At 45.8% G+C, this 113,622-nt stretch overlaps 2 protein-coding genes across 2 annotated transcripts; both read left to right on the top strand.

Moving 5' to 3' along the window:
* The first annotated feature begins 31,703 nt into the window (after window positions 1–31,703).
* PINX1 (PIN2 (TERF1) interacting telomerase inhibitor 1) lies at window positions 31,704–92,483 on the top strand. Its single transcript, XM_054291704.1, has 7 exons — window positions 31,704–31,730; window positions 37,833–37,942; window positions 39,706–39,798; window positions 40,118–40,196; window positions 43,899–43,991; window positions 46,490–46,566; window positions 90,388–92,483. The coding sequence occupies exons 1-7, from the start codon at window positions 31,712–31,714 to the stop codon at window positions 90,988–90,990; spliced, it is 1,074 nt and encodes a 357-aa protein (XP_054147679.1). The 5' UTR covers window positions 31,704–31,711; the 3' UTR covers window positions 90,991–92,483.
* Window positions 92,484–99,243: 6,760 nt separating this feature from the next.
* Window positions 99,244–103,620, top strand: SOX7 (SRY-box transcription factor 7). Its single transcript, XM_054291702.1, is given in 3 exon segments — window positions 99,244–99,469; window positions 101,420–101,676; window positions 101,678–103,620. Coding segments are annotated over 3 exon segments (1,149 nt in total). The 3' UTR covers window positions 102,344–103,620.
* The last annotated feature ends 10,002 nt before the right edge of the window (window positions 103,621–113,622 follow it).

Raw genomic sequence — 113,622 nt, 5'->3', positions numbered from 1 at the left:
TGAGAATCTTCCTGTGTCTCTTCCATGTATGTGGAGGAGCTTCATGCTCACTGCTGGGCTATCTGCTCCTTTCCATGTTTCAGTACTCTTAATTTCTATAAAGATCCCTTTGTTTTGGAAGCTGGCTCCTGAGCAAAATTTTCCTCTTATTCCACCTTGCTAAATGTGGGAAAGCTTCCATGGAGCCGACCCAGCTTTTATCCTGGCCTAGAGCAGAGCCCCCATCAGTGAGCAGGGTGTGCTGTTTGAGCAGGAATTGCCTCTGTGTTGTCTGCTGCATGACAGATGGGATATAGCAAGTGGATATAACAGCACTGGGAATGCCTTCTGCTGTCTCACCTACTAAAGAGAAGGTTTGGGTGAAATGTTGAGCAGGTTCTGACTGTGGAGCTCTTACAGAAACCAAGACTCATTTGATTTGGATCAAGGTTTTTCCTGAGATCCTTTAGGTGGCAGAACAGTGAGAGAGGCTGCAGGACTCAGTTTTATTTTCTCTGTGTTGCTCCTGACGTTTGGAAGCACAAGGCCCTGCACATAGTCAGATTTGGCTCACTCATTCCTCAGCTCAAGTCAAGAAACAGAATTTTGTCCAAGGCATGAGGGTGAAACCATGGTTTGAGGGTCCCTTCATGGCTGTAGGGTTGGGCATCAGGACATGCCCAGGCTCTCATGGGAAGGACAGATCAGTGCACCATCAGAAGATCCTACAAAAGATACCAGAGCTTAAAATATATGGGAAAAGTGCTGCAATTTTAGCCCACTGAAATTCTCCTCTGAAATACAGACTCAGCAATGGAGGCTGAGGACAAAATGCCTGATGGGGCAACTGTGTATTATGTTTGTTCTACTGTCAGGAAAAGCTAATTGTTCAAACAAGTGATGGATCATCTTGAACCTGAGGAGAACCAACCTGCACTCACCAAACCGTCTCACCATCAACACACAGTGCTGCCTGGCCTGGACTAGGCATGCCAGGAGGAGATGTAAGGCTGGTAGAAGCTCAAAGGATGATCTTCCTCCTCCTCCTCAGGGGGCCTGCCCCATCTCCGAGGCTGGCTCCAGTCTTGAAAATGCACCCTGAGTGACTTTTGTGAGGTGTTAATGGCATTGGCTGTGAGGACACTCAGCTCTTGGTGCCAGTCCCTCTTTTGGATCATTAGCTCAGCCCCGATGACATCACTTGGCAGGGAATTTGGTACAGCTCTTCCTGAGCACCAGATGAGAGTTTCACTGCCCAGCCAAGTTCAGTCTTCAGGATGAGCAACCAAACTCCTTCCCTGATGGAATTGCTTGGGGTCTCTTCATCACCATCCCTGAGATGCAGGATGAGGATCTGAGTAACATTTTGGATGTGCTTTGAAGTGGCAGAAACTCTAAACTTAATAAGACACCCACATTATTCTCCCATTCCTGTTGCATTCCTTGTCTCCACTCACACTAAGGAATTGCACAGAGCAGGATCTGGCACTCAGTTGTCAAAAATTTTTCAGTTCTTGGTACAGTTTTGGCTGCAGTCAGTGAATATTGACCCAGAGATTCCCCCCTGTGAGGATTTAGCAGCAGGTCTGGAGATAACTTTGGTTGTGGGCACCCTTTAGTGGAGGGTCAGGGACACTGTCACAGGGAGAAAGAACCGCTGTCACAGTGATTTTTTAATTTATTATGGATAAACTCACCACAAACCTTATCAGCTTTCAGTTCAATGTCATGACAGGCAACAGTGCAAAAGTCAAGAGGAGGTGATATCACACTGAACCTGAAAACTAGTTCCTGCTTAATAAGAGAGAGCCAAGGTTTGGGGAAGAGGTCATATCTTTTACAAGAAATATATATTTTATTATTAAAATACCTCCCCCTTCAAACCATGCCTCTTGTATCACCTCAGACTATGCCAGATCCCAAAACGTGACTGGAAAGTGCTCAGAAATGTCTAAAAATGCATTTTTATCCCAGTGTTGTCATTCTATTGTTAACAAACTTTTGTGGCCCATTTCATCCTTCTGACTTGCACCCTGTTCTTATCCCACACCAAAGCAAGAGGCTTCAACTTTACAAGGTGCCAAAGGTTTCTTATTAAGTCCCAAAATACCATCCCTGCTTTCTGTGGGAGCTGAAGGGATCAGAATGTTCCAAGAAGAGCCCAGAATTTTTTTGGTCCATGCCTTCCCTTTGTTATGCTGCCAGCAGAGCCTCAAGGACAGCATATGGCCTTGTTACATTTGCTTTTTAAAAAAAATAACGACTCCACAGTGCTGCCTGAGTTTTAATAGTGCTGTGATTATGTCCATTTCCCTTCAATAAGTGAGATATTTCTGCAGAATTCAGCACCTTCAGAGCTGGCTGCATTTTCCTGCAATAATTCCTTATTTTTCAGTCTAGGGCGAGTTTTTCTTGCTTTTTTTCCTGGCTTTTCTGCAGTCCAAAACTGACTTAAAATAAGATTCTTCATTTTCTTCCCCAAATCTGATGGGGGATCTGATTCCTCAGCTCTGATGCTCACTTTAAGAACTCAGCCTTGGGCTTTCTTAAAACTCACAGCCAAGAGCACTGAAAGAATTTGCATCAAGTGAGGCCTGGGGAGGTGTTTGCAACTTCAGGTTGGGTTAAAAGTCCACAGATTTGGTAAATCAGATTTGGCTGCACAACTCTCTGGATCACCTCTGTGCTGGCTCCATCAGCTCCTGTGTTCAGTGCATCAGATGCTCTTGCAATATTAGGGTTTTTCTATAAAAATGTCACATTTTAGCAGAAAAAACAAATGTATTTGCATCTTCTTATGACAAGAGCAACCTCCATCCACATCTGCCAAATTTTGATAATTCAAACAGCAGAAATCACCTGTAACCCTTTATTGGAGCAGCTCAGTTCTTTCCTCAGGAAAAGAAGAACCTGGTTTGCATGAAGCAAAAAGAGTTGGAATCAATCTGGTATTAAAAACTATACCAGGTATTTAAAGAAACTATTCTGTGCTCATTTGTCTTTTGGTATAATCTGCAAATATGTAAACAACGATTGAAATCTGGTTGTCTTCACATCCCGTGGCTACATTTATAATTTATTTAGCTACTTGAGGAGTTCCAGAAGATAAATCCCTTAAACAACCTGTGTGCTTTAGCAGCCAGATGTCCTTCCCCAAGTGTGTCCAGACCTGGTTATCACTATAGGATTTTGGGATCATTGTAGAAACCTGTGAGAATACCCACCTGTTTTTGTCCTTTGAAAATTTCTCTTAGCAGCAACAACAGAAGTTTTAGCACATTGTTTGTTTTCTACTCTTTATTAAGGTATCTTTCATCTACATTCCCATGACCATTTGTCACCCCTGTACACCTCAGATGGGTGTGTGAGGAAAGATAATAATTCCCTGTCATTCTTCCAGGGCAATTTCATTTCTTCCCCTTGTTCTTTACCCAGAAAAGGTCTCCCACAGAGCTGCAGTAGGAATGTCTCAAGTTTTAAGGTTTCTGACTGTCCCCCTAGAAATAGGATTGGTCCTTGAGATTTGTGTTTGCTCCATGACATCCTGGCTGCTTTGGGAGGCAAAAAAAAAAAAAAAAAAAAAAAAAAAAAGTTGTAAAAATGAATAACTTTGCAATGAAGGTGAAATTTGACTCACCCAATTTTAGACATTTACAGCGTGGTTGTCCCACTTGCGTAGATTAATGAATGGATGCCACATTTAGGAAGGAATGTGCCTTTCTTGGATGCAATTCCTGTCATTGTAAAGCAGCTGCCTGCACTTTGTCAGGTGAATCATGACCTAGAAATGTCTGCATCTGTCTTGACTTTAGAAGGAGTCCGAGATACCAACTCAAACACAGGCATCGATCTCTGTTTGTTCAGATAATGAGGCTTCCAGTGTCCCAAGATCAAATCAATTTTTAAAGTGCGTCCTGCAGACTGCTCACCTGTCAAGGTGATCTCCTGTTTCTTCCAATCTTTATGGGAGGAAAAGAACTTCTCACTTTTGACACCGCAGCTCAAGTAGATAATATTTAAAAGTTTGATTTCTGTAAAAGATCTCATTGGAACCTTAATGACCACTTAACACCATAATTATACAGCAGCATCTCCAAACAATCTCATTTTCATCCCAAACAACCTCATTTTCATCTTCTTCCCCAGCTCAGGGTATCAGTAGAGAAGTATCACCTGCTGAAAATCTTGAGCTGCTTTCAGTCTTGGTCTTCTGTCCAGATTTGGCCACAGCCAATTTTGCTCATTTTGGGAATTCAGATAAATTTGAACAAGATCAGCTTGCCAAGCCCCTCCAAAGGGACACTGCAAGGTCCTGCAGCTCCTCTTCTAGATTTTTATTGCAACATGTGAAAACAATTCAGAGGCTTGAACTGCCATGTCTGGTACCTTGTTTTTGAAGAAGGAATCCTTCTCTTCAGTGTACCCACATCTCTTGCCTAAAGCTGACATCTTTTCTCTGGCAGAACAAATGGCATCATTTGTTTCCACCTTCCAAAGAGATTTTAGAGGATTAATGTCAATGAGCCAGTGCTGAGGCATTTCCCATGTTCCAAAAAGCACAGATCCTGTTGACTTTTTTGTGAACATCTCTCTGGAATCTGGACTCCGTGGGATGCTCCAGCTTGACCATTGCTTGACTCAAAGAACAAGAGGTGTTCAGTTCCCAAAGCCACTGGCCAGGGCTGCAGATGGGAGACCCAGGTGGGGAAACAATTGTGCAGTGGGATGAGAGGAACTGTGCTGACAACACTGGGGAAAAGCAGCTCTGTTGTCCTGGCATGAAATGAAGGAACATAAATTTAAGATGGCTGTTGCTCCAATGTGGATGAATAAATTCAGGATGGAATAAGCCAGCATGGAAATGTGTCGGTACTTTAAAAAATCCAGACCTCCACAAACCTTTAAGACTGAATATTGCTGGTAAAATTCACTTTATCTGACTTAGATAACTAAAAGTTAACTCCCCAAACTCTAACTGGTGCTGCTCAACTTTTTCTTTGATCCTTGGAGAAGAACACTCACCTCTCCTAGCAGAGATAACTAAAGCAGGAGAGATCAATCAAGCTCTGGAAATGCCAATTTCCTTCCACTGACTACAGAAGGAGACAGGGGTGATCCTCTAACACAATGTAGAGATCACAGGCCATTTTCAGTACTCATGCAGCAAATTCCTTTGTGTAGGAATGAGGCAACATTCCTGCTGTCCTTCTTCCATCTGCAATTCATCAGAGAGGTTCAGACATTAACACCAAGGGGCAAAATCACTGTAAAAAGTAGAGATCTTCATTGTTTCCTGGAATAATCAAAGCCTACCCCTCTCAAAAGCCTCACAGTCTCAGATCCCAAACCTTGACATAGCTTGATAGAAGCAACTTGGCTTATCTGATTTCCACCACTTCTTTTCCAGCTTGAAAGATTGTGCTTTAATTGTCCAAGTATTTTCTGGGCAGGCCATGAAGTTTTCATGGAATTCCTGATTTTTTAGCCTTTTGTAGTTAGGCTTGTGCTTCACCACCTTGTTGCTCAGAGTTTGGGAGAAGTGGCACTTTTCCTTTGACAAGGTTGCAGATTTTTTTGTTGTATTAGTCTGTTAAAGGCATTTTTTGCTTTAGAAAAATGACCCTAAAGAAATCCTTCCTGCTGTGGGGCACCACACAACACCATAGGCCTCCATGCTTGGATTCTTGGCTTACCACAGGCCTCGATGCTTGGATTGCTCTTCCACTGGCCCATCAAGCTTCCAGAGGAATGTCTTGTTAATTAAAGACTAGGGTAGAGCAGCGCTGTGATGAAAACTTTCCTGTTTAAAGAGATGAATTCTTCCTGACCAGGGATTTTGTCAAGCTCTTTACTTTTCCATGAGCTGTACTGCTATGAGCTCCCTCAGTGCTGGGCAGATCCCACCAGCAGAGTCAAGCTCTCCTCAAAAAGCAAGTAGTGTTTAAAAATTGGGAAACCCGGGTGTAGGTTTGCCATGGGGAAAAGCTCCTCAGGACAAGGTGCAGGTGTGCTGTGGAAAAGGAGGGATTCCTACATGGAATTCCTACAGAATTGGCAAGGAGGAGCTGAGGGGCAGTGGTGGAGCTGACTGCAGAAATCTGCTGGGAGGATGTAGTGTCAGACAGAATTAAAACACAGTGACTGACACAACCAACAGCACCCACTCTTATGTTGGACTCCTGCTGCTTCTAAAAGTCCCTCAAATGTCCAGAATAAAATCTAGAGGGAGGCAGAGATGGAAGAACTTTGATAAAACATTTGTTCTTATCTCCTTTGAGCTCACAATGTTCATCAAATCTCCTCCAGCTTCTGGCTGGGATTGCATTTTGTTAAGGATTGCAGATGCAATTTTCAAAATATGTTTGGTGGTTTTTTTTGTATAAGACATTCCTTTTAAGAAGTTCTGCAGCCTTTCCCACCTGAGTATGGCATATTTACTTACCCACCCATTTGGAGTGGGGAGAGAAGTCAAAACAGGGATTAATCCCACTTAACTTTCTCTCCCTTAAAGAGTCTAGTCTGAGTTTTTTGCATCTGCTTCCTCCACCATCAGTGGAAGGAGATGTGCAGCTTTGGAGAAGAATTCCCCACCACTTTTCTGGGTCTTTCAATAACTGGAACTCAGATGAAAAATATATTATTTACCTGAGAAAAGACAACTTGAGAAGGTAGAAATTGTAAAATCATGCAATAAATAAATTCCTGAAACACTGGTGAGGGACAGGAACATTTCTGTTGGAAGCCTGTGTTTTTGGTGTTTATGATGTCAGCTGGATCCCTCTTATTGGAGCTGGGGTTTAAACTGAATCATCAGATTTTCCTGCTATTTTCTGATTACTGTTTTCTTGCTTTCAGACAAGTCAGGTTGGTTGTGAAGTAAAATCAATGTGTTTGACTAAATCAGTGAGTTACCATGACGCTTCAGGAACAGGGTGGGATTCTTGGAACTGTCCGGTGCAGGGCCAGGAGCTGGACTTTCATGATCCTTGTGGGTGCCTCCCAACTCAGGATATTCTGTGATTCTATGATTCTAAAGCTTCTTTAACTCAGAAAAGTCAAAGTTGGGTGCAGTGAGACCAGAGTGGATGTGGCACTTGAGGACATGGTTTAATGGTGAACATGGTGCTGAGTTGATGATTGTAGAGATCTTTTCCAACCAATTTCCAAGGATTATTGCAGGGCTGCAGTCATTTGCATCTCATCCTGATCATTCCAAAAAAGAGCCCTTTCCAAATAAACTTGGGGCCTGGAGTCGCAGACCCTCTGTGGATGATCCTTCTTTTTGAAAATTCATCCACCTAAAAAAAATAGATTGTTGATAATGTTAAATGCACAAACTCAAATCCCAGCTGTGGGAAGCTGAACACCATTTTGCCTGGCCAAAAAAAAAAGCTGGTGGGTGAGCAAGAAACAGCAGTTTGGACAGCACAGACTCATCCAGGAGCTGGGGTGGCAGAAAGCCATGACTCAAACACACACTCGCATCCCTCATTGAATGATTTTTACATTTCTTTAAATGTCGGGGTTTCAACCAAGTTTTCATGCTTTTTATTAAGGCAAAAGTCCGTGCTTGTGAAATTGTGAACTTGATGTGTTATTTTGTATCTGTTTAAAAAAAAAGAAAAATGTATTTAAAGCTAAAGAGCCGTTATTGTGCGGGGTTTTCTCTCAAACTGGTGCATACACTTTACATCAGGGACCTACTATACACAACAAAAATCAGTGCTACAGTTACTGTAAAACCAGATACACACCTTTTACTGTAATAATAACTTTTAAAACCTTGCACTGTAATGGTTGCTATTAAAAAAAAAAAACTACAAAAAAAAAAACCTCTTGTCAGAACTGATTTTGTATCTTTGATTATATCTGAAATTTTAGCATTTTTGTATACTTTCCATGTCAACCACAGCACCCTCCACGGTTGATTTCCAGGTTCCGTTTCCTTTCCGTCTAATCCAACCCATGCATTGCTCCGTGTGGATGGGCAGGGTATGGCCGTGGGGGAGCCACGTGGGTCCCCGCCCCACTCTTGTTCAGAGCTCAGTAGAAGGAAAAGCAAAGACCCCCCCAAACCATTGGGATGGTTTCAGATCCCGTTCCGAGTTCCAGCTGCCCCAACAGAACCCAGCGAGCGATTCCCGAGTCATTCCTTTTTATCCTGGCGTTGCTCCGGCCGCCGTGGCTGTCCAGCTCCATCCCACGGCAATGCATCGCGAGTAGGTAGGAAATCCAAACCAACCAGATAACTTTGCAATCACTGAGTTTATTGATTGATTTTTTTATTTATTTATTTTTTTTAACCTTCCCCTTTTGAACATTTTTTCGAACTAAGATGTATTTGGAATCACAGCATGGTGTTGCAATTCTTTCTATTTTTAAATACTGATACATTCTGTGTGTAAAGTCTTGTTTCTTAGCTAAGAGAATCTTAAATGTGGAGCTGAGTTCGAACCATTTTTTTCCTTGTTGTACTGTGATTTGGGAATTATTTTGATATAATCCTTTAATTTGGTAGAAGATTTCCCACGCCTTCTCCCTCCTTCCTATCACCATTTCATATTTTTTACAAAACTGAAAAAAACAAACAAACAGAGGAACAAATAATCTTTTTTTCTCTATTTAGGCTGTGTAATGTTGTGTTGTCCAGATTCTGTATAAAAATATGTATATGATGTATCTGATATTTGGCAGTGAACGGCTGCAACTTTAACCAATATAATTAACAAAGAAATGCATAATGTTGGTGTTTTAAAAAGTAAAAAAAAAAAAAAAACCTAGTTAAGATGTTTGTGTAAACTTGCATGGTTTAAAATGTACTTAGTGCATTGAGAAATGTTGTTAGGGTCCTAAGTGAAAGGCTGGTTTACTTTTTGATTCTAATGGTGATTGGTTCGTTGATCAGAATATCCCCTATACTGTATGTCTTAGTTTATTTAGCATATTGGTTTCTTTTCTTTCCTCCAGACCTAGCATAGTGTATCTATTTCTGTGTGATACTGTTCCTTAAAACCAGGTTGTGGAAACTGCGTTCCGTCCAGCCAAAACGATCTTTCGCATCACGTTCGTGGTTCAGTTGCGTTCCATTTGATTTGCTGTGAAGTCCAGGTTTGACTTTCCCTTGGGATCTGACGGCAGGGAGATGCTCCAGGCCGGGCTGCGGGTGCCACTGGGACCAGGAGGATCCGAGGGTATGGCTCCAGTGGGACACCAGCACCAGGCCCGGCGGTCTCTGACCACGGAGGGGTTTGAGGGCAGGATTTGATCCATCCTTAACCAACAAAGGCTGGGTTTTTCCTCTCGGCAGCACGTGTTTTATCAGGATCACAGCAGGCATGCCCTGGACTTTCTTCCAGCTCTCTAATGGATGAATTTGGCTTTTGTGGCAGCCATTCCACACTGCTGAAATCACAGGGTACCGGCAGCAGCGGAGTGTGGACAACCAGCCCTTGCCACCATGAGAAACACAACGAGCTTTCAGCACTTGCAATAAGCACCATGTTCCCTTCCAGAAGCACAAATTCCATGTTCCAGAGGAGCTGGCTCTGCATCCTGCAGAGCTGATGGACATCATGACAGTTAGGACCAAACGTCCAAAAGGCGACCACGTGGGCAAAGGCCATGGTTCGTTTTCACATCTCCTGCCCCCACCACACCTCTTCCCAGTTCTCTCCGAGCTTTGCTACTGCTGAATCACCAGAATGGGGACATTTCCAAGCCTCCAGCAGAAACCAACAAAATTTGCTATTGACCATTAATGGCTGGTGTGACTGCCCTCCCTGTGCTGGGCAACGCCGACACAGGTCTTCTTGTCTCTCAATGCCTGAAAAATCTCTGGTGGCCTTTCCCAAAACCAAGACAGAGCTAGACTTGAATATATAGAGCTATCCAACTTCTTCAAGTCCTTCACCCCAGAGGGTCTCCAAGGGCTTTTCCAGCATAACACGATCTTACTCGTGCAGCCTGTAAAGTGGCAGAGCACTGTTAGCGACCTGCAGCCACCTCTGGGGTGACTCCGCCAGCCCACGGCCACTCTATGCAACAGTCTGGTGCAAGAGGTGTGGATCACACCCTTGGGGGGACTTGACAAAGGTGTAACATGCACAAATCCCAGCTAAACCCATGCTGAGGCCCAAAGGACAGATTAATTCATTTGGTTTTCCTTTTCTGGGCAGTCCCCCTCTTCTTTTCTGTCCTCACACCACAAGCAGTCCAAGTAAACTAAACTTTTCCAGTTTGCTTTCATCCGCTTTTTCCTTCCTGAAAGCTTTTAAAATATTCTTTTCACACAGGAGGATAGGGAACAAATATTTCCTTCCCAGCTCCAGAAATAGAACAACTCCATACCTCTCTCTTTGCTCACCTTCCTTCTAGTCACTGACCAATTAACATCCAGTCTTCCCCGATCTCCACCACATCTTTTAAACGACAGCTGCACTCTGATTTTGCTGCTTGATGTTCTAATTGGTTTTAATCCGGACAGAAATAAACAGCCTGACACTAGGCACTGGCAGGAATCCTTGCTTGGCATGCAGATATAGGCGCTGTCCTGTGGCCAAATCCTACAGCTCGATGGATGCCGGCTTTTGGCCTTGCCGCTGACTGCAAATCCTGTGATTTGTTGCAGGATTGGCTGCATCTCTGAAAAGCTGCTCGTGGTGCTCATCTCCCCAGCTTGGTAAGCTTTGTTCTTCCTTTGTTCCAGGTCCAGAGTTACTGCAGTCAAACAATGGAAATGCCTCAGCACTGGCTCTCTGGAGAAAGCAGGAGATCTCCTGGTTGATGTTTCGAGGTGTGGTGCTCGGTGGATCTTTCCCCTCAAAAGGAATTCAGTTGATCCCAAGTCTGAGGTCTTTCTATAGAAAAGCTGGGGCTGTAATCAAGCTTTGCTTTCAAAGGCTGTGAGCTCAGCTGCTCCAGACCCCTCAGGGTTGTGGAGCATTCTCAGATGGAGAACATCAGTACTCAATCTCTTACAAGAGCTTTCCCTATCAGTTTTCTTTCTGCAGAGTTGGCCTTCTGTATTTCCAGCACATCTGGGAGAAGGAGCTGTGCCTTGCTAGGAAAAAGTTTATTCCTTGAGAGATGCCATCTAGATTTATGGACCTGTAGTGTCCCCTTGCCCTTGGCCCATCTGCCTATTTGTGGTCCCACAGATATCAAGAGGAGTTGGCTTTTAGAGCAGCCTCCTGCAGAGTCAGTCTCCAACAGCCCATCCTCCTTCCCTGTCCCAAGGCCAGCATGAGAATGCTTCCATTTGATTAATTAACCATAGATCTGACATAAATTACCAGAATCCCACAGAAATATCTCAAGGCACAGCTCTCCAAGCTGTTCATCTTCCAGTTGTCCACCAAGCTTTGGTTTGCTCAACAGGAACATGTTTCAGGATAAAATAAAAATCCTCTTAAAAATATTGACCTGGATTACAGGCTGGGCACATACTTTGTTCACCCTCACCAGAAATACATCAGAAGAATCTCTCTGTATAGACAGAATTTGCCCTTCCTGCCCTCAGAAAAACAAATGCCATGACCAGCTCTAATTTCCATCCTTGAAACAAAATTAAAAAAAAAAAATCAAAAATCTTCAAGCCCTAAACCCTGAAAATATTCAGCAAAGTCAAGATGAGGTGGGGATTTTGCAGGCCATGGCTGTGGATTTATGCAGGACTTTCCATGACTGTTTTATTTCCAACGCAATAAAGAATAACCAACTTATTGTAGCAAACCTTGTGCCAGGTGCTATCTCCCAAACCTTCTGCATGGGACAGTCTCCCTGTTTTGTCTCTGCCTCACAGCACTTTGCAGAATGTTGGAAGGGAAAACACCCCCTTTACAGATTGCAAATAAGGAAAACTATGTTTTTCCTTTCTTTTTTTTCTCTTTACTTTTTTCTCTTTTTTCTTAATTTTCTTTATCTTAATCCTTTCCTTACTCTTTCTTTCTTTCTTTCTTTCTTTCTTTCTTTCTTTCTTTCTTTCTTTCTTTCTTTCTCTCTCTCTCTTTCTCTCTCTTTCTCTTTCTCTTTTCTCTTTCCTCTTTCTCTTTCTCTTTCTCTTTCTCTTTCTCTTTCTCTTTCTCTTTCCCTTTCCCTTTCCCTTCCCCTTTCCCTTTCCCTTTCCCTTCCCCTTTCCCTTTCCCTTTCTCTCACATTTTCTCTCTTTCTCTCTTTTTCCTCTTTCTTTCTCCTTATTTCTTTTTCATCATTCTCTTCCTCTGTCTTTCTCTCTCTCTCCTTTATCTCTAATTTTTCTCTATTTCTCTTTTCTTCTTTCTTTTGTTTTTCTTCATCTTTCTCTTTTAAAAAATATCTTCCCCAGTCTTGCTCTCTCAACCTCTTTCTTTACATTTCTTTCCTTCCTCCTCTTTCTTTCTTGTGAGATAAGATTCCACTGCCAGCCACTGGAATCTGTGTGAAATCAAATCCCTTTGCTCTTTCCATCATAGCTCCAAAGCTCACTTGAGGGTGTGCTTGTGAAGACCCCACAGATGTCCCTAGGGACCAACCTTTTGGAAGTGCTTTTCTTCATGTCCCCACTCCATACCTGACTTACCAAATCTTGTGGATTCCCTCTTTCACTGTCTTATGCCCAGTGTGCTTTTCTGACCATTAACAAGCCAAAAACTGGACTTAAAACAGGAAAATTAACATTGTCCCAAGAGCTCCTTTGGTGTCCCTCCCACCTTCCAGCAGACAGACACATCTATTCTTCTCCCTGGAGCAGCAGGCTGGTATCCAGGATCTCTGGATCCTTGCTGTAGTTTTTCCTCACACTTTCTCCCTCCTTCTTCTCTGTGTGACTCCATTTGCCCACCAAGGTTCAATATCTACCTCACAGGGCTGCTGTGAGACCCCTGTCTGGGGTAGGAACACCCACCATTCATGGATCAGCTCATCAGCATTCCCAGATTCTGTCTTGACACATCCTTGTTGGCAAAAACCAGGAGTTCTATTCATTCCTTTCATCTGATGCCAAAATTTGGGGCATTTCTATCGACATCCCACAGGCAAGGCTGGGTGTGAGATGTGGAAGAGATCAGATACGGGAATTCCTGCTCTTATTCCTGAAATACATAAAATTTCCAACACAACCATGGACAAAGGGATTTAGTCCCACATTCCCAAGCCACCACCAACCACCTAATCATCTTTTCCACCACAAACCCAGCCTTTGGACTGCGCAACTCACTGAAGAATGGTGCAAATGAACATTTTGTCTGTATAAATGATGACAGTGCTTTCTGTGCCACAGTCCAGGCTGTCCTACAGCACTGCAGGAGCAGCTCAGGAAACATTTGCTGGTTTCTGTTTGAAAGGATGTGCAGCAAAAAGTAATTTTAGAATAATTTCAGGAGTTTAGCATCTTCAGCCAACCTCTCCTTGACTGTACACTCTTCAGTCAATGGATTTGGGCTCCAGCAGATAAGATTTAGGACATGAATCCCAGCAACTGGTACTGGAGAGGAAAACTTTGTCACCATCTTAGCCTACCCCCATAATCAGCAAAAAATGATATTTTATCCCATGTTTTTTCTTAATCTGAATGAATGGTTAGCAGGGTGAAAACCATTCTGTTCAAATGCAGGAATTTCTGCTCAGAATTTCTGCTAGTTCCTTCAAGAGCTCCACTGAGGTAGACTTTTGAAAGCGGTAAGAAAATTGGATTAGGGAACAAAATGGTAAAAAATAAAAGAAAAAAGAGCAAAATGCCCTCTCAGGGGTGGAAAAGGAGCCCACAATAGACCCTTCTTGTACACCATGTGAGTTTGATTCAGGGAAGACAGTAGGACAAATGACCTCCTTCCAGCCACACTGGTATGTGGAAATTCTTGGAGCAGCTTTGAGTGGGTCCCTCCCACTGGAAAGCAGCACTCAGAGAAATTCTGCTTTGTTTGCCTTTGAAAATGGAGTCACAAATTCAAAACTAGAGAAGGGGAGAGCTTTAGATAAGGTGAATCAAGTCCTCTGCACAGGGGAGTTGGACAGGAAAGAACTGTTCCATCCCTTAAGAATTTCTGTGAATTTATTTTTCCAACCCACATGGAAACCTCAAGGCTAACAGCAAACATGAAACAAAAACATGCAAAACAATGTATATGCCAACAAAAACAGTTTGGCTATCATGGAGGGAGATTGTTTTGATCTTTTCCTGTTTGCATCCTCTTTTTTTTTAAATTTAATATATAAATTATCCTGCATTTTGAAACAAAAGCTTTTCTGAAATGAAAAGTAAACAAACGGAAGGAAAATGTCAAAGAAGACCTCCAAGAGCTTCAAATCACGTCATTCCTTTCCCAATGGATGTGATATTTTCCAACAGGAAAAGGCCTGAAGTTGGCATTTCCCAAGAAGTTTTAACTGTGACTCACTGGCTTCTTGTGGAGGGAGAGAAAACAATTTTCCTTCCCAAATCTTGACCGTCTATCGCATCTTTACAGGGTTCTTTTTACAACGGGATTCCCTTTGATATGGGAGCTTGCAGCAACATTCAGGGCACTGCAAACAGCTGGTGCCACAAGATCCTTCCTCACAGGATGGGAACAGCCAGGTTTCCAGGAGGATCTAATCCCCATCAGACAGTGGAGCACCAAGAACAGCACAGGCAGCACCTTCTCAAGTCCTGCCTGCCCTTCAACCCAGCCAGGATGGGGCTGTCCCTCCTTTCTGAGGTGGCAAAATTTTCTACTGCCTTCAAACCAAGCAAACGAAGAAAATTCACCCTCTGCTTTTTGTGGTTTCACTGGCTGGCAGCAAAACAGCCCAAGCCTTGAGAAGGTGAATCCAGAGGTTGGCAGGAAGTTTCTCTTTAATTTCATTTTAACATAACCACGTTTTTTTCCCCTTTTGAGTGAAACTTGAAGAGTTCCTGGCATGCTGAAATTGGGAAAAAGTCGCCATTATCCATCAGGGGAGGCCATTCTCCCACACCCAGCCCCCAGCAGGACCCTGCCCATTGCCCAGAATGATAAGCACATGGTAGAGGTTAGAGGGACCACGACAGCCCCTGGCTGCAGTGACAAAGACAAAAAGCACACTTGAGATTAAAGCACACCTCCAAGCCTGCTCTGCAATCCTGATAAAACCTGCTGCCCAGGAGGGAATTCCCCACTGCCTCCCCTCCAAGGTCCCAAGCCCACACTCACACTTTCCCCTCTGCCCCTCTCACTCTGTGGTTTCTCATCTCAACATCAGCCCCCTCTCCCAGGCCAGGCTTGCTCCAGGATATTCCACTGAGCTCGGCCCTTGCTTCACCACCAGCGAGAAAGGAGTCTGCAGAAGGTTCCTGTGTGCCAAGGGGGGATTTTCCTGGCATCATGAGCACCCCTGGGAGCTGCAGTGGAGCCCAAAATTCATCAGGGCTGATCTCCAAGCCTGTGTTCCCCTTTGGAAAAGAAGCTGTTTTGTTAGACCTGGCCTGGAGCTTTTGCATCAGATCTGGGCTTGTGCACTTGCCTCTTCCTTGTCCCATGTGTAGGCTTTGGTTTCTGAGCTGTTTTTTTCCTTTTTTGCACTGTCAGGAGTTTCTTTACCAGTGTTTAATTGTTGTCAGCTGCAAAAATGTTTGTTAAGCCTCTCCACCAAGCTCTTTAAGTGAACGTCAGTGGCTGTCTTCCCTTGGACAATAATGAATGTATATATCGTAAGTGCAGACTATACAGAAAAGTGGCTAAGTCAAGGATCAGAGGGTTTTGTAAAGCCTGTTTATTTTTTTAAATAAGTTTGAGCATTTATATTTTACCACCATTTACGTGGTTTTGGGGAACCCAGATTGTGTCAAGATCTCATGCCAAAACAAGCCAAAAGTTGTTTGATTTCAACCTTTTCTTCCATGAACCATATTTTAAATGATATTTTGTCATTTTAAATGTTTTATTGAAACATGTACTGATGAAAAAAAAATGAAAAAAAAGAAACAAAATGTCATCTTGACAAAAGATTTATACATGAATCAGAAAGTATTTATTTCAATTTTGTACCTTTCCATTTTAATACATTATAATGTATTGACTCAACCGAGATAATATAAACAGTTCATTTTAATAACATGTTTGCAGTGTGCTGTGTCTTCTTATTCTTCCCTTTCCACTCCACATTGAACAGAGAGATTATGAAACCAAAATAAATATTTTAGATCTTGACAATCCTGAGGGTATTTTAGACCAGAGCACGAGTGTGTCCTGGGCAGGATGAGGCACTGGGTCAGACCATGGGATGAGGTCTCCTGAGAGAGCAGAGGACCTGGGCATAGGAACAGTCCAGGGTTCCCACATGCAGCTGGAAATCCAATTGCCTGCTGCTGGCTCTGGGTGATGTGACACCCTGTGGAGTCTCCAGACAGGGAATGGCACCACCATCACCCCACGTGTCCCATTTACATCCTCTGGCAGCGGCCTGGTCCCTGCACTCAGACCCCAGCAGAGCCACTCGCACAGGGACTGAGTGTCTGACACCTGCCCTGGCCCTCCTCATCCCCACTCACTCAATCCCTAAGGATTGACCTTTTCCTACACCAAATTCAGCTATTCCTCCTTTGTCCCCTGCTGTTCCTCCAGCCCCTGCCCAGGGAGGTGCACAAACCCCTCAGCCACACAGGGGGACACATCTCTGCTGCTCCCCACGAGCTGTGCTTTGGATTCTCTGTCCTTTGTCCTTTGTCCTGGGGCAATCCCAGACATCAGCACACACTGGGAGAGGAACTCACTGAGGGCAGCCCTGGCAGAAGGGTTTGGGGGTGCTGGTGGGTGAGAGCTGAACATGACCCATCCCTGAAACTCCCCAAGTCCTGGGGCAGCAGGGGAGGGGAGATTCTGCCCCCTGGCCACTCTGCTGAGACCCCACCTGCAGAGCTGCCCCAGCCCTGGGGCCAACAGCAGAAGGATGCAGAGCTGCTGGAGAGAGCCCAGAGGAGGCCACAGAGATGCTCCAAGGGCTGGAGCCCCTCTGTTCTGGGGCCAGGCTGGGAGACCTGGGAGGGTTCACCTGGAGAAGGGAAGGATCCAGGGCAACTCCACTGTGGTAATTAAAAGGAGCTTGTAAAAAAGAGGAAGAACAACTTATTACAATGACAGAGGTGATAGGACAAGCAGGAATGGTTGCAAACTAAAAGAGAAGAGATTTAGGTTAGATGGGATATTGGGAAGGAATTCTTCCCTGTGAAGGTGGAGAGGCCCTGGCACAGGGTGCCCAGAGAAGCTGTGGCTGAACCTAGATCCCTGAAAGTGTCCAAGGCCAGGTTGGATGGGGCTTGGATCAGCCTGGAACAGTGGAAGGTGTCCCTGCCCATGGTAGGAGGGTGGAACAAGATAATCTTTAGAGTTCCTTCCAAAGCAAACCCTTCCTTGATTTTCTGCTCCAGTTTTCCAGCCTCAGTTGGTGCCTCCTGTTGGGTCCCTCTCCCAGCCCACTCCTGAACCCAAAGACACATTTGATGATAACTGACCCCTCAATCCATCACTCCATAGGGAAAACCCACATATTAAACAGTCTGTGCAAGCTGTCCTCCCTCACATCTGGGTCTGCCATGTCCTGGTAACTCCTGTCCGTGGGCACCCAGGACACACTTTGTGAGGACAGAAACCTGCTGGTGAGGTGCTGGAGGTTGGTATCATGGCAAGAGCAAATCCTTCTGTGACCATGAGGGAAATGCTGATTCCATCCTGGGATCTGAAGCACCTCTGGCCAGGTCTATGCCCCCAAAACTCCAGAGGAGGGGAGGGGTCACATCCAAACCACCATTGGTAATGGTCTGTTCTAATTCCTGAGGCAAGTCCAAGGATTATTTGGGACATTTCCAGGTGACCTGGTCCAAAACTGCTCAGGAATGTGCCTGGAAACCAGCATTGGTTTAGTTTTTTGCTATAGATGCAAGTAGTGAGGACCAAAGCACACAACAACAAGGGAGGGGAGATATTCATTGCAGAGCCCCACTGGGTCCTGATTTCTAGTGGCAGGTTTTGAGTATTACCAGGAAAAGCAGATCATATTCTCCATGACTGAAGTACAAAGCTGTTCCCCTCAAAAAACTGCTGTTCTCTTCCCTCTGGTGGGAGTTTTTGTGGCAGTGGAAACATGGACCCAAAATTGCTCCACCCCTATATTTCAAAGAATGAATGCCTGGTGTAGACTCCAGGAAATTTTCTCCTCAAATTTGCCAGTTTGGTACCAGTTCCATTGCAAAATACCTGATCCTGGGAGATGATTGGGAAAAAGGACTTCTGATACAGTGATGTCCCAAAATCTTGGAGATTTTCTCCAAAAGTTATGTTTCATCTTCAAAAAGTCCCTAAAAGAACTTTTTGTACCCCAACTCTCCCAGTTTGCTGCAGGCAGGACCCCACAGCAGTATTTCATTGCATATCAAAGAATACAGAGTAGGAAAGGAGGTCTTTCATACACAACAAGAGCTCAAACCAAACATCTTTGCGCTTCCCAGAGACTCTGGGCAGGATCTGAATTTCAGGACACACCAAGGCTTGGTTGGAAGGCAGGGCTGGGAGATATTGAGTGGGAAAGGAAGGAGAAGGGGCTGGGAGGATGTGCAGCCTCAGTGTCACACCTGAGAGCCGTCAGAGAAGAGAGTTCATGAGTTATGGAGAGGCATCTGGAAGAAAACCAGGTGAGTGTGGGCACTCACTGCACACAGTGTCCTTTTTTCTGACTCAAATTTCTCTCTGGGGACGTCACAACACAGACTGGGGCAGAGTGGTTGGAAAGCTGGAAAAGGTCCTGGGGGTGCTGCTGACACGAGCCAGGTGTGCCCAGGTGGGCAAGAGGCCAAAGGCACCTGGGCTGTGCCAGCTCTGGGGTGGCAGCAGGACCAGGGCAGTGCTGTCCCCTGTGCTGGCACTGCTGGGGCACCTCCAGTGCTGGGGACAGCTCTGGGACTCTCCCAACAAGGAAAACATTGAGGAGCTGGAGAGTGTCCAGGGAAGGGAATGGAGCTGAGGAAGGATCTGGAGCACCAGGAGAGGCTGAGGGATGAGCCCTGAAATTAAAAATTCTTACCCCTCCATGCCCTTGACTCCCCAGATGTGTCAGGAATATTGAGATTCCTGCACTTTTCCATATAAAATGGCAGCTCTGGGGCACAAACATATCCAAATGCTTTTGCAAAGGGGTCTTTGAGGCTGGGGCACGGAGGAAAAGGGAGAGAAGAGGAGTAGAACATAGGGATGAGGCTGAAGAAGTCCTGGAACAGTGGGAGAAGCTGAGAAGGAACCTGAGGGAAGACAGAAACAGCCAGGAACTCCTTAAGGGTGGGAAGGGAGGCAGAAATAAATGCCAAGGGAGGAATTCCAAGGGATTTCAACCAGCACCAGGACCAGAGCAGAGCAGCAATCCTGGAAAAAACATCTTTCACCTATTTGAGGGAGGAAAAAACAAGTGAAGAAATTACTTCACACAGCAATTACTTCTCTCCTGCTGACACCCATCCCAGGACAACCTTCTGACAAAAGAGGCTCCCTGTTCCCTGTTCCATCAATCTTCCAGCTTCCATTTTATCACTTTCCCTAATAATTTTACCTGGTTTTCTGCTAACAAACAACTTCTGGAGAGGACAACTGCAGCTTAGCCCACAACCTGGCTGGTTTTTGTGCTGTCCCTCACCTGCTTGAGGAGAGAACTCCTGCCATGTTACAGCACAAGGTAGGTAGCAGTTGCCTCCACCTAGACCAGATATTCAGGGGGATTTCCTGGAATTTGGGAATTTCCCAGTCTGTGGTTCTGTAGGAAAACTCATGGAGTGGGTCAGCATGGCCACACTCAAACTACATGCTGGGATGAGAAAACAAAGGAGTCAGGACAAAGAAATGGGTTGAAAATGAGCAAGAAATGGTTGAAAAGAAGTGAGGGGTGAGACAGAAGGAGCAGCTTTCCCCTGGCTGGATAAAAGGATACTGGGAAGGTTCTGTGGGTGGGAGCTGAGCATTCCCAAGTGGAGGTGAAGAAGGGGTTGGATATGATTCAGCAGGACTGGTGTGGGTGGCAGTGTCCTGCCCTGTGGCAGCAGTAAAGGGGACACTGCTCCAGGGTTTGTTAGGGGTACCCCTCGATAGATTAAATTGATTTTTCCAATTCTCTGCCTACAACTTACAAAACCTCTGGCCTTACAAAACCTCTGACCTTACAAAACCTCTGACCACATGTGCATGTCTCTCTTACCTGTTTGTGAATCTCTCTCTCCCTAGAATGAGCCAGGACATGAGTGCTGCAGTAAAGAGGAGATTTTCTTCCCAAGCTGAGCACTTTTCCAAGAGCTCCAGAGAACCTTAAACAAACAATGGCATTTACAGGCACTGGTAGTGCTGCTGCTTCCTTTAGCTGTGGATTTGGAAGTGTCTGTGGGGTGGATAAGTGCGCCACAATAAATTCCCTGCCTCGTTGACTGCACGATGGGTGAGCAAAGGGAAGCTCCAGCTCAGCTCCTGCTTAACAGGGGAGAATTCCTAATTCCCAATATCCCATCCATCCCTGCCCTCTGGCTGTGGGAAGACATTCCCTGTGTCCTGTCCCTCCATCCCTTGTCCCAAGTCCCTCCCCAGCTTCTTGGGCCCCTTGAGCCCCTTTAGGCCCTGGAAGGAGCTTTGAGGTCTCTCTGAAGGTTTCTCTTCCCTATTATGAACAGTTCCAAGTCTCCCAGCATCATTCCTTGATGCTTGTGATGCTTCCATGGGCTTCATGAGGGAATCTTGTTCTTCCAGTGTGTGGAAAAGGTAAGGACAGGGACCTGGGCTGGCAGTGAATGACAGTGATGTCCCCAGACCTGGCATTCCCCAGTCACTGTCAATGGGGAGCTCACAGGACAAAGCGTAATGAGAGACAAGAAAACCAACATGTAATTAAAGAGCTAATGAATAGCCATCTTGGCTATTTTTAGTGCTCTTTTATTTTCCAGTGGTTGCTCAAACAGCCCCAAAATGACAGTACTGGGTCAGCCTTGAAGGTGTAGATCCACTTTGAAAAGTGAGCAATGTCCTTGTGGGTTTCCCTCTTTATTTCTGTTCAAAAGCCCTAAATCTAATTTGCTGTGTTCACAAAGCTGAGCCCTGCTGGGACTGTGAGCAGTGCTGGTTCTGAAACCTTCAGAAGGAACCTCCATCCTGCCACAAGAACATCCCAAACAACCAGGGCTAATGAATAAAAGGGGCTGGAAATTGGCTGCATTAAAACCCTTTAAAATCCATTGCAGGTCTATTTGCTTTCTTCACTGCTGACCTCTGTTTGCTGCTGCTGGATCCTGACAAGTCTTCAGCACATAATTCCTTATGAATAATATATCAAACACGCTCTGCTGGGCCTGGCATTTCCTCCTTCTTGTGGAAAGCAATGAACTTTCCTTGCAACTGTCTGCAAATAAAAAAAAAAAAAAGAAAGATATCTGGGGCAGGGATGGTTTGTTTTATTTTGCCAGTTTCTTGCTGATATTTTTTGTGGGTTCTGTTGAAGTGAGCCATTGGCATTGCTTTTGTGCTGCTCAATATTTCTTTTTGTGCTTCATGACCATGATTCCTGTCTCTACAAAAGTGCCATTTTCTTCTTATCTCACGTGTGTGGTAAATAACACTCAAACCCCTGGCAACAAATGTCTTGTGCAAATGAAATTTGCTGTCCGGTTGCTTCCCAGAAAAAGAACACAATGGTGGTGGAAAGGGATTAATTTTGAAATCTGAACCAGCATCTGCAGGAAATAATTTTTTTTTCCTTCCTCTCCCATTTCAGTTAGAGCAAAGCAAGTGAGTGCTTCATGGGATTAAATGGGACACTTTATTTTGCAGAGTGAGCCGCACTTTACAGAGGAGCAATTACCACAGGGTTGGTTTTGTGGTTAAGCCATTGCATCAGGTCTGAGGGAAGATGCCTTCTCAGAGGGCCTCCTGAATTAACTCATAAAGTGATAAAATCTGGAGGAGCTGGAGGAGCTGGAGGAGCCTTTGGGCAGCCACCTATCTCCCTTCCCCATTCTGTGCTCAGGTGAAACAGTGCATCCATGACAAATGTGACCATCAAAAAGACACTCCCAGCACCCTTTAGCCATTCCCAGGTGTTCTGCACCCTGCCTGTTCTCCAACATGCTCAATTATGTTGGATCCTGCTTTTCCAGGTGCCAGTGCACAAGGAAACCAATCCATCCCAAGCAGCCCGCACTGCTGGAGCGCCTGTGTGTCTCGGGGCCTCTAGCTGGTCAGAGTGACCCCGAGAAATGTTCAAAAGTCTCTTTTCCCAGCCTGGCACTCGAAGAAAGAGTCAGAGCTCTTCAGTTCTTGGTCTCAAGGTTGTTTATTGTATCTTATCTATAAAATATTTTCTCCTGTCCAGCTGAGGTCTGTTCAGCAAGACAGTCCAGGCACTCTGCCCACCCCTGGGGTGGTGCTATGTCTTTATATTAAAAATTACATATACCATGTTTACAATTACTTTCCAATACCTATCACCTATGTTAGACGGTGAGCTTCTACTCTAAACCAATCTAAAAGTGCCAACATCACAGCAGAAGATGGAGGACAAGAAGAAGAAGAAGGAGAAAGGCTGGACATGCCCAGATCCCTCCATCTTGCCCCCTGAACCCCCATTCTAAAAAAAAAAACAAAATCTACTTTTTCACCCCATGATAAATTCACTGTTATTCTACTTTGTCGTGGCCTGCAGATCTTCATATAAGGTTGGTAATTTGCTCCATGGGTTATAATCAAAACCTCAAACATCTTGGGCTCTGTGCCAGGGTCTCTGAGCCCCCGGCAGGGGTCTTGACTGCTCAGGACAGCCAGAGGGATGTCCTGGGTTCTGACACCTGTGTGCTTATTATTTCTTGATCAAAGAAGCCCAGTTCATCCAAGCTCTTCCTCAGATCATCTTTTTCAATTATCTGCTTGTGTCCCTTCCTCTCCTGTCTGCTCCCTCCCTGGCTCATCCCTGATTTCCTGAAGTGCAATGGCCAGATATGGGCACGTTGTTGCAGCTGTGGGGTGTCACGGTGATATTTTATGAAAAATCCCTTCTCCAGGATTTCTTCTCCTGGGAAGATGAGAAGCCTCAGCTTCTCCATGTTTTGGTCCTCTGGAATATGATTTGGAGAATTGTTTACCCAGCATGTGAATTGTTTTAACTTAATAAGCAATCCCAGTCCAGCTGTGTCAGGACAATGGTCTGTCACAGGTTTTTATTATTATTCTTGTTAAGCCTTCTGATGTCTCCTTTCTCTTTCTATAGTATAGTTTTAGAATGTAGTATAATATAATATAATATAATATAATATAATATAATATAATATAATAATAAATCAGCCTTCTGAGAACTTGGAGTAAAATCCTCATCTCTCACCTCACCCTGGGGACCCTCACAACACCACATCAGTGGTGTTTTCATCTCCAAGAACAGGGGCTTTTTCATCTCCAAGACTGGGAGCAATTATCCTCTTCCATCACAAGTAATGAGTCCAGAAAGGAATTTGTTCTTTTGCATCAGTTTTTTCTACTAAAGGTTCTCATTTCACTTGTTATTTTCAAGCTTTACTCCTTCCTCCTTTTTTATTTCCCTCCAGTGTTGGTGCCTTTTGGTCATTCCCATTTTCCCAAATCAGCTGGTGCCCACATGAAGTTTTGCTCCCTTTTGACCCTTAGTCATCAAAACCAGTTTCATGGTCAGAGACAAAAATTGGGTTAGTTTGTGAAGATTGTCCCCAGTGAATTATTCAGGGGTTTTTTCATCACTCTGCTGTCCTCCAGTGCACAAATATTGAACCATTTATGGAAGAACTTCTGCAGGGTTTTCCCAGAGACTGGAGGCAAAGTGGCTCCTCCACCATTCCCTGAACTCCACCACCCTTCCTCCCAGTATGATCATTACTGATTCAAAGGCTGTTACGTGACAGTTCTCAAAATTTCCAGGCTGACCTTTCCCTGAGTCATAAAACCTCCAAGTGGATACATCAATTTTCTTCTACTCCCAAACCCTCACCATTAAATTCACTCCAGATTTCACTGTAAAAACTGAAAACAAGAAACCTGCAAAGCCTTCAGATCCTGTCAATGCTTCTTATGGGCTTTTCACCTCCTCACTCACATCAAGGTGAGACCAAGGCCAGGTTGGATGGGGCTTGGAGCAACCTGGGATAGTGGAAGGTGTCTCTGCCCATGGCAGGAGGAGGAATAGGATGAGCTGTAAGATCCCTTCCAATCCAAACCACCCCATGTTTCCACAATCCCATAAAGCCCAGGCTGATGAAACAACAAGAGCAATAATAAGAATATAAACACACTGCACTGTCACAGACAACTTTTATGAAAAATCCTTTCCTTAGGATTTTTCCTCCTGAGAAGCTGGAAGCCTCAGGAACAAAATGTAAGCATTGATTATCTGCTGCTGTGGAATGCAACAGGTGGATCTGTGATTGGTCTCATAGAGATGTTTCTAATTAATAGCCAATTACAGTCAGCCAGCTTGGACTCTCTGTCCGAGACACAAACCTTTGTTATCATTCTTTCCTATTCTATTCTTAGCTGGCCTTCTGATGAAACCTTTTCTTCTATTCTTTTAGTTTAGTTTAATATAATATGTATCATAAAATAATACATCAAGCCTTCTGAAGCATGGAGTCAGATCTTCATCTCTTACCTCATCCAAGAACCCCTGTGAACACGGTCACACTGCACTCATGAAACAGAAGAAAAATCATCAGAATTCCTCTCTGCTGCCTCTTTCACCACACTCCCTCCAGCATTCCCAGCCAGCCACTGCCCAGCACTGTGCTGGCAGCACTTCCAGGAACAGCAGCCCCTCTCCCTGAGCCTGTTCGTGCTCCTCAGTGCCCCAGTAGCTGTTCCTTGAACCCCTCGTGTCTCCTGGCTGTGGGCACTCGTTGTGACATCCTTTGCTCCGTGGGTCACACGTTGTTAATCTCCTGCTCCCTGCCTGGCGCTTGATGGGCGGCTTCTCCCACCAGAGCTCACCTCTAATCCGTGTGCTCCCTCGAATCAGTGTCCGAAATCAAAGCTGTCTTGTCGTTTTAAGGTCTCCAGGCAGTCCTTGTCCCTTGTGCTTCCATCACACCTCTCCCAGGACTCCCTCAATAAGCATTTCCAGCCTGGCTTCAGGCCATTTATCGCACAACAGAGGCTGATTTGCCTCACAAAAGGACTTGTTGCACAGCCGGGACTCACATCCTATTTCTTGCCTGGCTTTCCTCCTCCTTTCCCCCCCCACTTTTCTTTTCCTGGCTGCCTCTCCCTCCTCACATCTCCCTGGTTTATGGGGTGTGGTGTTTGGAGGACCCCAGGATGAGGGAAGAGATGAGGAATCTGACTCCATGTTCTTCAGAAGGCTGATTTATTTTTAAAATATATTATATATATTATCATTATTATTAATATATATTATATTAAGAATGCTATACTAAAACTATCCTTAAGAAATAGAGAAAAGGATACATCAGAAGGCTAGAAAAGAATGAATAATAAAAAAAAAACTGTGACTCCTCACAGAGTCCAGCACAGCCAGCTTTGATTGGTCATTAAGTTAAAACAATTCACATGCTGAATAAACAATTCTCCAAATCACATTCCAAAACAGTAAAATATGGAGAGGCTGAAGCTTCCCAGCTTCCCAGGAGAAAAAATCCTGGCGAAGGGATTTTTCAGAAAATATCATAGTAAGAATGGGGCATTGGAATGGGGCCCTTATGCAGGGCACAGAGCTCTGGGAAACGTAATTCTCTCCTCCCAAGGGGCTCCTCCAGGTGGAAAGGGCAAGGTGAGTATCAGGCTCAGAAGTGCTCCCAACCCCTCTCCACTTTCCGGCTGTTTCAATTCCCGTGTTGCTGACATTGTTCATCCCAGCTGGATCTTTCCCTGTGACCCCAACTCATCCAAGGAGCAGCACTAAAGAAACCCCCCAAAGCCTGGAGGAACTCTTCCTCCTCCTTTTCCCCCCCACTTTTCTTTTCCTGGCCACCTCTCCTCATATCAGAGGCTGATTTGCCTCACAAAGGACTTGTTGCACAGCGGGACTCGCATCCTATTTCTTTCCTGACTTTCCTCCTCCTTTTTCCCCCCACTTTTCCTGGCCTCCTCTCCCTCCTCACACCTCCCTGGTTGATGGGGCATTGGAATGGGGCCCTTCTGCAGGGCACAGAGCTCTGGGAAATGTAATTCTCTCCTCCCAAGGATCTCCTCCAGGTGGAAAGGGGTCAGCAAAGTGAGTATCAGGCTCAGAAATGCTTCCAACCCTGAATAAACCCTCCACTTTCCTTTGCTGTTTCAATTCCCATGTTGATGACTCTTCATCCCAGCTGGATCTTTCTCTGTGACCCCAAGCCAGCCTAGGAGCAGCACCAAAGAAATCCCCCAAAGCCTGAAGGGACTCTGGAGCTGACAGCAATGGGTAAGGAGGTGCTGGGGGGAAAATTCCCTGCTCAGACTCCAAGCCCTGGGTGATCCCTGAGGGGCTGGCTCTCGGGAAACAGCTCTTTCCAAGGAAGAGCTCCAAATGGAATGCCCACCAGGCATCTTTATCCTTTTATTTTCCAGAGCCGAGCTACATCTCAACCTCCCCAAGCACACTGGAAACAGGATTTTCGGCTCAGAGGGCTGGAATAACCCATAGCGGAAAATATATATTCAAACATTCATATATTTTTCTTTCCTGAGACATCAGTTTTTAGTCAGGAATGTAATTGGGAAACACACATTGCCCCCGGATGGAACCTTTTCTCTGCCTAATTTCATTGCCCCATATTCGTGGACTTAATTGTTTTATAAACTCCTAATTTGCAAGAGCCGTGTCAGATAATTTGGACCTTGACCTCAAGCTTCCCGTTAAGCAAATATTAAATAATAATTTAATCAAGTCCAACCTCCTTTGTATTTGCAGTTGAGATTCTTTGCCAGCCAGGAGTGAGAGCTCTGGAGGCAGAAGTGCTCTGATGCAGCCGAATATTAGGTTTCAAAACCAAACAAGAGAAAAAAATCTCAACCTCAAGGCATCCTTTAACAGAAATTACTTCACATTTTCCACCTCCAGTGATGTCTTTATACCACAGCGAGGCTGTTCCAAACGTGGGGAATGCTGCTCCCTATTGGAGCGATCAAGTACAGCACTCAGCTCTCAGCCAGAGAGACTTAAACCTCTCCAAAACTAAAACCAGAGCAGAATTTGGCTGGTGTGAAACGGATCACACAAGTCACCATCCAAACACCCGACACACAGTACAATTTCATTGATGTAAAAGAGATTTTAGAGATATAATTCAAGGAAATGTATGCTGCTGCCAGGAAGGGCATTTGGATCAGGGAATACAGGTAAAAGGATAAGGGAGGGATAAATTCTTTTATTTCAGATCCAGATGACAGCAAAGAGTGGCCACTACAGAGAGTGCCTGGGTGGTGGTGGAAGGGGAGGAGGAGACTTCCTACAACTCCCTCAAAGGACAAGGAAATGGCCTCAAGTTGTGCCAGAGGAGGTTTAGATTGGATATGAGGGAAAATTTCTTCACTGAAAGGGTGGTCAAACATTGGAACAGGCTGCCCAGGCACTGCTGGAGTCCCCATCCCTGAAGAGATTTAAAATCCATGTGGATGTGGCCCTTGAGGACATGGGGCAGTGGTGGCAGTGCTGGGGGATGGTTGGATTTGAAAGTTTTTTCCAACCTGAGTGATCCTGTGATGATGCTGGTGAGTGACCTGCGAGCACTGGAAAGCAAATGAGAGTGACACAGAGCTGGGGAAGGGGCTGAAGCACCAGGAGGGGCTGAGGGAGCTGGGGAAGGGGCTCAGCCTGGAGAAAAGGAGGCTCAGGAGGGACCTTGTGGCTCTGCACAACTCCCTGACAGGAGGGGACAGCCAGGGGATCAGGCTCTGCTCCCAGGGAACAGGAACAGGAGCAGAGGAAATGGCCTCAAGTTGTGCCAGGGGAGGTGTAGACTGAACATGAGGGAAAAAATCCTTCATGAAAAAGGTGATCAGACATTGGAACAGTTGCCCAGGGCAGTGGTGGAGTCCCCATCCCTGGAGGGATTTCAGAGCCCCGAGGATGTGGCACTTGGGGACATGGCTCAGTGGTGGCCTTGGCAGTGCTGGGGGATGCCTGGACTTGGTGGTCTTGGGGATCTTTTCCAACCTCGGTGATTCTGGTTCAAGGCTTCCAGCAGATCTTACATTCCCCAGCCGAGCCAGCTGCTCTTCTTTTCAATCACAGCTTCAGAAGTGAATTTCTATGGTGTTTCCTGAGTATTTCTCCCTGTGGAGAAGCCCCTGAGATGTTTTGCTCCCAGGAGGCTGGTGGTAACAAAGCACAAAGGCACCAAACACAATTATTTCTTGAAATTAAGCGATATTTCTTAATTTCTACCTTTATTTTCCCAGCACTTTCAATCTAAGCAAGGGGTTCGGACTCTGCTCCCAGGGAACAGGGACAGGAGAAGAGGTAACAGCCTCAAGCTGTGCCAGGGGAGGTTTAGTACAGGAATGTGCCCCTTGTTGATGGAGTGACAAAACTATCCTCTGTCCCCTTAAAAAGGAAATAAGCCTAAAAATTTCTCTCCTCAATGAGGTGAAAAAGACACCTCATACGACTTGGGGGACTTCACCTCAAACTTAAGGACAGCTATTGGACAGAAGCCAAAAAGTCTCACCTAGGCAATTTACTAGAAAAAAAAGAAGAGAACAAAAAAATTAATCACTTTTGTGAGGTGTTTTACTTGGGGCAAGAGGGCTTCTTGCACCTATTGGTTTTTCTCTGTAAAGAGTTAGTTATTTTGCCTTTTATTAAAACCTTTTTGTTTCCAACACTACCACAAAAGCCATCCTATTAATTTTATGCCTTCTAAAGTAGCTAAGCTATCTTAAATGTGAAACAAATCTCCAAAAGCTTATAAAACCTAAATCAAAGAGACTGCTATTTCAGTTCAGGTTGCACATCAGGAGGAATTTCTTCATAGAAAGGATGGTCAGGCATTGGAAGGAGCTGCCCAGGGAAGTTTGGAGTCCCCATCCCTGGAGGTGTCCGAGGAAAGTCTGGACGGGGCACTCAGTGCTCTGGGCTGGTGACAAAGTGGGGATCAGTCACAGGTTGGACTCAGTGATCTTCGAGGCCTTTTCCAACCTATGAACACAGAAAAAGGGCTCTTCTATGGTTGATTCTGATCTCCAAGGATTTCCTCCTGGAGAAAAGTGTTAAGTGAAAGTTTTGAACAGGAAAATATCTCTCTGCCACAAAGTGAAGGTCCGGGCAGTATTTATTTGTTTTCACATCAGTCGAGCCCGATGAATGTGACCTGAAAGTGCAGAGAACTGGCAATAAAAAGTCTGGGGAGAACAAACCCTGTGAGGATTCCTGGCAGTGGGATATGGCCTCAGAAAAACATAAAAGGACCAGTTAAATACTCTTGTTTAAAGGAGGAAGTGGGGCAGCCAGAGCAGCCAGTTTAATAGGACCTGAATATGAACTGTTAAAAATAAATCACCAAACTAATTATAAAGTTAGAGATTTGCCAGGATCAAGCTCCACCATACCAATGTAACTTTGCTGACAGACAGAAGGGGTCTTAGAGTGGAATAGACTCAGATAAAATGTTTGTTTGCTTTGTCTAAGAAGAAAAGACAAAAAATCTTGCAAAAACTGTCTTGTACAATGTTCCAAAAGCAAACAGGGAACTGTAACAAAAATCCAAAGGCACAGCAGCAAAGCAGTGGGAAAAGCAGAGCTGGGGAGCTGCAACCCAGCTGCCATCCAGATGGGAGTGTGGATGGAGAAAGAGCAGTGGGAAATCTCTTCTGATCCTCTCTGTGAGGAAAGGCTGAGGGAATTTGGTGTGTTCAGCCTGGAGAAGAGAAGCTTTGGGGTGATCTAATTGTGGCCTCCCAGTACCTGGAAGAGAGCTGGAGAGGGACTTGGGACAAGGCATGGAGGGACAGGACACAGGGAATGGCTCCCACTGCCACAGGAAGGGGTTAGATGGGATATTGGGAAGGAATTCCTGGCTGTGGGAGTGATGAGGCCCTGGCACAGGGTTCCCAGAGAAGCTGTGGCTGCCCCTGGATCCCTGGAAGTGTCCAAGGCCAGGCTGAAGCGACCTGGCATAGCGGAAGGTGTTCTTGACCAGCAGTGCCCAGAGGGCAAAGAAGGCCAAAGTGATGCAGAGGTGCTCCAGGGAAAGCATTTCCAGCAGGTCAGGGAGTGATCCTGCCCCTCTGCTCAGCCCTCTGAGGCATGTCTGGGGTGCTGTGTCCAGCTTTGGGCTCCTCAGGGCAGGAGGGACACAGAGCTCCCGGAGCAGGCCCAGCAACAAGGATGGTGGAGGGCCTGGAGCATCTCCCTTGTGAAAAACACCAATCACCTGTTTTTAAAATTCTAAAAGTTTAGCAGTAATAAAATGGTTATAAAAATAGCAATGTAATCAGAGTAATAAAAATTTTGGACAATTTAGATTAGGACAATATGAGACAATAGAAACAAAGAGTTATGGATGTCCGGGTACCTTTTTCTGGGCAAAATAAACACAAAAATGGACACACATTAACAAAGGATTAACCCTTCAAAACAACAGCTTGTTGCATATTCATACACCTCATACATGATGCATAAACTCCATTCAAATACAGGATTCTGTCTGGTCAGTGCCAGTTTCTTCCTCTTAATCCTGACAGCGTCTTCGTGACTGAGTGAGGTAGATAGGAAGAAGTTAGTTTCTTCTGATAAGAGGGCAATAAATTCTCTTTCTCTGAAAGATTTAGGTGTCCTGTGGCTGCTATCTCTCTGCAAGGCCTTTCTTTAAAAAAATTATCCTACATAGCATAGTTTCTATTTTAACATTATGTTATAACCTAAAACTATGTTTAACACACTACTTAAAAAAATTCATACAGCATAACTTTCTAACATAATACATATAATATTCATTTGAATATTTGCAAAAAGACAATCATATAATACACATTTTTCACTGTGAAAAATGCATGTATTTTATGATTGGCTTTTTGCAAATATTCAAATGAATATTATATGTGTTGTGTTAGAAAGTAATGCTGGATTAATTCTCTTAAGTAGTGTGATAAATACAGTTTTAGGTTATAAAAAATGTTAAAATAGAAACCATGCTATGTAGGATACTTTTTTTAGAGAAAGGACTTGCAGTGAGATAGCAGCCACAGGACACCTAAATCTTTCAGAGAAGGAGAATTTATTGCCCTCTTATCAGAAGAAATTAACTTCTTCCCACCTCGAAGGTGCTGTTAGGATTCAGAGGAAGAAGCTGAGGATGACCAGACAGAATCCTGTGTTTGAATGGAATTTATGCATCATGGATGAGGTGTATGAATATGCAACAGGCTGTTGTTTTTAAGGGTTAATCCTTTGTTAACGTATGCCCTTTTTCAGGCTCGTGCTGCCCAGAAAAAGGTACCCAGACGTCTGTAACTCTGTCTCTATTTTCTCATATTGTCCTAATTCAAATTGTCCAAATTATTATTACTCTAATTGTATTACTATTTTTATAACCATTCTATTACAATTAAACTTTTAACATTTTAAAAACAAGTGATCGGCGTTTTTCACATTCACAATTAGAATTGTAGCAAATTTTCAATCTTTATTTCCTTTTTTTTTTTTTTAATTTTCACTTTGGTGGCCGCCGCGCTCGCCTGTTTTAAAACTTTTTTTTTAATCAGGCGCTACTCGCGCCGGCCTTTTTATGAGCCGGTAGTCACCAAAGTCCCCTGCACGGAGGAAGGCCCCCAAGATGGCGATGCTGGCGGAGCGTGAGTGCCCATCCCGGCGGGAATGCAGCGGGAATGGGGACGAGCCGGTGCCCCGGGAGCGGCCTCAGCCCCTCCCCACAGCCCTGCCTGAGGGCTTCGGGCCGCGCTGCCCCTCCCGATGGCTGCGGAGGGGTCCCAGGGGCCGATAAAGGGGTTCGGGAGTTAAGGCAAGGGGAGGGCAGGGACTGGGGGAGGTGGGATGAGGAGTCTGTCTGTCCGGGAAATAGGGTTCCCTCTGTCAGGGGAGTGGCGTCATGGCGAGGGGAGACCCCGGGATGGCGGGAAAATGGTTCAGGGGCTCCCGGTGTTGAAGAAAGGCGGGAATGGGGGTTCAGAGGGGCTCGGTGTGGGAAATTGGGGGGTCTGGGAGCGGCAGACCCAGGCTGGGGTGGCAAAAGGGGCTCAGGAGGTCCCCGATGGTGGAGAATGAGGGGATTTGGGTCAGGGAAAGGCAGGATGGGAGTGTGGGGGATTCTAGGGCCGAGGAAAAGGGGGGCTGAGGCAGAAGAGGGGCTCCAGGGGTCCGGATTGTGGTCTGGGAAAGGCGGGATGGGAGTGTGGGGGATCCCAGGGCCGAGGAAATGGGGAGCTGAGGCAGGGGAGGGACTCCAGGGGTCCCTGGCGGTGGGAAATGGAGGGGCTGGGGGCTGGGAAGGCAGGAAGGGGCATCCGGGGGGTCCCAGGGTTAAGGAGAAGGTGGGGTCTGGACGATGGGAGGGTGGGAAAGGGTTCCAGGGAGACATTGGTGCAGGATTAGGGGGTGCAGGGGGTTCTTTGTGGGGTCTGTGTGTCCCAGGCAAGGCAGGAGCAGTGGGAATGTCCCTTGGACACCTTAGGGACAGCTCATCCTGTCAGTCCTTGGGGCCATCTCTGGCTGTGTGTTTGAGAGGAGATACCTGCAGCACCGGGGTGTGGGTGCTGGGGACACCCAGGGGACATGGCAGGGCTGGGTGTGGGAGCTGGGGACACCCAGGGGAGGTGGCAGGGCCGGGTGTGAGTGCTGGGGACAGCCAGGGGACATGGCAGGGCCAGGTGTTGGTGACATTGAGAGGACGTGGCAGGGCTGGGTGTGGGTGCTGGGGACACTCAGAGGATGCAGCAGGGCCAGATGTGGGTGCTGGGGACACTGAAGGGACATGGCAGGGCCAGGTGTGGGTGCTGGGGACACCCAGGGGATGCAGCAGGGCTGTGTGTGGGTGCTGGGGACACTGAGGGGTGGTGGCATGGCCAGGTGTTGGTGCTGGGTTCAGTGCTTGTGTCATTTCTGGGGCAGAGCTGGAGCTGAGCTCCCCCTGTGCCAATCTCCAGCTTCTGGGGACCCTCCAGAGGAGGATTTGAGTTGGGGAAGGGTCTGGAGGGACCAAATGAGCAGTGACCAAGCACACTGGGTTGTCCAGGACCAAGGTCAGATGTTGGGGGTGCAGAAAGAGGGGGTGGACTGAAGAGTTTAAAAGATGATTTATTGCAAAATCAGTCATGGAAGGGTGGGACTGTGAGGTTCTTACATCCAAACCCATCACATCAGAAACCGTTATAATTCTAGTTATAATGCCTTTTATAAGGCATTCATTATCCAAATTTTTGATTTCTTATCCAATCAGCTGCTTCCACAAAGTTCATTAGCATCTTCATAACCAACTGCTAATTGCTGCTATAATATTGCTATTATAATAGCCAATACTACAATAGTCAATACTATAATAGGCAATTGCTAATTGCTATTATAATTCTAGTTATAATGCCTTTTATAAGGCATTTATTATCCAAATTTCTGATTTCTTTTATAAGGCTTTTTATAAGACTTTTATAAAGCTTTAGTTATCCTGATTTCTGATTCATTAGCATCTTCATAACCAATTGCTAATTGCTACATTTTGCATGGTTTACCCCAATTTCTCTTTTTCTGTCCATAGAAGAAGAGAAATATAATATCTGTCATTATAGATATCATAAATATCATTTATTTCTATCATATAACTACAGAAACTTACTGATGTGTCTTCTACTTTTTATCAACTCTACAAGTTCTATTGTTAAATTTGAATTCTTTTCTGCTATTCTGCTTAGCATGTTTGTTCACTTATATGAAGCCTGTATCTACTTGCTTAAAACATATTTCTACTTAAACTACATATCTTTATTCTTATTTTGGGTCTGTTTTACTACTGTATTTTAAAGTTTCAGGCTTTCTCCAAGGCCTTAAATCAAACTCTGTGTCCATCTCTGAGCCTCAGAGCTCCCCAGGGCTGCAGCTTTTCCTGAGGGACAGCTCCAATTTCTGTTCCCTGGGACAGGGACAGGGGCCAGGAATGGCTGGGGCTGTGTCAGGTTTGGGTTGGAGATCAGGGAAAGGAGGATGTGGGGCACTGGAACAGCTCCCCAGGGAATGGTGACATTGCCAAGGCTGCCAGAGCTCCAGGAGAGTTTGGACAGTGCTCTCAGGGGGGATTATTGGGGTGTCTGTGCAGGACCAGGAGTTGGACTGAGGGATCCTTGTGGGTCCCTTCCAGCTCAGGATATCCCATAATTCCATGAATTTTGTTGAAATTTCCCTGACATTGTAAACAAAGAGCTTCAGTTTTGCCTCTGGGGATTGAGAAGTTGGGCTCCCCATTCCTGACAGGACACCCTTAACTGAGAGCTCAGGATCTGGTGAATTTCTTTGCTGGGCTGCAGGAAATATGGACAATACAAATAACAAATATGGTGTACAGTGGGCAATAAAGGTGTGATTTTAGGGAAACAAATCTGCATTTGCACATGGAATCTTGAAGGTATTTTCAGTGCAAACTTTAGTGTAATTTTTTTCAGAATTTGTTAATTATTTTAACTGCACATATCAGTAATGGACTTATTTGGAGTGCAAGGGGCTTTAAAGCTCATCCAGTTCCACCTTCTGCCATGAGCAGGGACAGCTTCCACTATCCCAGGCTGCTCCAAGCCCCTTCCAACCTGGCTGTGAACACTTCCAGGGATCCAGGGGCAGCCACAGCTTCTTTGGGCAACCTGTGCCAGGGCCTCCCCACCCTCACAGCCAAGAATTTCTTCCCAATATCCCATCCATCCCTGCCCTCTGGCAGTGGGAAGCCATTCCCTGTGTCCTGTCCCTCTGTCCCTTGTCCCCAGTTCCTCTCCAGCTCTCCTGGAGCCCCTTTAGGCCCTGCAAGGGGCTCTGAGCTCTCCCTGGATCCTTCTCCTCTCCAGGTGAGCACCCCCAGCTCTCCCAGCCTGGCTCCTGAGCTTTGTCCTTCTTGTGCCACCCAGACCATCTCTGGGCACAGCAGGGATTTGGATTGGAGCTTTCAGAAATTATGATTGAAAACGTGCTCCAGGCATAGAATTTATCTTGGAAAAGGGATTAGTAATGGATCTTTTCCAGATCATAGAATATCTGAGTGATGGAGTTGAGTTGTCCAGCACTGGCACAGCTGCCCAGGGCAGTGAGGAGTCCCCACCTCTGGAGGGATTTAAAATCCATGTGGATGTTGCACTTGGGGACATGGCTCAGTGCTGGCCTTGGCCGTGCTGGGGGATGGTTGGACCTGGTGATCTCAGAGATATTTTCCAGCCTCAGTGGTTCTGTGATTCACTAAAGAAATGTGGATTTTCTCCACTGGATGGTGCTGCTCTCCCAGAGTTCCATCACCTGAAGCAGCCCAGAAAACTGGTGTTAAATTAGGAGCTGAATCTTGTACCTGCTTTCCTCTCCTACTCTAAAGACATCAGTGAACAAATTTACATTTCTGATAAATTATTGACTAATTAGTGGATTTTGTTGTTTGTTTGGAAAGGAGAGATGATTTTATGTTTTCTGTACACAGCATGGAGCTGTTCCTGGCTTTCTTAAATACTTCTATAAAGATGAAAGAAAGTTTGTTTGGGGTTTTTTCCTGCATCTAACTCACCCTATTTAAAATTCAGAGTATGTTAACCTGGCAGAAACATGAGGATTAATCCCACAGTGTAGCTAAGAAGGTAGCTTAGATTGAAAGTGATGGGAAAGTAACTGTCTCTTAATTTCAAGTTTGATGCCCTTGTGCTTTGTTACCAACAACCTCCCGAGAGCAAAACATCTCAGGGGCTTCTCCACAGCGAGAAATATTCAGGAAAAAACACAGAAATTCACTTTTGAAGCTGTGATTGAAAAGAAGGGCAGCTGCTCAGCTGGGGAATGTAAGATCTGCTGGAAGCCTTGAACCAGAATCACCAAGGTTGGAAAAGATCTCCAAGACCACCAAGTCCAAGCATCCCCCAGCACTGCCAAGGCCACCACTGAGCCATGTCCCCAAGTGCCACATCCTCAGGGCTCTGAAATCCCTCCAAGGATGGGGACTCCCTCACTGCCATGGGCAGCTGTTCCAATGTCTGATCACCTTTTTCATGAAGGATTTTTCCCTCATGTTCAATCTAAACATCCCCTGGCATGACTTGAGGCCATTTCCTCTGCTCCTGTCCCTGTTCCCTGGGAGCAGAGCCTGACCCCCCTGGCTGTCCCCTCCTGTCAGGGAGTTGTGCAGAGCCACAAGGTCCCTCCTGAGCCTCCTTTTCTCCAGGCTGAGCCCTGTGGTTCTCCATGGGGCAGCAGGGAATCCCAGTTTATTTGGGAGTTTAAAATCCCAGTTTATTTGGAAGTTTAAAATCACAGACCACACTGCTGGTTCCCCATCTTTTTTGGCACCACGGGCTGGGCTTGGAGGAGTTGCTGCTCTCAAGGTTTCCTGGTTGGAGTAATCACAGAATCCCAGGATGGTTTGGGGTGGAAAGGACCTTATAGCTCATCCCATTCCACCCCCTGCCATGGACAGGAACACCTCCCACTACCCCAGGCTGCTCCAAATCCCATCCAGCCTGGACTTGGACACTTGCAGGGATCCAGGAGCAGCCACAGCCCCTGAGGTTAATAAGTTGTTTCCTGTAGAGAAGTGAACCAGGCAAAGGTTGGATTCCCCTCACAGCCCTCAGGCCTTTAACCCAGTTAAAAACTGTTTAGGGACCCTTTGGAGCTTCAAAGTTTCGGAAGTGGGATAAAAAAAGCCCCCACCTTGAATCCTGACAGTCTCAGTTCCTTAAGAATGAAACACAACTGGGCAAAAAAATGAGTCAAACATCCCTGTAATATTCAATCCCTCTGGCCCAAATCCCAAATCTTGTCTTTTAGGGAACGATGACTTCCTGATTGCATTGAAAACACCTCGTTGGATTTGGCTTCTCCCTGCCTTGTGTGGCCTTGGGTTAAAAAGTCATTTTTGATCCAGCATTTCCCATGGTGTTTAATGAAGTTTGTGATCTTCCTGTCTCCCATTCTTTGTTTGTCATGTTTATTTAGGTTTTCTTCCTGCCTGGGCTTAGGTGCACACATGGAGTGACTGGTTAACTGGGCTGGCTGCTCTTCCTTGATTTCAAGGAAGCTGTTCCTGGTGGGAAAGGCAACATGTGGGTCTGGGAATCTGTCATTTCTATAGGAATCCACATAGGACAAAGGAGCTTTGATTCTTCTTTGGATCTCTTAACTCCTGCAATAATTTCTGGCAGCTTTTCAGTTTCCCCATAAATCATTTTTGAGAAATCCAAAAGCTGAAATCCCACAGTTTTCTGTTCTGACATTCCCTTTCTCTGATCATTTACATGGATTTTTCATTTGGCTTTTATTACGAAACCAAATATTAAAATTTCTGGGTTCTGGTTGAAGGGAATCCTGGAGAATTGATTTTATCCAGAACTGGGAAAGCAGCTTCATCATTTCCTCCTCTGTAGACTCCATGCTGAAGCCAGATGTAAAACAAAATTGGAATCAATATGGAATTCACACCTAAATGTTAATCCTTAAAACCTCCCTGAACTGCAGCCCATCCTGAGGGACAGCAACTTCCACAGCAATCCCACTTTGGCATCTTCCCATTAATAATTAATATTTTCACTAGGCTTTTATTGTTGCTGTTGTGTTTTTTCATTTAGTAAAATTAACCCCCAAAATATATCGAGTCTGGCATAAGTTCTGGGTGGTTTTTTTTACAATGAAAAGCAAAAATTGGACTGATTCAACACCAAGAACTCTCTGGCAATGCCACTAAAGCCTGTGTGAATTTTCCCTTCCTGCTGCAGCCAGGAGAAAGCAGAAGTGGTCTGTGGATCCACGGAACAGCGCTTGGAGCAACGATGACTCCAAATTTGGCCAGAAGATGCTGGAAAAGATGGGCTGGTCCAAAGGAAAGGTAGGATCTAAAGGAGAACAGTGTAGCTGAAGGGTCTAAAACTGCCAAGGGACAGTTTTGATTTATTCTCTTAAGTGCACAGGGAAGTTGAACAGTGATAGACTGTTCTACACTTTGTAACAAAGTCTTGTTTGTGCCTCTCCTGCTTTCCAGCTTCTCTCCATTCTTTGACAATCTGAATTCCCAAGTGAGAGCAGAAATTGGAACATTTAATCAGGTTAAAGGTTTTAAGCTGCCTTTAAACCCTCAATTCTCTCCCTGCTTTTGATACTCTTTAAAATAACTCCAGTGCCTTCTTTAGTCTTTCAGTTTTAAGATTTTTTTTCTGATCTGTTCCTTGAACCCCCAAAATGCTGTGAGCTGTGTCCCTTCCCAGCTCCAGCCAGGACCTGTGGGTGAGGGGACTGATTTCTGGCACTAATAAAGACCTCCAGGTCAGCACAGACACCTGCAAACTGCAGGTTTAATTCCACAGAGGTGCCTCAGCAAAGCTGAGATTTGGGGCTGCACATCAGGGTGTTCAGTGACAAGAATCCCCATAAAACCCCCACTACCTTTAATTATTCTTCTAGATTTCCTCTTCCAGACTTTCCTTAAAAGGCATAAAATTAGGATCATTCTCAATTCTGTAAATGCTTTAAAACCTATTTTTGGATTTAAACTATTGCCTCAGTTGTCTCACAACATTTCCCACTCAAGGTACTGGATCTTCCTGGCCAACAGTTGTACAAGAAGGATTTATGTCTCCATTCCATTCCAATCTTGGACAAATGGAACTTTCTCTTGGTCCAATTAAGGGGCAAAAGTCCATCTGGGCAGTGAAATTAGGCTGCTTAACACCAATCCTGTAAATGGGGAATTGGGTGAGGGAAGGATGTGTGGCCAAGTGTCCTGCTTGCTTCCATACTTTTTGATCAGCAGAAGTTTCAAGGCAAATTTTCCACTCCATTGACCAAATAAACTCTTTTTTGTTTGTAACAGCAACAGCCTTTTCCAAATAGGCCTCATCCCTTCAAATCTTCCATATCCCAGGATGTGTCTGCAGGGCTTCTTTCCACTGCAGCACCATAAAAATATTTATTAATTCCAACACATTTGGCTGATGATTTGTGACAGATGAGGCAAAAAGCAGGTCAATACCAAGAATGAAGTTTTAAACCCAAAGCTTTGCTTTTAATTTTTTAGCCTTGAACATATAGTTGAGAAAGATAACCCTGAACCTGAATATTGCTGAATATTAAACAATCCCAAAGTTGTTTGCTCCAATATTTTCATCCACTTATGATGTAGAAGGAGTTGTGAATGCCCTGCTGGCTCCAGACTGCTTCTCCCCTGCCCTCTTTCCACATAAATTTGGTTTGGATTGTGTGCTCTATGTGGATCTGCCTCATTCCCATTACCCTTCCCAGTGGCAGAGACGTTTTTGGGGTGAGGCAGGTTCTCCTTATGTAGAGTCTTGTTTGAAAACTGTAAACAATTTGGGCTTGCATAGGAATGTCAGGTGGCTTCCTGATTAATCACCCAGCCACTTAATGTTGTTGCTATTTTAGTGTTTATAATGCTTTGCTGGAGGCTTAAGTAGTAAATTTAAAAAAATTTTGTGTGTTGTGTGGTAATGCCTGTGAATGAATTCAGCTACAAGCAGGCAAATTAACAGGAAGTTGTTATTTTTTTGCTGTATTTCCTTGTGAACTGTCTCACAATCCCAAAGCTCTAATTGCTGCTGTGAAATCCTTACATTTTTACCCTCAAATCCTCCTTAGGGTCTCGGGGCTCAGGAGCAAGGAAATCCAGAACACATCAGGGTTAAGGTGAAAAATGACGTGCTGGGATTGGGAGCTACCATCAATCATGAGGTGAGAACTGCACCCAGGGCAGGGAATGGATCCCATTTCAGCAAAAACACAATTATTTGAATGGAATATTAGTGAAAACTGTAGTCACAGCTGCTGGTAGCATGTACCAAACAGGATTGTTTAGGATTTCCAAGACAACCCTTTTAATTTCATTTCACTTTGGGGTGACCGTAGGGGCTGTGGCTGGTGTTACCACTCCCACCAACAAGGATTGGATATAGCAAATTAATTTAGTTCTGAGAGTCTTAATATCTGTTTTGTAAAACTTGTGTTATTTCTGAAGACTTCTGCCTTGTATTCATGTGGGTGATATTTACAGGACAACTGGATTGCTCATCAGGATGACTTCAACCAGCTTCTGGCTGAGCTGAATAACTGCCATGGACAGGGTGAAACAGGTAGGTTCATGCTTGGCTCAATCAGATGCTGGAAGCTCTGAAGCAGAGTTTCCATTCTGTGTCTTTAAAAAGTTCCTGAGGCCCAGTTTGTGATGCAAATAATATTTTGGATAAGGTTGAGAACTGCTTCCCCAAAATCACTAGGAGCCAAAGGATGTGTTGCCATCCATGAGCATGGATTTGTGGACCTCAATGGATCAGTTTTGCTCTCAGCACTCAGAGAAAGGCTTTTTCTTGAGGAAAGAAAACATAAAATGTTTAACCTGTTTATTTCATCCAGGATCACAATATTTGGGACACTTTCCCTGGGCTGTACCTAGAGGAATATTTCTTTCTTTGTAAAGAGCCCAGATTCTGTCTGAAGGCTCACAATCACTCAGCACTGCAATGCTTTGCCTTCCTTTTGCTGATGAACTGTCACACTGCTTCCATGCTCCAGTGGCTTCTTAAATACCTCTTTTTCCTGTCCATGGAGAGCTGCTCTGTAGCTTTTGCCTCAGAGTTCTACATCTCTGCTTTGAGTGTGGCATAAAGTGATTTTTGTGGCCGTGGTGTTGAGCACACAAGTGGGGAAACTTTCCCAAAAGGGCTATTTTTAAAGTTTTCTATTTTTGAAAAGCTTCTTACAAACTGACCTTGCTTTGTGCAAATGAAATTAGGAAGTTGTGGTGGGTGTGAGCTTAGAGAAGGAATTGGTTTATCACGATTTATCATCTTTCCTTTAGTTAAATGCAGTTTAAACTCTGGGTTTGTGTCTGAACACCTCCCTGGAGTGTTGTTAAACCAAAGGCTCCTGTTTGGACACAGCTTGTCCTTGTGCTGCTGGAGCAGAATTGCCAGATTAGTGAATTTAGCAACTCTTCATTCATTCATTCTTAACCTTTGAGCACTGAGTTTTCTAAGAGAGAAAAATGTAGAAGGAAGAGGAGGAAAACCAGTTAGCAAGGAAGTTTTCTAATCCTGGAGTAATAGGATTAAAATTTTGAGCCTGATGCCTCAAAACATCTTCTTGAACTTGCTGTGCAAGTTGTCCTTGTGAAATCATGAGGCCACCCAGGACTCAGTGCTGTCACTCAGCTCCTGGAGAGGTAGGAGAGCATTTCATGGGGAAATTCCACAAGTTCCTGTCTCCCTGGAGAACTAAATCCTGCCCAAGTTGCAACTTGAGCCCTGGGAAGATCAGGGAGGTGCAACTGGTGGGAAACCTGCAGATGAGCAGGGAGCCAAAATGACTTGCCCAGGGCCACAGTGAGTCAGCAGAGGCAGGTTCAGGGAGCAAGGCTTGGCCCTAAGCTCTGCTCTCTTCCCTGGGTCACCTCATGCAAATGACCCTTGGGAGCTCTAATTTCTCCCTGTTTCACTCAGTTCTTTTGGTTCTTTTAGGAAGTGGGACAAGTTTTCAAACACTGAGAACAAATTTGGGTGCACCTTGGAAATTCCAGGTCAGAGTCACATTCGGTGATTTACAGAAAGGCATCGCTCTGAAACTTGTTTTTTTGGCAATTGTTGAAGCTGGCAAAACTCATCCAGGAAAAGACTCTGCCTGCAGCTGTGCTGCAGGAGCAAATGTAACATTATTGGCCCCCCTCCAGTTTCAAACTGCATTAAAAGTCAGCTGAAAAACTTCATTGTTCTTAAAGAACCGGTGCAGTTGCCAGAGCTGGATTGCAATTAGAGGTTGGAAAGGAAGGGCCCCGTGGGGGTTGATGCCAACATTCAGATACCCTCAGTGTCTGTGGCTTTAGCTGTCTTTTCCTTTTTTTTTTTCCCTAGCTGAGCACTGAGTGAGGGCAGGTTTAGATTAGATTAAATATTAGGAAGAAATTAATCTGCTGGTGGTGGGGCCCTGGCGCAGGTTGCCCAGAGAAGCTGTGGATCCCTGGAAGTGTCAAAGGACAGGACTTGGAGCTACCTGGGATAGTGGAAGGGAGTTGGGACTCCATGGTCTTTTTCCCACCCAAACCATTCTATAATTCCTGGCTTTTTTGCTGGGATCCTCTGTGGTGGTGACTGTCCCTTTCCCATGGATAAAAAGTGGGAACAACATCCTGCAGTGCTTTGGTACATGCACTTCGATCACATTTCCTGCAGAAATGCCACTTTGGTGGCTTTATTGCCCCCACTAAAATGCTTTAAAAAGCACATTAATACTCCTGCAGCGCTTGCTCAGCTTGTCAGAGGATTTTCCAGTGCCTGGAAGACGCAGGGATGTATTTCCCTGCCCACTGCAAGTGCCAGCACGTTCTGTAGTGAAGTTCCTCCCTGCAGGCAGCAGGCGGTGCTGCTGCCCCTTTCCCTGTAGGAATAACGTGGCGGAGGAAGGCTCTGTGGAAGCCTTTTGCTGTGTAATGCTCCTTTTGCTACCAGGAGATTCGAAACCAGGCTCAAAGTGCTGCATAGCTGTCAGGATATTTTAGTTGTGATCCTTACTTTTCCCACAGACCCTTTTTATTGAGGATTTTTTTGTTAAAAACTGGATTTGCTGGTCCTTTATCTTCCCATTAGTGGGAGAGTGGGTTTCAGCCTGCTGGCCCTCAGCTCTCCCACTGCAAGCTGGGAATTTCAGTTTTAGCTCAGGGATTCATCAGGTGGCACTGCTTTTTAAACAGGGAAGTGCTGGAGTTCCAGTGTCAGAAAAGCTTGGGCAGCAGAGCTTTCCAGGGTGGGATCATGTGAAAAAGGTGACTCAACTTGGCCCTCAGGGTATGGGTTGATTTCCCTACCCATCCCACAGGCAGGAAAAAAACCACCTCACCATAGTAACCCTCTGCAGAGTTACAGAGCAGAGACTCCTGTGGTGCCTCTTTTCAGGACTAGTAAGGCAGTAATTAACTGTACAACAGGTTAGTTCTCTCTTTCTGGCAATGTTTTGTAAATTAACAGGTTCTGTGGTTGCAAAGAGAACATTTGTACCCCCAAAATAACCTGCCACAGCAGAGGAATGTGATCTCTGTGCTGTTTAATAGTGAGCTTAATCCTTCACGTGGCCTTAACCTGCTCACAGTCTCCCAAAGTACTGCTGAGTGACTCTGGGACTGAGCCAGCCCCAGAAACCATTCCCAGAGGACAGTTTAGATGCAGTCCCTCTTCTGGAAGCCTGGAAAATAAGATAATAGGGATGTGGCAATTTGTTCTAGCTGGCCTTAGGGACAGAAAAGCTTTGTCACCATTCAGTTTCCTTACACAGATGCATCAGCTTATGTCCAAATAAAGGTTTTTTGTGTAGGATTAGAAATGAAAATCCTATGCTTCCCCCCTTTTTATTTCTGCTCAGTCAATATTTCTAATGTTTCTTACATCTTTCTCAGACTCTGATGCTGGAGATACTCTATGAAAAACAGCACTATTATTATTTTCTTACCACAGAGATAGATTTTCCTTTGACCTGGAGTACCTGTATCTGCCTTTTCAAATTACATTTATTGGAAATGGGAAAGAAAGGGGATGGGGCAAAAAAAATCAAGCGTTGACATATTTCAGACAAAACTTAGAGTGCTTCCTTCAGTAATACTTTATGATATTATGTTGTTGACTGGATTTTGAGAGAGGGCATAGGGTGGACTTGATGATCTTTGGGGTCTCTTCCAACCTCATTATTCTGTGATTCTGTGAGAAAATTAATTACACTGATGTTTGAATTTAGTGCTTAAGTGCCTCTAACAGAACTGGACCTTCTTCGCTTGGGTTTTGTTTTTTTTTTAGAGTCCTCAGTGAAAAAGCAGAAAAAGACATTCAGCCTCGAAGAAAAATCCAAATCTTCCAAGAAACGTGTCCATTATATGAAGTTTGCCAAAGGTAAGAGGAGTTTTGTTGTTTCATAAGCCCTGGCCAAGATTAGAACAAACCCTGCTCAAGGTGATCTGTTGCCTTGTGCAGTCTAAATTTGGCAAGTAAAACCTGGGTTTAGAAACACCCCCCTGCAGCTACTTGCTTAAAGCTCTAATGTTTCTGTTCCTCTTTATTTTGGGCAATTTTGGGTGGCTTTAGGCTGCTGATGTTGGGAATAAAACAATCCCCTTGTAAAGGAACTGAATAAAGGAGCAGCAAATATTCCAAGTGGGCAGGGATGGGAGCAGAAGGCAAAGGTGAGATGGGAGTGACTTGGGCATCTGTGTGGCACTAACCCTGCAATCCCCAGTAACCCCTGCTCAGAGATCATGTGGATGGGATCAGGGATCAGATTAAACCTGCATGAAGGCAGAGGAAAGCCCTCTTACATCGACAAGGTACTTCATGGGATAAATTAGGGCAGCCAGAAAAACTGTCAAGAATTTGTAGAGTTTAGTAATTTTTTTCTTTCTTAGAGTGATGAGATTATTTCAGTCAGGCCAGGTTCTGGCCCTTGACAGTTGTTGAGTCCTTTCCCTTTTGCTCTGTTCCCCTTTCACACGGTGTGTGCCCATTTCAGGGCATGGATAGGATCAGTTTCCACTAATGGCTGATTTATTAAACTGAAAGCTCTGTGTAATGTTTTCTGACAGCAAATGCCTCTGCTAAAACAGAGCTAATTGATACCTGAATGGAGGCCAAATTTTCATATCAGGCTTTGAGATTTTTGGTGAAATAATTCGACCTTGAAGTCCAAGCTGTTAACATGAGCCTGCCACTTTATGACATTAAACAATTAAATTGGTTCAGGGCTTGCAAGTACAAAGGCCGTGGCCTGTGTGAGCAAAGAGGATTTATTTTGATTTGGATTTAACCTTTTACTAAATATAGAGGAAAAAAAGAAGTGTCTTTTGAGCATGTAAAATACAGCTCAAGGCTTTCATATTCACAATATCCCAAATTTGTTTGGTCACGTTTCCACAAGGCAGCCTCTCATTTGCTTGTACCTTCTGTGGCTGACACAGGGAAATTGTCCTTTTTCAGAGAAAGAGGAAAAGTTATTTGAGAAAGGCTCATGGTGTCGTGGCCCTTGTTGTTGAATCCAGTCCTGCTTCCTTTCAGACTAAACAAGACAAGCTCACACAAAAGGGGGAGAAGGGAACAGCGACGGCACCGAACGCGGCTTCCGCTCCCGGGGCTGGTTTGGAGCCTCTCTGCTGGAGGAACAGCCACCCCTGGGTCTGGGAAATACACCCCAAGCTCAGATTAAATCAGCTGCTTTTCTAGTAGCTGCTCCCCTGCAATGCTGCAGGAGATTGGGGCTGTCAGCTGAGCTGGTTTCTATTAGAGGAAAAATGGGGGATACGTTCAGGGGGAGGCACGGAAAGGAAGCGTAGCCTGAAAATGGGAGCAGGAGGATTTTAGGTGTCACATTCCAAGCCTTGGCCAAGAGAAAGCTGAGAGCAGCCCCAGTCACTTCCAGCTTGCTTGGACAAGGCCATTTTGAGGCAGTGCAGTGAGGCAGCAGGAAGCTGGGAAACACTTGCTCCTCTAGGCTGATGTGTCTCTTAACCCTCCAGGGACAGTTAAGGATCCTAGGAAAAAGAAGAAGTCAGATTTGGGAATTTTTGGGGGTTTTTTTGTTTGTGATTTTTTGTTGTTGTTGTTTTTGTTTTGTTTTGGGTTTTTTTAGCCATTAAAAGATTCACTTTGAGGTCACTGATTTTCAAGTGATTGAGACCCCAGCAGAGTCTTAACAAGTTGACCTGTCTGGGTTAATTTTCTTTAACTTTTGCTGACCTTTTCCAAAAGAATTTTCTGACAGAGCCAGTGGACAACTCAACGACTCGTGCACTGTGGAATTGGTTAAACCTTTGCCTGTATCTCTGAATATCACATCACACTCTCCTGCTTCCCTCTCCTTGCTCCATGTCTGATATCCAGCTCACCACAATCAGATGGCAGTAATGACCCTCCTGGAAATCTTTGCTTCACTCTTGAAACACTTTTGAGTTGGAATAATAGAGTGTGTGGCAGAGGTGGAGGTTTTGCTTTTCAGGAGCAACATCAGAAATCAGAGAAAAGTCCCCACTGAGTAAAAATGGATTTTTTTTCATTGTGTGGAGGAGCTGTAACTCCCTAATTCTGTCAGAAATGGGGAATCCTCATGAGAATCCAAATACATACACACATTTCTTCTTTTGGCCTTCATTTAGTGGCCTTGGCATAGAACCACAGCATGGTTTGGGACTGAAGGGACCTTACAGTTCATCTCATTCCAACCCCCTGCCATGGCAGGGACACCTTCCACTGTCCCAGTTACTCCAAGCCCCATCCAACCTGGACTTCCTGATTTTTGTTTATGTCCAAGAGCAGTTCCTCTCTGTCTGTGGGTCACACTGTTACCAAAATACATCCTCAAATGTGAAAGTTTTGGGGTTTTTCCCTCTCTTTCCCCCTTCCAGGTAAGGATCTCTCATCTCGCACTGAACAGGACCTGTCCTGCATTTTTGGGAGAAGGCAGAAGAGTGCCAAGACCCAGGTAAACAAGAATCTTCTCCTTTCTCTTATTTCCTTGTTTATTATCCCAATAACAAAATGTCCAAATGTCTTATGCCAATTTGTTTTTTCTACTTGAAGTGCTGTGCTTGAATACTAAGGAAATAAGAGTAAATTTAATCCCTGTTTTTGTGGATTATCATGATATAACTTCTTTGGAGATGGGGAACTCCAGTATTTTAATTTTTTGGTAGGAAATGTACATCACAAAGAAGAATTTTGCTTGACCTGAAAGGTCAGAGGTTGGACTTGATACTCTCAAAGGTCTTTTCCAACCTAAATGATTCTGTGAAAGATCCGTGAATATCCAAAATAAAATTGGGCATTCAGTAGCAACTGGGCAATCTCCACAAACTGCCCTTGTTTTCATAAAAATTTGGAAAGGTTGAGCAGCTGCAAAAGATTCAGAAGGGACCTGAAAAGTGATAAATATTTGATTAGAAGACCTTTCCCTGGACTTTGGATAATGAGATCCAAGTTTGGACCAGTTTTTATTTTATTTATGTGTTAATTAGCATTTTCACTTGCAGAGCACAGACCAGCTCTATCAGTGGATAAAATAACTGTGACATGACCAACATATCCAGAAAAATTCTTTGGAAAAAATAACATCTGGAAAAGCACAAATGAATATATTGCAGGAATTGTCCAGTGGGTTCCAAGTTCTTGGAAATCTCTGGTTTTAAGGGAAAGATAGGGCTTGAAATGGAGTGGAAATTTCTGGAATACCCTGTAGTGTGTGACACCTTGCTCCTTGTGCTCTTGGAAGTTGTTGTGGAGCTTGACTGCAGGTCACTGGGAGCTGAAATAAGGATTTGGGAATTTGTCTGTGAGAGCTATTGGAGCTGGGATTTAAAGGGACAAACTGGGATTTAACTGCTCAGCATTGCTGGGGTTGAGGGAGCAGATTTTGCCCACTCATGAGTTGTCTCAAGTAGTTGGTATTGTTTTCTCTCTATGTTCTACATCTTTTGAAATTCAGAGTTGGAAAGTTGCTTCTTCTGGGACTTTTTCCTGCAGATCATTTGCTCTTTTGTGGATAAACACTGCAAATCACATGGATTTTATGAAGGGTGTCTAAGCTTGTGTATCTTTTTGCCAATCCCTTGACAGATGCAGCGGTTGGCTGATGGCTGCTGTGCAGATTTCCTGAAATGGTTCAACATTCTAAGCACCCAAATTTCCTCATGCAAATCCAGGCAGGAGGGCACAGAATTTGGAGCTGCATTGTTGTCTTCTGGGGAGGATGCCAGAGGCAGCACAATTGCTTCCCCCAGCTCCCCCTTCTCCTTCCCTTCATGCATCAGAGATCTGTGGAGTTTGCACAGAACAGAAGTGCATTGCTCAGGCCCTCCAGCTCTGAGCAGTTTCATTGCACTGCACCCATGAACTCTTATGATCCCTTCCCATCATGTTCTGCAACCTGCTCCTTAAGGTGGCACAAAGGGAAGTGCCCTGTGAGGCTTTGCAGGAATTCTCTGTGTTTGCCTTCTGGTTTGAAATTCCTGAGGAGTTTCCTTCCTGCAGGAGCAGGAAGGTGCTGCCATTCTCCTGGAAATGAGTTGTTCCTACATGGAGATGAGGTAGGAAGGGCCCTGGTGCCCAGCAGAGCCCTGGGTTTTCCTGCAGGTTGGACCCCAGTTCCCTTCAAATTTCAGCTCCTACAGCCCTGGGCTGCTTTCCCTGGTGACAGGATAAGGATTTCCATACTTCCAGAGGAGCCAGAGCTGTTCCTATCCATGAATCTGATTGCAGGTTCCCAGCTGTGGGTGCAATGGAGATGATCCATGGAAGTTCCCCTGTTGATCCTGGAAAAGCTGGAGCAGTGGCCACAGGAATCTCATGGATTTAAAAGACCGAGTGCTGGTGCTGCATCTGGATCAGGGCAACCCCTGGGATCAATCCAGTCTGGGGATGAAGGGATGGGGCAGCCCTGGGAGAAGGACTTGGGGGTGCTGGTGGGTGAGAGCTGGACATGACCCAGCCCAGAAACCCCTGGAGCTGCTGGAGTGAGTCCAGAGGAGGCACCAGGAAGATCAGAGGGATGGAGCAGCTCTGAGCAGGCTGAGGGAATTGGGATTGTTCAGCCTGGAGAAGAGAAACTTTGGGATGGCCTAATTGTGGCTTCCCAGTGCCTGAAAGGAGCTACAAGAAAGATGGAGAGAGACCATTTACAAGGACCTGGAGGGACAGGGCACAGGGAATGGCTTCAAACTTACAGAAGACTGAGTTGGATGGGATATTGGGAAGAAATTCTTCCCTGAGAGAGTGGTGAGGCCCTGGCACAGGGTGCCCAGAGAAGCTGTGGCTGCCCCGGGATCCCTGGAAGTGTCCAAGGCCAGGCTGGATGGGGCTTGGAGCAACCTGGGATAGTGGAAGGTGTCCCTGCCCTTGGCAGAGGGTGGATCTGGATGATCTCCAAGGTCCCTTCCAACCCAACCCATTCCATGATTTTATAGCTTGAAGTTCTGTCTCTGAGGCTCTTTCTGAGGCACCATCTCCCTCCTCTGTTCTCAGAGATGCAGTTTGAGAAGCATTCAGCACGCTTGATGTGCACTGAATGACCCCAACAGAGCTACCATTCCACTCTTGATCTTTTGACAAAGATTTTCAGCTTAATTCTTTTCCCCTTATTTCTATTTGTTTCAGTCTGGAATCACAAAAACTTGGGTGTAACTCCATGGGAAAATGCAGGAACTGCTTTTTTCAGAATTACAGAATTGCTGATACTGGAGGAGACCTGGAGGTCTCCAAAGGAGTCACCTGCTCAGAGCAGGGTCAGCTATGGCAATTTCTTCAGGAGTTTGTCCAGAGTTCTGATTATCAGCCTTCCCTAATGCCTCCAGTTTAAACCCATGAAAAAATTTCAGTGGGTGGATAAGAGGTCACTTAAGGGGCAGAAGAGATCATGGAGTCATGGAATTGTTAAGGCTGGAAAAGACCTTTGCAATCCTCATTCAACAATTAGCTATGTACTATAGCCACATTTCTTGAACACTTCCAGGGATGGTGACTCTTCCACTTCTCTGAGCAGCCAGTTCCAGTGCTAGACAACTCTTTCCATTAAGAAATTTTTCCTAAATCCACTCTAAGCCTCCCCACTGTTGCATTAGGTCTGGCTGGTTGGCTGGTGTCACACCAAACTGCCTTTAGAGGTTAGGAAAAGAGAAGAAAAAAGCAAAACACAGGGAATTCCATCTGTGCTTATGTCCCAAGGGGAATTAGTGGGAGAACTCAAGGCTCAGTGATGGTCTCTGGACCAGCAGGATAAGCCTGGCTCTTCTGAAGAAAATCTTGTCAAAAATCTATCACCCCTGAACTGCTGCAGTGATAAACAGGGTCTCAGCAAATGAGATGTGTCATTGTTCCTGTCATTCCTGTCCACTCTTTTCAGTGTGGTCATTAGCAATCCTTCTATGATCTTGACTGTGCAAGGAGCCTGTGGCAGGTGATGCTCTGTGTGAGCTGAGTCTGAGCCCTCTGAACTGTGGGGCTGATCTCAGACTCCCTTTTTATCTGTCTCAGTGGCCAAGGATTGGTCTGGTAATGGATCATTTCTCTGGTTCCACACCAGCTCTGCAGCAGTGAGTGGGGAATGCTGAAACTTGGATTATCTACCTTATCAAAGGAAGAGGGAGTTGGCTAGAGGACTGTAAAGATTGCAAAAGAGGGGAATTGCAAAGGATGTGGAAGGAAATGCTGTTTGCCCCTGAGGGTCAAAAGAGTTTCTCTAGAAGTAATAAAACTACAGTGCTGTTGTTTTGATGGTTCTGGGATATGTGTTACTAATCAGAGGCAATTGCAACCTTTAATTCTCCTGAATGTTCAACATAACAGTCCTTTTTTTAAAAATTATTTTTGATAAATCATGTGTCCAACTCAAACCTCCTTAATAAACTACACAGGGACCTTTGTTTAAAACAGAAAAAAAAATACAAGTCAAAAAAACGAGGTGGGGAAGAAAACAATGGCTGGGCTTCAGAGTGGACCTAAATTGAAAACGTCTGCAGTTTTTCCCAGGGAGAGCAAGTGATCGAAAATATTGAATTGTAATTATGATGCTCTCTGGAGACCTGCAGTGAGGACCTGTTTTGCAGGCTAAGATCTGCCAGACTTGTTTTTTTGCCACCACTTTTCCCCGTGATTTTCTCACTTGCTTAGGAACAACTGGGAGCTGGGGAGACAGAAAAACAAATTCCATTAGTTCCTATCTGGTTGAACTTCCTGGAACCCCCACTATTTTTTTTTTTTGCTTCTCAGAATTTCCTTCCTCCATCCAGCTGTGTTTCCTGATGGAGCCTTATCACTGGAGAAAATGCTCCTGAGTGAAGCTGAGGATTTGGGAATGAGTTGCAGACGGTCCCAACTTGGTTGCTGAACAACATGATTCTGGCACTGATTTCACTCTGGGGGCTGGGGGGAGCAGCTCTGATTTGCTCAAACCTCTGTTGGAGATGCATAAAAACCTGAGTGTTTTGCATCCATCTCACACATGCATGGCTCAGGCCATTCCATGAGTAATCTGCTTCCTCCAAGTTTGTGTAACTTGGATGGAAACCTGCATCAGTTCCCTTCAGCCACCCAATCCAAGTAGCCCGAAAGTCTCAGGCTTGCAGTGATTTCTTCCTTGTTAGGCATTAGAAATGGAACTGTCCACCCCTGGTGCTTTTTCACTTTTTTTTTTTTTTAATCAGGAAATTGTCTTCTGACACATTTTGCAGAACTTCCTCAACTGATTTATATTTCCCAGCACTTATCAGAAAAGCATGTTGGCTAATCTTAAGGGACATAGCTGAAAATCCATTAAAGTCTGGCTTTGCCCTGGGCTCCCTGAAGTTATGGGTGAACTGATACCATTCCCTGCACCTCAACTTTCTCCCTGCAAAATGCCAATCATGATATTGGTGTTTGTGGGGTTTCACAATTGTGACTTTTAGGCAAGTTGCAAGTTAAATCTTTTTTTTTACCTGTGACCAAATTTGTTGCAGAGTTAGCACATAAATTAATTTGCTGCACCCTTCTTTGGCAATGCCAGGGAAGGGAAAAAAAACCTGCAGAAGAGGAAAATGAGTTACAAATTAACACAGATTTTTCACTGTTCTGCTTTGGAGACCACAGTTAGCATGAGGTATTTGGGACTGAGAAGCAGAACAGAAAAAAAAAAAATACATCAAAAACCTGGAGAGAGTCCAAAAGGATTTAGTAAAATGGGAGACAGGGTTAGAGGGCATGTCCTAGAAGGAGAGAGTGGAGGAACTGGATACGTTCATCTCAGAAAAGAGGCAGAAAAAAGATGACCTCTCTGCCTATAAATACCTGGGGGTCATGGGGAGGGAGGAGCAGAGGAAGGGAGGGGACAGTAATCAGAGTACGCAAAAGCCAGGAATGGGACTGGGGAGTGAGAACTTCAATTAGAAAAAGGAAGACTCAGACTTACTCTTGAGCAGGCTTCCTCACAGTGATGTCAGCAGGGCACTGGAGGAGTCTCCTGAGGGAAATCCCAGCTCCTCAGTGAGTGATGCCAAGAAAAAAGATGAGCTTAACACTTTTAGACCCGTTGGGATGGGCAGAAATTGATCAATTAAAGTAAAACAGCTCCTAGAAACTGTTCTGTGGGTGGCTGCAGTACTGAAGTTGGATTCCTGTGGTTGTTTGGATTCTTTGTGGCTCAAGAAGATGATGAGCTCATGCAGGAATCCCTGTCCTTGTGCACGTGGATCTCTTGGCCTTCCCTGTACAGTCATGAAATATTTTGGAGTCTCAATATCTTTGAAACCTCTGCTGCTTCAACCAGCACTTTTTACCTGCTTCAGAATTTTAGTCCCAAGTGGTAGGATGAGGGGCAATGGTCTTGAGGTGAGGCAGGGGAGGTTCAGATGAGGTATGAGGAAAAATTGTTCCCTGTGAGGGTGGGGAGGCCCTGGCACAGGGTGCCCAGAGGAGCTGTGGCTGCCCCTGGATCCCTGGAAGTGTCCAAGGCCAGGTTGGACAGAGCTTGGAGCAACCTGGAATAGTGGAAAGTATCCCTGCCCATGGAAAAAGGTGGAATGGTTTAAGGCCCCTTCCCACCCAAACCATTCTGTGATTATTATCAAGGGATTTTTACAGCTTCTGGAGTACTGCAGGAACTTCTTTGGCGTCTCCAGTTTGCTCTGCACCCCACCATGGACTCTTAACAGCCAAAAGGGTCAAAAAGAGGAGAAAAAAACAGCCCCAAACCAGATTCTGCCAGCACTGAGCAGTGCAAGTCACTTTCGTGTGCCTGAGGAGCAGCTAGGGCATGCTGGTGACACAAAGTGACAAGGAGAACAACAGGACAGTACAGCTGAAGGGCTAAATCACAGAACCACAGAATGGTTTGGGTTGTATGGAACCTTAGAGCTCATCCAGTTCCAACCCCCTGCACAGGGGGTACAGATAGACCAAATCTGGCAGAACAGACCAGTGGAAAGCTGATCTAAAGCTCTAAAGCTTTGAGTTGGTAACTTGCAACATCCTACATAGCAAATCAGAAAATTAATTAGGCTCAAGGTGTTAATTTGGGCCATATATTTAATATTTTTCCATGAATATGAGAGTGTTTCAGGAACACCAGGAAAAATTTCCTTTACCCAGCATACTGTCCTAGTTGTGCTTTTGATAAAAAAAAGAGGAAGAGCAAAGTATTGATATTTTGTTGCCTATTCTATAAGCACCTTGTTAATCAACTGGAGGATAAATTATTGCTGTCCAGATATCAGGAGAGATGCAGAGGAAGAGATATCTCCCAATCTGGAAGTAAGGGCGCTTTTTCTTCCTCTCTTCATTGGAGAAGTCTTGCCTCCACATTTGTTCCTTGGGGGGGTTGTTAAGGAACAGCAACAAAACTGGGGGGAGCTCTTTTTGATTTATCTTCTCTCCTTCCCTTTTGGTCACTTCCAGAGGCTTAAAGAGCCAAGTTGGCTTTAATGTGTTACCATTAGAGACCAGGCATTAGCTGGAATAACCCATCCTGCCTCACAGTGAAAAATATCCCTTGATTGGCTAATTAATCAGTCAAAGGGGAATGACATGGCCCTCTGCTTGAGGGACTCTGCTGCACAGGTAAACAGGTCATTGATAAATGGTTTACCCACAAATTCATATATCAAGAAAACTTAGTCATTTTTTAACTACACTTGGTGTGAAAGCTGTGCTGTGTGTTTTTTTGGAGGTGGATTTTTGCTGCTTTTGCTTTTTTTTGCATCTTGGAAGGTTTTAGGCTGTGGGAGTTTGTGAGAGGAAAAGGCCAATCAGAACTTTGTCACACTTGGAGTACTTCTGGGTGTTTTTTTGTTGTTTTGTTTTGGTTTTTTTTTTTTTTGTTTTTGTTTTCTTTTTAGAAGAAAAAAAAATCAGTAATTTTTTTTCCCCTCTCCAAAAGAGGAAATCATTGACATGGCTTTGTGTTGAGATTGAGTAGGTCTGAAATCAGGATGGCTCAGTTGCTTTTGTCATTTAAATATCTTGAGGTTGCTCAGTTGGTCATATCCAGTCCTCAAGCACTGCATGGACAAATAAATATATCCATAAATGGATCTGATGAAATAATTGGGGAAAATCTGTGGTGTAAGAGGCAGGTCTGTGTTGGTAAAAGGCTTTAACTGAGCTGATTTCCTATTGGCTTTTGGCATTTCTGTGCTGGACCTTGTCATCTGTAGATTTTATAACACTTTATCCTGCAAAGATGGTTCTCCAGTGGGATTTTTCACTGAGATTTAGAGAAAAAATGAGGGAAAAGAAAAAGAAAATTAAAAAGGGAGGAAGGAAATCCAGCTCTAAATTAAATTGCATAAAAATGTGATTTAGAAACACTTTTATCCATGGGGTAAGTAGGGTTAAAGCAGTGGAATGGTGTGAGGGACCACAAAACAATGTTTGGCATAGCTGCTTAACTGGATGCTCAAAACAAATCCTAATTGTGCTTTTTTTCTTGCAATTGTCTTTTTTTTTCCTCTTTTTTTAACTGTGTATTACTTAAGAAAGTAACACACCAGTACCTAAGAACATGGGTCTGGCTTCTAGGGAATAAACCTCACCCTGTTTTTTGTCCTGTGAAATCCCTTCCTCCCAAGCAGCCCTTGCCATGAGCCTGAGCTTTATAGACCAGCTTTGTTTTGTTTTTCCTTTTAAAAATATTTGTCTGATCAAAGAGCTTTCCTTAAAAATAAAAAAAAAATTGAAAAAAAAAATTGCAGTGCAGCAGTTCAAAACAAGGAAAAGTACCTTTTTTTGATCCTATCATAACAGGATTTGTATATGGAAGTGTGAAGTAAGCAGGTGGCTTCCTGTTGATTTTTAAGCCAGGTGGGCAAGTTCTTGATGATGAGTTGGTCTCCCTCCCTACCCTGCTTTCCCCTGGCAGGAATTTACTTATTCCTGTGTCTGGAGAAGTGGAATTTGGGCTGACAACTTGTGGGGATAATGCTGCTGTGGGCATGAGAGGGAAACAGCAGTTTGGTCTCTCTCAGAAATCAGGGATTAGATACATTTTATTACCTCCATCTATTCCAGCAGCCTGCAAGGACTGGGTGTTCACAGCAATCTGATTTTTGCTCACTTAGTGTCATTAAAGGGTGTCTAACCTTCCTCCAAGGGTGTCTTCTGATTTTTGCCTCATCAAACTGGTTATGAAATTGCTGGTTGGTTCAGATGGGTTAAACAAACCAGAAGCTGGAGAAAGGAAATGATTCAGCCTGAGAAAGTGCTTAAAATCTAAAGAAACAAGCTTTTCCACTTCCAATCCAGTATTTCAGCTTCTCTGCTGGATTGTTCTTTCTTCAGCTGTGAAAATTTGCTTTTTTAACTCTCCAGTTAGGAGAAATATCTGGTGCAGGAGAGTGACTTGGTGGTAAAGTTCCCCACCAGTGTCCAAACTGGTTCTTTGTCTCTCTGAGCTCTCTCCAGCTCCCTGGCATGTTTGCAAACCTGGCCATTTGAATTTAGTTTGGGTTTATTTGAGTTTTCCCAAGATTAAGACAAGGTTAAGAAATCCATTGTCTGTTTTTCACTACATCTGCAGCCTCCCTCTGCAAACCACCATCAATCCCAGCATGTTTCCTTTGAACAATTATGGTGTTGCCATAGAGAGAGGGACAAATGTGACAAAAGTGATGATTAATGTCATTAATTTGACCATCTGCTAATAACTGTACATATCCCTGAGATAAGGAGAGAGGAAGAGGATGATGGGGAAGACAAATCATGCAGGGGAAGGTGATGCCTTCTGTGCTCAGGTGACATTGGCTTTGAAAGATGTGTCCCATGTCAGGATCCTGGTGATGAGAACTTGCTGTTCTCCCTCATGGGATATGCTGTGGGAAAGGTCTCAGATTTGGGATTAAGGATGAATATTGTCCTATTTTGATTTGTTGAGAGGAGAGAGTAGAGACTTGTGGACTGGTTAGAATGTTAAAGTCACAAAGATGCTCCCAGGGCTGGAGCCCCTCTGCTCTGGAGCCAGGCTGGGAGAGCTGGGAATGTCCGGCCTGGAGAAGGATCCAGGGAGAGCTCAGAGCCCCTTCCAGGGCCTAAAGGGGCTCCAGGAGAGCTGGAGAGGGGCTGGGGACAAGGGATGGAGGGACAGGACACAGGGAATGGCTTCCCACTGCCAGAGGGCAGGGATGGATGGGATATTGGGAAGGAATTCCTGGCTGTGAGGATGGGGAGGCCCAGAGAAGCTGTGGCTGCCCCTGGATCCCTGGAAGTGTCCAAGGCCAGGCTGGACAGGGCTTAGAGCAACCTGGGACAGTGGGATGTGTCCCTGACCATGGCAGGGGGTGGAACTGGGTGATTTAAGGTCCTTTCCTACCCAGCCCATTCCATGATAACAACTGAAATCAGCCACAGAAGACTCAAGAGTTTTGCTGAGTTGGACAGAGTTTGGATACTCTGCTGAAAAGATCCCAAATTCCCATGCATACAGCAGGGTCTGAAGTTTTTCCTGCATGGATTAAGGGATGTGATCCATCTGTGGTGTGTAGTTTGTCCCTTCTCTCCTTGGGGACAGTTGGTTATGCCCAAGGGGAAGGGGCTCTGAGCTCTCCCTGGATCCTTCTCCAGGCTGGACATTCCCAGCTCTCCCAGCCTGGCTCCAGAGCAGAGGGGCTCCAGTCCTGGGAGCATCTTTGTTTGGATTTGCAGAGTCACAGCCCTACAAACCCGGTGGGTGTGGGGAGGAGAGGCTGGAGGTTGGTCTGGCTTTAAAGCACGAGGTGCTGCTGTCTGTGGTCATTAATTCCTCAGAAATTCCTGGTTGTAGCCTGGGGATGGACCTCCAGAAGGTTTTGCTTTGATGATCCTGGTGGAAAGTTCTGGAGTCCCTCAGGATGCAGAATTCCCAGGGTGGTTTGGTGGCCACCTTGCAACTGGAGTTAAAAACCAGCATGTGTTGGATAAACTTTCAGCTCCCACAAAAAGTCAGAATCAAAGATGATTTCACCACAATAGTAGAGTGGACAGCGGCTGAGAAGTGTGCCTGTCCACAGCCATCAATTTTTCATTTTTTATTTACTGGGATTTATTTAAAACCTGCTCTGTTTCACCAGGAGCTGACTTTTCCCAAGTTCTGGGAAGTGTTTTTGACATCAAAATCCAGCCCAGTAACGCTGATCCTGTGTCACCTGTGTGGTACAGGTTGTTTTTTAACAAATGAAGGGAAGATCAAAAATATTGCATGCCCTAAAATCCTGTTTTCCAGAATATTGAAGAATTTAAATGTCACTCAGTGTTTCAATACTTGAAAGAAAATTATTTATTCTCAATATTTTTTACAAAGAAATATCTGAGCTTGGGAGCAGAAGAAAGTTTCTGTAGTACAAGGTAGTCAAAGGCTAATGCTAATTAGGAAATGTTTTCTAGTTCACAGAAAACACAATTTCTTTTTCTTAAAATTTCTAAAAAATATATTTTAATTTCAAATTGTCAGCTTGTGTATTTTGCAATGAATATTTGCAGGTACAAAAATAGTAATTGCTACAAACTTCTTGTTGTGGTCAAGTGCAAGCTTGAAGGTGCTTTTTTATTATTCATTAAACCATTATGTCTCATAAGGGAGTAAAAAATCTTAGATAAGGAAAAAAAATCAAGCAATTTTATTATTTTAGGAAACGCTTTATTTATATATTTATTCTTTGATGTCTCATCATATGGATATGGGGTTTATATTTAGTGGAGAAAAAGAGGAGCAGTTCAGGTTGATAAGCAGAAGGTTTTTTTGTTGGTTCTCTCCAAATCTCATCTATTGCTTAAACTCTTAAAAATATTGAAAAAGCACCAAACACTCCAAGTGTCTGGAAAAATTCTCAGGTTTCATGAAATATTTGTGAAGTCCTCTGGGTATCAGTGGATGTGGAATTTCTCTCCAACTACTAATGGATTAAAGAAATTTAATATGAAATATGTCAAAGACAACATCCCAAATTCTGTCTTGGTGCATTTTGGGGTGGCTGACTCTCCATGTCCCTGCTGTCACATCCAAGCAAAAGCTATTCCTCCAACAATTCCCAAATTATTTTAGAGCTTCAGATCTTTATTGACTTGCCTGGCTCAGCTCATCCCAGTATCAGCTCCTTAATCAGTTTGTAAACACCACATTTAGCCCAGTGGATCATTAAGTTTTCTAAATATCTCCTTTTTCTAAGGACTCAGTGCTGTGTAGTACCAGTTCAAAACTCCAGTTGTTCCATGAAGACCACCCTAATATATAAATTATATAAATTATATAAATTATATAAATATCCAGGTGCCGCTCAGCTCCAGTCTGGGGCAGTGATATAACGAAACACTTGACTCTCGAGTTATCCAACTCTCAAATTGCTTTCCCCTAAAAATATATTTCTCCTCCTGACTTAAATAGTGAATGTTCTGTGGGGAGCAGTTCAGCCTTGGCCAAAGTGACCTAAATTCAACCTTTTGATATCTGTGTCTGTGCTGATGCTGGGAGCTTAAGCATTCACTTACATTTCATCTTAAGAGCAGTGAGAATGCTGGGCCAAGCTTTGAGGTGATGAGAGAAAATTGGGTAATCCTACACGTCAGCAAGCAGCTGGAAGAGGAAGTTTTTTGTTGGAACTTGCACACTGAGAAGGCACAATGTCCCTGTTTTAACTTCTGCTTGCTAAGCCTCCTATTAATCACTGCTTTTGAACTCCTCTCTGCCAGCCCCTCTGGATTTGGAGGATGGGATTTGTCTGTAGTGGATCCCAGGAATCTGGCTCAGGAGTTGGTTCCTTTTCACCACTTGCTGTGTACCCTTGGGTCAAGTTTGCCTCCCAGTTTCCCAACCATTAAACCCAGGGATTATTCACATGGTATCAGCCTAATTTGTGTTGTGTGTGGTTCTCCATGAAGTGCATTGAAACACTGAGATGATAACTGAGAATTTTGAAGTGCAAAGTGCAGCACCCAAGTTTCTCCCAATGGTTATTTCTGGCACAGCTGTTGGAAGTGTTCTGTGCTTCCCTATTTACCTTTTGAACTTTACAGCCACGGCGCCCATATTGTGGTTTTAAGACATTGCAGCTTAATTAAACTTTCAGAGAGTCCTGGAGCGTGACTGTCTCCAGCTTTCCTGAAATCCCTGCAGAAGCAGGGCTGTTTACATAGAATCTGTAAACAGAATCTGTGCTCCAGAGCATCCCCTGAGGGCACCGCTGAGGGTGAGGGTGTGTAACCCCAGAGATTTGTGGATCTTGGGAAGCTGAGCTCAGGCAAGAAGTGCAGAAGTATCTCACCTGCAGGAGTGTTTGTGTAAGTGGTCAAATGGAGCAGCAGCCTTTTTTTTTGACAGCCAGGACTTTATGCATCCCTTGTGCTGCTGATTCCCTGCCCTCCTCTCATTCCAGCAGTCCCCTCTGCCCAGCCTTTCCCACCTGCAGCACTGCAGGCTCGGGGTTTTTTCCCCAACAGCAGGGTCAGGTTTTTTTCCCTTTTTTTTTTTTAGCAAGCCTGGTGTTTGTCAGTTACCAAATGGCAAAGGAATGCTGTGTGTAGCAACTGTGATGGATGTGGTCCAAAGGCTGGGAGCGTGGCCCGTTCCTTTTTCCGGCGTTGTCGTAGGGAAATGGGCGTCTCCAAGAGACGCCCAGCGCTGAGCCCTCGCTCCGCAGCTCCGCCGGCCCGGGGCTTCTGATCTGAGCCCTTGCTCCTGGAAAACAGAGCTTTGTCACTCCTGGCAACTGGCTCTACAAAAACACTGATAACAATAAAGGGCTCCCTGCCCAGGCCAGGCTTGCTCTTGCTTTCTGGGAATCTTCCAGGTTAGAGGAGATGCTGCCCCTCTGCTTTAACCCGCGGTGGGTTTTTGTAGGGCCCTTCTGCTCCCAAATTCTCAGACATAAAACCTTTCAGGGCTGTGGCAGATCCTCTTCCAATCACAGAATTTTGAGTCTTGAACTCCTTTCTTTCCTGTATCAGCAGAACAAAATGCCCTTCACCTTTACAGAGTGTCTGAAGAGATGGGAACTGTTCACGCTCTCAGAGGAAGCTTGGGAAGTGGGAAAAGTTATCTCAAGTTCATGTCAGGCAACAAAATATTAGAATTTTGCCATGACATCTGTAAAGCACTTTTGGTACTAATTTTCCAGTAAGTTTTTATTGTTGAAAGTTTTGGACTGAAAGCTACAAAACTCTTTTGTCCTAATTAGTAACTGATTTTTCTGGAACCTAGATTGTCAGGCTGTCAGACTCTGTTTTCCTGGGTCTGAAGTCCTTAATAGAAAAGATGAGGTTGCAGCCAAGGGGGAGTTGTGGGGTTTGACACCACTTAAGAGCCCTGAAAAAAAAGCACCTTCATGGGATGCAGGAGATGCCCACTTGGCTTCTTGTTTTGTCCTTCAGGATATCTTGTTGCTGTGGAGATTTGCTGATCCTGATTGATTCAAGGCAATATTCTCCAATTGTTTCAGAGTTAAGCTAAATGCCTGAAGGAGAGGGAGATTAATCCCCACTGAGAGGTTAAATACAGTGATGTAACATCTAAGAAGCAGGGGAAGAGAAAAGCTCCAGTGAAGGGCCATTTAACCTGCTTAAGGTGTGAGCTGTGCATTTGAGGGTCACCTCTCTCCATTGGATATGAAGATTTGAGACTCCACATGTAAAGCTTCCACTAAATATTAAATATTTGTTTTGAGCTTTAGGTACAAAGCTCTTGGTTTATAATCATATATTGCAAATATATAAAAGCTTTATATTATTTTTATTTCCATATAGATACTTAGCAAGACAATATGCTTTTGACAGTTTCTGTCTTATATTTTTGATAGAGCAGAATGGTTTGTGTTAGAAGGGACCTTAAAAATCATCTCATTCCAACCCCCTGCCATGGCCAGGGGTTCACATTTTTGGTGCTTCTAAAAGGATTCAGTCCCAGAACATGGCTAGGACCTCAAGGAACATTGGAAGGGATCACATGTACAGAAATTATTCTGTAGATTAATGCCACTTCCTAACTTATCCTTAGATAAATGATCTTTCTGTCACTTCTGATTGCTTTCCTTTCCCAAGTTCTGCAAATAAAAATACCTTTCTGTAGGAGATACAAGCAGAAATCCTTTTTGAGGCAGGAGTTTTATGTGTCCAGGAATTTATAGGCACCTTTTCCCCAGTGTGCAGCTCTAAATCGGTACCTGGTTCTTATTTAGGAGGGCATATTATTCACTTTCCTCCAATATTTGGGAAAACAGGACATGCTGCTCATTTGAAAATCATACCAGCTCCTTTATCACTGCCAGTCACAGTCAGCAACGCTGCATTCCCAGCTTGACACCGAGGAGGAGGTTTGCCCTGAATAAATAGAGGAGATAAATGGTCTTTCTGTTCCTCAGAGGAATTTGGGCCACTTCTCAAAGTTGGTGCCAGCAGTACAGTAGCAGAGTGGCATGGTTAAAGTTAATTGCCCTCAGATTTTAGTTAAAAGTCTAACTAGCTTGTCAGCTTTGAATTTATATTTTCACAGTTCACTAGGGAGTGATAATAGGGAGGCTTTGATGTAGCTGCCTGGTTTTTGCTTTGTACGAAATGCTCCCAAGTTTAGTAAATAAACTTTTATTGAGAGGGGGCAGGATTGACAGCTTAGAGCCAGCCAGGAGAATCACAGATATCCCCTCACTGAGGGGCAGAGGGGCAGCAGGACATTGAGGCTTCGTGGCTGGAATGACAAAGGAGATTTTCGTGGAGCACTGTGCTGAGCTCTCTAAGAAACAGCTCATCAGAGATTTGTTAATTAGGTGTCACTCCAGACTTGCTGAAACAGTGAAGCTGCACAAAGCACTACCTAATTAACTCTTTAATAGCCCTGGAATACACTTGCCAGCTCCCTCCACCAGGGAAAGTGAGGAATGCTGGATGAATCCCCTGGGGCTGCCCAAGGCTGTCCTGAACAGCATTAGAGAATAGAGAGACTGATTCAGAGCTTGTAACAGAAGACTGTGGTTTCTAAACCAAAAAAAGCCTCACCAAATTAATTGATTACAAAGATGTTCATTCTGGCTTTAACTGGAACCAAAATATCTTTTCCTTTTTTTTTTTTTTTCTATTTTTTATTTTATTTTAATTTCTGATGACTCTTGCTCTATACTGTACCTCTACCCTATAGCCAGCTAGGAGAGACCTGAGCCATTCAGTCATCTTTCAAGTACAGAAGCAAAAAGTCACATTCAAAAGCATTTAAAGGATTTGCTACACCTTATTCTAATATTATTATCTTATTCAAATCTTATTCAAGGTTACCTAATAATGTCACTCAGAGGGTGGTGAGACCCTGGCACAGGTTGCCCAGAGCAGCTGTGGCTTCCCCATTCCTGGGAGTGCCCAAGGTTGGATAGGGCTTGGAACAACTTGGTATAGTGGAAGATGTCCCTGCCCTTGGTATGGGGCTGGAACTGGGTAATTTTTAAAGTCCCTTCCAACCCAAACCATTCTGGGATTCTGTTATTGGTTAACTTTCTAGTCACAGCATCATTAGGGCTGATACCTTCCAGGCAGCTGTTCTCTGGTTGAAGGGCAGATTGACTCCAAGAAATTGGCGTGCTCCCCCTAATTCTTGCTAAAATCATTCTTGGGACACTTTTTAATTTTAATACATTTTTAATCCTTTCACATTAAATGAGTATGAATAACTTACTCTCCTGTTTCACCTGGTGCTGCATGATCAAACCATTGAGCTCCTTGGAGGTGCAACTGGTTTTCTTGGCTCTGGAGCCAGGGTAGATGAATTCCATTGCCAGGATCTTGCTGCCATACAAACCTTGTCTCAGTGGGCTGCTGGTTTTTGTAATCTTTTTTTTTTTGAGCTGCTCTTTTCACTGTAGGTGGTTCTGCAGAGCGAGCTGGCTGCCTCTGGACACAGAGATAAACTTGTGCCTTTGTGCCTGAGCTTACACAAGCACAGATCACCTGCTGGCCACCAGAAATGTGGTCTGATCTTGTTCTGGCTGACCCCAGTGAAAATGGGAACTTGCATTGCCAAAACTATTGGAGCATCCAGTGGCTCCAAGGAGTCCAACAGGCTGCAGACAGGTTTGAACCGTCTGAGTGGGAAGGGACTTTATTTTTTTTTTCTTTTCTTTTTTTTTGCAAGCCCTGCAATATTGATTTCAGCACTGCCTGGCTGGGGCAGAGGAAATGTCAGCTCCTGGAGGAATAGCTGGGGCTCTGTCTGAAGGAGAACTTGGGGGTTTTCCACTCTTAAGCCATGAGAGTGAAAATGTTATTTCCTTCAGAAAGTTCTTAAAGGAGCATTTGAAGAAAAGAATACTTTTGTAAAGCAAACAATGAAATAGTTAAATGTAAAAAGCCATTATTGCTTTAACATAAAATCATGGAATCACAGGAAGGTTTGGGTTGGAAGGGACCTTAAGTTAACCAGTTCCACCCCCCATGGGCAGAGGCACCTCCCACTATCCCAGGTTGCTCCAAGCCCCATCCAACTTGGCCTTGGATATAAATTTCCTCCTAACTGGAAAATTACTAATTTTTAGTAAAGTGTATGTTTGCGTTTTGGTTGAACTCAAAATTCTGGATTGTTTCACAGTTTCTGCCTGGTATCATAAGCACTGTATTTGAAAATTATTTGTTTGAGGGAGAGGATGTTGCCCTTGGGTTTTTATGGCAAATTTTTGATAGACATATCTCTTTAAATATGCCTTTGGGCTGTCTTGGAAATATTTGATAAATACAATTCTGCAGTCCTGGAATGGTTTGGATTTCAGGGACCTTAAAGCTCCTCCAGTTCCACCCCTCTGCTGTGAACAGGGACACCTTCTGCTATCCCAGGTTGCTCAGGGCCTCATCAAGCTGGGCCTTGGATACCAATTAATAAAATCCATCAAAATTTTGAAGGATTTTCCTTTCATAAGGATCCCTTACAAGGAATATTTAGGCCTCTGAGGCTTTCAGTGCTTGTACTTCCCTCAGGCTGGAATTGCAAGTTCTCCCAGAGAGATTTTGGGCGGCCTGTGCTGGAGTTGGTTGAGTGGATCAGGCCATGTCTCCTAGAGGCCTTTATACAATGCCCTTCTTGTACAGTCAAGAGTTCAAGGTTTATTTCATCTTTTTTTCTCCTCTCTGTAATGTCACTTCTCCACATATTATACTGAACCTCATTCAAATACCAATTTGTGTAAAAAAAGAAAAAAGAAAAAACACCAAACAAAAAGTCCCCTAGAAATGCTGAATCTGAGCTTGATCGTGTAACTTGACTCTCTCCAACCCTACAATGAGATTATTTAGACAATCATAATTGTTAATTACATAATTATGCGCTGTTCATTTCTCTGGAAATGGCACTCACATCATGAACAGCTATTGAGTTTTTGGGGTTTTTTTTTCATTTAGGGTGTGCCCTTGGTCTTTATTTACTACATTCAATTCAAGTGCTGTTTAGAAGACAGATTGGGAATATTCTTGCTGGGAATTTGGGAATATTCTTTCTATGTTGTTTACTGCAGTTTTATCTTCATCCTTTCTGGTCTGGGGGTGGTATCAGGTACTTGTAGAGGACAGTTTGTCAGATGCTGAAGAACAAATCAAAATTTGGAATTTGGATGTAGCTGCCCCACAAGGGAATATAGATATTTATTGATTTTAGGTTTGCAGGTTGAGATGAGTGAGACCTCAATTCTTTCTGTTTTCATATTGCTTTAAATGGTTGAATTTGAGCCCAAATTCACACATCTGGAGCTGAAAGTTTTTGTGTTTTCAGTACCAATCTCTGGTGAGATAACTGAAGTACTAAAGAGGAGACAGTTTCTAAAGTCAGCCCTGCTGCTTTGCTGTTCATTTGTCATACATGGGAATGCTTTTCTCATCCTTCCACATACTCCTGGATTAAAGGAATACGCATTATTTCAGGTGATATTATTCATGACAGCACAGTGGGAAGTTATTGTTTTATTAGAGAAGCAAATTATACCTCAGGGAAATATTCTGGTCATATCACCTTCCATTTAGAAGGCTATTGCATATCTGACATGTCTGCAAACAAAACAGGTAAATTTGAATTTTTTTTCCGCTATTGAAATAATTTTTTTTTTAATGTATTGACACTTCTGCCTTTTTTTGGGAGGGATTACAGTTTCTTAGATCAGTAGCGTCAGCTGGCTCACAAGGGAAGGGATATAAATACCTGGCTGGGAACTCAGCCTCTGGAGTTGCTCTATTAATTCATGCCATCCATCTGGGATGCTGCTGATGGATGTCACCTTGTGAACAATGCAGGTGGGAAAATGGAGCATGAGAGCTTTCCAGACAGAGTTTCCTGTAAAAATACCAGGTGATATTTTTAGAGGCCTTTGGCTACCTGAGCATAAGTGAGATCCTTGTGTGTAATACACACAACCCTGGTGCTTGTCTGTGTGCCTGGAAGTGCTTGTGAGCACAAATTCACAGCTTGTGCCTTGCTGGCATGTTTTATTAATCAGATCCAATTCATGGCACTCACTGGGAATTCCCTGTGAGCACTTCAGAGTGCTCCATGCACAGATTTGAATTGCTCATACTTCCATCAGGCTGGAATTGCCTGTGTGTGATTCCTGGTGCATCCCATGTGGTGGTGTGGCCTGAAGGCTTCTGGAGTCTTCAGAGTTCCTCATTTGGGATGGATTAAGGTGCTCAGGTACAGAGGGATTCTGTCCCTCTGCCCCACTCAGGTGTGACCCCACCTGCAGAGCTGCCCCAGCTCTGGGGCCCAGCACAGGAAAGACCTGGAGCTGCTGGAACAAGTCCAGGGTGTTCAGAGGGATGGAGCAGATCTGCTGTGGGAAAGGCTGAGGGAATTTGGCTTGGTCAGGAGGAGAGAAGGCTTCAGGGTCACCTAATTGCCCCTTCCAGTCCCTGAAGGGAGGCTGCAGGAATGATGGAGAGAAACTTTGGACAATGGCATGGAGGGACAGGACATGGGTAATGGCTTCCTACTAGCAGAGAACAGGGATGCATGGGATATTGAGAGGGTGGGGAGGGCCTGACACAAGTTGCCCAGAGAAGCTGTGGCTTCCCCATCTCTGAAAATGTTCCAGGCCAGGTTGGATAGGGCTTGGAGCAGCCTGGGATGGTGGAAGGTGTCTCTGTCCATGGCAGGGTGGGGTACTGGATGATCTTTAAGGTCCCTTCCCACCCAAACCATTCCATGATAAATTTTGATTCCATTTGTGGACAATTCAGGGCTGTGCTGAGAACTTCTGATGGCAGAGGGGAACTGAATGGTTTTCAAAGTCACTTCCAACCCTGTCCATTCTGGGATTTTGGGATTCTGGGATTGATTCTGTGCTCAAGCAAAGCACTTTGCTTGATGCACTTGGGTTACAGAGGGAAAAGCATCTCTGTGTGTTTGCTCAGTGGTCTCTTTACACTGATTTCCATGGTTGCAACCCAAACTTTTTTCCAACTTCCCACCTTCCCCACAATTCTAGTGTTCCAATAATTTATGATGTTCTCATTTAATGTGAAACATGTCACAGTGGCAGTGTAGCAATCATACAGAGTTTAGACCTCACTGAAATACCTCAAAATACCCATTTTTGTGGATGCACAAACCATATAGTTGTTATTAGTGTGGGGTATTTTAAGAGTAGGAGGAGCATCTGTGGGTCAGGTGAAAGTTTCTTGTCCCAGGGTGTAAAAGCATCAATTATTTGTCAGTATTATGAGATTCAATATTCTCTACTGCGTCACATTCCTGTTCCATACCTTGTCCCTTTTTCCAGCTCTCCAGCCTGAGCTCTGCTTTTGGGGTGGATCAGGGCAGAAAAGGACAACTTTGTGTTTCTTGGAGAGCCATTAAATTGACTCCTGGAGAGGCAGGAGCTGTCCAGGCTTTCTCCCCTTCAGATACATGTTATCACACATTAACTTATCTTGATTAATTCTGCAGCAGATATGGGAGCAGCTCCCTGGAGTTCTTGTGAAAATGAGAGGGACCTGCTATCTCCCCATCATCCTCCCTCGGCGTCAGAGTGTCTGTCTCTGGCATGACTGGGAGCCAAGGGAAATTGCTTGACATCACTTCAATTTCTGAATCTCAGTTTGGCACTGGGAAGGTGAATTACAAAGCCAATTTTATCCATTGGATGGTACAGATCATGTTGACACACTTCCTTTGCTCCTTGTACTAAATCTTCCAGGAACACTTCCCCAGGTGAAGTTGCAGCAGCTTAAAAAATTGAGAATTTTCTCTTTTTTTACCCCTTTTTCCTCCTCTATTTTTTTTTTTTTTTTTTTTTGCCAGAGGTGGGCAGATGCCACCCTCCTCCCATCTAACCCCAGACTATTTCTGAACATCAAATATTGATTCTGGTCACTGTAAGATCGAGATGGTTTTCCCAGTCTGAGGTAAATCCTCTTCTGCATAATACAAGCAAATTAATGAATTTTGGATAGAAAATCACATTTCTGAGCCATGATTTCAGTATCATATCCAGGTAATAGGTCTGCATGTCTTCAAGACAGAATTTATTAAAACATGTCACTTTTGGCTCATTTTAGTTGATGGAAGCTTCCTTTAAAAAAAAAAATTCAAATAGCCTAGTTTCTGCTGGGGAAGCTTTCTTCTGAATTGAGCATGAAATGCTTTTTTTTTTATTCAGAAAATCTGTTTCAGATGTGTTTCAGACTTTTCCTTTGATCAACAAATAACTTGCCAATCAGCCTATTGAAATTCACTTTTCCAAAGGAGACCAAAAGAAAATTTAAAAAAAATGTTTTAGGAAGCTCATTCCGAGTTTTGCTTCTTCAGACAACACCTCAAAGCCACTTTACCAAACAGATTCCCCCTGAAATGGCTGGTGTCTGTCTTGCCTGTCTTTTTGTCCCTTTTTTTTTTTTTTATTTTTGGCTTTTCATTTTTGTTGTTCTTCGACAAGATTATCTTAGCAGTGTCAGAAAGGACCTGACTTACCCAAAGCAGCAGCAGTTAACAAAATCCAGCCTCTGATCCGGGTTTTCCTCCCGAGACTCTGCTGAGTTTATTTTGCCATTCTTGAGAGGTGGTTGCTTTTCCAGTCAGCTCTGCCTTTGATATCCCAGCTAAGTAAAGCTGCTAAATTTGTCCTGGCTGTGTTTTCTTTTTGAGCGTTTTCTGGACAAGTGTTTCAACTCTTCCTTTCCTGTCCTGTCTGATATCCAGGGATAAACACACCCAGACACACAAACACGCACACACACACACACATGCTGGTTTATCCTGAATCAGTGCTGCTTTCATGTGATTAGAGTCTTAAAATACTTCTTTCATTCCAGTTTGAAGGAATATTTGACATTTTTGATGCCATCACTATAATTCCTGTCTTGCCCAAAGAGCATTATATCATAATTTCCTTATTTTTATATTATTTCAGGAGGTTGGAGTGAGGAAAATTTTCTTTATTGTGGTAGAACTTAAAGAGAAATGGCAGAACAAAGTTGGAGAAATGCTGAGATCTCATGATTTGCCTTTTGAATTTTTTTACTCAATAGCAGTAAGAGTAACATAAGTTTTGGTGTGCCATGTATACAGAAAAGTGTTTTTCATTTAATGGGGACACTAAGTCATGTTAAAGGGTAAAACGATATCAGCAACACAATTATTTTAAAAGCAAAACTTTAGAAGCTTCTTTTAAGGAAGAGAAGGAACAGGAACTTTTAAGAGGAAAGTTCTACTTTGCCTAAAATGCCAATAAATTGATTATTTCTTCATTGACCTCTGTTCATTTTGGGTCGCCATATGTTCTTCTGTATAGATACAGAGTAAACTCTTTCAATCATCTGGAAAACTAGTATATTTTAGGATCTTATGTGCTTTTAAAAATGAAACTAGACTGTTCTTTTAAATGTCTCCCCAAACACCTTGGCCTAGAATGAACTGATAGCAGAAATAAGTCCAGAATTTGGGAATCTTGAAGTGCTTAAGAACTTTCTCTGCCCTGTCACATCCATGAAGTCCTCCTCCAATTTTTTGGCGCCCTGTGACATCTGTGACATGGATTTAACAGCTGCTGCAGTTACATGGGAGGCGTTTTCTAAAATTGTTTCAATTTATAAATTGACAGTGCAGACATGATTTCAATAATGATATTGAGGGCTGGGAAGGAACACAGGAGCAATTCTTGATGTTTCTAAAACAGCCATTTGGGAATTATATGTGGGTATTTGCTAAATGGTTTTTGGTTTTTTCTACATCAGTAGATCCAGGTGGGGCTTTGTGGAGAGCTGGACACTCGGTTTCCATCTGGAACATTTATTTATCACCTTTATGTTCAAGTCTTACTTGAAGGTGCCTCCTAAAATGATGTTGAGTCCATCTCACTTATGCCTGACAATGTTTCAGTAAGAAGTAACTCCAGTTTTATGGAGGGTGGAGGCTGAGGCACCATAAATTAAATCCTATGTGGGCAGGAGATGGAAAGATGGGAGATAACCCAAAATCCTTGGAGGCTCTGTCTAGCCTGTCCTCTGTGCACTAAGAAAATGAGGTGGCAGGAATGAAGGAACATAAAGAGAAGGAGGGAGCAGTAGAGAGAGAAGGAAAAGCAAAAAAAACCCATTAAATAAAACTGTTATTTTATAGAATAGGTTTGGAGCAAAGGAAAACATGAAATAAAAATATTAAATTTATAGAATGGGGCTTGGAGCAACCTGGTCTAGTGGAAGGTGTCCCTGCACATGGCAAGGGGTGGAACAGGTTGATCTTTAAGGTCTCTTCCAACCCAAACTATTCTGTAATTCCATTATCATTTCCATATGAAGGGAATGTCCTTTTGCCAGCTAATTGGTTTTATTTGCAAGGGGAAGAATTCTTATGTAGTAAAGATTATTTAAGTCCTGAGATATCTTTTAAACCCTAAGTCATCCTGGGTGTGTCACAGTAGGTCAGTTTACACTGAGAATACAGAAGATTTTAGGTAGTTTTCAGTACTCTTAAAAATCCTAGCACAGTTTTTTCCCAAAACTTCAACCTTTTGAATTACAGTTATGAGAACTAATTCTCTTTTTTTTTTTCTTTTTTTTTTTTGTCCTCCTCTTGCTTAAGTTTAATTTTTACTGCCAGCCTTGGTGGTGTCTGTTCTGGAGAGTAGCAGGAAAAGCTGATAAGGGCATAGGACAGAAATCTTTGTGCTTATCTCCCTGCAACACATGGAGCTGAGAGTGCATCCTTTTCCTGTCCTAGGACAGGAGACGTAAACTGACCATCTCCTGACAGCAGGGACTTCAAACAGAGCCTCCAGCATCCACGGGGTAGGAATCTTCTCTCAACTTCAGAGGCCAGCTAGGTGAAAGTGGGTCACTGGCTGTTTAGAAAGCTGGGTTTGTGCCAGAAAGAATAAAAATAAAATAAAAAACCCACCACAGTTCTGATAACTGCTGGGTCAATAGCCATCTCTGTAGATATTGTGGTGATTTTTTTCCCCCCAAAGGGCATAAATTCAGCTTAACTTCTAATTGTTTGTTTAGACTTTCACCAGAAGGTGAATTAAGTTTAAAAGTAGGGAAAGAAAAAAATGTACTCCAAAAGAGTTTTATAAAATCAGAATTTTGCTGTCAGATTTGGAACAAAGGTCAGACAGAAATTGTCCTCACAGAAGGGGTTATTTGGACAGTGTTGTCACAGATGAACATTCTTTTATGCATTGTCTTTTTGATAACAAAGTGACCTAAAAGTGAAGGGTCTAAGGCAGAGGGAGTGGGAATTGGAGCAAAGAGAACCTTCCACCAGGAATTCCTGAGCCTCGGTGTGCCTGGAGCTGTGCCAAGCCTGGGCTCTGACTCCAGGTTGGGAACCAATTCTTGGAAAACTGTAAACACAGTTAAGAATTGGCTAGAGCAACTTATTTTTACACTTAATAACAGTTAGGGTTCATTCCTAATTTTCACCACTAAGAGAGGCACAGAAAGTTCCAGCTCTTCTGGCTCCATGTGAAAATCTTCCTCAGTGTCCAAAACCCAGGAAGAGAAATGCAGGAAGAAAACCAGGAGTCCCCACATCAAATATTGGTGCTGAACAGTTTGGGACAAGCTGCTTCAGTGCTTTCCAGGCCTTGGTGTCCCTGCTGTAGGACAGCCCAAGAACTCCATGGCAATGCCAAGTTCAACACAGAGGATCACAATGGCAAAGAATCTTTGGAAGTGTTTTTCTTTTCATTAAGTGCCTGCCTGGCAGCCTGACCCCTTTCCAGAGTGGCTTTGCTCTGGAGTGTCCCTTCAGGGGAGCTCAGCACCAAATCTTCATTTTCCCAGAAATCCTGGACTCTGCAGGTTTCCCAGCTCTGACAGCAGCTCCCATCAGCTGAAGGTGCAGCCTCATTCTCTGAACATTTATTTATTGCTCTGACATTGGCAGGCCTTGCTGAGGCAAGTCTCATCTGCTTCATATGTTCACTTGGAGACCTCACCAAGGCTGAAGAAACAGCGATGATCTCATCCTTTCCCTTTGTTTCAGGATTCACAGCAGTTCCTCCAGAATGATTGATTTGTTGTATTTTTTTTTAACAGTCACTTCTACTAAATGTGAGCACTGGAGGAATTAGTAGCATTAAATCTCAAAGGTTTTCAGCTCTAGGCTGGGATTTGAGTTTTACTACAGTCCTTAATCTCAGCTCGTGGTCACATAACTTTGATAAAGGCTGGCTTTGAGTGGAAAACCAGTAAACTTTTATCTCTTCCCTCCTTGCAGTCTGATATTCCTGTCCCAGAAAACCTCAAATGACTTCCCAAATGCAGCTCAGGCAGTGCAGAGCAGCTCTAGGACCCTTCAGCATTGGGATGAATGGGATCCTTGGAGTCGTGTGATTAATCCCATTATAATCCAAACTTCCTAGTTCTCTTCCAGTCCCTGTGAATCAGATGCAAATTGTATCCTGTGGGGTTGGCTAATCTGTCATCAATAGCAGGCTCCCAGCTGCCTCTGCAGGTCTTTTGGTATTTCCAAAATCATCCTCAAACCTTTACACTGCTGTTCTTCCACGACTTTCTGCTCTCCAGGATTCACATTATTGTCACCTCTGCTTTAAAACAAAGCACAACTTCTGGGGAATGTTGTAAAAGCTTTTCCCAAAGTGGTGTGAATCTGAGACCAGGTTAAATTTGCTGAGATTTAGGCTTTTCTGCAGTCTTCAAGCTAGTGATGGACTAAAGGCCAAAACCTTAGATTCAAACCCCAAATACAGAGATGCTGAGTTTTCTGAGAAGCAGAAGAGCTGGAACTGGGAGTTCAGCTCCCAGTTTACACCCACATCCCCTTTTCTCCAAGGCAGGAAAACTGGGAACTGGTTTGAGCACAGGGTGTGAAGATCCCAGTCTGGGAGGGAACATTCTTGTACACAGCTCACCCTTCCCCTGGACTTGGCAAAATGAGCTCAGCTTCCTCCCTCTGAATCACTTTTACCTTCTGCACTGGCACAGAGTTGCCTGGTTAGGTGGTGAACTGGGCTAGAAGATGCAGATGCAGAAATTAGAATTATGGATGGTTTAGATTGGAAGGGATCTTAAAGATGATCTAATTCCAAACCCCTGCCATGGGCAGGGACACCTTCCACTATCCCAGGTTGCTCCAAGCCCCATCCAGTAACTCTTTTGTAAGAAATTTGCCATTTGCTGTCGAGCCTGAAGAAAAGTTCAAGTACCTGTTGGTTCTGCAAAAATTTCTGTCCTTTTAGAAGGACCCTGACCTGCAATTGGAATTTATCCCCAACCTTCCACATCGCTTGGCCTCTGCCTGAAAGGCCACATTACCCTGTAATTCCTGCTGGATATTGCAGAGGCTGTCACTCATCTCTGGAGCTGCCCAGCAGCATGGTAGGAGCCGTTGTTACGTGAGTCCCATCAGCTTTTCCGTGCCCCGGGACATTTGGGAAGCAAATCCCACCACCTGCCAGGGATTTCAGGGCTGTCAGTAAATTCCTTAGTTCCTGGAGAAGTGTTGCCATGGAAGGTGGCCTTTTATTCCTGTTTGTGCTGGCTTGTCAGCATGAGTGTCAATAGCAGCATCAGACTGGGCAAAATGAAACCTGTCAGTAGCTGCCTCCTGATGTTAACGTTGGCAGCAGCTCCTCAGAACTGTTGCAGGGAAGTAGCTCTGGTGGCCAAATTCTTTCAAAATTCAGAGATTACCTGTTTGAATGGTTAACTCCTTCAGGAGAGCTCTCAATCCATTTCCAAGCTGGTTTCTTTACATAGGAGGTAATTTAGGAAAGGATCTAAGAGCTCATGAAATCCATCACCTTTCCTCTGAGAGAGATCAGCTCTGCTCATGTGAGTCTTGACAGATGTATTCAAAAATCCCACTATGGGTGCTCTTTTACATCAACCCCACAGGCTTTGCACAGGGTGTTGTGTGCCTGACTAAACATGGAAAGGCTTTTCCAGCTCTTTAAAAAATGCATTTCTGCTGCTTCTGTTTGCAATCATTATTTCTTTACCACAGGGAGTAGAACATGGAGGTGAGACCATCGTTCTCTCCCAACCTTTGACATTCATGTTGCTCCAGGAATCATAAACCCCAAATCATGCATTCCTGCCTTTGTCCCTGGTTAAGGGTTTAATAGCTACTGGCACTCCAGGCAGAGATAAGGCTGGCAGATTTTCAGGTTTTCTCAATCATCAAGGCTAAATTACCATTTTTCTCCTTACAGTGAGTATAACCTGACCAGCCCTCAGTGTGAATCATGGCAGGCTCAGACTCTGAATCTGTAGTCTGGCATCTTAACCATTACTGTGACCCCGAACCAGCAGATTGTTGCTGTGTTTGACCTTTCCAATGAACATATTTTAGAGAGTTAAACCGGAAAAGACATTTAATATTGTTTAGAAAGTGTGTGTGGGAAGGGGGGAGAAGGTGGGTAGGGCAGGTTGAAAGATGAAGGGGCTGGAGCACCAGGAGGGGCTGAGGGAGCTGAGAAGGGGCTCAGCCTGGAGAAAAGGAGGCTCAGGGGGGACCTTGTGGCTCTGCACAACTCCCTGAAGACAGATTGTAGCCAGGTGAGGATCAGACTCTTCTCCCAGGGAACAAAACCAGGATCAGAGGAAATGGATCCTCCTCAGAAGTAAATTCCCTCCCTAATTCTGCTTGGAAGTGAATGAGGAAACCCCCTCTGAATTTCTGGAGACAGTGTCAGGAACCCACCCCTTCCAGCCATATGGACTAGACTGAACCAAGTCTGGCTCCTTCCAGCTGTTCTTTAATTCCCAAGCGTGGCCTTTCAGAGGATCTTGAGCAGGTACCTTCACTTGCACGTTGGGGAAGCAGTGATGCCTGGCTGTGCTGGGTGGGCTTTGCAACAATTACACTGTTATTAATTGAAAACCAGCTTGAATACACACACAAAACTTGTAACAAGAATTCCCACAGCAGCATCCCATGATGAACTCTGAGCCCGAGCAGAGAGATAAATCCAAATTTGTGCTTTTTAACTCCAAGAGATGTGCAGCAAACGAGGGGAAGACTATTAGGGAATGAAGAATGTGGTCTCTCTCCAGGGAGTTTAATCTGCCCTGGTGACTCCGGGCTTAGCAGGAGATACAAATGGTTCTGTTTCATTGCTTTGTTTTAATGTTGATTTGTTTGTAGTCTGCCCGAGGTACTAATTGGTGTTTTACAAGTAGAAATACAAAGGTGTCTGCCCTGAAGAACTCACTAACAAAAAGCACTGCAGCACCGTCTTAATGACAGTGAAATTGTCTGCCTAATGAACCAATCGCTTTGATAAAATCTCTACCTCCTGGTGAATTCCCTGCTTTGATTTCCCCCTCGACTCCCATCTCCTTTTACACCTCACTTTGTATTCTTTTTTCCACTCTGCTTTAAATTTTGGGGGCGGTTCTCACTCTAATCAACATTTTACAGTGCAGCTTCTGGAAAGAAAGTGAGTCACCTCTTTCATTAGGAACAAGCAACACAGGGCTGATGTTGCAACTGTGGATATTTCAGCTGAGAAAGTGGAAGCCCCTGGCCTGGCACTGCATTTTAAGAGGATGGTGGCCTGCCATTAGCTTTTAATCCCTTCAACATGCTTCGGTCCCCAACAGGTTGTAACACGGATGTCAGTGCCTGCATTTGCAATGCTCATACCCAGGATAATCATTGAACAATTCCTCCTCTTCAGTGCTGTGCTGGCTTCTTACCACCTATGACTTAGCATGGATTCTTGCTTTTTTTCTTTCTTGAGGAGGTGTTGATTGCTGCAAAAATAGTCATGTTAATGGTTGCCATCCTCACCTTACTCTCACTGGTTCCATTTGGATGTTTCCACTTTTCCAGCGGTGATTTCCTCTCTGGAAGAGGGTCTGTGGCTGTTTCTTGTCTGCTTCAGCACAAAATATTTTTCTAAATGGTCTTTCGTGGTCATTTATACTGTTACTGTTTTCCTGTTTCTCACTGAGCCTCACTTCCACCTTAAATCAACACGTCCTTTTAGCACAAGTCGTGTTTGCATGAAGGAGGTGAAAAATGTCTGAGAAATCAGATTAAGGGTAGCTGGAATCAATGGTAAATAGTTCTGGCACACTTGATTTTGGGGAGCTTTGGACCAATTGGCATTTTAGGGATTTCTTTTTAACCTCTATCTGTGTGATATATTGTTTTTAAAATTGCCCAGCTTCTTTTAGATGTAGTATTTTAGACATGCAGAAGCATCAATAACATCCAGTAACAGGCTGGATGAACTGCTGAAATACATCCTGACTTTCAAATTTTATACTATTTCATATTAGGTTCTATTTTACCCAGGTGCATTTCTTTTTATTTATCAACATTGAATTATTTTGGTTTTATTTCACCTGTTTAAAGGACTGCTTCATTTTTAGTTTGGCTTCCAGGTCAGTTAAAGAATAGATTTTTTTTTTGTTGTTTGTTTGGTTGGTTGGTTTTTTGGGGTTTTTTTTTTGTTTTTTTGAGCACTCACCAACCTTGGAAGTGTTTGGAAGACATGGATGTGACACTTGAGGATGTGGTTTATGGGTGAACGTGGTGGCACTGCTGGATTGACTTTTCCAACCTTAATGATTCCAGGATTCTGTAAATTTTTTGTTCTATTCCATCCTCTCTCACTGATTTGAGGCACAATCCACAGGCAGACAAATATGAAGTTCCTACTCTTTGTGAAAATAAATGGTTGCATGAAAAGGAAAGACAAATTGTTTTCCCAGCTGGGTTCAACTGTGTCATTTGACGTCAGAGAATCCACATGGAGAAAAGGTGTTAAAAACTCCATAACCACAGTTACATCTTCTATCAAAACCTGTTAGAAGCTTTATCAGGTCCAGGATTATCCAGCCACAATATCCAAAACACAACCATCCTTTCCTAAATGAAAAACAGAGCTCCCACCTCGGATCAGCCATGACCTTCACCTGTGCTTGGAATGAGTTCTTGGAGAACTCCATGGCTCCACCCTCCTGCTTTTCTCAGGGCATTAAGTGTGGGGTAATGAAGGGAATGAACCTGAGCTGACATTGCTCAGTCACTGCAGGGATCTGAGATGAGATGATTTGGTGGTGGAAGGACCACCCAGCTCTGGAGGCAACAGGAGGGATCAGCAGAGAGCAAAACCAAGGAAAGAACAGGGCAGTGGAGGATTAACTGGAAGGAGGCAAAGCAAAATTAGCAAGGATATTTAAGGTGAATTTTAGAGTGTAACTGGGGGTTAGCAACATTTCTTGGAGCTTCTGTGTTCCTGCTAAACATGGGGCCATTCAGGTCTGATGGATGAGGAGACACCCCCCATCCCTGGAAGTGTCTTAGCTCATGCTGGACGAGGCTTGGAGCAACCTAGGATAGTGGAAGGTGTCCCTGCCCATGATCTTTAAGGCCCCTTCCAACCCAAACCATTCTGTGATCCTTTATTTCCCTTTTCACTACACCATTTTAATGCACAGCATCAAGCAAGAATTTCTTTGCTCTTAGCAAAGAAATTTGCTCTTTGCTCTTCTCTTTCTTTGCTGCCATCTGGTTTTTTTTCTCTGCTTCAGGACACTTAGAACTTCTGAGCTCTCCTGAGCCTTCCATGATGGATTTGAGGCCCCAACCAGCAGCACTTCCCTCTCAACAGCTTCTCACAGCTGAAGAACAGGAAGGGGCTGGGGACAGCCAGCTTCATGTTGGGCTGATACATCCCTGAGAGGACGGTGCAGCCAGGTGGGGGTCACCTGGTCACCTTCTCCCAGGTGACAAGTGACCAGAGGAAATGGCCTCAAGCTGCACCAGGGGAGGTTTAGATTGGATATTAGGGAAAATGGAAAGGGTTGTCCAGCCCTGACGGAGCTGCCCAGGGCAGTGGAAGAGTTCCCATCCCTGCAGGGATTTAAAAGCTGTGTGGATGTGGCACTTGGGGACATGGGTCACTGGTGACCTTGGCAGTGCTGGGGGATGGTTGGACTCAGTTATCTCAGAGGGCTTTTCCAACCTCAGTGATTCCACAGTCAGACCGCAGAGCATTAGGAGCAAACGAGATGTTGGGAACAAATTGGTTTTCCCTTTAATCTGACGTTTCCTCTTGAGTCTTCATTTTGCTGCTTATTCCTGGAGCAGTTTGCTGCTGAGCTGTGATAAGCATCCCATTCCCACTCCTTTTCCAGAGCTCCTGTGCCAGGAGACGTTCTGGCTTGGAACGCGCGCGCTGCCTGCGGGGTCGCCTACCTGGCAATTATTTGTATTGTTTTGTACCCACTCAGAGCCTTTAACCTGCAAGTCCCTTAGGGCACAGGTTCTGTGTTTTGTGTGGTTCACTGGGCAACCAGAGAGCTCTTCACTCCCCTCAGGGCATTACACAAAGTGTTAATAATAAAATCCTAGGAAATCTATCTGGAATTGCAGGCACGGGGATTTTCTCATTGGCGGTTTTTTGCATTGCTGCAAAATCTTTATGCAGTTCCATAAAGCTGGAATGAAAGAGAAGTGAGCCTTTAAAACTCAACCAGGTCAAAACCAGGGATGCAGTCATCACCAAAACAATAAAAAAAAAGGGAAAACACCTCTGCTCTGGAGTCAGGCTGGGAGAGCTGGAAGTGCTCACCTGGAGAGGAGAAGGATCCAGGGAGAGCTCAGAGCCCCTTCCAGGGCCTAAAGGGGTCCAGGAGAGCTGGAGAGGGACTGGGGACAAGGCATGGAGGGACAGCACACAGGGAATGGCTTCCCACTGCCAGAGGGCAGGGATGGATGGGATATTGGGAAGGAATCCTTCCCTGTGAGGGTGGGGAGGCCCTGGCACAGGGTGCCCAGAGAAACTGTGGCTGCCCCTGGATCCCTGGAAGTGTTCACAGCCAGGTTGGATGGAGCTTGGAGCAACCTGGGCTAGTGGAAGATGTCCCTGCCCATAGCAGGGGATGGGATTGGATGAGCTTTAGGTTCCCACCCACCCCAAACCATTCTGTGATTCCATGAAAAGCAGAACAGAAATACAAAGGTCGGCCATGGAAAGCAGCCCAAAGGCAAAGAAGTCCAAGGATGGGTTTGAAGGTGGAAAATGAGGCTCCTTACTCTGAGGAGAGGAATTCAGTGTAAACCCAAGAGCAGGTTAGACAGATATGGATGTGAAACAAGAATAAATCAAATATTTTTACCTTTAATGCCTGGGAGATCAGGACTCTATTGCCCATGAGCAGAAAAGCTGAGATAAGATCCTGACTGTGAGGCTACAAAGTGGCTCAACATTATAGGATCAGAGAATCACAGAAGGGCTTGGGTTAGAAGGGTCCCTAAAGATCACTGAGTTTCAGCCATTCCATGGCTTTTTATGAGTTTTAAAGGACAAGACTTCTCCTCTTGGAGATTTAAGACTTCCTTTATCACTAAAGCAGACCTGGGAAATTTCTATCCTGTATGTGCTGATCTGAGCTGTTCTCTCCTCAAATGACCTAAGGTTAAAGCAGGTGAGTTGTTCTGCAGGTTGGCAGAGCCAAAGTTGTGCCAGGGATGGCAGATTTCACCAAGTGACCATGAGGATCCTTTGTCCCAGGTCACAGCAGACGTGCTCTGTCTTGCTCAGGCTGCAGGGCTGGGTGAGACATTCTGGCACTCTCAGGCTCCAGGGATTATCCATTAGTTTGTGCCAACTGCTCCATTACAGGTTTTCCAGCTGCTTTGTGGCTCGAATGTGCTGTTCACTTTCCTGTTCTCAGTGGGGATCACCTCTCAGTTTGGTGTTTCTGGACAGGATCAGTGGTGGGTGGATCTAAAATCAGAATTTCAGAGTGTGGTCATCATTGTTGACCTACTCAAGGCTGTAAAATGGGGAGATTTAACCACATACTTCCCCCCTCTCCTTTCCTCAACATTATTCCTTCTCTTTCAAATTCATTCCAAATGCCATCTTTCTCCATCCCAATAACCACTCCAAACTGATCATTTATCCTTTTCTTCCCCTTCTTCATCCTCCTTTATGCTTCCTTGGCTCCCCAGCAGCATTCTGCTTCAGCCTTATTAGAAACCTTTGTCTAATTGCTTTGGAACCTTATTTTTCAGTATTGAAGGGATACCCAGGATTCATAACACTCCTTAGGAAGTGTGCAGGAGCCTGGAAGAGCTGTCTTACACTAGGAAGCCTCAGGAACTGGAAATATTTTATTTGCTACTGAAATAAGAGCGAGTTTTTAGGCTTTCCCTGATAATTGTTACCCTTCCCTACAGGCTGTTGTGGGATGTGTGGATGGAAACCCAAGAATAGGTTCTGTCTTTGTCTCCTCCAGCAGTTTTTTTTTCATCCTAAATGATGTCATGATGTTGGTGTTGCATCTTGCTCGTGGTTACAGTCATCCTGTCTTTCCTTCCTTTGGTGCTCCTGTTGCCAGAGTTAATTTAGAACCAAACTGTGTAAATACTCACAACTGGTCGTGTTAATGAGCAGGGAAAAGCAGCAAAGCCTGGAAATCCAAATAAAGTCAGAACATTTTATATCTCCTTTAAAACACAGCGTTCACCTTTGCTTTTGTGCTGCCTTGAAGGAGAATTTGTGCCTCCAGGAACTTGGAAGCTGCAAGCGAGCACGGAACAATGCAAGTCTCTGCAGAAATGGGGCTGTGATAACTTGGCTTTTTTGGCCTACATTTCTCAGTGGTTATTATTTGTTAATTATGTTGTAGAGTGCTCACAAGTGGGCTAATTGCTTCCCCAGAGAGCTTGCAAGGAAATGATGGACAGAACAAGGGCAGGATGTTACACATCTCAGATAGCGAGAGGGTAAGGTAGGACACGGGCAAGATGGGTAGGGAAACACTTGGAGCAGCATTTTGAAGCTGAGAGGAGAAGAGTTGTGTTGGTTTTTGGAGGGGAGGATGAGTCCCAGTTGGAATTGATCTGAGGAGCTGATTGTCAGAAGAGCTGTTTAAGGAAGCACCAAAACTAAAGGCAGAAATGAAGAAGAAATGCAAGAATTTATCAAAAAAAAAAAAAAAAGGCTGCAGAGAGGTTGTACCTGTCTGGGTTGTAGTGAATCCTTGAAAACAAGGATAAGATCCTTATGAACTGTAGCCACACTGCATAAATGATCTTCCTTAAAAAATAAATCCCATTCCTCAGACCAACTCTTTTCTTCAGACCATTATAGATGGGAAAGAAGGAAAAAAAAGTGCATACACAGCCCTGCTGTTATATTTCAAATTTAAGTCTCATTCTTGCTGGTTTTGTTTCTGCATCTGTCTTTTAGGCTACACAGGAGGGTATTTATGGTATTTAAGGTATTTCTGGTCTGTCCTGCCCCAAATTGGGAAGTTCTGATTCATTTCCCTGTGCTCTGAGTCCCCCTTCACACCTGCTTAGAGGAAAGAAACCAAGCCTGAGGAAGGCACACTAAAAAGTGACAACAAAGTGACACAAGGTATTTCTCAGGCTCCTGGGCCACTGCTGGTGCTGAAAAACAGGAAATGTCTTTCTGCTTCCCCAGAGATCTGAGCTGGTTTGGATCCATGGATCCGCTCTCCCACAAATCACCCTCTCACATCAGAGGAACAGAGGAGGCTCAAGTGTTGATTTTCCTTTTGAGAAGCATTTTCTGAGGGGAAGGGGAAAGGAGCAAAGTTTTGGTTTAAATTACCTGCTTCAAATGCTCCTGGAAGCACTTTATTTGTACACAGATCTGCTTTTCCACATTTATTGTTAGAAAAGAGCCAGAAGAGGAGTTTGACATAGGCAGGTGTTGTTTTCAGATTTTAAAGCATGTGCAGTTTCCTCTGCCAGAAGCCAAAGCTGTACTGCTGTGACTGTGCTTGCTCTTGGAATTGCTGCCACAACTCCTTTCTCTCCTCTGGGTGCTTCCAATGGTTTTTATTCCATTCTTGCTCTCAGCATCCCAAATCTTCAGAGCCCTCATTGATACCTTTGCTTATATTCACAGTCTGGCTGGCCAAGCCCCCTTGTTACTTCTTTTGGGGTACTTCTCTATCTGTGGAGCACATGAAGAAATCCTAAACTGAAGAATCAGCAAGAGTTTGGTCTCTTGAATCCTTAATAGCAGCTGCCCATTCCACACACATTGCAAAGGGATAATAAAAAGTGCCCAGGACATGTGGAGAAGGCTTGGATTGCTTCTGGGCATGACACAGTGCCCACAGAACTGGGGACAGGAATAGGGATGACTGTCCTGGACTCTTGAAGACCTTTTAGACATTTAGAGTCTGGATTCAGGATTAACAAAACAATCTGCACTGGTTTGCATCCTGGGCTGATCCCCAGTGTGGGCAGCAGGGAAGAGGAGGATTCTGCCCCTCTGCCCTGCTCAGGTGAGACCCCACCTGCAGAGCTGCCTCCAGCCCTGGGGCCAACAGCAGAAGGATGTGGAGCTGCTGGAGAGAGTCCAGAGGAGGCCACAGAGATGCTCCAAGGGCTGGAGCCCCTCTGCTCTGGAGCCAGGCCGGGTGAGTTCACCTGGAGAAGGATCCAGGGAGAGCTCAGAGCCCCTTCCAGAGCCTAAAGGGGCTCCAGGAGAGCTGGAGAGGGACTGGGGACAAGGCATGGAGGGACAGCACACAGGGAATGGCTTCCCACTGCCAGAGGGCAGGGATAGGTGGGATATTGGGAAGGAATTCTTAGCTTTGAGGGTGATGAGGGCCTGGCACAGGTTGCCCAGAGAAGCTGTGGCTGCCCCTGCATCCCTGGAAGTTTTCACAGCCAGATTGGAATAGTGGAAAGTGTCCCTGCCCATGGCAGGGGGTGGAACTGGATGAGCTGCAAGGTCCCTTCCAACCCAAACTATTCCATGATTTTTCTCTTGCCCACTCCTGTAAAATACAGTATCTGAGACTCTTGCTGGTTTGATTCCTCACACATCTGTCACAAAAGTGCTGGGTCAGGGCTGTGTTCAGTGTCCCAGCCCCAGCTGCACATGAGTGGAATTCCAGGGTTATTTCCATCCTTGTTCATCTGGGATACCTCTGTGAAGGATCTCAGAGCACCATACAAACACTTTATGAAGCTCTTAGCCCTGCTATGAGTTTCATGCAGTTGATCAGGCATGTTCTGTGCTTTGATAACCCGTGCCAGAGCTGGAGGGAATAATTTCTCCAGGGTTTCCCAGCAGCTGGGAAGAGAACTTGGGAAACGTGACCTTCCCAGTCCTGTGCTTGCTTTGCTGGACTGCACTTCCTCTGTTATTCAAGGTGAGAACAGAACAGTTAGAATTGATTTAGGTGCTTTTTGGGGAGATGAAGTCACTGTGTTTGGATCTCTGCATCGTGCCAATAGAGAGATCCTAAGGGAAATCTCTCCTAGTAGTTTTGTTTATATCCAGTCTTAGGCACAGATGTAATTTGCAGGGAAATGTGAAGGAAGAGAGGCTGTGCTGGCCTCAGCAGAGGAGCTGGAGTGGAATGAGATGTCACAGGGATATCTAAGTGTCTCTCAAGATATGAAAAGGATTTTCTCTGCCATGTGCTGAGGTTTTTTTAACTCATTCCTTATGTGCTTTCAGCCTTCTGCACCTTTTGGGAATTATCCTATGGTGTGTATTCCCCCTTAGCCTCAGCTCCTGGACTTTTCTCTCTGCCTTTGTTGTGCAATAACTTAAATAAATTGTGTTCTTTTTCCTGAAAAGTGTAAGAACAGTAGGAGGAAGTGTGTGTGTGTGCCCTGTGGGACACAGTGCCAGGATTCCCAAGCTGCCCTTGGAAATACAGGTGCTGTGGCCTGACCAGGATCTGCTCAGGACAGCTGGAATGAATCCCCAGGACTATCCCTGCAATCACGTCCCTGGCCAAAATTTAATCCGTTGCACTTTTGCAACCCTGTTGTTTCCTGTTCCTCTGGTGTTTGCAGGCTGGAGGCAAAACCTGGCTAAGTGTCACAGCTTGATTGTGAAGCTCCTGTTTCACTGATGGGATCAGGCTGGGCTCCAGCTCATCCTGCACCCCTGGAAATGGATTGTTTGTATCACAAACAAATGGCATTTTGCATACCAGGACTATTCAGCAAGAGAGATGGGGGTTTTCTGGTGTGTGAATTGTAAGAATGAATGAAAATTGTTAAAATTGGCTACTTGCTGAGGTACAGGATGAGCTTTTTACAAAAATATAAAACAGAAGGACGAGACAGGCTGGGAGAATTTGGATGTGGTTTTAATAGAATCGCATCGCCACAGAATTTAAAACTGAAATAAAAATGGAATCAGCAAATACAATGTAAATGAAAATCAAGAACCTGTAGATTGCTGCAGTGGGGTGAAATGGGTGTTATTAAGTGGTGATAGAACCTCCTCATTAGGATGTGGTGCCACATCCAAGACCAGGCTGGATGGAGCTTGGAACAGCCTGGGATAATGGGAGGTGTCCCTGCCCATGGCAGGAAGGTGGAATTGGGATGGGCTTTAAGGTCCCTTCCCACCCAAGCCATTCCATGATTCTGTAATCACAACAGGGATATCCTGAAGGATGGTAAAGCCTCTGTCTTTGGAGATTTAATTCCAAAAAAAGGTTTAACTCCACTAAAAAAAGCGGAGCTGGTCTAGCACTCACAGCAGTTGTGCTCCAGAGGTCAGTGATCCTATTAATAACCTCCAGATTATTTTAGGCATAGATATATTATAATGAAATTCCTCAGCCTTTTGATTGCTAGAGAAACAATCTGCTCTTTTGTAGTTGCAAGTGTAGCAAAAATGGATCTTCATAATTCCATGGAAAACATTTTTCCTTGTCCCCTTTCCATTCATTACTTCCTTACCTCTCTTGTCCTTGCTGGGTTAGAGACAGCTGATGGCTCATGTGGAGTGTAGAAGTTAATATCAACTGCAAGTTAATACCAACACAGCTGATGTTTCAATATATTCTGGCACAGAATTTATTTTAACAGTCAAACAGGAAAGTGCTTCTCTGTAGTTATTGGAACTTGTCCTTTTAACAAGTGTCATGTCACCCAGGTATTGGACATTCAGGATTCTCATTCCGTTTCCCCTCAGTGGATTCATTGTTCTATTGGTACTCAGGATAAATCATAGCAAAATTGAATCTTCCTATGGATATGTGGCATGTCCTGGTGATTACACCACCATGGCCAACAAAAAACAGAAGTTGCAGGAGACCTGAATTTTTACCACTTTTGTCTATGTTGAGCATCCCTACTTCTCATCTCTTTCATTAAACCCTCATTTATTTTAACAGGCTGCCCCTGGAAGTGGTGGAAATCATCCCAGGAGGGATTTAAAAATCTGTGTGGATGTGGCACTTGGGGACATGGATTGGTGATGGCCTTGGCAGTGCTGGGGAATTTTTGGACTCAATGGTCTGGGATGGATTTTCCAACCTTAACAATTCTGTGATCCCCAGGAGGTCAAATTGCATCCCTGTTTAGGTTTTTGAAGCATTACAGGACTAAAAGATACTTCTGGAGTCCAGATCTTGCATTTTCCATTCCAAGCAAGAATTAACTCCCCCTAACACTTCCCTGGTAGTTGTCTGAGTTGTGTTCTGTGGTTGAGACTTCCAGTGGTTGTTCAGGCTTCACAAATATACTGATTTCTCCTACTGGCAAAGTTTTCCTGTGGGTAATTTCCATCTGCTGCTTGTCCTTTTCCTCATGAGCACCAGGGCAATTGTCCTGCATTCCCTCTGCATCAGCCTTTTCTGTACTGGGAGTCTGTTCTCATCACCTCTTCACAAGATGCTGTCTGCAATAAACCAATTTTAATCAGGTAAATTAAAAGCATTAGAGCCTCCTGGGTACCTGTTCTGATGCCAGAATCGACTGCAGAACTGTTGGTATGTGGCCTTATTTATGCATGTATTTATTTTAATCCTGCTTAAACTCATCAGGCTACAGGTCTTTGTTCACCCTCTCGCCTGTTTGATCCCAATCCAAATGTTAATGCTTGTACTTAGCTCGAAGTTGTCAGCTCCTTCAAGCCAGACTCTGTCATCCTTGATGTCTGCAAAGCTCCAGAGTGACTCTTCAGGAATCATCTGCAGCCATTCCTGGGATGGAAAGATACAGGGATGCCCTCAGCTCTTGCCTCTCAAGTTTTGTGCACTGCATGAGGGTCCTACCAACCTCTCGGTGAGGATCTGAAGCAGCAGGAACAGAACAGGATTATTTTAATCTTATTGTTACAGTTTCTCAGCAAGGAAGTTGGTAAGAAAGGCGGAACAGAGTTTAAAGCTAAGAGTGATCCTGTGTTTCCCATGGAACTCAGGCTCCATGTGCTTCATCCAGCCCACTTTCTGTCATTTAAGTGAGAGCCTACTGAAATAGTTTAGCTTTATTCTGCCTTTTTGCTCATCCCTTCTGGACTTTGCCTTTTGTGTCTTTTTTGTGAATCAGATTTCACAAAATCATTGTGAATTAGTACCAACAAAGCAAAGCAAAGTGGGCTTGAGTAATAGTAGTTCATATGTAGCAGACAGAGATGATATAAGAGATTATTTTATTCCCCTGTTTTATGATTTTAAGTGTCAAAAAGGAAATACTTGAATTCTGAAGAGGAGGGAAACTTCTCTGAATTAATCCAGGCTGCTTCTCTTGCTCCTGTATGTTTCCAGCACCTTTTGCTTTGCCCTTGAGTTCTGTCTCACTTTCCCTCCCAGGGTAACATGCAGGTGCAGTTCTTAATTTTGAATATTAATTATAATAATCCCAGAATTGTTTGGGTTGGAATAGACCTTAAAGCTCATCCCATTCCCACCTCTGCCATGGACACCTTCCACTAGACCAGGTTTCAAACCCATTTGATTTCATGACGTGTCTAAATCCTTCTCCCTTCAGGCTTCTTCTCTTGTTTTCACTGATGTGAATTCCTTTGATAATTGACCATAACTCCCTGTTTTTTCCTTTCACTGAGTAACTGAAAGGTGCTCTGAGAGTGGGATGCCCTAGAAATGCAATCCTGATCCTGAAGGATTCAAGGGAACCAGGATTTCCCTCTGTAAGTTCAGTGCACTCCCTTAATGATTTAATCAGCAAGCAAAGAAAGGCAGAGAAAAACACGGTGGTACATGGAGTGCTTTATGTCCTTTAGATTATTTTCCATACATTTCACTAATTACATAAACAGATGATATTTACAGGGAACTTCTGCCTGTAATTGACCTTCATCTCTTCCTGTGCACTTCCCAACCTCTCCTTGAATTTTCCTATTGTTTCCTCTTACTCATTTCACATTTAATACCACGTTTCAAGCAGTCCTTTTGTTTTGCTTGGGACCATCCTACCAATTCCCTATTCCCAATTCCTTCTAACTTCATCTCAGGCAATTTTGGAACTCATGGCATGGACAAACATAATTTCTAAAGCCCAATCTTCAGGTTTCCCTCCAGTTCCAGCCCAATTGCTCTTTCCCTTTTACCTGATCATCAGTTCTCTGGAGGAAGAATATTTCTTCTGTCTTTTTTATCTGGTGAAAATTTTGTCTTTCAGAATATTCAGCAGCACAATCCATTTTTAGGGATATCTACCTTATTTTTTTTTTTTAATGTTTTTCTCTGTGTTGGGTCATGCAGGGGAGGAATTACATAAACTGTGAGGGGTTAGAGAAAACCCCTGGTTAGAGTTCAGCAGTGTTCCCATGGCTACTGGGACAGGTACACCACAGAAGCAGGAATACCTTGGCATTTAACAGCCCTTCCAGGTGATTTATAGTTTTACATAAGCTTTTCCTAAACTCAGAGGTTTTCTAGGGTTGGCACCTCTTTGCTTGTCTCCATGCCCTGTTAATTCTATGCTCAGTGGCCCGTGGTTATTAAAATTCTTATCAATAAAGGAGTTTCTGAGCAAGGTTCTTATTTTCTAAACTCATACATACCTTTGGAACTCCTCTGCTTAACCAAAGGAACATTTGTTTTTATGCCTAATGTACTTCATGAAAAGAAAGAAATGTGTAGAGTTCAAGTAATATTTGCCTTCAATTACAGTAATTAAGTTGTCAGGACTTGAAGTCACCAAGGCAATGAGAAAATCCTTTCCTGGTTGGCCAGGGAGCAATGGGTGTTCTGGGCCCGAGTGTGTTTTACACATTGGGGTGGGGAGGGAAACGGTTCTGCCTGAAAACCTGTGAGTCTGTTTGTCCTTTTGCAATCCAGGGTGTCAAAATCCTGCTGTGGGGAGAAGGAAAATGACCCTGCTTGCCTGGGCTTCAGCAGGACCAGGGAAGTGAGTGTCCCTCTGTGCTGGCACTGCTGGGGCTCCTCCAGTGCTGGGCACAGCTCTGGGACCCTCCCAGCAAGAGAGACCCTGAGGGACTGGAGCGTGTCCAGGGAAGGGAACAGAGCTGGGGAAGGGGCTGGAGCACCAGGAGGGGCTGAGGGAGCTGGGAAAGGGGCTCAGGGGGAAAAGGAGGCTCAGGGGGGACCTTGTGGCTCTGCACAACTCCCTGACAGGAGGGGACAGCCAGGGGGGTCAGGCTCTGCTCCCAGGGAACAGGGACAGGAGGAGAGGAAAGAGCCTCAAGTTGCATCAGAGGAGGTTCAGGCTGGACATCAGGAGGAATTTCTTCACGGAAAGAGTTGTTAAACACTGGAAGGGGCTGCCCAGGGAGGTTTGGAGTCCCCATGTCTGAAGGTGTCCAAGGAAGGCCTGTACGTGGCTCTCAGTGCTTTGGGCTGGGTGACAGGGATGGTCCCAGGATGGAGTTGATGGTGTTTGAGCTCTTTTCCAAGCTAAATGATCCTGTGATGACATGGGATTCTCTGCTTGTTGGGTTAGGTCTTACTAAAAAAATTTAATATAAATATAGCTCAACCCATTTATCCTGGTAATTCTGTCTTGTTAAACTTCTGCTGCAGCTCCCCTTTCAAAGGTAACCTGTGTGGATACATCCTGTTTTTCCCCCTGTTCCACATCCCTTTTCAGGCTTCTTTGCCAGAAGTCAAATAGTTTCAGTTACTTCATAACCCTTCAGGAACACTGCAACATATCCCTACAAGAAAAGTCCCTAATTTTGATAAGTGCCCACACAAACATCACTGGAATCTCAAGTGTAGCCTTACTTTCGTTCCACTGGAATAGCTCTCTTGAAAGCAGATGGATGAGGAAATCACCACTCGTAATGCATCACTAATGACACCAATTTTTGCATTCCTGCTCCTGGGAGTAAAGGTTATGGATGCATAAGGAGCCAGATCTGGAAAACCTTACTCACAAACCCTAATAAACCCAGCTTCAGCCAGCAAGTTTAATGATGCCCTCAAGAGAGCCAGGTCCCTTATCTGCAGCATCACGCAGTAACTATAAAGTGTTGAGATAAGTGGGGTTTTATCTCCCAGCTCTCTGCTGGCCTTCCCTGAGTATCAGGTTATGGCAGTGAAAGTGGCTGTGAAATCTGACTGCTCTGATTTGGGCAGGCAGGAGTCAGGATGTGTGGGCAGAGTGGATTCTCTTGCCCATCTGTGCATTTATGAATGGAAAATCAGGGAATTATCTCTGACTCTAATCCCTGTGGATCCCCTTTCCTTCAGGAAGGCGTTGTAGGGCAGATGTTGGTGAGGATTCTACATCAGCTTTTGAGGATCCTTCCCAGCTTTTCCCATCCACAGGGGATACCTGGTTCCCTGTGGTTTGTACAAGGCTTTAAAAAACAATTAATGAGCTGAGGGAGCTGGAAAGGGGCTCAGCCTGGAGAAAAGGAGGCTCAGGGGGGATTTTGTGGCTCTGCACAACTCCCTGACAGGAGGGGACAGCCAGGGGCGTCAGGCTTTGCTCCCAGGGAACAGGGACAGGAGGAGAGGTTCAGGTTGGACCTCAGGAGGAATTTCTCCATGGAAAAGGGTGGTCAGGCATTGGAAAGTGCTGCCTAAGGGGGTTTGGAGTCCCCACCCCTGGAGGTGTCCAAGGTGTGACTGGATGTGGCACTCAGTGCTCTGGGCTGGTGACAAAGTGGGGATTAGTCACAGCTTGGACTCTATAGTCTTGGAGCTCTTTTGCAACCTGAATGATTCTGTGATTCTATGAAAATTTGGGACATTTCCAAGAGTCATTTGTGACTTTTGCCAAGCAAAAGGCTATACCACAGAGGCTTTGTTTTGAGTGCTTTGGTATGTATGTGAACAAGCCTTAATTTCAGCTGCCTTTCTGGTTTGTTTCTTTTGTAAATGTCAGATAATTTAACAAATTATACATTTCCATCTTGTGGCATTTGTTGCTTTCTCAGTCAATTCTCTTCATGCCATCCATAACATCCAGCTCCAGAGCTGTACTTTGCTTTTTGTTTGGTATTTCTTAGTTTGATGTTTCCTTTCTAGAAAGGAGACTCTTCACCTGCAGCTGGAGATGAGCAGCTCTTTATTTCATATCTGCAGAAACCTTGTAAGATGTAACCTGTGATGTTGTTTGTGCCATCTGATAACGTGTGATCAAATGGAGCCTGTTTAAATAACAACATCTGGGACACCCTGACAGCAGAGCAGCTCTGAAACAAACATTTCCAAAGATCAGATAAGATGGGAGAGATGCCTCAATGCTAGATTGCTCCCTGGATTACAAGTTCTTTGCTGAAGAGTTATTCCAGGCATGGGATTTCCTTTATGCCACAGGCTAATGGATTGCAGTGGATCATTTTTCATGCTGGTTTATGTATTGCAGAGACATGTGCTTTGTAAAGTCAGTGTAACGCACTGAGTATGGCTGTGGTAGACATGAGTTACCTAGGAGTAGGTAAACTAAGGAACTCAAAACAACTGAAAATTGGCTTGGTTTGTGTTCTCTTGCTACCTTCCCTCCTTCCACCTCTTTTCCCTAAACCTACAGCATCTTTCACATTAAGAGCTGCCTCACTTCCACCCAAATCTGTACTTTCACAGTTAATTTTCAAAGCTCCACATTGCTTTCCAGTATTTTCCTTATAGTGTGCAAAATACCAACATTTTGTTTACAGCCATGACTCCTAACTCACTCCTGCACCTCTCTGTTCTCTTGCAGGAGGATATTGCTGATCCTGACTCCCAAGAAGAGGAGAGGACCAAGTGTCTCTCCAGCCCTGGAGATGGTTCCAACACAGTGAAGAGTGCTCTCACTGTCCAGGAATATTTTGCCAAGCGCATGGCAAAGCTGAAGGGATCCCAGCAGGAAACAGAACCAAAGGTGGATCATTCCAGCCCAGCAGCTGATGAAGCTGTGGAGCCTTCAGAAGAGCTGGAAACCAAAGTCAAAAAGAAAAAGAAGAAGCAGAAGAGAGATGATGAGGCAGAAAGGACAGAGGACTGTGAGAAACCAGGGAAAAAGCCTAAGACAGGGAGCTTGAATGGAAAAGAACTGGATGATCCACTGAATGAATGTCACAAAAGGAAAAAAAAGAGGCAACATAAAGAGGAGAATGAAGGAGAAAACATCAGTTGTGATGAGAATACAGGCAGTGGAGAAATTTCTGTGGGAATGTCTGAGGGGGAGGAACTCAGCACAGAGGAGCAGGAGGAAAAGCAGAAGAAACGCCACAAGAAGAAGCACAAAAAGCAAAAAGAGGAGACAGGGGAGTGTGGGGAAGGAGCATCCAGAAAGAAAAAGAAGCACTGCAAGAACTTTTAACCCTTTCAGGCTCAGGGGTGGTGAGTCTGTGTTGTAGGAGGCTCTGTATAAACACAGCACCAATCCAGGTTTGGACACTGCTCCAGCTCCAGATGGATCTAAACAGTCTGGATCTAAACTCAGACTGGATCTAAACTCAGACTGGATTTAAACTCAGACTGGATTTAAACTCAGACTCTATCTAAACCCACCTTTTCCAAGGGAAAACGTGGTGATGGGCCAACAGGAGCTTCAGCCCATGTTCAAAAGGGATCCACATGGAGGATCAACACATCAAGACTGTGAAAGGCAGGGAATGACTTTCTGCTGCTTCACCTGACTGTGTTTTTCTCAATCCAGGAAAAAAAAAATTAAAACCACCCTTGTACTACCTTTTTATTAAAATTGTTTTCATTTGTGAGAGCCCAGCTCTGCTTTTGGAAGCAGGAGGGGGTTTGCAAAGCTGTTTTGTGTTTTTTCATTGATTTTTGAAAAGTGGTGTCTTAATTTTTACATTCATCTCTTTTTACATATAAAATGAATGTTGTTTCTTCCCAAAGTGCTTACTCTGATTAAAAGTTTGCTCAAAAACGTGTCAGCACTTAAGGGTGAAATAAAAAGACCTCCCTGTGCCTCCAAACCATTGTCAAAGAGTTTTAACTTTACACCAAAGCCAAAGGAAACGTGTATTTACCTTATAATTTAGTAACCATACCTAAATCTTTGATTTCCAGGCAATACTCAGGGTCTCTTCACTGGTACCTCTGGAATCCAGAAAGCTGCCTTGGATAGAGCAAGGCTTTTTCCTGAAACTGGGACACCAATAGATTTTAAAAGCACAGTCAAATTGCTGTTGCCATTCACACATTGAAAACTTGCAATTTGGATTTATAACCAAACTAGAGCTTGTTTCTCATTGTAAGCCTGGAAATAAGGAATGCTGGAACTGGGCACTGCCACAAGCAGTTTTGTGGGAGATCTGAGACATTCAGCTTGAATTTTGGCATTTTAATGTCATTTAGAGCTGTCATGAGAGATGGGTGGGCTTGGAAGTGGTGGAATGGGAGGAAGGATTCCCCTTCCCGGTGTCCTGTTCTGATATTTCTTTGGCCACAGCAAACTGACAGCACAACCCTGAAGACCAGAGAGTTGTCCTGGCAGAATCCAGAATCCAAATCCATGAGTTGCTCATTTCACCCAGGCCTGGCTGGGTTTCATCAGTGTAAATCTAAAACATCCCATTGGCTGCTCTGCTGAAGAAAATGGGTACATTTTTATATTGTCTCAGCTCAGTGAAGTTGCTTAACACGGTCTGAGGAACATTGTCAAGATGCAGATGTTAATAGGGAAAAAAATTTCCTTAAGCTGCCTTTATTGTGCAGTGGAGGAAGCTCCATCTGCAGCGCCCAGACCACATGGATGGTTTGGTTGCAGCTGAACTCTGGTTTTTTAAGATCTCTTGGTTTCCAAAGCACCTTTTTTTCCCCTGCCTTTAGGACATGCTCATTCACTGCAGCAAAATTAACTTCTTATATAGAACAAGATGCCTTTTCCTGGATTTCACATGGCAGGGATTTTAACCCTTGTTGCATCTCCTTTTCAGGCTGTGCAATTATTATTCACCATAATCTGCTTGTCCCTGGCTTCCTTAAATGAAATACCACCAAATACCATCAGTTATTGTCAAACTGGGAGGAAACTCCATGCTTGAGGTGGAAAAATCATCTTCTCTGTGAAAGAAGACAGCAAAATAATGTTTTATGTTAAACTGAAGCATCCCTCCTGATTTCTTCCTCACCACAAGTTGGAATTTTTATTAGAATCCAAAGGCCTGATTGTTTCCAATTATTATTTTTTAACTCTTAAGCCAACTAAACTTTAGAGCCTCTCTGGGATATCAGTTTAAAAAGGTGCTACTCAAGGAATAAGGTTTCCTTCTCCAAATACTGCTGGGCTTATTTGTTTGTTCCCTCTGTGAATTTTCATGTGTTTCTGTGTGCTGGTTCTTGTGGGTGCTTGGCCACATTCCAGTGTCAGTTACAGGAAGAATAAAACCAGGAATAAACCTTTAAATTTGTGCTGTTGCTCCTGTTAAATTCAGGATACCCAACACTGAAATCTGGCTCAGATGAAGTATCAGCTACCAATGGAAGATTTTTCTATTTCTGCAATAAATACACGGCATTTTACCCGGGGAAATGTGGAATTTTAATGTGCCCCAAGCTCTGCATGTGGTTGTAGGAGGGGAAAATCATAATAAATAAATAATCATAAATCATAAATTGCTTGTATTTGACAGAAACAATTGATTTAACTGCTCTGCTCTGTGTTTATGGTCAACATTACTCAGTGAAAAGCTCTTCTTACCAGATACTGTCCAGTGAAATGGATGATTGGAACAAGAGAAACACGTCTCAGAGTAATAAATTACATATATATTTTTTGTTTGTTTGCTTCTAGTGGGTTTTGAGTTCTGTTTTAACCCAACTCTGGGTTTGGCAAGAAGGCCTTTTTTAGAAAGCACAAGAAGAAGAATTACGTCAGTGCCCAGATGGTGGAATTAGCAGAATGCGAGCACAAAGGAGCGACTTGGTTTCATTTCCGCGAAAATCAGACTTTCAAACTCCGAGGCCTTTTGTTATAAATTCATCCATTGTCCTCACAGAATGAGGTGGCTCCCAGTGAAATTACCTGGACACCAAGGAAAATGAGAATCCCCGGCTCTGCTGTCACTCCACAACGGGGAACAAGGCACTCGCAGCACAGATATTAAAATGTTTTCAGTTTTGGTAACCCCAGGTCAGCAGTGACTGGAGGAAATTTTCCTTTTTGCTTTGGGAACGTTCCAACACCGGTTTCTCCTGAGCTCCTCCATTCTTTGCAGGGATGGGGCTGTTCTTGGCTTTCAGGCTTGGAATTCGCTGCGGGATCCACGGCCAAGGACGTGATTGGCAAGTGCAATATTAGAGCAGCAATAATGGAGGTTGAATTGTGCTTGTGAGCACCTGCAGGCACCAAACCACCCTGGGAAGGAGAGACCATGGAAAAATAGTCCCGGTACCATTGTTGGACCCAAATCTGCGTGAACTTCATGGGCTTTTGGAGTTTTGTCTGTCTGTGGATTTTTGCTTGGTGCCAAAGATGGGAGATGGCACTGAAGCACCTCAAGTGACAGCCCAGACATGTGGAAAAGGCAGAATTCCTTGAATTTCCTCCCAAGATGTGCCACCTCTGATGCTTCACACAGCCACTGTAAAGCAGAGGTAGAATTGTAAAATCATGGAATCATTAAGGTTGGAAGAGCCCTCTAAGACCATAGAGTCCAACCATTCCCTCAGCACTGCCAAGGCCACCACTGACCCATGTCCCCAAGTGCCCCTTAGCAACAACCAGGGTTTTTTAAAGCCTAAATGCAAGACACCATTAAATATTTCAGAACCACTTGTGCTTGTGTTTAAGTGAATTTGAGTGCATTGGGATGCAGCTGCTTTGTGACTTTTGTGAATTGAAGAGGCTGAAGGCTGTCCAGGGAAGGGAACAGAGCTGGGAAGAGGCTGGAGCACCAGGAGGGGCTGAGGGAGCTGGAAAGGGGCTCAGCCTGGAGAAAAGGAGGCTCAGGGGGGACCTTGTGGCTCTGCACAACTCCCTGACAGGAGGGGACAGCCAGGGGGGTCAGGCTCTGCTCCCAGGGAACAGGGACAGGATGAGAGGGAACGGCCTCAAATTGTGCCTGGAGAGGCTCAGGTTGGACATCAGGAGGAATTTGTTTGGAAGGAGCTGCCCAGGGCAGTGTTGGAGTCCCCATCCCGGCAGGGATTTCAAAGCCACATGGATGTGGCACTTGGGGACATGGGTCAGAGGTGGCCTTGGCGGTGCTGGGGAATGGTTGGACTCGATGATCTCTGAGGGATTTTCCATCCTAAACCATTCTGTGGCTCTGTGGAGTGTCTGGGGACAGCTCAGCATCGTGCCCATGGCTGCAGTTCTCCTTTCAGCTGCCCTAGTGCTCTCTGCCTCCAGCTCCTCAGCTCTCAGCAAGGACAATTAGCTGCATTCATCAGTGTAATTAACCAATTTTCTCCTGTTTAAACACACGAGACTGAAGGTGTTGCATTATCCACCTTCAAAAGACACAAGTTACGTCACAAAACCTCCGAACCTGCCAACACCAAGAGAAGGAAGGAAGCTCCAAGAAGAGAGGGAAACCACACAAAATCTGTTGGAAGCACTGCCCAGCATCACACCTGGCTGGAAAAAAAGATCTGGGAATAGTTTTGGACACAGGGTGAGGATTGTGGACATCCAAAGCCATCCTTTCCTAATTCCCCCTCACTCCTGGGCAGGAACCCCCAGGAAGGATCTGAGCTCAGAGAACTTGGGGCAATAACCAAGACTTTTGTTTCTGTAGCTATTCCGTCCAATAATAAACCAATAAACTTTTAGTGATGTAAGACTGGGAAATGCAGCACAAATACATAATTTGTGGTGGCAGAAGTGGTAATATTGTAAAACAAATTGAAGCTTCATTTCTCAGCAAGTCAAAATCTGCTTCTGAATCACACAAATACATTTTTTTTTATCTTAATCCATCTTCATAAATTTAAAGGTGTAAGAGGGAAACTCTTCCTAGTTCCTTTTAACCTAAAGGCACTAAAATATATATTTTTGTAACCTTTAAACTGCATTTTAAAAGTAGTAAGAGCAGAACTATTCAGCACAATGCTGAAAAATTTAGCATTTCAAGGGGTGGGAAAGGGAGCTTTTCTGCTTTTTTTGTATAATGGGAAAGCTCTGGGATTTTTTACCTAGAAAATAAATGGTCCAGGTAGCAATCCCTGGGGAAAACCTGGTGGAATCAAGGAGGATGGGCAGTGGGCAGAGTTGGGAACTGCAGCACTGAGGGAATCTTCTGCTGGGAACCCCCAGCTCTCTCTGCAAAAAACTTCCCTTGGGAGCCAAGAGTTTCATCAATAATTAAGGAACATGTGAATATTGAGCTAATTTAGGATTTGCACTTTCTCACATATTTTAATGTCCCTGAAGGTTGGTGGGGTGCGAGATGGAGGGGGGGGGGAGTAAAAATAAACCCTCTCTTTGCAGGGATAAAATTCCAGATGTCAGATCCACCCAAAAAAAAAAAAAAAAAAAAAAAAAGAGGGATATTTTTAAAGAGGTGCTCGTTCCACATAGGGTTCAGCCACTCATTTTCTGCCTGGCCCATGGGAGTTGTTGCCACTGTTCCCCATCCATGAAAATGGGGGAGAACAAAGCTTTCTTCCCCCCTTTGTCTGCTCCATCTATTTTCGCTCGCGGCTTTTTCGCCGTAATTTCCCTGTTCCCAAAGCCCTGGGAGAGCTCTGCTGCTTCCTGTGCCCCAGATACAGGTGAAGCCTCGCAGCAGAGAGGGGAAGGTGAGCACATACACACCAAAAAAAAAAAAGAAAAAAAATGGTAATCCCGAGGTTTTTCCAGACTAATTACCCCAATCCGGTAGTAATTAGGAGGTGGCATTTTCACATGGCCCCAGCCTCCTTTATGTAACGTGGGAGCTTCCGACAGGACAGGTTTGACCAGCATTTTAGGCAGGGTGCAGAATGAAACCCTCCTTACTAATGCCATCAGAATGCCAGGTGCTGCAGGAAAGGGGGAGAAAGGGGAAAAAAATTAGTTATTAATAATAGTAGCAGTGTTTGCACTTGAAATTCTGTGTGGGGGCCCTGGGAAGGGAGGAAATCCAAATGAGGAATATTCTGCTGGATTTCTTTGTGCTGTAAGCACACAGGAGCCCCAGATTGGGTCTCAGGAGGGTCTGAAAAGCCACAGAGTTGACCCCTGTGATGCCTTTGGGAGGTCAAATGTTACTCCCAGGATGTGGAGGGAATAATGAGGATCAGGAACACCCAGAGAGGTGCTCTGAGAGATTCCAGGCTTTGGCAGCAGAGGCAGGAGTGGGTGCAGGTCCTGTCCTTGCTCAGGGTTTTTTCCTCTCCCAAACCTATCCACCCATCCTGCAAAATGTGGAAACACAGCGCAAGCTGGAAGCGGTCCTGTAAAAGGCATCAAGTGGAATCCATCCATCTCTTTCCTTTTCCCAGAGAGGGAAATTCTGCTGCTACTACTAAATATTCCTGGCCTCTGGGGCCTCCACAGAGGTGTTTTTATATTCATGATAGCCAGGTCCTGAGCATCCTGAGGGTTAAAAAGTTACAGTGAGCTATGCAACATATTCACCATACCCAAAGTACCATCCCGTTCAAAATAAAACCTTTGCAACCCTGGCAGCCTCTTTTACAGGGCACTTCCACCCTTGCTAAAGGGAGCTAAACAGAATTAAGGTTTTCTTCCCAAAATATCACTGCCAACCTCTGCAGCAGCTCCAGCCTGCAAAATGCACCCGGTTGACCTGTGCAGGGCAGGGTGGGGAGTTTGACATCCTCCCTCCCTGCCCCATCCCGGCACTTCAAGGCGCGAGACAGGATTTTAGGAGAGATCTGGAGCTGCTGGGACAGAACAAGCTGTCCCCAGGAGCGTGCCCAGCTCCAAACCCCAGATAAAAGGCAGCTCCTCCATGTGTGTGTGTGTGTGTGTGTGTGTGTGGAAAGGGTTTATAAATCTGTCCCGAGACCAGGAAATCTCCTGCGCCTTTTAGATTTAAGAGAAGTTGCCTTCCTGTTGTATTCCCAGATAACAGCAGCTCTGATGGAACCCACTTGTAAATAGCTTAATAGATTTAATCAGTTCCTTTGGAAAATGTTGTCGCTTCCGCAGGGTTTTAGTTCAGTCCCGGGGAAAAGCTCGGGCAGGGCAGTCGCTGCTTCTGCTGCGAGCAAAGTTGCGGATTCTCCTGACCCCAAAATCGCTGCAATCCACAAGAAACCAGAACCATCCCGCTCCTGTGCGGAGGGAAGGGAGAGACCAGGAAGCCCAGGCGGATCCTGCCCGGCTCACATTTACATGAGCTCTCTCCATCACTCCTAATCTGACAAGAGTCAATAGGAACACCCAGGCACGTGGGAAACCTGTCCGAACGCCCCGGCCTGGGATCCGCGCCGGGGTTTTCCCCCCAGCCTTGGGGTCAGATGGGGCAGCCTCGGCCAGCCCCATCCTGCCCATCCCAAAACCCCGTCCCGCTGCTTTTCTGGCAGCGCCGAGAGGAACCCACGGTTTCCCTGCAGACCCGTATCTGCGGGTCAAATTCATACAGGAATCCAGGCACCAAATGCATTCCCCAGGGCAAATCCCCGAGGGGATTTTCGGTGCCATCACCTTCCTGGAGATCCTTTGTCCTAGTGAGAGGAATGCTGCTTGGATGATTTTCCCACCCAGCTGGGGTTAGTGGGGGACACCGTTGTGTGGCTTTGGGACTTCCATCCCATCCTGCCTTTTTGGGTTGGAGCAGCATTCCATAAAAAGCAGCAGCAAGGAAAAGATCCTTTGTCTCCCAGTGCCCAGCGGGGACCGACTGGAGATGCTTCATCTTCTTTGAGCTCCATCTCTGCCTTGTTTTCCCCTAAAAGCTCCCTTAGGGGCCTGACCAGGCTGGACAAGCACCCGCCAGCAGGTTCAGTGTGTCCCAGTTTCCATCCCATACAAAGGGATCTGGAAATTTGGGGTGAAAACCCACATGGGGTGGGCAAAGCACAGCCTGGGCTGGTGGTTTAAGCAGAAATGGGGAAAAGTTGTCCCTGCCTGTGGGATCTGTGCCTCAATTTCCCTTGGCAAAGAGGGTTCCTGCAGCCTGTCAAAGCCTGGAGAGGGGACTTCTTTGCACCCCAGTGGGATCTTCCTTTCAGTGCCGTTTTCCTTCCCCCCCCCCCCCCCCCCCCCCCCCCCCCCCAGTTTTCAGTGCCTTTATCTCTCTCTCTCCCTGTTACCCCCCAGCCTTTAAAGTCTGAAGCTCTCTGAGGTGCAGGAGGGCAGCGGGGCTGTTTGGGGGCGGGACATCTCCAGCTCTCTCCTCACTCCCTTTCAGCGAGCGACATAAAGAAAAAATAATAATAAAAGAGGGGGAGGGGGGAGTGGGAAGGAGAAAAGAGGGGGTGTTGGGGGTGCTGCTTTCCCGGGGGGGCGCCGGGCAGAAGGGGTGGGGAGAACTTTCCTCGCAGCACCATCCCGGCCGGGGCTGAGGAGTTTGCAAACAAGGAGGAGCAGCGAGTCCCTTCGGTGTCATTGGAGGAGGCTTTTTCCAAGGAGCTCATAAATACGGGAGAGGCCGGGCAGGAGGCTGGGACTGCGCGGGGACCCCGAGGGCAGCGCGGCGGGGCCGGGGGGGCCATGGCTGCGCTGCTCAGCACATTCCCCTGGCCGGAGCGGCTGGAGGGGGACACGGGCGAGGGGCTGTCCCCAGGGCCACCCCCCCGAGCGTCGCAGGGCGAGAAGGGCTCCGAGAGCCGCATCCGCCGGCCCATGAACGCGTTCATGGTGTGGGCGAAGGACGAGAGGAAGAGGCTGGCGGTGCAGAACCCCGACCTGCACAACGCGGAGCTCAGCAAGATGCTCGGTGAGCAGCGCGGGGGGCGCGGGGTTGGGGAGGGGGGAAATCGGGGACCCACGCGGGCATCCCCGGGGGTGCAAACCCTGCCCCGATCCGGTGGGAGCACAGGGGCACCCACCCGGCCATCCAGGGGGATTCAGTGCCCAGGGGCACCCAGCGGAGATCCCTGCGGGTGCAAACCTTGTCCGGATTCGGTGCCCATGAGTCCAGCAGGGCATTCCCGGGGGTGCAAACCCTGCTCGGATCCGGTGCCCCGAAGGGAGAACACGGGCACCCACTTGGCAATCCAGGTGCAAATCCTGACGGGATTCGGTGACACCGGAGATCCCTGCGGGTGCAAACCTTGTTCGGATTTGGTGCCCATGAGTCCAGCAGGGCATTCCCGGGGGTGCAAACCCTGCTCGGATCCGGTGGCCCGGGAGATCCGGCACCCACCCGGGATTGGGATGCACACCCTGCTGGGATCCAGCGCTCCGGGCTTGGTCCTCAGGAGTGAAAACCCGAATTCAGTGCATTGGGGTGGGGATACAGACACTCTCCTGGGTGCAAATCCCCTTCTGATCCAGCGCCCCGGGTTAGGCACCATGCACCCACCCGGTCATCCCGGGGTGCAAATCCCACCCAGATCCAGCGCCCCGGATTGGGAATGCCAGCTCCACTCGCCATCCCTGGGGGTGCCAACCCTGCCCAGGTGGGGACCCGGTCTGTCACGCAGCAGGAGGGCGCCCCTACACCTTTCTGGGTGGTTTTGGGGTGCAAAGCCAGCCCGGGTGCAGCACTCTGGGGCTGCAATACCTGATGGAGTTTAGCAGCACCATGCACCCACTGTGTCACCCACGGGGTCCCACACTGCAGGTGTGCAGCCTCTCCTCGGGGTGCACAGCCTGATGGTGTCCTGCACCCCAGGGCACAGGCACCCTGCCACCCCTCTGCTGCAAGCCCTGAGGGTGCTGCCCTGCTCTGCAAGGAGGGACCCCCCAGTTTTCCTGGCCTGTCTTTGCTGTGCCACTTTGTGCCAGTATTACATGTCTGGGGGCTGTGTGTGTGTATTTCTGCTGTTACTTTTGGGGGATCACATCCCATTTTGAGCACACATTTGTTTCCCACTCCCCATCTACTATTTCTCTCTTCCTCCCAATCCCCATTTTGATGTGAAACTGAGAGGACAAACCAAAATTATCAGCCCAGGCAGCCTGAGAAAGAGCTGCCCGAATTGCAACACAGCTTTGCTGCCCAACCTCTTATCCAAAGTTTGTGTTTCCCTGGACAGTTCTGTGGTGTTTTCTTTGGTGGTTTGGGTTTTCTCCTCGCTGCTTTGCCATGCAGCATCTCATCTTATTAGTGTTATTTCTGCTGTCTCAGGCCATGGGAAGGCATCAAAGGCTTTGATGTGTATCCTCTTTTCTCCCCCTTACCCTGAGGAGCAGCCTGGGACAGCCTCACTGTGGGATAAACCCCCCCTGCCCAATGCTGCTTCTCTATGCTGTGTCTTGGGGACATTTTATCTCAAACAGGGAGGCACGAGGTCATAGGATTACAGAATCATGGAATGGTTTGGGTTGGAAGGGACCTTAAAAAACATCTAATCCATGGGCAGAGACACCTTCCACCATCCAGACCAGCTGTCACAGTGCCCAGTTCTCCTTGTGCCCTGCTGCAAGTCCTGGCAGGGCACACACTGGGGCACCTTAAAGGACAGCACGTCCTGACCTCTGCTCAGCCAGGCACGGCCTTGGCTGTCCCTGCTCCACAGGGAGATGGGAGAGTTCATCTGCCTGGATTTATTTACTAACCCCAAACCCACCTTGTGTGGGGACTTGGGATGAAGGGAGTCAGAGACTCTTTAGCCTCAATTCCCCCCTTCTTCTCCCACCCCTGTGGTGTTTTTGGGATGTGTGGGACACTGGGCACCCTTGGGAGGCTGTGGGTGCTAAGGGAGCGTGTCCTCCGTTTCAGGGAAGTCCTGGAAGGCGCTGAGCCTGTCGCAGAAGCGTCCCTACGTGGAGGAGGCCGAGCGGCTGCGGGTGAAGCACATGCAAGACTATCCCAACTACAAGTACCGGCCCCGTCGGAAGAAGCAGGTCAAGCGCATCGGGAAGCGGGTGGATCCCGGCTTTCTGCTGGGCAGCCTCACACGGGGGGACCAGAACTCTGTGCCGGAAAAGCAGACCTGCAGCCGGGCCGGGGGGGACAAAGAGGGCCCGGGTGAGTACCCCCCCCCGCCCGGGGCTGCCGGCAGTGCGGGCGTACCGGGAGCCTCCAGGCAGCAGTGGCAGCAGCACCAGCGTGGACACCTACCCCTACGGGCTGCCCACCCCGCCGGAGATGTCCCCTCTGGATGCCATAGACCCCGAGCAGAGCTTCTTCTCCTCGCCTTGCCCCGAGGAGCATCACCGCTCCCACCTGGCCGGTGCCACCTTCTCCCCACCGGAGTTCGCGGGTGGTTCACTGCCCTGCGGCCACCACGCGCTCAGCCCCATGCCACCGCAGCCGGCCACCTGCATGATCCCCCCGGCCTCCAGCTGCCCTTCCCTTCCTCCTCCTCCTCCTCCTCCTCCCAGCTACTACACACCCGCCTTCCCCTCCCTGCCCCCTCCCAACCTCCATGCCCACCTGGGCCAGCTCTCCCCGCCGCCCGACCACCACGGCTTTGACACCTTGGACCAGCTGAGCCAAGCGGAGCTGCTGGGGGAGATGGACCGCAATGAGTTTGACCAATATCTCAACAACCCCGGCCACGGTGACCACCACCACCACGGAGGGGCCTTGGCCAACGGGCATATCCCAAGCTCTGGCAGCTCCCACAGCTCCGAGAACAGCCTCATCTCCGTCCTGGCTGATGCCACAGCCACCTACTACAATAACTACAGCGTGTCTTAGGAGCCCAGCCGGGGCCGCCTGGAGTGGCCCAGGAAGGACCCGACACTGTTCCGAGGCGTTGCTCCCTCAGGGTGACCGAAGCACAAGGCCCTGGAGTCTCCTCGGTGCTGTAGGTAAAGGATTTGGGTTGTTGGGTCACCACCGTGCAAAGCCTGGAGTGCTCTGCTCCCACCGTGGCCAGGGGGCACTTCCCGACGCCAAAGCCCTTTGGCCAAGTCCCTCTTCCAAAGCAGGGATGCTCCTGGGAGCACAGGAAGGCTGCCCTTCATTTTGGGGTATCCCCAGCACTGCTTTGGAGTCAGGAGTGCTGCAGCACCCCGCAAACATCAGGTCTGAATTCCCCCTAGAAGGGGGAAAGGCAGGGATGGGAGAAGGGAAGATTTTGGTGAAGGTCCATGAGCTGTGTTTGGGTTCTGGTGGTGGTGTTGCTGCCTGACCACCCTGACCTGCCTGAGCACTCCAGTGGGGATTAAAGCCCACATCCCCTGCCCCAGAGCATGGATTGGGGGCTTCATCCCTTGGGAAGCCCCAGAGGGGACGGGACACCAGCCAGGAGAGAGCTGAGCCTGTTCTGGAGTGGGGTGAGATCAGGGCTTGGAAAGGCAGGATCCAGCCGGCATCCACCCCGGATGGGAGCAGGTCCTGGGATGAACATTTTGGCCAAGAGGTGATGATGTAGCAGACACTTTTTTTATCAAACATCCTTTGAAAGGGAAGGCTCCGTGTTTGGAGCCACAGTGCCCAATGCCTCTCCTAACTCTGGCGTTCTATTGCTTGTAATAAAGCTGTACATTGATTTATTCCTTCCATTATTCCTCCTGCCCCCCCACCTCGGATTTTGTATTGCTCGAGTTCTCTTCCTTTCCATAAAAATGAAGCTTTATTTTAAATCAGTTATATGACATGATTAATCTTAGTGTTTACTGTATGGCACTTGGTAATGATTAGTTAGTAACGTGGTTATGATTTTCTGGTTTCAGTCCCCAAAATGTATTAATAATAATTGCAAAGAAAACTTTTAAAAAAACCCCAAAAGTTCGTTGGTTTTTAAGCTAATACATTCCATCTCTTTTGTGTGACTCTATGCATTTTGAATGAGTGTAGATACGAGTTTGCATAAAATATTTAATTTAAATAAATGTTTTTATATGATGATTGTTCGATGATTTAAATTGCTGTTGCTATTGACAACAGTTTTCAAAACAGAAACATTTCCCGTGCAAGTGCTATTTTTTTATATTTTTGTTGTCATCATTGTTGTTGGTATTTTCAGCCAAATTTTTCTACTTCCATTTTTTTATAAATAAAACAAAGATCTGTGGTTATCTTTACAAATTGTGGATTGCTTTCTAACAAACAGACTCAGGGCATGATGAGTGCCTACCCTCACTTTTCATGGAGTGTCTTGAGGCTCAGGTCACTGTGCTGGCCTTGATTCTGCTTTTGCCATCTCTCAGATGTGATCTTTGTAATCCTGTTTCCATATTACAGTGAAGTCAGAAGCTTTGCCTTTGGTGTCTTGGTGAGCACAGATGATGTTGCCAATTTATGGAGTGCCTGGAGCGTGGGTTTTAGTTGCATTTAAGGTTCTCTTTTCTTTCACAGTTTGGGTAATTCACCTTTTAAGGTGTTCCACAGTGTGGGGATCTTGAAAAGGGTCCTCATTTCAGGTGCAGATCGAGGCAGTGAGGCCTCAGAAATATGTGGGGGTCAAATTTGGGGAGGCACATGAAGGTGATGTTGAGTGATGGTCTTCAGGCCTGACCAGGAAAGAGAAAATCTTAACCCATGTTGTTGTGGAAAAGCATCACAGCCTGCTCTTGCCAGACATTAAATCAGGCTGTGCCCCTGCTGTCCTTGAGGTTAAGCCAGGCACAGAGAATCCCAGAGTTGTTAGGGCTGGAAGGGACCTCTGGAGATCCAAGGCAGGATAAACATCTCCCAAGGCAGTGTCTCCCAGGCTGGGTCCTCCTGCTTGGCCCCAAAAAATGGAGGAGCACGTTTCCTAGTGCACTTTATGGTGATGCCACCTCTGTGTGGTGGCTGGGAGGGGTCTTCAGGGGTCACCCAACCCAATCCAACCCAATCCTGTCCCTTGTCTCCCATAAATGACATCACTGATCCACAAAGCCCATGATCCCAGAAGGTGGAGGCTGTGTGAGTATTTGAGGAGGCACAACATGACCCTGTCCTGTTCTCCTTCATCCCCCACTTGTATCCCCTGGATTCAGCTCTCCCATCCTGCCTCTTCCTTCTTCCATCTCTCAGACATCCAAATTCACCCTTGGTCTTTCCTTTTAGAAAGGAAACGGATGCCTTGGGGTGTCCTGCCAGCCCCAGGTGCTGTGGTGGCTCCCTGACTGGGGTGGCTCAGCCCAAATGTGACTCTTCCAAGAGGATTTTGGAGCTGGAGGGAGGGAGGTGCCAGGATCCTGTTTGGCCTCTCTGCCCAGCAGCGTTGACTCACGTGGGACCATGCCAAGAGCAGGAGTGGGGCTGCTTTCCCCTTCTCCATCTCTCCCTGCAATCCCTGTGGTGCCCCAGGCCTGAGAGACAGCAGAGAATGGTGAAACTGCCCTGGGAAGGAGGTTCGGCTGTCCCAGCTTCCTCAGAAATTCAGCTCTGGTTATTGCCACCAGCCTGATGTGGGATGTCACATTCTTATCCTACAGGACCCTTTCTCCAGGACATTGGCTGCTCCTACTGGCCCTTCTCCTTATTCCCATGCCTTGAGCAACAATGGGATCAACTACACCACCCTATGGGCCTTTTCCCTCCTTGCTTTCATCCCATGCAGGGCTGCTGGAAACAAACCCAGAGTCTGATTTCCCCAGGAAAAGGGGAAGAGGTTTCTCCACACACTCCATCCCCAAGGAACCCATCATGCCCGGATGAACGGAGATCCCCACCAGCCAAGCTTGTCCCCACTTGCTCAACCCAGAGCCACGTGAGGAGAGCTGGGAGCTTGTCCCTGTGCTCTCTGCACGCCAGGAACAGCTACAGGCCCCAACCGGGAGCTGGGGCCCCCCGAGGGCATTTGGAGCCGCAGCCAAGGCAAGGTGCGGCTCCCTGGGAGCCACGGCCAGATCCAGGCACACGCCCAGCGCCCGGAGCAGCCGGCTCCCACCTCCAGGACACTGCAGCTGAGAGCAGATTCAGGAGCTTTCCATCCCTCTGGGGGGATGGAAAATGAGGTGCTATGGGTCAATCCCCCCTCTAGCCACAGCAATTTTTTCCCTGGATCCGGGCATGCGCCCAGTGCCCAGAGCAGCTGGTTCCCACATCCAGGACACTGCAGCTGAGATGAGATTCAGGAGCACCACCTCTCCTCTGGGGGGATGGAAAATGAGGTTCTATGGGTCAATCCCCTCTACCCACATAAATTTTTCCTGAGAGCCACAGCTGGATCCAGGCACGCTCCCAGTGCCCAGAGCAGCTGGCTCCCACCTCCAGGACACTGCAGCTGAGAGCAGATTCAGGAACACCAACCCTTCTCTGGGGGGATGGAAAATGAGGTGCTATGGGTCAATCCCCTCTACCCACAGCAATTTTTTCCCTGGATCTGGGCACGCACCCAGTGCCCAGAGCAGCCAGCTCCCATCTCCAGGACACTGCAGATGAGGTCAGATTCAGGAGCACCACCCCTTCTTTCCATCTCTAGGGGGATGGAAAATGAGGTGCTATGGGTCAACCCCCTCTACCCACAGCAAATTTTTCCCTGGATCTGGGCACATGCCCAGTGCCCAGAGCAGCCGGCTCCCACCTCCAAGACACTGCAGTTGAGATGAGATGAGATTCAGGAGCACCAGGAGCTCTCTTCTCTGGGGGGATGGAAAATGAGGTTCTATGGGTCAATCCCCTCTACCTACAGCAATTTTTTGGGATTCAGGGCGTTGCTGCAGGGAGCAGATGGAAAATAAGTGGCTGGCAGAGGTGGGAAGGAGTGGTTTTGCTTGGAGAGTGGGCATCCATATAAAAGACTGCTGGCCATGGGCATTTATGGATGTTGGAGGGGGTCTAGACCCCAAGCAGGATTTGTTCTGCATCAGTCCTGGACATGTTTCTCCTCCCTCCCCATCCCAAATCCAGGAGCCCATGGCTGTCTCTGTCCATGCTGAGGAGTCTTGTGGTTTATGGCCTGCTGTCCTCAGCCTGGGAACCAACAGGAAAATCAAATCAGGGCTGCAGGAAGGGATAAAACAGCCTCACACCACACTGGGCTCCTCTCAGGGGTGTCAGCTTGGGCCAGGACAGGAGTATCTCCTTGCCACGAGGTGAGCAGGGTGTGATCCCTCTTCCCCTGGTGGCCTTGGCCAGCCCTTGGCCCCCGTGGCATGGGGAGCAGGGATGAGGTCACCTTCCTGCAGAGCTGGGATTTGGGCTGGCCAGGAGCTGCCTGCCCTGTGTGTCATGCCCTGGGTAATTTCCCTTGCATCCCTTGAGCAGGTGTTGACTCCTCTGTGCTCCCTCTGCTTGTCCCAGTGCCACTGGACAGGGGTGGACCCTGGTGACAAACAGCCACGTGGATGTTCCATGCCTCAGTTTCCCTGTCTGTAAAACAGAGATAATTCTTCCTTTCCTCCCACCCTTCTTCCAACCAGTGCTGGGACATGACCTGTCTCTTCCCCAGAATTTGAACAGGACCAAGTGCTTGTGCTGCCTTTAGCATGAGGGGTCCCTGCCCCATTTGAGGGATCTGGATCCTGCTACAAAATCAGCTGGGATCCAACAATTTTCCCTGATTTTTGAAAGCAGAACCAGGTGAGGGAAGTAGAGGCAGAGAAGGGGGTGAGGTGACCAGACTGAGCTCACCCTTCAAATCAGCAACAGAGCCTCGACACAGCCAACTCCCCCAAACCCCCACATCCTTAATCCCCTATTTCCCCCTTTTTTTCCTCACCTTTCCCCCTCCATCCCTTTTTTTTCCCCCCACCCCACCCCGACTCTGAACCCTGCTGCACCCCACGGCGGGGAGGGCAGGATCAGACCCTCCCTCCTGTCTCTCTCTCCCGAGGAGGGAATGAGACAAGCTGCTGAGTGGTTTCCTGCCCAACACTGCCAATGGGAGCTGCTTGGGGTGCCGGGAGCAGGGGAGGATGTATCCGGAGCTGAGTGTTTCCTGGCAGATAAGGCCAACCCCTCCTGCCGGATGTTATGAGTCCAGGTCCTACCTCCACGTTTCAAGAGAAGGGGCCGAGGAAAGGCTTGGATGTTTATGTCAAGGAAAAATAACTTCTCCCTCTGTGTACAATCCTCTGGCTCCCCCAGGGCTACGTGCAGCAGGGTAAATGCTGGGAATAGGAAAACGGGCGAGGAGGAGGGTGATGGGGAGCAAGGAGGGATGTGGGCAGGCTGTGGGTCTCTCCCTGCTTGGGAATGTGCCAAAGAGAGGATGGATGTGGGGAGAAGAGCCTGAGGATGGATAGTGCATGCTCAGCACTGTGGCATCAGGCTCATCATCACTCCAGGGTCACCATGGCTGAATCCAGAGTGTCACCCCAGTGTGCATCTGGAGCAAATCCAGGCTCAATTAGGATTACTTCTCATCCTTCAGGTGAGCCCCTTTGAGGCCAGAGCCAAGGCAGTCCCCATGGCCAGAGATCAGTGTTATCCTGCCCATCTGTGACATGCAGGGAATCAGAGATGCTGGCAGAGGGAGGCAGAGTTGGGTCTGTGCAGTGGGTATGGAGGGAATGAGTAAAACACGGATTTTCTCCATATTTTTCGTAATGAATAAGTGGAATAATCCAATGCTGTCCAGAGCCTCCTCTTTGACTTGTAGCTGTGCTATCTTAACACCCTTCTGGGAACATCCCCAAGGCTCAAGCCAGAGACTGTGCACTGCCTGAGGGCTGGTACATGTGAGGGCCACCTCTGAATGATGGTCAAGGAAAAATAGCTTCTCCCTCTGTGTACAATCCTCTGGCTCCCCCAGGGCTACGTGTAGCAGGGTAAATGCTGGAAATAGGAAAAGGGGCGAGGAGGAGGGTGATGGGGAGCAAGGAGGGATGTGGGCAGGCTGTGGGTCTCTCCCTGCTTGGGAATGTGCCAAAGAGAGGATGGATGTGGGGAGAAGAGCCTGAGGATGGATAGTGCATGCTCAGCACTGTGGCATCAGGCTCATCATCACTCCAGGGTCACCATGGCTGAATCCAGAGTGTCACCCCAGTGTGCATCTGGAGCAAATCCAGGCTCAATTAGGATTACTTCTCATCCTTCAGGTGAGCCCCTTCGAGGCCAGAGCCAAGGCAGCCCCCACAGCTGGAGATCAGGGTCATCCTGCCCATCTCTGGCATCCAGGGAATCAGAGATGCTGGCGGAGGGGGCAGAGTTGGGTCTGTGCAGTGGGTATGGAGGGAATGAAGAAAACATGGATTTTCTCCATATTTTTTGCAATGAATAAGTGGAATCCAGTGCTGGCCAGAGCATCTTCTTCAGCTTGTGCTATCCTAACACCCTCCTGGGAACATCCCCAAGGCTCAAGCCAGAGCTCGTGCACTGCCTGAGGGCTGTTACGTGTCCAGGGCCACCTCTGGATGATGGAAGGAACATGGAAACACCTGCACTAGACTTAGACTGATCAAGAAATTAGGACAGGGAAGACCCTCAGCCCTCAAGCATTACCATTCCCACCGAAATTCCAGCACGGCCATACCCAGGCCACAAATCCTGCCCCAGGCCCAGCACAGGGGAAATGAGGACATTCCTGATGAGGGTTTGGATGTGATCAATATTTGGATGGGTCCTGATACTGAACAGCTTTTCATGGAGAGTTTAGTCTTCATCACCAACAGGGAGAAATCTGAAATCAGACAAAATCTGGCAATCTCCTGTCCAGGGTGATTAACAAGAGCTGAGCTGCCTCCTACTCCCATCTCAATCCAAGAGGGACTGCTGGAGGTCCCATTCCCCACCCAGTGGGTCCAAGAGAGGACTGGAGGACAAACTGAGAAGAAAGGAGAGAGGGAAAAGCCCTGTTCTTCCTCCTCCAAGCTTGAGGAGGCCAGGGAAAAGCCCTGTTCTTCCTCCTCTGAGCTTGAGGAGCCCACTGACAGCTGAAGGCCATCCAAGGAGCACATCCAGCTGCATTTAGGGAGAATTTTGGGACAAGAATCTTGGTGCTGGAGCCCTGTGCCCTCATCCAGTGCCTCCCACCCCTGAGCCCCAGGAATTCCCCCGTGTCCCATCCAGCCAGGACACCGCCTCAGCCAGGCCCGAGATGTTGTTTCTTTTCCCTTTGATTTCCAGGAGCTCCCACTCGGCCCCCAGAGCTCCACGGCAAACAAAACATCAGAAGGGCAGGCCTGGCGGTGCAGGAAGGAAACCGGCTCATGTGGGGCTGAGTCACGATCCCGCTGCTCCTCCCGGCATCCCAGGGAGCGGGATTGGGATCGGGGATCAAGGGACGCCAGGTCCCACCGACTCCTGACGGGCTGGGGCACCAAAAATCCTCCTGCAGCACCATCATCATCACCACCCTGCTCTGTTTGTTTTGATAAACAAAGCATGGCTTGTGGGCTTTTTTTCCATTAAGCTGGAGTGGGAAAGGCTGGGTTTGCTTCCCTGTTGAGGGAAAAGTCTCCACACTGCCCGTTTGGGCCCCGGCCAAAATTCAGGAAGGCTGCCAAAAAGCTGAGCTTAAAAGAGGCTCCTCAGCACCCCTGACCTGGGACCAGCTTATTGATCTTCTCCTCTCAGGGCCAGACTTCTTGTCTAGAGCTTCATATGGTTGTGATTGACACCACTCAGATATTTCCAACTGTCCCCCTCATATAAATGTAGATTAAAAAAAATTTAAAATAATTCAAAATACACACACACACACACACACACACACACATATATATGTGTATACATATAATATATATAATATGTGTGTGTATATATATATATTAAAAAATATGTGTGTATATATTCATCATATATATATATAATATGTGTATATATATATGATGAATACTCCCAACTCTCCGCCTCTCATTTACTGAAGATACCAAATATAATATAATATAATATAAACATAAATATACAGCTAAATATAAATATATAAAATTATATATAGCTAAATATAACTATGCATAAATATATAAATATAAATACATACAGGAGATATGACACATACATGTACGTATATATATGTATAAAAGATCCTTGTCTATATATATATATATATTAGAAAAACTAGTTCAAACTTTTTAGCAAGGCCAGTCATGATAGGATAAAGTGTAATTGTTTTAAACTGAGAGGGGGTAGATTTAGATTAAATATCAGAAAGAAACCTGGTCTAGTAGAAGGTGTCCCTGCCCATGGCACGGGGTAGAATGAGAGGAGTTTTGAGGTCTCTTCCAACCCAAGCCATTCTTGCATTCCATGATTTTATGATTTTATACATATTTGTGTGTGTACACACAGAGGACATAGGACACATGGCCTAGAGTCAGCAGCATCCCTTGGTCTCCTTTGCCACAGATCTGAGCACAGTCTGGTGGAACTCTCAGCAGAGTCCATGTCTCATGTGCCCTATCAGGGTGGATATCAGGAAAAGATTCTTCCCCAGAGGGTGTTTGGGCACTGCCCAGGCTCCCCAGGGAATGGGCACAGCCCCAAGGCTGCAACAATTCCAGGAGCATTTGGACAACACTCACAGGGTGGGATTGTTGGGGTGTCTGTGCTGGACCAGGAGTTGGACTGGACGATCCTTGTGTGTCCCTTCCAAATCAGGATCTTTCATGATTTCAGGATTCTGTGATTTTCACCCTCTTCTGTGCTGGCCTGGAAGAGGTGACAGCCTCTGGCTGTGTCTCGATGGCCTGGTGGTTCCAGAGGCTCCAACGCCCCTCATGGATGCACCTATGCAGGAAAATGAAGGGATCAGCTCTGAACCCCACTGCTAATTCCTCTCAGCCTCCCAAATGAGGACAACAGTGCCCAAAAAGTGTCCTGGGAATGATCTCTGGCCTTTGCTCACCTTGAACCTCTGCCACTTGGTCTGGGCCAAGATCACCCCCAACAACTGGAATGTCATTGGGAAGCCTCTGATCCTGTTCCTGTTCCTTGATGGGCTCTTCTGGAGCATGGATTTGTCTGCTGGGCTTATACTACCTTAGAAAACATTTCTGCTTCCCTCCCTCATGCCCAGGGAGATGGAAGGTGTGTTGCAGTTGCAGAACTGTGAGTTCCAGGATTAGGAAAGGCCCTTTGTGCAACCTCCCTGCTCCTTCCAGGTGCCAGGAATTGCAGGAGAGCTGGAGTTGCAGGAGTTCCCAGGATGTGACAGTGCATTGGAAGGCACTGGTGGATCTTGTGGTTGCAGGACCACAATGAACTTTTCACCCCCCTTGGACCACTCTCAGCTTAGGCAGATTTGGGTGCATTCACTCAACATTTAAATTTCTGCCAGGTCCCTTTCCAGTGACTGCACTGGGCAAGCCTGATCAGTGATTAAAGGTGGGATTTAACTCCCAGCTGTGCCCAGCTGTCTCCACTCTGATTTGGAGGTCAAATCCATCCTGGTGCAGTTTTCTCAATTGGTTTGAGCATGATGCCAATAATGCCATGGTTGTGGGTGTGATCCCTCTGTTGGAAATTCCCTTAAAAGTTGGACTTGACGATGCTTGTGGGTCCCTTTCACCTCAGAATATTCTGTGATTCTGTGATTCTCACAGAAATGCTGAGGTTCTAAAGGACCTCTGGAGATCCCATATGGGATCTCTGATGATCTTTTCCTACATGGAGGCCTGGCTTGGAGGCAGAAGGAGGTGGGAGTCTCCTGAGGTTGGCTGTCCCTCTCCAAACCAGCATGGCATTCCAAAATTCCTTTTCCTGGTGCCCTGGAGGCCCTTCACTTGAAACAGAACCCACATCTCCACTAGCAACACACAGGTTGGGCATCTCAGCACCATAGTCCCGTAGAGGATCCATGGAGGCCCCAACTCTCCCAGGATCTCCCATGCCAGAGCTCCTCCCAATCCAGGCTCCTCTTCCCTTCTTTTACTCAAGGGAAAGAAGAGAAGGAAACCCACACCACCCTGCCTGCCTTCCATCCCCAACCTCCTGAAAAGCCCCAAAATCCACTCCACTCCAAGGGATTTTCCCCAATATGGGGCTCCCCTGTAAAGGACCTGCTGTACTAAATGACCCATCAGACCTTCCTCGCTGCTCTTCCCTGCTGCCTTCCTGGGTTCAAAAGGTGATTTAGGATGACATGCTCTGCTCTGCATGAACTTACCAGCTATTGCCAGCTCTTGCCAGCAGCGTGACGAGACACCCCTTCACTGTACATTAATTCCAGCAGGCGTACGGCCCAGCAATCAAAGTGCCTCATTAAACTTTAATTAAATTTCCCAAGTGATTTGCTCCCAGGCGGAGAACCTGCAAGGCAAGACCAAGCAAGTCTCTGTGTATGTGTGCATGTGTGTGAGTGTGTGTGTCTGGGCTTTTGGGGTCTTTTTTGCTCTTTTTTTGTCCTCAAACATTATCAACATCTCATGGCTAGGGTATGAAATAAAGCCAGAGGTGGAAATGCAGGCCAGAGGTGGAAATCCAGGTTAGACTTGGAAGAAAAGCCAAATTGAACAGACATTCTGCTCCTGCCACTCCTACTGAGAGCTGATCTCCTGGAAGAAGAGTCTCCAGGGCCTTCTCTTCTCCAGGCTGAACAATTTAAACTTTCCCTGCTGTTCTTCTGGAAGACCAGGAAGATTTTGTACTACAGTCCTTTTGTAGGATATAGAGACAGGAGATGGAAAGGTCAGGAATTAGAATTCAGCCTCAGATCAGTTCCCACAATCAAAGCTTGCCAAAAAAATAGAGGGACGAAAGAATTCCAAAGTTGAAATGGATGGAAAACAAAACATCTCTTTCTATCAATGACTAGTCTTAGGATCAGAGGGGTGAGGGTTAGAAGGGGCCTTAAATACCATCCAGTACCACCCCCTGCCATGGGCAGGGACATCTCCCACTGGGAGACAGGGCTCAATGTCCTGTTTAACCTGGCCTTGGACACTTCCAGGGATCCAGGGGCAGCCACAGCTTCTCATATGAGCCTGTGCCCATCCTCTGCCTTGCTGACCAGCTGGCCTGGTCTGGTCAAAACTCTCTCCAGAGCAAGGTAGCTGCACCTGAACACCCCCAGGAATGGTCCTTGGGCCCTGCTGACTCCTGGGATCATTTGGGCTCACTCCAGCAGACTCAAACCCAAGCCAGGAGCGCAAACGAGCGACGTCCCGTCCACATCCAGACATATCCAGGTTGTCTCTGTCATTTCCTGCGAGCTGCAA

The sequence above is a fragment of the Melozone crissalis genome, unplaced genomic scaffold (assembly GCF_028551555.1).
Source record: "Melozone crissalis strain CALT ecotype California unplaced genomic scaffold, PUWL_Pcris_2 ptg000106l_1, whole genome shotgun sequence".
Taxonomy (NCBI): domain Eukaryota; kingdom Metazoa; phylum Chordata; class Aves; order Passeriformes; family Passerellidae; genus Melozone; species Melozone crissalis.
This window is presented reverse-complemented; position numbering and strand designations above follow the sequence as displayed.

Bases quoted from the DNA above. Each gene is read 5' to 3' on its own strand.
- PINX1 (XM_054291704.1), top strand. The intron at 39,799-40,117 runs GTGAGAACTGCA...TGATATTTACAG, and splicing joins GAGCTACCATCAATCATGAG to GACAACTGGATTGCTCATCA. The intron at 40,197-43,898 runs GTAGGTTCATGC...TTTTTTTTTTAG, and splicing joins CCATGGACAGGGTGAAACAG to AGTCCTCAGTGAAAAAGCAG.